General features: G+C 57.5%; 2 protein-coding genes and 1 non-coding gene across 3 annotated transcripts; 2 read left to right on the forward strand and 1 right to left on the reverse strand.

The window, feature by feature from the left end:
* Positions 1-246: 246 nt before the first annotated feature.
* Positions 247-379, forward strand: LOC121153292. Its single transcript, XR_005883377.1, has one exon. It is a non-coding gene; the product is annotated as a U11 spliceosomal RNA (small nuclear RNA).
* Positions 380-15,543: 15,164 nt separating this feature from the next.
* ITPK1 (inositol-tetrakisphosphate 1-kinase) lies at positions 15,544-90,261 on the forward strand. Its single transcript, XM_040975128.1, has 10 exons — positions 15,544-15,769; positions 39,868-39,892; positions 71,695-71,820; positions 76,704-76,821; positions 82,771-82,869; positions 83,094-83,134; positions 83,831-83,996; positions 85,870-85,937; positions 87,446-87,608; positions 88,596-90,261. Exons 1-10 carry the CDS (start codon positions 15,675-15,677, stop codon positions 88,958-88,960), a joined length of 1,266 nt encoding a protein of 421 aa, XP_040831062.1. The 5' UTR covers positions 15,544-15,674; the 3' UTR covers positions 88,961-90,261.
* A 2,546-nt stretch (positions 90,262-92,807) lies between these two features.
* On the reverse strand, positions 92,808-101,635 carry CHGA (chromogranin A). Its single transcript, XM_040975577.1, has 7 exons — positions 101,590-101,635; positions 100,837-100,883; positions 99,028-99,121; positions 98,295-98,363; positions 96,586-96,684; positions 93,690-94,159; positions 92,808-92,891 (listed from the first exon to the last, which is right to left on the reverse strand). The coding sequence occupies exons 1-7, from the start codon at positions 101,633-101,635 to the stop codon at positions 92,808-92,810; spliced, it is 909 nt and encodes a 302-aa protein (XP_040831511.1).
* Between the last annotated feature and the right edge of the window lie 355 nt (positions 101,636-101,990).

The following is a 101,990-nucleotide window of genomic DNA, read 5'->3' on the forward strand; positions in this document are numbered from 1 at the left end:
CTCTGTAAGTCTGCCTTTCAGATACAAATCAATATATATAAAAAAGAGGGAGTGACTGTCAAGATTCAGAGTATTTCCCCCCCGCCGAGGGGCCAGGTGTGGGGGACTCCTTCTGTCGGTGGGAGACGTGGAGTGTTGCCATGAGAGCACCGTGGGGCACCTGTGGGGCCCAGTCATCCTCCGACACCCCACTTCCCAGCTCCCCTTCCCCAAATCTTGGCTAAAGGTTTTGGAAACACCAGTCGCAAAAAGGGCCTCTGTCATACGCGCACACGTAAGTGGCTCTGTCTGCTCTTGGTGCGGAATCAACACCACGAAATTTCGGAAGCATCATTTTTTCATTTCTGGGCAGCTGGTCATCATTGATCCTCGTGCCATAAAAAAAAAACAAACAAGCAAAAAAACACCAATCAGAACTATTCTCTCTTTCTTTTTTTTTTTTAATTATTTTTATTTAAAAGGCAGATTTACAGAAAGAGAAGGAGAAACAGAGAAAGATCTTCCTGCTGGTTCACTCCCCAGATGGTCTCAACAACTGGAACTGGAGCAGCCCAAAGGCAGAAGTCAGGGACTTCTGGGACCCAACACACTGGGGCCATGCTCTGCTGCTTTCCCAGGCGTATTAGCAGGGGCCTGGATCACAGGTGGAGCAGCCAGGACGTGAACCAGGGCTCATATGGGATGCTGGCTCTGCAGGCAGAGTCTAAGCTACTACACCACAGCGCCAGCCCTCAGAGCTGTTGTAAATGCCTTTCCTACCGGTTTCTTGTAAACCTAGCACTTTTAACCAAGCTCTCTACTCTTCATTATAGCCCCTCGTAGGTCCTTCATGCCCCCACACGTGTGTGTGAGTGCAGGCAGGTCCGGGCCCGCCTCTCCCGCAGCACTCTAGACAGAGAACACTTGCCTTCCTCGAGCGTTCCGTTTCGTTCCTTGGTGGGTCACCCAGCGACCGTGCAGAGACCCGTGCGGCCCTCAGAGGGTGCACAGGCTGGCCTTGCCCGTGGTGTACCGGCCCTGCTGGCTAAGCCGCACATTTCTCTCTCCTTTCCTTAGGCTTTGCTTCACCTCTGGGTCATGATTGTCCTCCTGACATACACGCCGGAAATGCACCACGACCAGCCAACCGGCAAATGACGGCAGCCCCGTTGTCTCAGCCACAGCTTGTCTCCCTCTAGACAGGAACCCCCGGGACAGCCAGCTGCCTGACCCGGGGAGGGTGTGCACAGTGGATTGCATCACTACAAGCCTTTGACTGTCTAAGTTATTACCCAAGAATTCCACTATTAAATCTTCCCCTTGTTTCTTTCAAGTGTGAACTTCTAAAACAGACAGTAATTAATCAGCTCAGCTCTGTGCTTTCTGAATTAATTGGTATATGTGTGTGTGTGTGTGTGTGTGTGTGTGTGTGTGTGTGTGACTGCTGCTTCCCGTCCTTGTCATGCATGTGCCCCCACTCCCCCACTGGCTCCTTCCTTGGACACTTCCATAGACACTGGTTAGGAATCAGATGCCTTTTAGCGACCTGTTTCTGTTATTTTTTTTTTTAGATTTGTTTTTTTAAAAGGAACATTTACAGAGAAGAAAAGCCATAGAGAAATATCTTCCATCCACTGGTTCACTCCCCACGTGGCCGCAATGGCCAGACCTGAGCCAGTCCAACACCAGGAGCCAGGAACAACTTCTGGGTCTCCCAGCAGGTGCAGGGTCCCAAGGCCTTGAGCTGTCCTCGACTGCTTTTCCAGGCCATAGGCAGAGTTAGATGGGAAGTAGAGCACCTGGGACACAAACCAGCACCCATATGGAATCCCAGCATATGCAAGGTGAGGATTTAGCCAGTAGGCCATGGAATCCTGGTGGTAGCAATGTGAGGATTAGCCACTGAGCCATCACACTGGGCCTGCAAAATATGTTTGAAATATACAGTTTTCATAATACATGCAGTTGGGATATAGTCCTTGGTGCCCATACTGATAGTCCTTGGTGAGGATCTGGGGGTCTCCAGGGTTGGGATACAAGCCTCCTCCTGTCTGCCTGCTCCACTCTGGGGAAATGCCCATAGATTGTTATGTAGTGATTCCCAAGGCCCAGCACAGTAGCATAGCGCTGAAGTCCTCCCCTTGCACATGCTGGGATCCATTATGGGTACCGGTTTGCATTTCTGCGGCCCCGCTTCCCTTCCAACCCCCTGCCTGTGGCCTGGGAAAGCAGTGGAGGATGGCCCAAAGCCTTGGGATCCTGAATCCACGTGCGAGGCTTAGAAGAGGCTCCTGGCTCCTGGCTTCGGATTGGCTCAGCTCCAGACATCACAGCTACTTGGGGAGTAAATCATTGGACAGAAGATCTTCCTCTCTGCATGTCTTACTTTTCAATAAAAATAAAATCTATTTTTAAAATAAATAAATTTTTTTTTAAAAAAAGGTGTTTGCCAGTGCTTGCTTGGCAGCACATATATTGAAATGGGAATGCCACAGAGATGAGTGTGGCCTCTGCAAAAGGCAGATAACCCCTGTGTGAAGGGTTCCCTATGTGGGATTGACAAAGAAAGTTCCTGGAACTCGCATGTTCTGTGAAGCCTGCAGGCGTGCATTGCGAGACTTTGCTGCGCATCTTTTCATCACATTTGCTCCCTATGAACTGTTCCGTTGACGTCTGCTTGCATCGTCCAACTCACCTTTGAAATGAGTCACAGACGTTGGAGCAGCATGTAGCAGCACGAAGCTCCTGAGACAGCACAGCGGACATCTGCTGGGCAAGCTGAGAATCACGCCTCGAGCCCCTGCAGGCCTGGGGGGAGCCTCCAGGTGTCGGTGGGAAGGCAGGTCTTCGTGGACCCAGGAACTCAGGTGACAGCCCAGAGCTCTGAGGACTATGGGACACGGGCTGTGAGTAAAGCAGAGACACACCTAGCGATAAGTACCCATTGCCCTGGAGAGCCAAGTCCACATCCCTTGATGGGGCACGCTGGCCTCTGAGCATACCGCCAGCCTTCCAGGCCTGTCCGAGCTCTCCAGCCACCTCCTCCCCACGCCCTGGCCTCGGCTGACTCCTGTCTCAGCCCTGTGAGTTGTCAGGTACTGGGAGGCTCTGATAAGATCCTGGACTTTCTCCCTGGGAAAAGCAGGCGTGTGTGTGCGTGCACACACACACACGCACACACGAATGGTCACCTACAATCCCAAGAGAGCCAACAGCCCAACACTGCTGTTTCCCTGCAGCCTGTCCCAGCACCGCAAGCCGCGGCTGCTGCCATGCTGCCCCAAGCCTACTTCTGTCTCAGGGTTTAAATACTGACAACTTTCTACTTACCTTCTGGGCCTAAAATACCTCAACGGGAACTTTCCACAGGACACACACCTGTCACGGCATCACTCACGAATTCATGGTTAATCGTGGGGTGTCCCAATTCTCATATGGTTCTCGTCTATTGTTCCACTTCTGATCCAGCTCCCTGCTAATGCACCTGGGGAAGCAACAGAAGACAGCCCACGTGCTTGGTCCCCTGCACCCACATGGGAGACCCTAATAGAGTTCCGGGCTCCTGCTTTGGCCCGGTGCAACCCTGGTCATTGTGGCTATGTGGGGAATGAACCATTGGATGGCAGATCTCCGTCTTCCTGTAGTTCAAATAAAGAATACACATTTTTAAATTGTTTTAAACTACCTCCCTAACTGCGTACTTCAGAAAGACATGAAGAGGCCCATGTTGTGGTGCAGTGGCTTAAGCTGCTGCCTGTGACAGAGACGTCCCATATTGGAGTGCTGTTGGGGGTCACAGGTGCTCCTCTTCTGTGACCCAGCAGCTCCCTGCCAACGTGCCTGGAAGGCCACGGAAGATGGCCCAAGAACTCAGAGACTTGGGTGATGCTCCAGGTTCCAGGCCCAGCACCAGGCACTCTGGCCAGATGGGAAATAAACCAGCAGGTAGAAGAGTTCTGTCTCCATCACTCTCGCTTTCACTCTGGCTTTCAGACGAATAACATACATTTGAGAGAAGGAACGCACTCACACGAGAAGGACTAACTCCCATGAGCAGGCAAAGGGAGCTGACACGGGCGGGACTGCTGCGTATTACAGACTGTCAAGACAGCCGTGTGCCTGCCCCTGCAGTCCTCGCAAAGGATCCGGTGACAGAGACGTGGAGGACATCTGGGAGACACTGACTCAAATTCCTCTCACAGATTTCCTAAAACAGCTACTGTTGTATCCCAAAACACTGCAAATTGTAACCTTCCCCTCACTGAACACAGCTTTGGAGGTTTATATACAAAATATGTTGTGCTTCATTACAGAACCAAGTTGGTTTCCAGGCTCGGGTAACTATAAACAGACTTTTTGCTGACATGGCTGCCTGCCTGAACTCTCTAGAGGGGCCGCTTTCATCTGCCCACCCTGATGATCTAAATGCCACGGCAGGATGCCTGGGGTCCATGCCCAGGTGAGTCCCCCAATCCCTGAAATGGCCAGGAGAAAAAAAAATCTGTGGACATCTCCAAAACCTTCACTAGGTGGCGCTGCCACCCAAGCCAGAGCCTCAGCTTAGCACAGGTAGTTTAAGGGTGCTGGCGGATCTTTCCGGGGGGCCGGGTTGGGAGTTAACCTGTGAGTGGGGGGCTCTGGCAGCTGCGTTGGCAGTGCCTGGGATCGCGGGCCGACAGCTTGGGCGCTCAGGTGAGGGAGTGGATGAAGGGATGGTCTCCACCACTGCTCTAACTTGGACCCTAGGAACTGCTTGCTAACCTGTGTCCAGGGGCTGGGCTTTGGGCCTAGTGTTCAAGGCACCCACCGGCTCTGTGCAGGGTCTGGGTCCTGACACAGCTTCCGGGTTAATGCAGGCCCTGGGAGGGACTGCATGCTGGCTTCTGCCTCCCCGCTGTGGCATCTGGAGAGTGAATCAGACTGTGGGAATTCTGTTTGCGCATGAAACTGAAATAAACAGATGAAAAGCATCGTGGCTCTTGTTTTTACAAGCATTCGGAATCACCTCCAAGGGATGCGAGATTTCACCAAATGACCTGCATTGATTCCCTTTAACATGGAGAATTTCAAATAGCATGACGCCAGCTCACCTTTCACATTGTATTCTAATGAGGTGCTGCAGTCACCATCTGAGATGGCAGTTCATTCATTACAGAAACAGACGTCAGCAGCCACAGATCACACAGCAGGTGCAGAGGGAGCCGGACCCAGGCCACAGCCCTCCCAGCAGATTCCACTTCACCAGGGAGGAAGTGCGGCTCTGCAGAGGTGGGGTTTGCCTCCCCCCACACACACGGCAGGAGGCCGGGAGGGGTGGGCAGAGGGGGGTTCCCAGCTGGGTCCTATGCTGTGTGGTTGTGGTGCTGACCCGCGGTCAGGGTCCATCCACACTGGACATCCGGCAGGCGCATACTCCTCCACTTAGATTCTGCAAGGCATCCTGAGGAACTGGAGAAAGAACCTTCTGGAAGCCAGGGTGTGGCTGCCAAGGGGTTGCCCCCAGGGAGGGCCAGTTCTGGATGTGTGGAAACCCCAAGGGCACTCCTCGGGACCACACGCCAGGCCCAATATCTGACTTTCTAATAAAAATAAAATAAATCTAAAAAAATTGCAGACATTACAAAAAGCCACCTACAAAGGCATGTTCTTTTATTTATGTTTTAAAACATGTTGTATTTAATAGATGGAAAAGCACACTGCCATGCACTGGTCCCCTGCCCCGAAGCCCACAATGGCCAGGAGGGCAGAATTTAGTCCTGATCTCCCTGACAGGTGGCAGGAAGCTAATCATATGAATCTAGATAGAAACACAAATGTAGGTAGCTTTTTCTTTTATCTATTTTTATTTAATTATATAAAGGAAAAAAAAAAACCACAGAAAGAGATACACCATCTGTTGGTTCACTCCCCAAGTGGCCACAACAGCCAGGACTGTGCCAGGTCAAAGCCAGCAACCAAAAACTCCACCTAGGCTTCTCACACAAGTGGCAGGGTTCAAGCACTTGGGCCGTTCTCTGCTGCCTTCCCGGGTGCTTTAGCAAGGAGCTGTATAGAAAAATGGAGCAGCCTTGGGCCCGGCACCATAGCGTAGTGGTTAAAGTCCTCGCCTTGCACACCCAGGATCCCTTTTGGTCACCACTTCTTTTTTTTTTTTTTTAAAGATTTATTTTTATTATTTTTTCATTGGAAAGGCAGATATACAGAGAGGAGAGACAGAGAGGAAGATCTTCCGTCCGATGATTCACTCCCCAAGTGAGCGCAATGGGCCGATACTATGCCGATCCGAAGCCAGGAGCCTCTTCCGGGTCTCCCACGCGGGTGCAGGTTCCCAAAGCTTTGGGCTGTCCTCGACTGCTTTCCCAGGCCACAGGCAGGGAGCTGGAAGGGAAGCGGGGCTGCCGGGATTAGAACCGGCGCCCATATGGGATCCCGGGCGTGCGAGGCGAGGACCTTTAACCACTTGCGCCACCGCGCCGGGCCCTTGGTCACCATTTCTAATCCCATCGGCCCTGCTTCCCATTCAGCTCCCTGCTTGTGGCCTGGGAAAGCAGTCGAGGACGGCCCAAGGCCTTGGAACCCGACACCTGCGTGGGGGACCTGGAAGAGCTCCTGGATCCTGGCTTCGGATTGGCTCAGCTCCAGCTGTTGCGGTCACTTGGGGAGTGAACCATTGGACAGAGGATCTTCCTCTCTTTTTCTCCTCCTCTCTGTATATCTGCCTTTCAATAAAAATAAATAAATCTTTTAAAAAAGAGAGAGAGAAAGAGAAAAGAAAATGGAGCAGCCAAGGCTCAAACTGGCACTCCTCCAGGGTGTTGGCATGGCAAAGAGCAGCTCAACCCAATGTGCCACAACACCAGCCGCCCATTTGGTGTAGGATGTGGCCGTTAGGTTAAATGTCTGCTCCAAGTTCAATGCCATCTCACACTGCTGGCTGGCCTTGGAGGCTTCCTGAGCCCCTGAGCCTCAGTCTCTTCAGCTGCGAAGTGGGTGGAATGGGTGTGTGTGGCTGGCGCCTTGGGCCGGTGCACGTTCCAACAGCACTGCGGAGTGGGAGGAGCCCAGGGAGAAAAGGGTGCTGAGCAAAAATGGTGCGGGGATCCCCAAGAGGATTTGCTCCCCCAAGTAAGCTTCTCTTGTTTTTTATGAACTTTTAGACGCACCTTGATATGTGTCATGAAGAACCACGTCTGGGGAGGAGTGAGGAGTTGGGCGACACTGGTGACAGACCTGCCCCCCTTGGGAAGATGACAAAGTCAGCGAAAGTGCGTGCGTGTGCACTGGGTCGCATGCAATGACGGCAATAAAGGCGTACACCTGACTAATCACCTTTTAATGAATATGGAGTGCCCGATTATAACAGATGACGGTTGACTCATTTTCCTAAGGGTCATGAGTCCTGTTCCCCCGTACTTGCGGAAGACGATCTTCATGATACAGTTCCGTAGACTCATGAATTTCCCTTTCCGCTCTCTCCCCTCCTTCTCCCCTCCAGCTGCCCCCCATATTATTACAATAATATAGTGCTTCAGCAAGTCATAACCTCTTCATCCTTGTATTTAAGTGGATCCTGGCATTATAGGTATAGACAATGACAGAAAGTATAGTATCCTGTTGTTAAGATATATTTAACAGTTTTATTAGGAGTCCATTGTGCCAGGCCTGGAACAGAGGGTTCTTAAATCATGGCTGTTGTCTCATCACACCTTATCTCTTGGGTACCTTGCAAGGCGTTCATCATGGGTCCAACTTACCCCCCAAGCCCTTCCCCTTCACAATTCTGCTTCCATTTGTCCAGGGAGAACCCTGCGTGATTCCATGTGTAATCAAGGGACCCTTTCATTTTTTTTTTCCTAAGATGTATTTATTTTTATTGGAAAGAGATACAGAAAGAAACTTCTTCATTCCCCAAGTGGTCACAACAGCCAGAGCTGAGCCAATGTGCAGCCAAGAGCTTCTTGCAGGTCTCCCACATGGGTGCAGGATCCCATATCATTCTCTACTGCTTTCCCAGGCCACGAATAGGGAGCTGGAAGGGAAGCGGAGCAGCTGGGATATGAACTGGCGCCCATATGGGATCCTGGCACATGCAAGGCAGCAGATTATCATGTCAGGCCTGACCCCCTGATTTTTTTGGGCATTGGAACAGTTCCCAGAACCTGGCTCTTCAGTGACCAACAGGATCAAACTGCACCTGTTGGAAATACAGCGTTTAGCACCCCAAGTGAACCCTATGATTTGGAACTGGCATGTCAACAGGCACCCAGAGTGGGTGCTACATGCTAGCATCCCTGCCTCCTAGGCGCTCTGCTCCTGAAAGCTGGAGAGGCATGGCTCTCGTCTTGTGCTCAGGAAGGCCCCCTTGTAGGCATTGGCATGAACTTGACCATGCTATTTGGGGCCCTCTGTAAACAGAATCTGGCACAGGCCCAAGGGGGTGACAGTGAAACCCTGTGGCCACTGAGACATGGCTGCTGGGAGCTTTTCTCCCCCTTTCCCTTTTTAATCTTGAATTCTTGTAAAAGCAAGGTCATGTTGCCATTGTCTGGCAGGGGCCAGAGGCCAGGACTATGCCAGGAAAAGCAATTTAGAACCCAAGAGGCCACCAGGGGCCTCTTTCCCCATGACCCCAGAGGTTGGATGTCCCTGGGGCCCACGAGGCTGGCCAGGGATGGCTGTAGATGGCATTTCTTAATATAGTGAATAAGTAGCTATGTTTTTTAAGTGCCACAGAGGACTGGAGGAATGTCGTTCAATGTTTTGCATGGACGGAGTTGATGGCTTCACGAAGGGACGTTTCCCAGGCCGAGGAAAGGGAGCAGACCTCATGGGAGGGGGCTGTTGTGGAGACCAGACCGGCTCTTGACTTTGACCTGACCTTGGCTTTGGACATGGACTTACTAGCGTGAGCACAGAGTCAGCTTTGTCCAGGGTATCTCCGGCCACGGGCTCGGCCCTGCTGAGGCAGCAGGCAGGGCTGGCGCTGACTTCTCTCTCCACCTCAATTTTCTAGCCTGTACAGAGGGCACATGGTTGCCCACAGCTGTGTTCTAAAATGCAGCTGCATGCCGTTTCTCTGAGCGTCTCCTTTCTTTTTTTTTTTGGGAGAGCATGATAAGAGGGTTCCCATGCTTACCTTTTCTTTGCTTCTCACCACACTGAAAAGAATGGTGGGGACAGCCCAGCTTTGCCATGGCCATGTGACCTGGAGCTGGCACTGGCTCCTCAAGGCTACCACGTTCAGCTAAAGGGGCAGCAGTGTCCAGGGAGCCACACAGGTTGCTTTCTTTCTTTCTTTTTAAGATTGTTTGATTAGAAAGGCAGAGTTACAGAGACACACAGAGAGACGGAGCGCTTCTGTCTCCTGGGTCACTCCCCAAATGACTGCAGTGGTCAGAGCTGGGCCAGGCCAGCCCAGGAGCCTGGAGCCACTTCTGGGTCTCCCTTGGAGGTGGCAGGTGTCCAAGCCACGGGCCTTCTGCTGCTTGTTCTCCAGGTGCGTCAGCAGGGGCTGAACCTGCACTCCAACACGAGGTGCTGATGACACAGGTGGCAGCTGCACGACGGTGTCACGGTAACTGCCATCCCCCATCTCCCAGGGACAGCAGGCAGCATTGGCGCCTCATCACTGTGACTACTCAGATCATCAGCAAGTGAATGGATAATAAAATGGAGGCATGTTCCATGAAATGGGAGAAGACTGGGCCCAACACGGTAGCCTAGTGGCTAAAAGTCCTCACCTTGTATATGCTAGGATCCTATATAGGCACCAGCTCCTGTCCCGCCTGCTCTACTTCCCTTCCAGCTTCCTGTTTGTGTCCTGGGAAAGCAGCACAGGATACCCAAAGCCTTGAGACCCTGCACCAGCATGGGAGACTCGGAAGAAGTTCCTGGCTTCTGGCTTTGGATTGGCGCAGCTCCAGTCATTGCGGCCACTTGGGGAGTGAACCAGCGGATGGAAGATTTTCTCTCTTTTCTCCTTCACTCTGTAAATCTGACTTTCCAATAAAAATGAATAAATCTTAAAAAAAAAAAAAAAAGCAAAACAGTGAGCCGGATTGGAGGTGGAACAGGCAAGCACCCCTTTGGGAAGCCAGCATTACAGGAAGAGGCTTAACGTGCTATGCCACATGCGGTCACTGTTTTTTTTCTATGAATTTTTCATTTATTTGTAAAAATGTATTTACTTATTTGAGATGTAGAAAGACAGATAAAGAAGGACGGACAGACCTGCTTTGCACTGGTTCCTTCCCTGCAAATGCTGCAACGCCCCTCTTGGGCCACGCGGAAGCTGGGAACTCAGTCCAGGCCCCCCACCCTTCCTGGGTGGCAGGAAGCGGGTTCGTTACGCCATCACCATGCCGGATGCCTCCCAGGGTCTGCGTTAGCAGGAAAGCTGGAGTCCGGGATGGAGGTGGGGACTAAGCACAGGCATGCCCCGCAGGGCCTGCTAGACCCAACTGCATCCCTGCCCTGCCCAAGCCCCCAGGGCTGGGCTGGCCACTCCTTCTGACTGCTGAACTCTGTCACCCCCTGGGTCCCTGACCTTTCCCCGGCCTGCACTCACACCCCTGGTGAGCTCACCCAGTCTTTCAGCTTCCCGGGACAGGTCGTGTCTGTCCCAGCGAGGCAGTGCTGATTTGCTATCTCCAGCCTGAGTCACGGCCTTGAACTCCAGCCTTTCTTATCTGGGGGGACCTGCCAATGTGTCAGCTCACAGGGGGTCTCAGGCCTGGCCTACAACTGCTCACTTCATCCACCAACTTTCCCTCTCCGTCCCCCACATCGACTGCTGTAACACCCAGGCCTGGAGTGCCAGCTGTCTGTGACTTCCTTGCAACTTGCACTCCCACTGGCTGCCTCGGGTGAAGCCTGCAGGGGTCCTTTGTCCCAGCGGTTTCTGGAACTTGGCCACTCCTCACCACTGTCATCATCACCGCCACCGGGGCCTGAGTCACCTGAGGCCATGTCGCTGTGGCCTCCTCCTAGCTGGGCTCTATACTGCACTCTTGGCCTCCTACCAGTGGAGTGGTGATCTTCTGACTCAGTGCCAGGGGGCACCCTGTGGCGGCCTGCCAGCCTGGTGAGCTACACTCCACTCTATGGCCTTGCCTCCTCCTGTACCCTTCTGCTCACTGCTCCCACAAGGCTGGCCTCCTACCCACCCCAGCTCTGTTCAGCGCCAGGCTGGAGCCCACCCTAGGGCGTCTGCTGTCTCGTCCCCTGCCAGCCCTCCCCTGAGACTGCTGTCTCACTTGCCCACCTTAGATGCAGTTTTGCCCAGATACCATCTTCCTGTGGAGTCCTCCCTGGCCTTGCAATTCACCATGGCCTATCCCCGCTAGCATCTTACCTCTCAACCTTGTCCCTCCACTACTCCCCGCCCAGAACAGAAGCTGCGTGAAGACAGGGACTTGGCACTGCTTTCCCTCTCAGCCATGTCCCTGGGGCCTCAGACAGTGCCCAGCACATAGTGCATACTTAATACATGTTTATTGACTGAATGAGCAAGCAGATGTTATCCTATTGGTTTCCTTCACTGATTGTTTGGATGGTGTGGTAACAGCAGCAGAACAGGGCAGAACACACCCCAGGCACGTCTGATAACAGCCCTGCAGCCCTACTTTACGAATGTACAGTCTTTCATAAACTTTGCTTTACGAATTCAGACTCACTGCAATGTCTCATAGCCTTAAGGACCAGATTCCACTTCAGAGATGATAAAGCTGAGGTTCAGACAGGGTGATTAATTTGCTAACAGTCACCCAGATAAGAGATGGTCATGGGGCCGATGTTTGGCACAGCGGCTCAGGTACCACGTGAGACACCTGTCTCCATATCAGGTTGCCTGGGCCCAAGCCCTGCGTCCACTCCTGGTAAGTGTGCACTCTCTGAGGGCACTCAGGTGCTTGAGTCTCTGCCACCCTTGTGGGAGATTTGGTCTGAGCTGCTGGCTCCTGGCTTCAGCCTGGCCCACTCACGGCTGAGCCAGGGGAGTAGTGTTGTGCCGGTTTTTGAAATCCCCAGATAATCATCAAGTCTGAAGTCGGTGCTAAGGCAAAAAGGTTGCTTATTCAGGTTAGCCTAGGTAACCCAGCCACCTCCCCCAGCCCAGCATGGGTGGGCGGGGGAGGGGCAGCCGCAGCCGAGGCTGCTAGGATCCACAGGGAGGACAAAAAAGCGTGAGCCAGAAGAGGCAGAGGGAGCCCAAGCCCCCCAATTCTTATACATTTCGGGCTATTAATTATACAGTCATGATTTAGCAGGCTTCTATTGGTGGGTTTGAAACAAGCAACTTTCAAAAAGTACAAATCGATGAGCTATTGGGCTGTGAATCTTATCAAATACCAGGTACCACCTTCTTGAGGAGTGGTCTGCCTACGTGACCTGCCAGGTGTCCTGCCGGGTGTCACGTAGACTATCAGGCCTGAGGTTCACACAGCCCCCAGCCAAGCCATTAAGGCAGAATCACAAAAGGCAGAAAACGCTTAGGTTCTTCAGTAGAATAGCTCTATGTGTCTCTCTCCCTGCACCTGTTCATTTTAGTGTTAACTGAAAAGGGCTCTTTGCGAGAGACATCTTGCCTTCAACTAGAATCCGATGGCACTGTGTGTCAGGGGTCACAGAAAGCCCACAGCACCCTCAGGGCGTATAACCCTAGTGGTGGCAACCAGGGTAAAAAGTGTGGGGGCCCCGCATGGCAGCCTAGTGGCTAAAGTCCACATGGGCACTGGTTTATGTTCCGGCTGCTACACTTCCCAACCAACTCCCTTCCTTACGGCCCAAAGTCCTGGGACCCTGCACATGTGTGGGAGACTCAAGACAGGCTCCTGACTCCTGGCTTGAGATTGGCTCAGCTCTGGCTGTTGCAGCCACTTGGGGAGTGAACCAGCAGATGGAAGATAGCTTGCCTCTCCTTCTCTCTGTAAATCTGCCTGTCCAACAAAAATAAATAAATAAATCCTAAAAAAAAAAAAGGTCAACTGTGGTTCTCACCATCACTGGAGGTGTGGACAGCTTGATGGTTCAACTGCTGGGGGAGGAACCCTGTGTGGAGCTAGCAGATGAGCAGCGAGCAGATAGGGAGAGCTGCACGCTTAGCAACCCCAGGAGTTGGAGTGAAGAGAGGCCAGCAGGGCAGGCAAAGGGCCAAGGAACCGGGCGGCAGCCAGAGCCAGGAGGCCTTGGCCTTGTCTGGGAGCCGCAGCTTTGTCCCAGGGATGTCAAGGAACCATGAAGCTTGGGGGAGGCCATGGCCTGCAGGTGCCGTCTGCCTTCGGAAGCAGATCTGGCTGAAGGTGGGGAAGGGTCCAGAGCTTTGCAGCAGAGAACCTGAGAGCCGTGGGGCTCTAGCCCTGCTGCCGTGGCATACAGCATGCTAAGCCACTGCTTGCCGTGCAGGCAGCCCACTTCAGAGTCTTGCAGGCTCCACTTTTTTTTTTTTTGCCCTCGGGAAATGGGAAGTCCTATTTTTATCTCCTGGCCTTTAGTCATTCCACAGGATCCCGCCCTGCAGCGCTGTCCCACCTGTTGCTGCCCACCCCACCCAGTGAACCAGCCCAAGTGAAGGCTAATTGCAGGGAGGGGCACAGCCTGGGGCCAAGTATTTCTTTTTTTTTTTTTGCTTATTCATTTATTTTGCTTATTTGAAAGAGCAAGAGAATCCAGGGTGTGCATTTTTAATCATCCATCTGATTCACTGCACCTCACGGCCCCAGGGTCCAGCCTGAGCTGGGCCAAAGGCAAGAGCCAGAGTCCTGGCAGGGACCCAAGAGTTTGGGGCATCCTTCACGACCTTCCCGGCACCTTAGCAAACAGGTGGGTCAGAAGTGGGAGCCAACAAGACACCTTTACAATCCAGGGCTCCTGTCCACTTTCCAGGCACTTCAGACCAAACATCACCTCTACCTTAATTAATGAGATTGTATTTGAAAGGCAGGGAGACAAACAGGGTGAGAAATCTTCCATCCACTGGTTCATGCCCTAAAGTGACTGCAAAATCCCAGGCTGGGTCAGGCTGAGGCCAGCAGCCAGGAGCTCTTCCGGGTCTCCCACGCAGGGGCAGGGTCCCAAGGCTTTGGGCCGTCCCTGACTGCTTTCCCAGGTCACAAGCAGGGAGCTGGATGGGAAGTGGAGCAGCCAGGACAGCAGCTGGTGCCCATATGGGATCCCAAGACATGCAGGGGGAGGATTTAGCATCGGACCCTTCCTGGGTCCATTTCCCACCTTGGTCCAGCCAGTGTCCTCACTGGGATGAAGAGCCAGCCCAAGCTGACTCTAGACCTTGCCCCGCCTTCCAGGTTCCCATGGGGTCAGGACACAAAGCCCTCCCTGGGACCCACAATCCCACGCCCCATGCAGTCATTCCCACATCAGGGCCTAGGCACCTGGAGTAGGCAGGCAAGTGCCACAGATAGCTGGGAAGGGAACTTCCGGGCTTGGGCTCAGCAAGATTCTGGCTGCACTGCTCTTAGGGGCCAAGGGACCCAAGGTCAGGGTCTCAGGAGCGGAGCCCAGGATGCCCAGGGAGGCCGCCTGTGCCAACCCTGCCTAGGCTCTGTCTCAATTCAGCTCCACTGGCCCAGTCTGAACCACCCCCCTTCCCAGTAAGCCCACTCCACACATCCTATCCCCCACCCCGCCCCCCGGTTTCCAAGGCTCCTTCCCGACTGGGACTGGGAGTTCTAGAAGGCACATTCACCCAGCGCCTCCCTGGGTTGCAGGGATCTGGGGGCAGAAGCTGCCGACCCGCCTAGGAAAAAGGGGCGTCGGGCGCTCAGCCCCGCCGCCTCGTGTTTTCAGGCCTGGGCGCTCAGGGCGAGCTGGTGGGCAAAATCCCAAGCCCGAGAAGGTCCCTGAGTGTCCACACCCTAGGTGGCTCTTCATGCCAGGCCTTGTCGGGGTCCCCAGGGTTGACGGGTGACCTCATCGTCTTCGCCTGTCCTCCACTGCGACTCCAACGAATGGTCCTAGGGGAGCTGCAGAGCACAAGCCAAGAATGCCCACGCCGCCTCCTGGAGAACGCGTAATCACCCGGAAGACAAGGCTGTGCCCTACACCCCGACTCACACACAAACCCCCAAATCACTTCGCGGCCAGGCGCGGCGCCTTTAAGACGAGGTGGTGGCGGCGGTGCTGCCCCCTGGCGGTGCCTCCGCTGCCCGGCCGGCTACCGGGGTCCCGGCCGGTGCGCCGTGTGCGCAGGCGGGCGGGCGGGCTGCGCGCGAGGCCGGGGCCTAGCGGGGCGCGCGGCGGGCCCCCGTGCACCCCGTACCCCGGGCCCGAGCGCGTCCGGGGGCACGCCGCGGGGGCGGACGGGCGGGCTGCGCGCGAGGCCGGGGCCTAGCGGGGCGCGCGGCGGGCTCCCCCGCACCCCGTACCCCGGGCCCGAGCGCGTCCGGGGGCACGCCGCGGGGGCGGGCGGGGCAGCGCGGTGGGCCGCGGCCCAGGGCGCGGCGAGGCCTGGGGCGCCCCGCGCTGAGCGCCGCCCCCGGGGCCGGCCGCCCGCCGCGCCCCGCCCCGGCCCGCCCCTCCCGGCAGGACTGCGCGCCCCGAGCGCGTTCCGCGTCCCCGCCGCCGCCGCCGCCGCCGCCGCCGGGAGGAGGTTCCCGCACGCTCCGGCGCGCGCCGCCCGCCAGCCCTCGGCCTGTGGGGCGATTTCCTCCGGCCCAAGGTTCCGTCCGCGCCCGGGGAAGATGCAGACCTTTCTGAAAGGGAAACGGGTGGGCTACTGGCTGAGCGAGAAGAAAATCAAGAAGCTCAATTTCCAGGCCTTCGCCGAGCTCTGCAGGTGAGGAGGGACGCGCGGCTCCGGCTGCCGGGGTCCTCCCAGTCCCGGCCCGAGTCCGGCGCAGCCCCGCAGCGCCGGCTGGGGAGGCTGGGGCGAAACGGGAAGAAGGGGGTACGCGGAGCGGGGGTGTAGGGGAACGGGATCCGGGCGCCTGCGCCAGGGGTGGGGTGGGGGCGCCGTGGCCAGTGCGGGCGATGTGGCATGGACCGGGACGCTCAGGTGTACCAGGGATCCCGGCCGGGGACGGCCCCTCTCCCAACTGCCCAGGACGCAGCGGGGAGGTGGGGAGGTGGGGAGGTGGGGAGGTGGGGAGGGCCCTGGGGAAACGGGGGAGTTCCCTGGCTGTCCCGCGAGGGCCGGAACGGGAGTGGGGGCCGCCTTGGAGCCCCCTGCCCTTTAGCACAGGTGTGCACCAGCGTGTGTGGACCGCTGACTATGGGCCCCGCGTGGGCACCTCTCCGGGACCTGTCAGTGCCATCCCCGCCGTGAACCCAGCTGGAGCGAGTAGCAGGACATGGCATGTCCGTGGTGATTTGCTGTCTCATTAGCGCCTCACAGCAGCCTTGCAGATCAGCCAGGGTGGCGACTGTGGGCCACGTGTCTGAGAAGGGGCACCCACCCGCAGAGGGGTGGGTGCTTGAGCTAGGGAGGGGGGTGGAATCCCACAGGCAGGGAGTGGCAGGGGCCCAGCAGCTGCTGGGGACTTGCCTGTGGCAGCCCCAGCTCTGCACGGGGCTGGTCCCGTGCTCCAGCGTGCTGGGCTGTGTGTGATCGAACCATCACGTTCTTCGTCCATCGCAGGAGCGTATGGACTTGGGTCGGGTTTGCCTTGCCTGGCCAAACAGCTGGGATTCTGCCTGTCCAAGAAGCTGTGTCGGTTGAATGGTGGGCTCCGCGAAGGTTCTGGGGGCATCCGGCTCCCAAAACCTTCCTCCCTCAAACTCCGGGTGCTCTGGGTGGGGACCTTTTGTTAAAGCTGATTTTTGCAAATCTGCCCCACTTGCCTTTTTTGTCCCTGGGCGTGTTGAGAGCAGAACAGAACTGCCGGCTTTCCTTAGGCCCTGAGGCCTGGGTGGGCGTGAGGCAGGACTAAGTGGCTCTGTGGATGGTCAGGCACCTCTGTACCCCTGGTGGCCCTCCTGTCCCCCGTGTTCTGTGAAGGCCCCCAGCCGCAGGGAATAGGGCTTGTGTGAAAGCTCCCGCTCTGCAGCTGGAGCCGGAGGTAGCCACCTTCTCCCAGGCTGGCTTCTGTGGTGTGTGCGGAGCAGTCCTGGGAGTTCACGAGGAAGCCAGTAGGAATGCACAGCAGAGCTTTGCAAACAGGTCCACTTGCACACGGTCCTTGCAGAGACCCCGTGTGTGGCCAGGGACGCCTTGGTGGCTGAAGGCATTGGAAGAAGGACGCCCTTCTGCTGCTTCTGGAAACCCAGCTCAGATGGGAGGCCCCAGGGCTCTCCCTGCAGTTGGATTAGGCTTTGGGAGCCCCAGGAAGCACCTTGTTCCCTGGGTGCTGATGGCAGCCGGCATCTGTGTGTTCAGTTAGAGCTCCCGGCTTGCCGCTAGGTTGGGGTGAACTCAGCAACCAGGAGGCTGCAGCAGAGCAGCCTGGGCAGGGACTCAGGGCCAAGTCCTGTGGGACTGGCTGCCTGCTTGCCCTTCACGGGACCACCCCTCTCTTTAATAGGGTGGAGAGTTTTGGGGCAGACACTGGCGTCATCTGGCCTGGAGGCCGCCGACAGTGGGGTGTGTTCATTTACCTGAAAGGGATTTTGTGTCCAGAGCTTTGTTGCCTGCCTTTGTCCAGAGTATTCATTTCTAGGAGGAGGCTGAGAACATCTGGGCTACCCCGGGACCCCACAAGCTCACCCCGTGTTTCCCTGGAGGAAGCTCTAGATGTTTTGTCAATCCAGCTGAAGAAGGAAAAGAAAACACCAAAAAGAGTTCTGTTTCTTCTTTATGACTTTCAGGGCACTGCCCCCTGGCGGCCACATTTCCCTGCTGGCCGCAGGATGACCCGAGCCTCGGCCCTGGGCCCCAGCCGGGATCTGGTCTGGCCTCAGAGATGCTGTCTTGTTGCTGGTGGTTTCAGCCCAGGCGTGCCGCGCTCCTGTGTTGCAGGATGATGAACTATCTGTGAATCCCCTGGAGACAAAGTCCAAACACGTGTGAGCGCCACGGGGCCGTGCTCCGGCGCCACGGGTGACCTGGAAGGCCCGGGCTCGTTGTTTAGTGGCGTGTCAGGCCTCGCAGGAATCCCGTCTCCACGCAGGCCAGGACACTGAGTGTTATAGATGGGGGCGGGTACCAGTGGGCAGGCTCCAAGCTTTCTCCTTGGGCTTCTCTGTGTGGTGAGAGGGGCAGTTTCTTGGCAAGGCCAATGCGGGCCCTCTTATCCCTGGGGGCAGTGCATCCATGGCACCCATGGGTGGTGGCAGCCATGACCTGGGCAGCACCCTCTCTGCCTTTGGGGATTGCCCTTTCTCTGGCCAGCCCTGGCGGGATGGGCCCAGCCGACAGGTGGTGTTGCGTGGTCCTCCAGCTGTGGTCGCCGCTCTGCAGGGCTGCCTCCAGCCCTGCCCTCGCCTGTGAGCCACCTGGCAAAGGCCTGCAAGCCGCTTCAGAGGTGGAGAAATGAAGCTGTTTGCTGGAAACAGTGGGTGATTTTTCAGCATTTTTTTCCTAAGATGTATTTATTTTTATTGGAATGGCAGAATTACAGACAGTTGAGAGATATTTCCTATCGGCTGGTTCATTCCCCAAATGGCTGCAATGGCCAGAACTGAACCAATCTGAAGCCAAGGAGACAGGAGCTAGGACCTTCCTCCAGGTCTCCCACATGGGTCCCAAGGACTTGAGCCATCCTCTGCTGCTTTCCCAGGTCGTAAGCAGGGAGGTAGATGAAGAATGGAATAGCAGGGACTTGCTTGATGCCCATATGGAATGCTGGAGCTTAGGGGACTTAGCCTCCTATGCCACGGTGCTGGCCTGCTGGCCGTCACTTGTTTTCTGAGCTTTTCCTCCTGCTCTGCTGAACTGCTGGCTAGCCTGGGTTCCCTTCTCTCACACTGTCCGCAACTCTGCTCCTCCCCTCCCCTCCTCCCCTCCCTCCGCCCTGCCCCTGTATCCTCTCTGCCCCTCTCAACCTCCTCTCCTCCCCTACCCCCTTTTCTTCCCTCCTCCTCCCCTCACCCCTTCTTCTCTCTTTCCCTCCCCTCCCCTCTCCACTGTTCCTGCAGCTGCACTTGGTGTTGTGGGAGGCAGTGACTGATGCGTATGGCTTCCTAGGGCTGTGCACTGTCGGTGTTTTTACTATAACCTGTGCTGGTTAATGCTCCCAGCAGCCAAGGATGGTGCATGGGGAAACGGGCTTGCTGGAGGGCTCAGTGAGGGTTTCACCCTTAAGAACCCTGGGGGCCGGCTGGACCAGCCCAACTTGCAGGGTGCGAGCTCTGGCTGCCGGACCAGGCTGTTGGTGCCTTTTTCCCCTGGTTCCAGGAGGGGTCTCTGGGATCACATCTACCAGGTACTTTCCAGGGCCTGGGTAGCAGGCGGGGGCATGGGTGGGGAGCTTGGGGTCAGCTGTTACCAGCCCTGGAGGCAGCTAGGGCGAGTGGAGGTGCACTCACCCTTGCCCTAGAGAGGGCCAATTTGGAGGCCCCCTCTGCCAGGACGATTTGGTTTTCCCGGCCTGAGATTCTATCAGGAGGTGTATATATGTGTGTGGGAGGTGCCCTTTGCAGCTCGAAGGACATCTCTGTAGGTATGGTTGCCTGCATGTGCCCCCATCTCAGCCTGCGGAGGTGGAGCAGGCCTCCATGATGTCCTCCCAGGTGACAGGTGCACAGTGGGGCATCCACAGCCTAACCCTGCCACTCACGCTGCAGCACCTGTTGGGAAGCTGATGTGGGCCTGGGGCTCAGGAGCAGTTGCATACGCCTGCTGTCCCACCTGGCTGCTCTGTGTGAGCCGCTCGTCTATACTGCAAGGGGAACAGTGGAGCACAGCTGGCTGCTGAGAGCATCCCTGAGTGGACATGCGCCCTTGTGGTCCAGGGGTGAGCACACTTGCTGATGTATCGTTGGCTTTGGAGCAGTTTGGGATTGGCCTTGCCCCATCAGTCATCAGCATCCTTGGGACCTGACACTCGTGTCAGTGGGGGCAGTTGGTGGGGGCCTGCTCTGCCTAGTTTTGGCCCACGTCATACCATCCACTGTGGGAGGCAGGGGTGCCGTCCTTACCTGTTTCCTTGCGGGGAAGCTGTGGGGACGTTGCATGTGGGTGAGGGGATGTTTCCATTCCCTTTCGGTTTGGAGATTGGTGAGGGCAGCTGTAGCATTTCCTCAAAGTGCCAGGATCCTGTGTTCACCCCGTGATGGGTGCTGCGATTGGCTGACATTGGTTGTTTTCAGTTTCGTTTTGGATGTTTCACACCTGTGGATGTGGAACTGGACTTCAGAGGCCATCGTGCAAAGTCGGCCGTTTCCGTGTCATCGTGAGTCCCAGCCGCTGTGGGGCAGCAGGCGTCTCCGTGGGCGCCTGCATGCCCCGGGCATGGGCAGGTGCAGGGCTGTCCCTGCACCCACTGCTGTGCTCCACCCATGGCCAGCAGGAGTGTCTGTGAGGAATTCTATGCGGCTGCTTCTCATGGAAAGTCTTTTTTTTTAAAAGATTTATTGGAAAGGCAGTTACAGAAAGAGAGCGAGGGAGAAGCAGAGATGCAGACTTTCCGTCCACTGGTTCATTCCTCCCAAATGGCCTTCGTGGCCTGGGTTGGGCCAGACGCAAGCCAGGAACCAGGAGGTTCTTCCCCATCTCCCAGAGGCTGACAGGGCCCCAAGCACTTGAACCATTTCTGCTACTTTCCCAGGTGCATTAGCAAGGAACTGGATCAGAAATGGAGCAGCCAGGACATGACCAGCTCCCATGCAGGATGCTGGCACCGCAGGTGGCAGCTTTACCTGCTGAGCCTCATCGCCAGCCCCCTGTGTTTCCTGTCTCAGTGCTGGCCTCCTCCTGCCCTGTAAAGAGTGGAGTGTGTTTCTTCCCCTTGGGATTGGCTTCTGCTGGTGTAGCCAGTGCGTGTTCTGCCCCTTTGCTGGGGTGCGTGTTGCTAGGTGAGTGAGTGGTGGGGTCAAAGGGCACGGCATATTACTTGTTCGTACCAGTTCTGAAGCTGCTTCTGGACAGCTAGTGCCAGGTTCTGCTGGTCATCCACCTGCTGCCAGGGCAGTCTGTAGGCAAGCACAGGCTGCCAAGGGTCCTCTGGACTTGCGGGGTGGGAAACAGAAGGTGAGCCCCACTGCGTCGGGCACCAGGCGGAGAGGAGGGCTCCTGCATGTTAGGTGGTACGCTGGTTCATTCTCCTACCCAGGTTAGCAGCTTGGAGACGTTGGCTAAAAACACTCAGCGGAGGACAGTAGCCCAGCACTGGGGTGTGGATGAGGCTTCTCTTCCCACTCATGTTCTTGCCTGCTCCTTTTTAAGCAAATCCTTCTCTGTGCACTGCCTTCCTGGGTTGGCAGAGTTCCTCCCCAGACACTTGCCCTGTCCTGCATGGTAGGGGCCCGCCCAGGCTGGAGAGGCACCCTGGGTGTAGGTGGCCTTGCCCTGAGGAGGGTGTGGGGCTTCTGAGAGGGGCCCCGTGGTGAAGGTGAGGCAATAGAGTGTACTGTGCTGCTCCAAGACCTTCCCACTTGCATCTGCGTGGGCACCTGTGGTGCCGACACCATCCCCATGGGACTGCTTGACTGTCTGCGGGGGGCCTTTGTCTGGCCTGCCCCTTTTGTCTCCCTAGTAGGGTCTCCTCTCCAAGCTGGCTTTGGGACCTCTAGGGTGCCAGGCTGAGAATGGGACAGCCCTGGAATGCTCCCCATTCACATGTTTATAGGGTTCTGCAGGTGGCTGTGAACCTCCCCCCTCCCCTTAACTGCTCTGCTTCTAGACTTTTCTGGGCCCAACCTCTTTGGAGGTGCATAGCTCCACCTTCCACGGTGGCTGAGACCCAAGCAGGACCAGGTGACCACCCACTGCTGGCCTGGCCCTATTCTTTCCTTTCACTTCCCTGCCTCACTTGTTGGCGCTGTTTTTGTTTGCGTGTTTTGTTTTACTTTTTTTTTTGTTTTTGGTACCAAGGTGGCAGCTACAACAGGTTCATGTGATGGGTTGGTGAACTGCCTGGTGTTTTTGGAAACTTTTTTTTTTTTTTTGGAAAGGCTGACTTACAAAGAGAAGGAGAGACAGGAAAAATCTTACATCCTCTCGTTCACTTCCCAAAAGGCCACAGTGTCTGGAGCTGAGCTGATACAAAGCCAGTAGCTTCTCATGGGTCTCCCACGCGGGTGCAGGGTCTCAAGACTTTGGGCCATCCTCCACTGCTTTCCCAGGCCACAAGCAGGGAGCTGGGTGGGAAGTGGAGGAGCTGGGATCCTGGTGCTGGCAGATAGAGGATTAGCCAGATGAGCCATCATGCTGGTCCCTATAGCTTGCTTGTCCAAGGCCCCTTGTGACTCTAGTGCACTGGGTCGGTCAGGGTTTGCTGAAGAGGGAGTGGTGTGGGTCCTTGGCATCGCTCCTTTTTCACTCAGCAGATCCCTGGGTTGGATGTGTCCTTGCCCTTGGGTCCCTGTGGCAGGTGTCGGTGGAACTGGTATGCAGGTGATGGGAGTGGATCCAGGGGCGAGCTGCAGCAGAGCAGGCCATGGCCACCTTGGCACTCTGTGTTCAGAGAAGGCCTCTGAGGAGGGGACAGCTGGGGCAAGGGCCTCAGAGCCTTCCCCAGGGTAGCTGGACACAGCTTGCTTCTGACGTGTGCCCTGTGCTCTGCCCAGCAATGATGTGCTACAGAGACTGACCTCCTACTTGGAGGTCTGTAGCCATGCCCTGGCAGTCTGAGGCAGGAGTCCCTTTGGCCTGGAAGTTGGCAACTCTGGGCTGTGGGATAGGGTGCCTGGGTCCTGCGTCAGCTGACCTTCCCCAAAGCCCCAGTTAGGCCTCCAGTGGCTGACCCAGGTGAACGTGCCTCTGGCTGTCATTTCTGTCCCTCTAGGTCAGTGTTGGGCCACATTTGCCTAACACAGGTGACTCTTGGGGACCTGGTAACGACTCAAAGGTCTTTGAGCCCACCCTGCCTGTGAGACATGGGCTTGCCAATTCTCCGGCACTACAAGCATGGGGACACACTGGGGTTCTGGGACAGAATGCTTCAGATGCGCAGGGGCTCAAGTGTGCTAGAGGCCAGGGATCCAGGCCACCTTCCCCAGGGCTCATGCTGGGTACCCCAGTCCTGTCACAACCACCTGACCACCCCTATTGTTGTAGCCCCATCATGTGGGAGGGAGGCAGGGCAGTTGCTCCAGGCCGCCTGCCCAGCTCTGCCAGCTGCTGCCCGGTGTTGATGATGTCTTGCCTGTAGCTGCTGGCTGTCCTAGGGTGTGCTGACCGGTGGATCCTGGAGCTGCTTGCGCGCGGCTGACATTCCTGGGGACCGGCCAGGCCAGATGTGACACTGATTACCCAGCCCGGGGTAGGAGAGGTGATGACATAGCCGGGAGGTGTTTGCCTCTGTGGTTTACACTGCAAACCTGAGTGCGCGGTTAAGGTCTGCGTGTGGCCTGGGGTCACTGGGGACCCGTGGCTTTGGGTTTTTGGGGTGGCCTGGCTGTGTTGCTCTTCCCTGCTGTTGCGTCTGTCAGTGGCCACAGCAGTCTCAGGATAGTGGGATCCTGTCCTGGGCTGGGCGCCATGGTCTGGGCCCTGCAGCTTGGGCAGGGGCTAGGGGACCTGGGGACTGCTTGGCGTGAGTGGCAGAGCTGGGAGTGTTAGCTCTTGGTGCTCTGCTGCTGGATGCTTCTGTTTTGAATTAGCATCATGTGGTACTCAGCTGGGATCAGAGAAAAACCCAAGGGTTCCTTTTTAAAAGAAATTGAATGTTTATTTTCATGTACTTGAAAGGCAGTGTGACAGATAGATTGTGAGACTGAGAAGAAATAGAGGGAAATTTTTCATCCACTGGTTTACTCCCCAAATGCCTGCAACAGCCAGACCTGGGCCAAGCCCAAGCCAGGAACCTGGGATTCAGTCTGGGCTCCCACGTGGGTGGCAGGTGGCCAAGTACTTGAACCGTCATCCACGGCCTCCCAGTTTGCATCGACAGGAAGCTGGATCGGAAGCGGAGCAGTCATAATGCAAACTTGCATATCGGTATGCGGTGTGGATGTTGGCCACAACATGGGTCCCCAGAGGGTCCTTTCTCTATGGGCAGTTGGTGGACCCGGAGGGGTGATAGGTGGTCGGGAATGACAGTGAACTTGAACTTGGCATATGAGACTAGCTGGCTGCAGATAACCGAGCCTCTATTCCTCTGTTGGCACAATGGGCATGGTACACCCAGCCTAGGCCTAGGGCAGCCAGTACCTTGTAGATTACAGGGTTCCACTTCCCCCAGTGTCACCTCCCCTTCCTCCTACTATCCCCAGCCTGGTCTCTGGTGCAAGCCGCAGCCCAAGGCAGACCGTGTTCCTCAGCCCTGTGTGTTTTTAGGGATAGAGGAGGCCTTGTCTGCCAGGATCGGTGATCTGCTCGCTGCTTCCCAGGAGGGTGGGGGCGGGGTGGCGAGCTGGGGCACAGAGAGGACTTGCCCGCGGCAGTTTTACTTTCGCTTCTGCCTCACACCCTACTTCCACCCAGCCGTGGAACTTCTGGTCCTCACCCTGGGCCATTTGGCCGGGGCAGACTCCAGGGCCTTCTCCAGTCCCTGGGATGGAGCAGGCCAGGCCCCGTGCACTCCTTCACACACTCATGCTGTGTGCCCTTCTGACTGTTGACTGCCTACTGGCCACTCTTGGGTTCCGGTCACTGCAGGGTTCCTTCGGGCCCCAGGCCATCCTGAATGAATCCTTTGAGGGCTGTGGTCCAGCCACCAGGCAGCTGCTCCCCACAGTGTGCCAGGCTGGGCGCTGCCAGCATCCTGGCTTCCTGGCTTCCTTAATGAGGAAGAAAGTGATGCAGGGCTGTTGGTATGTAGGTTTGCTGTGTGCTTGTACCCATCATACAGACATGGAAGTAGAGGCCCGGAAGATGATGTAGAGTGAGCTCTGAGTTGGGAGTCAGCAGGGCATAGTGGGGAGGGCAGGCTTTGATGTGAACCTGGCATTGCCCCCATTAAATCTTATTTTCTGCAACATGTTCTGGAAGTCCTGATAGCCCTTACGGAGTCCTTGAGGAGAGGAGGAGCTGTGGGCTTTTTGTTCAGGTCCTGGTGTGGGCAGGCCCGGGCAGCAGCCCTGGCACCACGGTCCTGTGGGGAGGAGGTACCACTCCCTATGGAATCGGCCTTGACCTGGGTGTGGCCGAGCTGAGCTTGTACCAGCAGATTGGCGTGCAGGCGCCCTTACTACCCTGCACCCGAGCCTTCAGCCTTTGCCTGTAAACCATGGGTGACCCTGCCTGTGAGGAAGGTGGAGCAGGCAGGGAATTCTGTTCCCCAAGGGAGGGCTGTTGAGAGAGAGAGAGCTCATTGATCTGTAGGTTTACTCCCCAAATGCCCACTGGGCCAGGCCGAAGCCAGGAGCCAGTCCAGATCTTCATGAGGGTGGGAGTGCTGCCTCCCAGGGTGCTCGAGCGAAAATTGGGGTTGGAAGCAGAGGAGCTTGGATGTGCATAGATGCAGGCATCCCAAGCAATGCCTCACTGGCTGTGCCAAGTGCCAGCCGCTGCGGTTGCTGCAGGCACAGCTCGGCCCTGGAAAAAGCATCTCCGGTCTGTGGCTGATGCGGTGCTGAGTGCAGCTCCTAGTCCCCGGGCACAGACTTGGGCTCAGGGAGGCTGTATGTCCGCCCCTCCTCAAAGTGGGATTGCAGATGAAGGTGGAGGCCGGCCCCCTTGGGTCTCAGGTCTTCTCCAGCAGCCCACCCTCAGCACTCCTTAGCTGCTGACCCTTCTTTCCCCTCGTCAGATTCAGTCGGATGCATCGTTCACCTAGAGTATCAGGAAATTCTCGCACTGACTCAGCCGATCCCACTGGGGCTGGGAGACCAACCCTACATAGCTGCCTGTGCTGTACGGGCTGAGCCTGGACTGCCTGGGGTGTGAAGGGCTCCCTGTCCACGTTGCTGCAGCCCGATTCCCAGGCTCCCGGCAGGGTGGGGAGGCGTGTGTGTGTGTGTGGGATCCTGCTGTGCTGTGTTCCTGCTGTGAGCCTATGAGGCCAAGGCTGTGTGGCCTGTTGCTCTGTTCAGCCTGTCCGCCTCCTCACTGCCTGTCACCATGAGGCCCTGGCACTTTGCTGATGTGAGGTATTTCCAGAGACCCCACAAAGCTAGGAGGCTCTTGGGGATGCTGTCACAGGTCATAGAGTGGGGGATGCCCGTGATGGAACCTCTGGACCAGGAGCAGGTACTTGTGACTGAGTTAGGGTCATGTGGCTTAGCCTCTGAGCCTTTCTGCTGTGTATCTTATGTGGCGGGTTGTCACCCCAGCTGGCAATATTGAGCTGCATATGGCATCTCAAGGCCTGGGCGAGGGTACAGCATGATGGCTCAGTGGATAAATCCTCATCTTGCAAACGCTGTGATCCCTTATGGACACCAGTTCGTGTCCCGTCCAGCTCCCTGCTTATGGCCTGGAAAAGTAGAAGAGGATGGTTTGCAGCCTTGGGACCCCGTAGCCGTGTGAGAAACCTGGAGGAAGTTCCTGGCTCCTGGCTTCCGGCTTCCGATCGGCTCAGCTCTGGCTGTTGCAGCCACTTGGGGAGTGAACCAATGGAAGGAAAATCTTTCTCTCTGCCTCTCCTCTCTGTAAATCTGCCTTTCCAATAAAAATAAACTAAACTAAAAATCTTATTATTTATTTTTATTGGAAAGGCAGATCAGATTTATGGAGAGAAGGAGAAACAGAGAGAAAGATCTTCTGTCTGCTGGTTCACTCCCCAGATGGCCTGGCTAGGGGTTTGGGTCCTTCATTATTCCTTTCTGGAACCAGTGAGCATGTGAGCCCCTTTGCCCTGGCCAGGAGGGACCTGTGCTTGTATTCCTGCTTCTCCCAGGCTGTGATCCACAGGGCATTGGGTGCAGGGGGTAGGTGATGGGCTGCTGCCCTGGTCCTCACCAGGTGCCAGGGAGGCTCTTGTTGGGCTCTTTAGAGCTGTCTGCGAAAGCAAGTAGCCATGAGGCCTGGTGCCAAGGCCCTGGGAGGTCAGCCTGGGACCCGGCACTTCCTCTTTAGCTGGTATATCTGCAGTTTGGCCCGACTATTGCATGGGTATACTGAAAGCTGGAGGAGGTACCCCAAGTCTGCTGCTGGAGTGTGGGTGGCCAGGTTGTGGTGGTTTAGCAGCTGGGCAAATGCTCTGGGGGCCAGGTGGCTCTCAAAGGGGGAAACCTGGCATTGGAAGCCCTGCACAGTCTCCCTTGGGCAGGCCTGGGAGGAGCAATGAAACAACTTGGTTAGCAGGGAATATTGCACATGGCCAATAGTCCAACCAAGTGGAGGGCACACAGCCCCAGACCCCATGGAGGGCACATAGTCCCAGACCCCATGGAGGGCACATAGTCCCAGACCCCATGGAGGGCACACAGCCCCAGACCCCATGGAGGGCACATAGTCCCAGACCCCATGGAGGGCACACAGCCCCAGATCCCATAGGCAGCTGCTTGCTACCTTTTGTGTAGTCTCTGACATGTGCCGTGTTTGACATACTCAGTATCTTGCCTGTGCCCAGTGCTGTATCATTTAACAGAGCACACAGAAGATTCTGGACCTGACCCTGCTGGTGCCCGGGAATTAATCAGGGCTTGCAGCTTCGCCTGCTCTCTTGCAATCCCAGAAATCAGAGCCTCCTCCCTGGCCCCCAGGAATCTCTTCTGTGGATTCCCCTCTCCCAAGTCTTGCTAGGTCTGGGCTGCATTGACAGACCCCATGCCCTGGGAAGCTTCTGTAGTATGCAGGTGCAGGGTCAAAGTGTGGACAGGTGTGGCTTCCCAGCTTGCAGAGGCTGCCAGGGACCCCACCAGCAGGCCTCACCCTCATGGCTTTCTAGACACTGATCATTTCCCAAAGGCTTTGTTTCCCAGTGTCACCTCAGAGGGGCTTGGAGCTTCAACCTTGGGCTTTTTTGGGGGGTACCAGGGTGGTGGAGACAAGCACATTCAGGTCACAGAGACCTTTGCAATGATGCTGGAGGGTTGAGGTGCTAGGAGATGCCTTTCCTCAGGGCTAGGAAGGGTTCCCGCGCATGCAGGTGCCCCTAGCTTCTGCCCTATGTGTGTATGTCCCTGGCACAGGTTTCTGGGGAACAGGCCTTCAGGGTGCCACCATTGGTGCGTGGGAAATGACAAGCTGGGCAGGTGCAGGACCGTCTGTGAGATGGGTGTGGGCAGCACTCAGTTGTGGTTCGGGGGTTCGGAGGGGATGGGGACACATAATCAGAGGTGACTTATGACACATAAGGGGCCGTCTGGTTGTAACTTACCTTCTTGCCCGAGTTTACTTTTTCTAGCCAAAGAGGCGTTCTAGAACTGCTTCTCGTCTCTGCTCAAAACTGGCCCAAGGGAGGGCTGCTGGTCCCAGCCCTCAGACTGTGGCCTTGGTGGGTGTCCTTCACCCCTTCTTTTTTTCACTCTAGGTTCTAGGGTGAAGCACTAGGGCCTGCTGGGGGCTGACCAGGGTCCTCCGCATGACCAGGCAAGTCTGGATTTGCTTAGCAGCTCCTGCAGCATCCAGCAGGCAGCGTCCCTTCCCACTGTCTTTCCTCCTTGCCGACCCAGCCAGGCCCTCACGCGAGCCCACATTACCCGCAGCTGCATTTCCTTTCTGTGTGTTCTCTTCCCTTTTTGGGTCTGTGGGTCTTGCAGAGCTGAATTCAGCTCCCACTGCAGCTTCTGCGTGGAGCATGGTCACCTCAGCCAAGTCCCATGCTTGAATTTTAAGCAGTAAAATGAGGCTGTGTCAAAGCCCATTGTTAACCCCTGGCTGCTCTTGTTTTATTCTACGCCCCTACCATGCCTATACTTTGAGGCAGATCTCAGAAGTAGAATTTCATAGGTAAAAACTGCAGTATGATTTTTAAAAGATTAAAAAAAAATGCAGCTGTATCATCACACCTGGATGTAAAGTGTAACTGGAGAGTGGTTGTTTTGATCTCTGCAGAATGCATGTCTTTGATATCCACACTGCGATTTATGATGTTGCAATCCCAGTGCTGCTGGGAGGAGCTCCCGTTTGCTTGTTGGTGTTGGTGCTGCTGCCCAGATCCCTTTGGGAATGAAGAGGTCTTCCTTCCCTCTCTGATTCCGTCACATGGAAGGCAGGGTTTTTATCAGTTGATGTTGCATAAGGTGTCGCCCTGAAACACGGCAGCTTCGGGCAGCCACCATTTGTGGAGCCTGCCGACCTGTGGGTTGGCAGTTGAAGCCAGCCTTGGCTGACCTCCCTTATGTGTCTGCTTAGGTGCTGTCCAGTAACCGGGCCTTCGCCTCTGGCGACCCAGGACAGCAGGGCTGGCCCAGCCGTGAGTCTCAGCCTGCAGCAGGTTGCTTGAGCTGCTTTCTGGCGGGAAGTTGGGGGTCCAGGAAACAGTGGGCGTTTCTCCTCTGTGCCGTCTTGGCCAGAACAAGATGACATACAGCCTGTTTCAATTCCAAGGGTGAAAAATAAGTCCACTCCCCCATGGGAACATCAAAGTCATTGCAGAGGGCAGAGACATGGAGGAATCAAGCATAAGAAACCCTGTGGCTAAAAGGCGTGACCGCCAGGGGCGGCCTGTGGGCTCTCTCTTATTAGTGGCTGGCAGGTGCCCAGCTGGTGCCAGGCTGGGCTTGCAGAGGGATGTCTGGCCCTCTGTGTGCTCATTCTTGAAGGGGCCTGACAGCTAGCGAGCATCAGTCCCTCATTCAGAGAGCTGCCCAGGAGCCCCATGTGGCCCGGCCTGAGCTGGGTGCTCCTGGTGCTCAGCAAGGAGACTGGGCTGTGAGCTTTGCTCTCAGTCTGGGGCTGGCATTGCATTGCCCATGTAGCAGTTCCCCATGATGAGCTGGACGAGGAAGATGGTAGAATATAGGAGCCCCAAGTTCAAGAACATTCTCACAGGGTGAGCCAGTGGGATTTACAGAAGGGAGATGAGAGTTTCCCTGGCTGGAATTAATTGCTGCTCACTGTGGCATTTCTGGATTGGTCCCAGGCCCGCAGCACCCTGCTGCAGGTCTGCCACATGTCTTTTATTGTCCCTGCACACTGGCCAGGTGGGGAGTGTAGCTGAGCAGTGGTCAAGATGGACAAAACCCTGAGGGCAGAAGGGAATTAGCCAGAGAGAGGCTGGGGCCAGAGTATTGTGTGTGGCAGGACCAGCAGCAGCAAGTGCACAAGGAACAAAGGTGCCTGGCAGGGAGTGAGGCCTGCAAGGAGGGTGGCAGTGGAGGGGCAGGCGATCTGCCAGGGTTGGCAGGTGAGAGCAGCTGAAGGTTGGCATTGAGAGCAGAGCCAAGACTTGAACCCAGGCCCTCTGAGGGTGATGGGAGCATCCCTGGTGGGGTCTTAAGCGCTCGCTCAGATGCTAGTCCCTGGGGCTGGAGTCTCCAGGACTCTGTGGGCCGTGACATGAGGGGGAGTGCAGGAGCTCCCGTCCCATATGTTATGCCCGCACTGACAGCATGTGTGTTCCTTCAGAGTGGGTGATTTCTCTCGGGCCGTAGGGTTGGCCTGCTCTGTGGGCAGCTCGTGCTTTGGTGTCCCTGCCTCAGCAGCAGTGGCCACAGCTACCTCAGACTTCCTGTTCCTGGTCCTAGACCAAGGGCAGAGATTCCTGATACGGGGGGGTCGAGGGGAGGTAGCGTGGAACTGCAGTGGGGACACAGCTATTCTGCCACCACGGCAGGTTGCGTGTGGAGCCAAGCGGCACCTTCCAGGTTCAGATCCTGGCTGCCTTGCTGAAAAACCTGGAGCCTTGAAAGGTCTCTGACAGCCAAGCTTCAGCTGGGGATGGCACTGGTGCGTCTCATAGGCTGGTGCAGGGGCAGGACATGGTCCCTGGGTGGGACTCAGTACAGGGCAGGCACCAAACCCTGGTGACGTGAGGGCTGTACTGATGGAGCTGGAGGGTGATATGTGTCTGGTGATGCCCACTGCTCTGGGTGATGCCTCTCAGGTCAGCCAGAGACATCCCTTTGCCTCCCCTGAAGGCAGGGAGAAGATGGGGAGACCCTGGTGTCTGTAGGCAGAGGTGTATCTCCAGTGAAGACACTAGAAACCCCTGAGGGATGGCCGAGAGACAAAGAGAGAGAGGTCCGCCAGGGTTGGCTGAGGGTACAGTGTTGTCTGGAGCCTGAGCTGGAATCCCCTAATATCCTTCCAGGAGGATTTGGGGAGTTGATCACCTCCCCCCAGGGGCAGCTGGAGGCCTTAAACAGTGTGCACACAGGGTAGTGGGGTGGCTGTGCCTCCAGCTCTGTGCCTGTGCTGGGGACCCCATCCCAGGCCGCCCTCCTTCAAGTGTGAGTGGTGTCCACTCCCACGGAACCACAAGCTCCTGGCTCTCATTCAGTGAGCATGCTGAGCTCCGGTGCCTAGCTGTGGGCGGTGCCCAGAGCAGAGCCCCGTGCTGTCTGGTCAGCAACATATGGCCACAAGCATGCAGAAGACCAGAGTCAGGGAGGAAGAGCCATGGCAGGAAGGGCCAGCTGCCGTCAGCCAGACGGGACCAGACGCTCCTTTGGGGCGTGATGGCTCCCGTGGTTGATGGTGCCTTGTGTGGCTCCGCCCTGCGGGAGAATGGTGACTCCATGATGGGGACAGCTTGCTGGGCCTCCTGGGAGTTCTTGAGGCAGGGACACTGGGTCAGCACCACCCTCTGGAGTCTGCTTGGCGCCTGGAGCTTGAGCAGGCCTGGGCAGTGAGGCCATGGCAAAGGGGGTCCCTGCGGGATCTGGGTGGATGTCTGGCCCGCCTACTTGGCATCAGCCAGGACCACATCACTCCAGCTTGGCAGGGCTTCCCTGTAGCTCTGAGTGCCAGCTGTGCCCAGCGTGTGCCCCTAGTTCACCCCCCGGGCACTGTCTGGTATCCTGTAACGATGGTGAGAAGTGGGCAGCCTGGCTTGCTGTCTTTCTTCCACGTGTGCACGCTGGGCCCTGGTGACAGCTTGCTTGCAAGTGGGCCACTGGTTTCCTGCTTAGGACCTCGGTCTGGGGTTTGGAGGCCCGGTTCTTTGTTGGTGATCTTGAACCCATCTCTGCATTTCTCTCTGAACTTCAGTTTTCTCATCTTTGAAATGGCACCATGCTAGCTCTTCTGCAGGTGCTTGGAGGATCAGGGTATTTGTGTTGTGGCCCTCTCCTGTGCAGGGCTGCATCTTTGTCTGTGTGTCAGCTGTCGCTCAGTCCCCCCAGTAGTTGTGTACACCATACAGATGAGGAAACACGAGGCTTGGGCCGCCGTTCCTGGCCCTTGGAAGGCAGACTATGAGGCAATTGGGCCTGGCTGCTCTTGGCATTTAGGTCTGCACATCAAGGATCTTAAGTTGAGAGAGCAGAGAGGAGAGAGAAGAAACTTGTACCTGGTGTCTTCCTTGGCAGGACCCTCGGCCAGAGAGGCAGGAGGTGGACCGAGTCTGTTCCCGGTACCCTGGGCTGTGCCTTCCTGGGGTGGCCGGAAGCTTGCTCCTGGAGCCGTCTGGCACTGGCGCCTTTGTTGGCTGCTAGTTGCTGTGTGCCTGCAGGGGTTGGCGGAGCTGGGCTAACAGTAAAGCATTCTTGAGGCTGACGCTGTAATCATACTGCGAGGAACACTTGAAATTACATCTGCATTTGGAAGCTGATTGTCGGGAATGCTCGTACTCCGTCAGCCATCAGCCGGCATAGGGGGCTGGGAAGGACGCTGGGGTCCCTGGGCATTCTCTCCCTGCATTTCTCTCCAGTCCACAACAAGCTGCCTGCCTGGGAGAAGGGGAGAGGAGGAGTGGAGGAGGAATGTAGCCCCTGGCTGGGCTATAGGAGCCATGGTGGCATCTGTTTCTGAGATAGGAGATGCAGGTTGCTGTCCAGGGATAGATGGGACTCTCGGACCCACGCACTGGGGGTGGGGTCAGGCCTAGGACCCCAGGCTACAGATGGGAAGCTGGACAAAGCCTTGGTGTGCCTGTGCTGGGTCTGCAGGCCTACCTGGCACGAAGGCTTCAACTGCCCTTGTGTTTCAAGAATATTCCTGCCCTGAGCCACTGGGCAAGGCTAAGGGATGTGGCTGGGTAGCCTTCAAGAGTTGGGAGGTAGTTGGCTTTGGCATGTCATCAACTCAAAGGGAGCCCAAGGGTCGGCTGGTCACCCCCTCCCCCAGTTACAGCCCAGGCCTGGGGTTTCTGTCATCCTATTCCCCTAAGCCCTCCCTTCCCCATGGATCCCACCAGGGTCCATGGGAGCAGTGTGTGGTTGTAGCCATTGTCCAGGTGACTCTCAGCCTACTCCTTGCTGGCCACCAAGGGGCACGAATCCTCACCCATCTCTGTCCCACTCATTGTGGCCAAATTTTGTGGGTGGCAGGCCTGCAGGTACCTCATTTGCCAAATGGGGCAAGGCCCTAGCCACCCCAACCAATCTCTGCAGTCCTTCCCCTTGGCCGGGAAGGACGGTAGGCAAGGGGCTGGTTGTGGGTGAGACTGAGGTAAGGATCTGAAGACAGGAAGATTGGCTTGGATCACCCATGTGGGGACTGCTGTGATCATGAAGGAATAGGAGAGGGCAGAGAGCAGTAGACGTGACCGTGGAAGCAGAGGTTGCAGCATGAGTGACAGGGCCAGGAGCCAAGGAATGCGGACACTTGTGGAGCTGGGACCCCTCCTGGGAGTCTGCAGAAGGCAGGTGGCCTGCCGACCTGGTTCAGCCTCGTGACCTCAGGACCGCAGGAGAATACGCTTGTGGTATTTGGGCCACTGCACTCGTGGGACTTGTGGCAGCCAAGGGAGCTAAGTGTAGTGTTGGGACACAGGGCCAGGGCTGGGTCAGAGGCACAGCCAGCGTTTGGCCAGCAGATCCAGGTTCTGCCACTCTCTGCCCCTCCTCATTGACCAGTGAGGGGGTAGCATTGTGGAGCAGCAAGTTAAGCCACTGCTGCTAACACTGGCACCTCAAGTCCCTGCTGCTCCACCCCTAATTCAGCTCCCTGCTGAAAGCCACAGAGGTTGGTTCAAGTGCTTGGGTCTCTGCACCCATGTGGGAGACCGGATGCAGTTCCAGCCTTCTGGCTTTGAGTTGGCCGAGTCCTGGGCATGCGGTCATGTGGGGAGTGAGCCAGCAGATGGAAGATTGCTTTCTCTGTCCACCCCCTCTCTTCTGTTTGTCTCTGTTTGTTGCGTTCTCTCTGTTACACTGCCTCTTAATAAATGGCAGTGAATGTTTTTCAAAATCACATACACTTATTGTTACCTGACTGCTTAGGGCTTCTGCCCTGGGACGTGAGGTCTTGAGCAAGTTGCTCTGTGCCACACCTCACCTGACTCGCAGCCCTGCTCTGCTGTGACACCAGTTTGGTGGCTTTGGTAAGGGTCTGGGAAGCTGCAATGCCCAGAGCTCCCTCCCGGCTGCATGTGCAGGACTCAGCAGCTCCTTCAGGAACTTCCTGTGCCTCCTGCTGGCCCCCAGATGCTGAATCTCATTGGGCGCCTCCTTCCGCTCCCCGCCCCCATGCACAGAGTGGAGAGCAGAGCACACACTCTACCGACTATGCCCCGGCCAGCCCGGGCTGTACCTGGTAGGAAGGCCGGCAAACATCTGATGAACATCAGATAAGCAGACTCTCCGTTGAGGCTTCCAAAACCTCAGGAGCTTGGAGAATCTTCCCTGTGGTCTTGAGTCCAGGGGCTGGGAGCAGCTGCCGGCTCTTGGCTGGTGGGGAAATGCGTGGGCAGAAAGAGGTTGACCTGAGCTGCTCTGCAACAGCCTCTGGGGGCTGTCGGCATCATGGCCCTCATCGGGGCATGTTTTTGGGCTGCTCTTATCACAGCACAGGCTGCCCTGCAGACAGGTGCTAGAACATTCAGCCCCTCCTGCCCGCCAGCCTGCCCGCACTTTTTCCCTGGTCGGACGCGTCCCGGCACTCAGGAATTTCTGCCTCATTGCCTGCAGAAGTTTAAGGCGCTCTTGAGACCCATCTTAGAAAGCCTGCATTCCCGGCATTAGGAAACGGCTTGCTGTGCAGGGGACTCACTGCGTCATCCGCCCTGGGCAGGCTGGCTGGCTGTGGGGGTAGGGGAGGGGTTAGCAGCCCTTCCTCACTGCAGTGCCCTCTCCTGTTTCCCCTACCCGACTCCCAGCCCTGATTGGGGAGTCCCAGACATGTAAGGGGAGGACTTGGGGTTCTGATGCAGAGCCTGGAGTCCAGTGCCTTGAAGGGAGGAGACCTTAGTGGAGGGGTGGAATGTAGTGTTCAAACACCGTGGGGGGATCTCCCGTACACCCTATACCCCCTGGCTGGGCCCCAGGTTCTGAACATGGGGGAGGTGTGAAGATGCAGGGGTGGGGTTTCCCAGGCAGGATGCTGCTGCCAACTCCTGCACCCACCCTGATGCCTGAGCCTCTCCAGGAAGGTGAGCCACTTCTGGGAACCCCACTGGCTCATTCTAGGTCTGCTGGTAGCACTGACTCAGGCTGCTGCATCTGCCCTGAGGGAGACCCGGATGCTGGGGCATGCTCTCCCCAGCCCGCCGGCTGTCCTTCCATGGGAAGGCCATCCTTTAGGGTGGTTGGTGACTATGCAGTCAGGGGAGGGATGCCCCCTTCCCCTAATAAAATGAGAGATGGCAGTAGCCAGTCTCTCTGGTTCTTCTCCTGAGCTGTCCAAACAATTCCACTGTTTACACTGGCTTTAAAATTCATTTCATATGTTGTCTTTATATCAGGCCATTTCAGTTCCTGGCACTGCTTAATAGGCGGAAACTCAGAATTACAACCTCAGCCACACACAATCTGCCAGGGAACCAGGAATGCTACATGGCGGGCGGCCGGCAGGGGCGGCTGGAGGCTCATTTGCTGAGTGTTTGTGGAGCACCTGTCAGCCTCAGGCAGCAGGCACAGTGGCACGGGCCAGCGTCAGGGTACCCCTAAGCCAGAGTGCCAGCCTAGAGTGTTTTCAGTGATGTGTGCTTATGCAGGGCAGGGGCCTCTCTGGTGGATGGTAGGTGTTTGTCGTCTGAGCAAGGCAGTCCATGCAGAGGAAGGGCCACATCCCAGTGCAGCGCTTACTGCCTGCACACAGCGCTCCTTTGCTTCTGTGCAATAGATGATTGAAGCCAGATAATTATTCATTCTGGGGGTCTTCCTGGGTGTTATGGGCCTTCCGTTCCCTGGTCATACCAGCAGTGTCATCAGGCACTGCTGGAAGTCTCAGGGCTAGGAACTCCTATTGCCCCTGGTTGGGAAGTTGCACCCATGGTTTCTTCGTGGCTCAGCCACGGTTTTTCCAAGCAGGTGGCTCTGACCAGCATCCCCTATACCCACCTTGCTGAGACCGAAGGGTGTGGCTGGAGAGCCAGGTCCTGGCCATTGAATGCTTTACCTTGGGGCATCACAGTCACTTCGGTTCAGGTGTTGGTGGCCAAGGTGCGTGGCTTGATCCTGCCCAGCCTTGAAGACTGGGGTGCAGTGGAGGAGGGTTGCCTGAATTGGAGGCCTCCACTGACACAGAGTCCAGTAGAGGGCAGAGTTGGGGCCAGGCGGTCCCACTCAGGGCTGTGGGTGAGGCCTTTTCTTCACAGGAGTGGGCTGGGGGGTCAGGTGGTAGGGCTGGACAGCATGTGAGGCAGAGGGACCACACAGGCTTCTGCACATCCAGGATAGGGAGGCAGCCTTGTTACCTGCTCAGAAACCCCTAGTCCTGGGGAGGCGCCGTCTGCAGGCAGGGTAGAGGGGAGGCTGCGAGGTTGTTTGGCTCCTCCACTGTGCTGCAGGGCCTTGCCTCTGTGCTACAAGTCGTTAGCAGAGAATTTGCCCGTTTCCTCCTGTGGAGTTACACACTTCCCTTCCCCGGGCGCCCAGAGAGCTACATGCAGATGCAGCCTCTTGCTCCTTCCCCCTTGATGGCAGTGAGTCTGCATTGCCGGCCCAATTCCTGTACCAAGGGACTGGTCAGTCCCTGGAGGCCTTGTGTGCCCCACCCCACACTCCCACCCTTATTATGGTGTGGCCAGTGCTCAGCTGGCAGAGTGACTCTGCCTTGTGACAAACCCAACACCCGTCACCATCCACCAGCGAGAGGGACAGAGGCTTCACTCCCCGAGTGCTCACAGTCCCCGGGCCGGAGCCAGGTGCTGTCTGGGTCTCCTAGATGTGCTTCTTACAGGGAGCTGGAGATTGGTGTGTAATGTGTAGCTCGAACCGCCGTGCCAAGTGCCTGCTCCCCAGACCCTGGGTGCACACCTGGCCCCAGCTGTCCCTGGACTTTCCTCCCCTGTGGACGTCTCTGCGTAACCCCACCTCTCCTGCTTTTCCATTTCCTGTGTTGTGTGCGTACCTCTGCCTAGACAGGTCTTGCTGGGCCCCCCAAAAGTCTGATCCATGGAATAGCATGAGTGCTCAGAGCCTCTGCAAGGCTGAAACCTCAGAAATGAGCACCCGCAGGCACGGCCCACTGTGGTGCATGTGGTCCCTTCTTCTGGCGTGATCCTGGCTCATCCTGATTCTGGCTGCTCACAGGCTGCCACTGTGTCTGTTATTTCTAGGCAGCACCTTTGCCTGCCTCAGCCCTAGCCCTTCCAGCTCCTGTGGGGTGGGAGGGAGGGGTGCTTGGGAGGCCAAGCAGAAATAACGAAGCCATGTGCCCAGTGGGAGCTGGATGCTGGGTGGACACTGACTGCCTCTACCTGCCTGAGCCCTGGCCAGCGGGCTGCCATCATCTTCCCCACGTGGTGGATGGGCAAGCTGAGCCTCGGCATACAGCTGGGTCTGTCTGCCCTTTCAGGGATTCACCCATCTCCCCTCCACATCCAGCGGCCACTTGGATTGTCTTCTGGTCCCCCGAACTGTCCATCCAACTCAGTCCTGGGCTGTTGATGACTTCTGACACCCCTGTGGGTGATGGGTTACTTCTTACCCTCCTCTCCCTGACCCCTTCCGTGGCACCTGAAAGGGGTGCCCCCCCGAGCCTGTCCTCCCACCCCCAGCACATCCCACCCTGCTTCTGTGTGTATCAAGGCTAGTCAGATGGAGCTGCTCCCTGTGGACGAGTCCACAGGCTGGATCCACAGCTGCTCCTGAGTAATACCTGGGAGGTGGGCTAGTGCCCGCCCTCTGCCAGGCCAGGTCCCAGACCCCCTCCCCCATCAAAGCTTCTGAGGGGACCTTTGGTCAGCTTTTTAAAAAAATTGTTTCTTTGAAATTCACAGTTACAGAGAGGTGGGGGGCGGGGGAAGACAGGGAGAGACAGATCTCCCATAGGCTGGTTCACTCCCCAGATGGCTGCAGTGTCCAGAGCTGGACCAGGGTGACGCCAGGAGTAGGGAGCCTGCGTACTTGAACCGTCTTGTTCCCAGGTCACCAGGGAGCTGGATCGGGAGTACAACAGCCGGGTCGCAAATCGGCACCCCTGTGGGAAGCTGCTGCCACAGGTGGCGGCTTTATCTGATACACCACAACACTGACCCTGAGTCAGTATCTTAAAAAGTGTTTTGAGAGGCAGAGAGAGGAAATCTCTATGACACACACACACACACACACACACACACACACAGGATGAGCTCCCATCTGCTGCTTCATGCTCCAGCTGTCCCTGACGGTCTCCATTGGGTTTGAATCCAGATGCTTAGGTTGTGGCAGTGTGTGTGGGGTTCTGGCGTGCATCAGCCTGCCTACTTGCCCCCCTGTGCCCTGAGATCCTGGAGGCTGAGGCCGGCCCTGCCTTCCTCTGTACTCTGCTGCACCTGCCTCTGAACTCAGTGTGTGCAGGGAGCCCCCTGCTGCCCTGCCGGGCCCCCGCAGGGTGGGGCTGGTGCTGTGGCAGCGGCACAAGGGGCAGGGAGCAAGGGGTCGGCAGTGGGCCTAGAGGGGGAGCTGTACCACTCACTCACCTGTTTCCTGCCAGAGGGGCTGTACGGGATCCCGGGAGCTTAACCTCACTTAACCTCTCAGCCTGCCTTTCCCCTGCCTGGCTTTCCTGTTTTATGTGTTCCATCTGCTTTCAAAGCTGGGGGAAGGGGAGCTGTGTGTGAGCGGTGACCATGGGTTGACGGGCCTGGTAGCAGACAAGCACCTTGCGCCGGATCACCTGGCTGCTGCTGGGAGGCACTTGGAGGCAACTGAGACCTCAGCCCAGCGGTCACACCCATCCTCTGGGTGGTTCTGTCTTCAGTGGTTTGGGGTTGAGCGCTCCCCTCTGGCAGGTCCAGTGCCCTGGGTCAGGTTTTTACCCTAATGCTTCCGTTTTCTTACCTCGACAATGGGCGGAAGGTTGACCAAGGAGGAGGGGGCTGTGAGGCATTCACAGGTGCTTGAGGTGATGTGGGGTGGCCCAGGTTCCTCGCCATGCTGTCTGTCCCCTTGCATGGGCCCCGGTGGCCCATCCCTTTGAGCCCTGGACACTGTGATTCTCAGCCTGGGTACCCACGCTCAGAGTCCTGTCATGGTGCTGGCGGGGAGTTGGGGGGAGCTGAGCACTACTGCGGTGGACCTGCTGTCTTGGGCCTGCGTCTTCCTGCCCTTGGAGGGCTCACTCAGGTGCTGCTGGGGCTGACTACATGTGTGACCACAGCTATGTCCCTGGCTGGGCCAGGTGCTGTGAGGATGGGGGTCTGGGAAGGCCTTGGCTGCCTGCCTGTGTGTGAGCTAGGCCAGGGTAGACCTGGGAAGCCATGGGCAGGGCTAGATATAAGCTGGAGTGAGTCAGTGCTGGGAACGGTCTTGGAATGGTCTGACTGGGACTGTGTCAGTGGGGATTGGGCCGGGTTTCAGAGAGGGAGATTGCTACCAGTGACCCTTGCAGGACCCCAGCTGCACCTGCTCATGAACCTGACCTATAAGTTCAGGTGCCACCAGTTCTCCCCTTGTCACCATGAGCTCTGTAGAATCTTCTGGAAAGATTGCCTCCTACCTGCTGGGTAACACTTGTTTTTTGTTTGTTTTCCTCTGCAGGAAGCGTGGGATTGAAGTCGTGCAGGTGAGTACAGACCTAGTCCTCGCTGCCCCCATCTTCATTTGTGGCTTGGCTTTGGCCGGGGCTGAGGTTAGGGTGGTCATTGCAGCCTTGCTGGTGGGGGGAGTGGGTGAGAGGGAGAAGGTGGGTTTGGGAGTCTTGGGAGGGTGTGGCGGTGAGCTGTGATGAGGGGAAGTGGCCATCAGCTAGTTGTCCTGTGTGGTCCCCTGTGGTACCTGCCTGCCTGTGGTGCTTGGCTTGGGTCAAGTACTCTATGGCCGCAGAAAGAAAGCTGAATGGAGGAGTGGGAAGGATGGGTGGGTAGGTGGGAGGGTAGGTGGGAGGGGCTGGGCCAGTGATCCAGGCCCAGAGGGGCCAGTGGAGGACTTGCTGAGCCTGGACCCTGTGGTTTGGGGGGCTGTGTGTTTCTGCCACTGCTGGCTGCATTCTTTCTCTTGTCTTCTGCAGGCTTGGGGGATGTAATTTGTGGGTTGAACCTTTTAGTGGGCAGTTGAGGTTTGTTTTGGGCTGGGGAGGTAGTTTCTGGAAGCTTTACCTCATGTGAGACCTCAATGTTCCACATTGAGCCTTTCTATAGGCCCGATTTCCCTATACTTCAAATGGAGGACATGGGGGATTCAGGAGAGGCTAAGGGGCATGTTTCTGATTGGCTGTGGCTGCCTCTTTTTTTGTTTGTTTTTGTTTTAATTGTTTAAGCTTTTGTTTAATTGAAAGGCGAAGAAAGAGGGCTCTTTCATCTGGTGGTTTACTCCCTAGATGGTAGCAATAGCCAGGGCTTGGCTCAGCTGAAGCCAGGAGTCAGGAACTCCATTCAGGTTTTCCATATGGATGCTGGGGCCAGAGCACGTAGGCCATCCCTGCTGTTTTGCCAGGTGCATTAGCAGGGAACTAGTCAGAAGTGGGGCAATGGGGACTCAAACTGTTGCTCAGGGGAAACTGGTGTCACAGGCCACGGTGATTTAGCCCATTGAGATTGCTCATTGCCAGCCGCCTTGTTAATCTGTGAATGAGTGAGGCTGGCAGTTGATTGACAATGCCTGCCCGGGGCACAGGGCGTGTGGACACAGGTGGTGTGGTTGCAGGCTTGCTGGTGGACAGCTCCTGCTCTAGGATACAGGTCCTGCTTGCACCTGTTCTGATTGATGGCTGGCTGGAAGTGCATGGATCCTTTGTGTTTTCACCTGCCAGTGAGCTGGAGCTGGAGCTTGTTTTGTGAAGGAAGGTTTTAGGAGGTCCCCTGTGGTTCTTTGCAGCTGTGTGGGGGAGCCCACTGGGGTGATCACCACTGGAGCTACTTTTAGAGGTGCTATTTTGCTGCACAGTGGTTGCGCTGATTTTGCAGCTAAGGATGCTCTCCCGTCCATCTCTGATTTCCTGTTCACACACAGCATCCTGACCTGCAGCCGGCAGGGTGTCCTCTCGTCCCCAACAGGCGTGCAAGAGACAAACCAGGGGTCTGTGGGTGGACCCGGTGACCTGAGCCATTGCTTTTAGGGGTCTGTGGGTGGACCCGGTGACCTGAGCCATTGCTTTTAGAATGTGCCAAGTGGGAGAAGGTTGAAGAACTCTCTGGATGTGCCTGCTCTTTATTTTGGTGGCAGCTGGGAACCAGAGTGGAGCCCCAAAGCATGATTCCTACCGCGTCCCCCCTCCAGCCTCTATGAACAAATCCCATGGAGCTGACGCCTCTCCGTCCACCTTCTCCGAGGGTTTAGAGAGATGTGAGAAAGACTCCTGGTCTTGTTAGCCGTGGTTGACAACGACAGCTTCCTGGTTACTGGGAACTGCGTGGCCAGGCATGGGTGCTGCCTGCTTGCTTTAGAGAATCATTTGTGTAATGCTCCCTGAGGCCTGGCTGGGAGCACACTTCTCAGACCCTCCGCTGCTCCCTGGCCATGTTGGTTTTCTTTTTTTTTTTTTTTAAGATTTATTTTTATTTTTTTTATTGGAAAGGCGGATATACAGAGAGGAGAGACAGAGAGGAAGATCTTCCGTCCGATGATTCACTCCCCAAGTGAGCACAACATCCGATACTATGCCGATCCAAAGCCAGGAGCCTCTTTCGGGTCTCCCACGCGGGTGCAGGGTCCCAAAGCCTTGAGCCGTCCTCGACTGCTTTCCCAGGCCACAGGCAGGGAGCTGGAAGGGAAGCGGGGCTGCCGGGATTAGAACCGGCGCCCATATGGGATCCCGGGCGTGCAAGGCGAGGACCTTAACCACTTGTGCCACCGCGCCGGGCCCGGAAGGAGCACTTTCAACTCTCCTTGCCACCCTGAGGACCACTTCCACATCCTACCCACACCCCTCCCTTGCAGGGGCAGAGGCTGCAGTTGAGGGAGGGAAGAAGGCTACCTGGCTGGGTGAAGTCCCTGGCTGTGTGATCCCAGGCTAGTGGCCTGACTACTCCTTGTGTGAAATGAGGGTTACACTGGCATCTTTATAAGGACAAGTTAATTCCTATAAAGGAGTAGACAGCAGCCCTGGCCCTCGGGGAAGCTGGCACTGCACAGGAGCATCACCCTGGTTGCAGCCTGTGCATGGGATCCCTGAGTCACAGGGGAGCCCGTGCAGTCCTGTGAGCTATGCGGATCCAGCTCTGGTTCCTTGCTTGTATCAGAATCAAAAGAGGACCTGCTGGCATTGAAGGTAGCAGGTTGCTGTCCTCCTTGGCTCGGGTTTCCAGGGCATTCGCGGAGTTGACTAGAATAAACGCCTCTTCCTCATCTCTCTTCATTTGGGTGAGCAGTTTTATCGTGTGCATCTGCAAGCATTAAAGGATGGAGACGTTGACAGACCCTGTCTCACTTCAGCAACTGGTGACTGTCTTCAGAGATTCCCAGAGAGGGTTTTTTGGAATGGTAATTAAGAATTCAATCTACAAGGGAACTTGAGCATGGAAGAGCTTTATGCTCAGGGCTGGCCTTGTAATGTAGGTTAAGCCGTTGCCTGCTGAGCTAGTGTCCCTTATAGGGGTCAGTTGGAATCCTGGCTGTTTCACTTCAGACCCAGCTTGCTGCTAATGGGCCTGGAAAAGCTGCAGAGGGTGGCAGACTTTCCCCAGTGAGATCCATCAAATCCACCATGGAAGGGTAAACATTGCCAAAGGAGGTGGGTTGGAAATTGGAGCAAAAAGAATATTGTTAAGTTCAAGGCTGATGAAGAAGACCTCGGTTCTGTGATTTCAACATGGATGAGGGTGGGTCTCAAATTGTTCCAGGATTTAGAGTCCGTTGAATCCCTTTAAAAGAGAAAGAGTAACAGTTTTGTTTCAGAAATGTTAATATTTACAGTATGTTGGAAATTACATCCTCTGAAAGCATTTAAACTTGGGATGAGAAATTTTGATGTAGTCTTAGAAATGTGCAAGTGGACACGTAGTTTTAAACACTTATGGGATGGGGGTGGGGTTGTTGGCATGACGGGGATATCTCAGATCCAGGATTGCAGGCAGATGTCTTCCTGCAGTGACTGCGCAGGCCTGATTCCCAGGCCACCAGAAGCTGCTTGCCTCACCTGCGCTTGGCCCGTGCTTCCCCTGAGACCCAGAAACGCCCATGGAGATTGCTTTGGCATGCCCATCACCCTGTCCACTGCTCTGGCGTGTGCCTGGGGCTGCCTTTCACAGCAGATGGGTGCTTGGGGTTTTCCTTACAACATGTGAATGAGCAGTGAGTGCAGAAGCCAGCTCTGGATCCCCTGCACCCCTTCCACAGTCCAGGGTCAGGAGCCCCACTGTCCCAGGCAGCCAGTGAATAAATTAGCACCCCCCTTTCCACCATCTGCAAAAGTGTGGCAGGGGCAGTACCCTGGCATGCGCCAGCCTTTCAGGGAGGCGCTGGTGGTGGGCGATCAGGCCTGGGATGAGGCTGACAGTGGGAGTTTAAGGGAAGAGCATGAGCCAAGACTGGTGTGGGAATGGGTCCCAGGGAAGACAGGTGCAGAGCTCCTGGGTAAGCTCAGTGAGCGGGGCAGCTGGACTGCACGGTAATAAGAGTGGGTCAGCACAGGGAGTGGACCGGCAGAGGCCAGGCCTGCCAGGGAAGGCCATTTACCTTCCTGGCATGAAATGAATCAGGCACAGTTGCCAGCTGGGAGCAGGAGCTCAGAATGGGCTATGCAGGTGGGAGGCCCTGCACTGACAGAGGCTGGACAAGGTAGCTTGGGCTGGCTGGAGCCAGAGACCAGAGCCGAGAGGATGGGAGGTGGGCCAGACCTCCAGAGAGCTGGAGCAGCTGTTCTTCAGGTCACACCTGGGCGGGAAAAGTGCACATCGCCATGGGATGCCAGACTGGGTTCCCCAGGCTGGACTGGAAGGCGGGGAGCCAAGTCAGACTTGGAGGCTGGAGTCTTCCTGGCAGTGAGAGAGGTGGCAGGAGATGGTTCTGGCACGAAGAGGTGGGGCAGCCTTCACACTGCTTACTTGTGATCGAGGTGCCAGGGCTTGGGGTCTGGTGAGTAGTAGCTGGAAGAGTGGACCTGGATGCCCCACAGACAGCCCGTTCAGGCAGGTGAGTGGAGTGCCAGCACCTGTCTGCCTCATGGAGTGCCCAAGGGGAATCAGGTGGTTGTGTCACCTGCCTTCCTCTAGGGCTGCAGATGCCAGCTTCTCCACCTCCAGGTTGAAATGTACTTGTTTACACAGTGTTTGTCCGTGGTTCCAGAAGGTTCTAAAAAGTACGTAAAATAACACCTGACCGCCTATTCTACTTGCTGGCTCAAGTCCTGGCTGCTTCATTTCGATGTAACTGCCCAGTCATGTGCCAGGGAAGGCAGTTGAAGATGACCCACGTGCTTAGGCTACCTCCCCACTCCGCCCCCACATGGGAGACCTGGTTGGAATTCCTGCTCCTGGCTTCGGTCTGGCCCAGTCCCAGCTGGTATGTGAACTACTAAATCGACACTCACTCTCTGACTGTCCCTCTTGGTCACCCTGCCTTTTCAATCACTAAATAAATACATAATTTTTTAAAGAGGTGTGGAAATGAAGGCAATGAATGGTCATTCCCCAGCTGGGGTCCCTTTGCCACTCACACTCTCTGGGCACCCTGGCCTCCTGGCCTCATCCTCTCACTGGACGCTGCTTCTGGATTACTGGGGCATAGCTAGGCTCTGCGGCCTGCACATATCATCCCCTCCTTCTCTTCCTGCCACCAGGCACTTGGAGCCATGCGTTGGCCCATTAGGGATGGCACTGGGCTTTGCCTTTGGGCCTTTGTCATGGGGGCCTGGCATCCTTCTAGCTGGGTGAATTGCTGACAGGTGTCCTGGTGGTCTCCATGCTGGGCAATGACCTTATAAAGGCCACTGAGCCTGCCTCAGACTCCAGCAGACCAGACCCCAAGACCTCCAAGGAGGACAGCCACAGAGTTGGGGAGTGGGTGGAGATAGGTGTTGGCCTGCCCAACTCTTGTGGAAGCCAGAGACCTGCTGGCTGTGAGATCTCATCTTCTTTGTCATCAAAGTGGGGATGACATTTGGCATCCAGGATTCCAGGCACCTACCAAGGTGTGGAGGGAAATGAGTTTTGTTCTGAACAGTGATGAGCCCCAGGGGAGAAGCAGTATTGCAGGCAAGACCATGCTCCCGGAGCCAGACATGGCCTCAGCCCGAGCTTGTCGTGGATTTGCCCAAATGACTACAATGGCCAGAGCTGGGCCCATCTGAAGCCAGGGGCCAGGAGCTTCTTCTGGGTGTTTCATGTGAATGTAGGAGCCCAAGCACTTCAACCATCCTGCACTGGCTTACCAGGCTATTAGCAGGAAGCTAGATCAGAAATAAAATAGCCAGGACTCAAACTGGTGCTCATGGGGTGCTGGTACCTCAAATGGTTCACACCCCAGGTGTCCCAAATGGTTGTGACTGGGCCGGGAACCAGGAACCCAATCTAGATCGCATGTAATTGACAGGGACCCAGTGGCTGGCTCTGGCAGTGCTGCCTCCTGGGCTATGAATTAGCTAGAAGCTGGAGTCAGCCCGAGTCGGATGTTGGGTTCAGGGCCTCTGATGTTGGGTTTGAACATCTTAACCACAAGGTGTTGTTTTTTTTGTAGCAGTGACACCCAGGGTTGGGGGAGGAGTTCTGTGGTTCAGTGAGGCATCCTGGCACACGCACTCCTGCAGAGCAGGGGCTGCGTTTCCCCAGCGCCTCCTCCTCCACTTCTGGGCGGGTTTTCTGCCACCCTAGAAGGTACCCATGGAACTTGTACTTAGAAGGAAAGGACAATTAGAGGAGCTGGGGACAGCGGTTCTGCTGGGAATGTGGCTGCCACTCTGGGGCTGTGCTGGGTGGGGCAAGGTCCTGCAAGATGTCCCAGAGCTGGACAGGCTGTCCCAGCACAGGTGAAGCAAGCCCAGAATGAACACTGGACTCCCTGGCAGCCAGTGGCCACCTGCTCTGACGTGGGGCCTGATGGGGGCCATGCAGGAGGTGATTCCAGTGTGTGTGAAGGCCTAGGACTCAGAATACTCTGGCGGCTTTACTTAGTCCTGAAGTCTTGTGGCCGAGTAAGGCACTGTCCACTCCCCTGTCTCTCCTGGGCCGTGAAGTCCTTCTTAGGTTTCACTTTGTCCTTATGTCCTGAAGCTAGAACCTTCTGGTCTCTGAGGGGTGTAAAATCAAGCCCAGGATGGGTGAAGATGGCCCCCAGAGGGTGCCAACCCCTTCCCTGGCCACCCCAGGGCCCCCTCGGCCAGAACATGCCTGCCCGCTCACCTCTGCACAGCAATGTCCTGGCTTCTCCCAAAGTTGTGTGTGTAGAGCTGGCACTTGCCCCTCGCCCCTCTGCCTTCCATCCGTCCCCTCAGCCTGAGCACTGCCCTGGGTGTCGCAGTGTCCCCGGCCTTGGGGTGTGTGTGTGCATGTGTCTCTCTGTATTCTGAGGTTTCATGTTGCCCACACGGCCTGCTCTGCTCCCAGAGGCTTGTTTACCAGCACGACTGTCAACCAGACGCTGTCTCTCTGAATAGAGGAGCCCCGGAGCATACCCTATAAGGAGATCCCAGCACTGCAGCACGGTCCCAGGAACTTGGCTGTGGAGTGGGGCTCAAGCGGCCCTCCACAGCGGTCCTCCACAGAGGCCTGGGGAGGCTGTCAACATTGCATGGCAGCAGGGGGCAAGGGGCTGAGATCATGTGTCCTGTGGGACCACTCGCGCCCCTGGAGTCACTGCGTAGTATTCACCCTGCTCTGTTCTCTGGGTAGGGCGGCACCTGGTGTGGTAGCCTCAGAGTGCTGGGCACCTGCATGGGAGCCCCAGGATATGTCCCGCCCTCTAGACTCTACCATTAGTATGCAACGTGGTACTGTGTGTGCCTTGTCCTCTGTTGCCAACGGCAGCTTCCCAGCATACCACCCCATGCTGGATTCCAGGCGAGGACAGGAGAGAAAGCTCCTTGGGAGCCCTGGCGAGGGCCAATGTCAAGATGCTGTGGTGGGTGAGAGGCCCTCTCTGCCTCTTCGCCTTGAAATGATTTTCCTTCTCTGAGTGAATCCAGGGGTTTTGTTGAGCCCATTCCCCTACACACCAAACTGGCACAAACGAGGAGCCATGCCAACTCTCTGCCATTTCAGGGAGGGGATAGTCCTTGGCTGCCCCACTCCGTGCCTGGGTGATGCTTTTGCTCAGGCCCTGCCAAGCACAAGGGGACAGACATGGGTTATTTACGGTGTTTTGACAGGATCCCCAGGAGTCTGGCTCAGCAAGGAGGCCTGTGGGACAGGGCTTGGTGGCCGGAGCGGGGAGGGGGATGGGGCCTGTCCAAGAGGGGTTGAGGGCAGGCTAAGCCCTCCCCACCCTAACCTGGGGCATTGGCTGGACTTCTGTTGGCTGAAATCCTGGGGCTGTTGCCCAGGGCCCTCAGCTCTTTCTCTGCTTGGTTTGGAGGGGGGTGAGCACCCCTACCTGGACATCGCGTGCCAGGAGAAGACGTAACCCCCTGGTGTGTGGTGGGTCAGGCCTCAGCCAGGCTGCCCCAGGGGCGCCCTCAGCCCAGTGCTGAGGTGGCCAGGGCTACCTGGTAGACCCCTGCCCCTTCCTGCTTTCATGATTGGCTGAAACTCCAAGAGGGGCTGCAAAATGTGTTTCCCCGCTTGTGTGGCCCAGTTAGTGAAGCTGCTGCCTGTGGTGTCAGTATCCCATGTGGGTGCTGGTTCAAGTCCCAGCTGCTCCTCCCCCCATTACCTCCCTGATAAATGCACCTGGAGAAGCAGTGGAAGATGGTCCAAGTTCTTGAGCCCCTGTCTCCCATGTAGACCTGGGTGGGGTTCCTGGTTACTGGCTTCAATCTCCTGTCCTGGCCTTTGTGACCATTTGGGGAGAGAGCCAAGCAGAAGGAAGATTTCTGTGTAAATTCATCAAATAAGTAAGTAAATTTCTAAAAGGAAGGAAAGAAAAGTTGTTTTTCCATGGTTCATTAGTTCGTTGGTTGATTTGTTTTTGATTTATTTAAGAGACCCAGTTCCCACCTGCTGGTTCACTCCCACTAAATGGCTGCAGTGGTTGGGGCTGGACCAAGTCTGGAACAGGAGGAGCCAGAAGTTCCATGGAGGAATTCCATATGTGTGGGAGGAATCAGATACTCCCACCATCGCCTACTGTGTCCCAACCTGTGCAGTAACAGGAAGCTGGGGTACAAGGTAACGCAGGCATGGAAGCCGGGAGGTTCTGGGAGGTTGGCCTCCTGAGCCATGGCCTGGCTGCCATACCCACCGTCAGCTGCCACATCTCTGGTGCTATGCTTTGAGCAAGTAATGGTCCTGCCGTGGCCTGCACCACAGTGGTCTGCCCCACAGTGGTCTGCCCTACTGTGGCCTGCCCTGCCGTGGCCTGCCCCCGGGCCACACTGGCCGCCTGTGAGTGTGCCTCTCCACCACCTGCTGCTCTCTCAGGTTTGTTTTCTGACCACCTGAGACTTTCTGTGCCTGGAGACTTTTTCTGTGTCTGCATCTCGCGGTGGCGGCCGCGGACGCCGGTTCTTGTTTGTCGCTATTATAAATAGCAGTGTGGCGAAGGCCGCCCGTTCTCCTGTGGCTGGGCAAGGCTGTGGCTGCTGCCTCTAGCCACGTGAATTGTCAAAGTGATGTGTGCCTCTCTGGGGAGAAAAGCCCGCCAGACACTGCAGGGGGCTGCAGAACATGGTGTTAGGGTGCACGTTAGCACATGCGCATGGGGACCTTAGCAGCGCCCGTTTCCTTTTTCCTCCCTGTGTCCCCACCGCCCTCCCACCCCCATATCCTAGGCCAGCCTCTCAGTCCACTGCCCCAGTGGCTTCTGACATCAGGTGGGGGCAGGTCAACCTCACAGTGCTGGGGACCTCGGCCTTACTGCCTGGAAACAGGGTTGTCCCAGCTCCTGCGTCTGAGGCCCAGATAAACGTGAGCGCTCTGACTTGGGGCTGTGGTCAGTTGTCGGTACCAGGGGGTAACTGGCCGTGATGGGAGTGTGAGAGGAGAATAAATAGAGCCGCCCCCTCCCTTCCCACCAGTGCCCTGGCTTCCACGTGATGACAGCCCGAAGGATGGGGCCAGCGGGAAGTGACCACTCCCATCCACCCCGCCTTGTGACCCGAGTGTGTCCTGTGGCCTCTGTCCCCACGTGGTCTTGAGTGTGGCATGTCAGCCCTGACCTTCTAGTCTAGTCCTCTCATTGCCTCTGCGGCCACACTCCCAGGAGGGACATGTTTCCCACACACGGTTGCCTGTGATTGATCCTTTGAACTAGGAGCTTCTTTTGGTCTGCCATGTGGGTGCAGGAGCTTCAGGCCTTGGGCCAAACTTTACTGCTTATCCAGGCATATTAGCAGGGAACTGGGTTGTAAGTGAAACAGCTGGGACTGGAACAGGTGCCCATACTGACTGCTGGAGCTGCAGGCAGAGAATTAGCATGCTGTGCTGCCGTGCTGACCTGAGGGGCAGGAAGACCCACCAGGCTGGGGACTGCACGTTGGTCCCCTCATAGCTTTCATGCTGGAACTCCGAGGTGTTCAGTGGGAGACAGCTAACCAGGAGCTTGCCTTGAGAAGGCTGGGAACAGAGGAGGGTACTACTGGTGCTATGTGACCCTGCAGCTCAGATGCACAGTCCCCCTGGACCAGGGAACTAGAGCCACTGGGCTCCTGCCGGGGGGTGGGGAGCATTAGGTCAAGACCACTGACTCTAGCTGACAGCTGGCTGAGCATGTAGCCAGGCTCCCGGCTTGCTCGCTACTCCTCCGTACGCCTGCTCCCGCTCCTGCTCTGCAGCTGGTTCCTGCACTCCCCAGGGTGCTGTCACTCTTTTTTTTTTTAAGATTTATTTATTTTTTATTGCAGAGTCAGATAGATATATAGAGGAGGAAAGACAGAGAGAAATATCTTCTGTCCAATAATTCATTCCCCAAGCAGCCGCAACGGCCAGCGCTCCACCGATCTGAAGCCAGGAACCAGGAGCTCTTCCGGGTCTCCCATGCGGGTGCAGGGTCCCAAGGCTTTGGGCCATCCTTGACTGCTTTCCCAGACCACAAGCAGAGAGCTGGATGGGAAGCGGGGCTGCCAGGATTAGAGCCATATGAGATCCTGGTGCATTCAAGGCAAGGATTTTAGCTGCTAGGCCACCTTGCCGAGCCCGGCACTGTCACTCTTACCTGCTATGAGTCTCTGGCTCCTTCTAGAGCCCCTGTGTGCCTCTCTCCTTTCTTTGCTTTTCATCTTGAAGGCAGCCCCGTGAAGTTGCTGTGTTCCGTCTCCAGAATCCAGGATCTGAGCCTGTTGGCTCCCTTGGGTGTGAGGGAGCAAGATGTGCCTGTTGGAAGCAGGCCCCTTTGATGCCCTTTCAAAAGGACAGGTTTCTGAAGAGTTAGGCCAGCCCCCCACCCCATAACATGTGAGCTCTCCCTGGGGTGCACAGCAGATGTACCGGATGCCTGTGTATGCAGTGGACTTGAGCCAGCCTCGCTCTGCCCCCTGCCTTTGGCTTGACTGGCCATGGGACCCTGGACAAGTCACTGTGCCCCAGGAAAGTTGTAGATGTGTCCTGTGAGCAGCGGGCAGATGGGTGGGTGCAGGTGCCCCGTGCTGTGCCCACAGGGTGGGCAGATACGTGATGCACGCTCCCAGCCCACGTTGGAGGTGCAGGAAGCATTCCCGCTCAGACCCGTTTTAGCCTCATGGCGTCATGCTCGAAAAATGCTCATATGCCGTTTATTTAACTTTAAGTGGGGGTGAATTCTGAAATGGGTTGTTTATTGTTCGAGTTGGATTTTTAATTTCTCATAAATTCCCCACAAATTGCTGTAGTGCATTTATATTTATTGAATCTGTCAGGGTTGTTTATGGTGCTGGGGCCTGGGCTCCTGTGTTTGTGGGCTGTTGCTATGGTGACTCCAGGGTCTGAGGCTCTGGTGGAGATTCTGTGAGGCAACATGGAAGGTTCTGGAATGGAGCTGGTGGTACCAGTAGAGTTGTGGCTGTCCGGCTGAAAGCAAGCCTTGGGCAGGCTGCGGCACTGCAGGCTCAGGCTTTGTTTCCGCTGACTTCATTGCCAGGATACCCATGTGAGATACAGGTGTGAGGACCCCCAGGTCTGCATGCCCGGTGACAGATGCCTTTCTGCTTGTATGATTGAACTGCCGAAGCCAGTGCCTGCCATGCTGCCCTCCACTCACTCCTCGAGGTCTTAACCTGATGGTGTCTTTCTGGTTCTTTCTCTCCCCCCCCCCCCCCCCCCCCCCGCTATGTAAGGAGTGGACGGCTGCCCTTCACCTTGCCACACCTGGTCAACTCCTGCACTGCACGAACCAGTCTCCATATGCACCGCCCACCCCAGCCTCTCCCTCCAGGGAGCTCTGGCATCTTGAGCAGTGCGACTTCCGAGACACCTCCTTCATGAAGCCCTACTGGCTTTCACCTAGACCAAGCCAGGTTTAGCTTCACCTGCCCCATCCCCCGTGGAGCTGCCTGACTCACCACCCCGGCAGTGTCCCACCTGGCTGGGAACCTGCTGGTTACCCTGGGTGTCCCACCTGGCTCCTGGATTCCTAGCCTTCCCAGAGCCTGTGTGCCTGCCTGATGAGCATTCAGGACTTGGGAGAGGGTGGGGCCTGTGGATAGCATCCCAGGAAGAGGGGACTGAGCAGGCCCAGCTGGTGTGTATGTGCGCAGGTGAGGTCGTGGAAGGTCCCTCGGCCTACAGGTGTCTGTGGTGAATCTGCTGTGGGCCAGGCAGGGTGGAGGACCACGCAGGGAACTAGATGGGGGCTGGAGAGAGAGTAGTACATGTGTGAGGAGTGAGAGATGGGGCAGGCCACAGGGCTGAAGATACAGGCAGGAACCTGGCACACAGCTTGGGTTCACCGGACCAAGAGCATGCCATCCTGAGGGCTCTGAGCCCCAAAGAACGGTTTGAGCAGGAGTATCTGCCATGGGCTTGGAGTGGAGACACCCCAAGTGCCCACCTGCACCTGAGGGGCTCCATGCAGTGCAAAACTCTGCTCTTAGAGTCATATCTCAACGATGAGAATGAAGCCATGGTTTTTGTGTGATGAGGAGCCAGGTGGACCTGTTCTTGACCTGAGACCCTGTTCCCAGGAAGTTCTCTAGCTGGCGGAAGTATGCTACATGTGGGGAGAGCAGGCAGCTGGAGGCCCCCTTGCACCTGGGCCCTGGGAGGGCATTCAGGGGCACCTCTGGCCCCCTGCCCCATCTTCTCATCTTCATCATGGATCATTGGTGTTCACTGACAGCATGCACTGGCTTTCTTGCAAAAAAAAAAGGACAAAGCTGCAAAAGCAGAGGATAGACACCCTAAGTTCTCTCTCAGTACCTGTCAGAACACCCCTTATATCAGGGCATCCCCCTGGGAACAAGCTTCCCTGGTCGAGGCCAACACAGGCTCTTGGGAGAGGCAAGCTGGTGGGGGCCATACCCCCTGCATCTCCCCCTTGCCTGTCCCTGGACTGGGGTCCTTCTGTAACCCAGGGCAGGGATGTGGCACAAGTTCATACCCCTGGCCCTAGCCCCGAGTCCTTGGCACTGGTCAGGAAAAGCGGGTTCTGTCACCGAAGCTCCTGCTTGGCTTTGGGGATGTAACGTCAGGAGCCAGTCGGTGCTGGCAGGAGCCAGGACCATCCATTATCTGCCGTTTCCCACTTGGCACCTGTGCACTCCAGCTTGCCTCAGACCATCCCTAGTAAGCCGTGTTCAGCATGTGTTTACCCTGAGGCACCCCCAGTCTCTGAGCTGAGCGTGCAGTGTTTACCCCAGGGCACCCCCAGTCTTTGAGCTGAGCGTGCACTCTGGGTTGAGGAGATGGAGGCTACAGCAGGTGCACATGGCTGATGGGCTGTGGCTCACCCACTAGGACACCGGGATTCTGGCTGACCCCACGACCTGGGGGAAGGGGTGTGAATCCCTGACGTGGGGCCCATGCCAGAGAGGACAGGGCTTACAGCATGCCGGGAGGAAGCTGTTAAGAACAGGACTGGCTGACTTGCTCCATGTTCTTCCTCTCCTGTCTTCCTGGGTGACATCAGCCCTGGGGGTTTTACCTGCTGTCTCGAAGTCACTGACCGCTTCCAGGCCCGCTGGTACCTGAGTCAAGCCTCCAGGAGGATTTTTCAGAGCTGTTTCTGGCTAACAGTGAAGTGGAGCAGAAGGCATGGGGAGTATCCACAGAGCCCTGATCATGCGCCTGCCAGGCAAGGCCTGCGTCCTGCTCCACACCCTCCCCATTTGGCCCGTCTGTTGCAGGGGACAAGGTGCTGCAGCAGTGTTGTCATGGCTGAGCGTCCTTGCTTGGTGTGGGGTCTCGCATGGGCTTTGGCACTTGCACAGTGACGTGTTGCTGTCCTTGCAGGATCGCATGGAACCATGAGGCAACACGGGCCCAAGAGTATTGTGGGCTGCATCTCTCCTCTTTTACTTCCTCCTCTCCCAGGTGCATTAGCAGGGAGCAGGATCAGAAGTGGAGCAGCCGGGACTTGAGCTGCACCACCTGCACCAACAGCACCGCCCACACCTCTTTTCTTTCAAGAAGCACTTGGGCCACATCCCTGAAGCCCAGCTGTATGGAGGTCCCTGGCAGCTCTGACTGATGGTGCCTGGAAGCAGGCTAAAGGTCCCTGAGCCTGAGGGACCCTGCTCTGATGTCGCTGCTGCTGGCACGAGCCCCTCCCAGCAAGAACCTCATCTTCAAATGGTGGTGACCTGGGTTGTGCTGGGGCCTGGTGTGCCTCCAGGGAGAGCTGCCAGGGTCCTCTGGGTCTTCAGTACATCTGTGTCACTCTCCCCCAGGCCAACTAGGGAGGGACCAACCCTCAGTAGGGGAGATGCAGGCTGGTCCCATTTCAGCCCATGGACTTGGTTTGAATGGTGATGTGGACAATGTGGGCCTCCCCAGAAGTCTGTGTTCCCGCAGGGCGAGGTGGGGGTGGAGTCATCTCTCTCTCCCTGGGATTTTCCTTGGCCTTAGTAGTGGGCCAGACTGGACCAGGTCTCCCTAGGTGGGAGTAGCCTTCACGGCCTGGCCTTGAACCTGGGGCCTTGTCTGGAGCCTAGAACACCAGGTCCTTGTTCTGCAGGCCCAGGCTGCCTGGGGCACCCAGTATCAACAATAAAAGACTTTCAACAGGAAGCTACCTGCTGCACTGTGAGCAGTGTGCGTGGCTGCTCATGAGCCCAGCTGTAAAATCAACATAAATACAGCTAACAATTGGGGAGTGGCTTACAGCGCACTTTATGCTTGTTGTAAGCCCAAAGCCAGTCCTGCAGGCCACAGAGAGCATTAATCATCCTTTTGGATGTGGAAAGGAACTTGGAAAGGAACTCAGAGACCTTGGATTGCTCGTCAAGGTCCCAGAACCGTTTGGCGGCCCAGCTGAGGTTCAAACCCAGGTGTCTTGCCACTCAGGTCCCTGTGCTGTCTGCTCTCTCTCAGCCCTTGTCCCCATGCCCTGCCCCATCTGAAGAGACCAAAGATCCCCCTGCTTTTCCCTGCCCCTTCTGGGCCGGCCACAGAAGGGTGAAGCTGCTGGTAGTGTCAGCAGTGGAGTGTGCTGGAATTTCTGTGACGGAACTTGCCGGTTCTTCACCCAACATCGAAGTGGGCTCTCCTGGTTGAGCTGATGGCAGGGAGTTGTTCTGCTTCAGGTTGCCTGCTATTTCCTGTGCTAAGGGATTGGAGGCACAGGTGGGCTCCACATTCCCTGGGTCAGGCCTGGCGTGGGACAGATTCGGCCTTGGCTAGACGCTGGCTCCTGTGGCAGCGCCTTCTGGACACAGAGAGGGTGGCATTTGGGCCTCCTGCAGGGGTGTCTGCTGCTGCCCTTATCCTGTTCTGCACTCCTACTAGTCCAGCTCATTTCCTGCTGAAAACAGGAGGGCCTGGTTGTGGCAAGCCCGTGGGTTGCCTTCAGCTCCCTGGCCCGACCTGGCCCCATCTTCTCAGGTTTCCTCCAGACAAACCTCTCTTGTGCCAGGACATGCACTTGTTGGGTTATTCCTAGGGCCGCCTCTGATGGGATGGTAGCAGGTATAGGGGAAGGGAGAGGCGCCCTGAGCCACCCAGGCTGGGAAGATGCTAAAAATGCAAGCTCAGCCTCTGTGTGGGAGCAGCTGACTACACTGATGCAAAGCCAGGTGGCTGCAGAAGGTGCCCCTGCTGAGTCCAGCAGGGTCTGCTGCTGCTGGGACTCACTGCCCGCTGCTGCTGCAGGGGGCTTCTGCCACTGGCAACCTTAGGAGGGTCCCAGTTCTGTACCATTCCCCACCAGTTCCCCTTCCCTAGCCTCATTTGCATCACCTCTGTTTTGGTCCCTACTGCTGCTCCTTCAGGATGCACCTTACCCCCCTCCATCCTCCATCACATGGCCCAGCTCTCCACAGCCCCACGGACAAGCACACGCCCCCACCCGCCCCGGCTGGTGTCCCTCCCGCCTGGCTCTCTCTACTGAGCCAGCCCCTGGTCCATTCTGCCCTGCTTTCATGTTCCCTGCAGCCTTTGTGCTCCGGTTAAAGTCTAAGCTCTCAGGAGTGTTAGGAGGCCCTCACCCCATGGGCTGGGGCCACCCCATCTCCCGCCACTCCCTAAATCAAACACCAGCAAGGCCCCAAACACTCCACATCCCTGGGCCCCTACACACAGGGCCTGAGCCGCCTTGGCAAGCTCACCTCCGCCCTTCAGATCCTGGTTTCCTGGCCCCTCCCCATCCTTCTCCTTGTAGTCACTCTGTGCTCTGGGCCGCTGGACTCAGGTCCCATAGCTGTCCCGTGTCCCCGCCCCTTACCTGTGGGCTCTCTGGGCCACTCGCCTGGGTACCACTGAGGAAGCTGGCATGCCTGTGGCCCTTGGTGAAGGACCTGTGTCCTTGTTGACTATCCCAGAGTCAGCTGAGCCCAAGAAGTGCTTTTGAGGGCCCTCAAGGAACTCAAACTCCTCAACAGCTTCGCCCTCTGAAGTCATCAACTTCAGGTTGGAGTGGGACAGATCCTTGCCCTCCACCCTGCTTGTATCTGGGGGTGCCCAGGAGTGCAGTTTTGTTCATGTATACGACCAGGAAAAGAATGTTCTCTTTCACAGGGGCAGTTTGGGGCCTGTCCCCTTATTCATGCCTTCAGCCCTGGAGCCTTGGCAGCACTCTTGTGACCATGAGGTAACAGGCACCCAGACAGAAGTCTCCACAGTGAACATGGCAGAGCAGGAATCAGAAAAGCACCTGTTCTTGCTGATGCCAGGCTATGGAGACACCCCCAGAGACCCACCTGCCTCCCAGTTTTCCGGCTTTGGGATCAGAGCTGTTTTTTCATCAGCGGTTAAAATCAAACACTTCCTCTCTGGCGATTCTAAGCTTGGTGGGATTTGTTCTTTGTTACCAGAAAGCCGAACACACCTGAGGGACCCGGACCAGCCGTCACGGAAACAAGATGTGGGCTGCTGGGTGCACTTGCCAAGCAGAGGGTGACGGGTGGGCATCACACTCCTCTGGATGTGGGTCAGGGTGAAAGGCACATTGTGAAGGCCCCTTGGGGCAGGCATCACCTATCACAACACAGATGCATGTGTGAAACCAGGTGTCACTAAGCAGAATTTATTAGCTCCATGTGTTTCAAGAGCATGCAGAGCTTGCAGCTTTCGAGCCAGGAAGGACTAAAATATACGTCAGGGCGTCACTGATGTGTTCTCCATCCTGCAGGCTTACTGGGAGGGTTACATCAGGTGGGCCGTTGTCAGTTGCATGGCAGCAGTTGCTAGTCACTGCCCGCTGCCCTCCCCTCCCCGCCGGGGCCTGAATCGCCAGTGTGGAGGGCTGGTAAGGTTCTGACTAGGTCGGGCTCAGGCCGTGTCCTTTGTGTGCTGGTTTCCAGGGCTGCCCTGTGAGTGCCCGTCAGCCGGAAAGCTCCACCAAACACAAAAGTCATGGATCTGGCTCTCACAGTGCATCAGTGCTCCCTCTGTCCGACCCCCAACCCCTCCCCAGCCCCGGTTCAGTCCCCAGCTCCCAGACACTACACTGGTCCTATGCTAGTGCCTCTTCCTGCATGTGCCTCTACCCTGTTTCTGATAGGGACATTGGCACATAGGGAAAGGCAGCCTGAGCCAGGCCATCCTGTATAGCTCTGTGCCACTACCATGGGCCCCCCAGTTAATGCCATTTCTTTGTGCCTTGGTGCCCCTTTCTGCAGAACTGAGTGGGGGAGTAGCCAGGGCCTGTGGGGCCACACTCTTGAGGCCTTGAGGCCAGCCCCAGGGGAGTGTCGGTTTGAGCTTCCGTTCAGCCTGGCAGGTGCCAGCTGATGGCTGCAGGCCACCTGGTGTTTGGCATAGAAGCAAAAGGCCTGGGAGTGGGGCTGGGCCCAGAGAGGGCTGCGTGTGTGTTGGGAACTTGAGGGCCAGGGTTGCCTCATGGTGGCCTGGAACTGATAAGGCCATGAGCTACGTTGTGAACCATGAAGCTGGGAGCACTGTGGACCTTTGTGGAGGGATCTGGGGAGCCATGGATTGCTTTGGAGCAAATGAAGAGACTGGTTTCCAGAAGGGTGTTCCGCTGGGTCTGGCCCAGCGTGGGTTGGGGACAGCCTGGGCTGGAAAGTCAGTTTGGAAGCAGCAGAGACATCAAAGTTGGAGAGTAGAGTTCAGTTCTTGTTGCTGGCTTTATTTTTTAAGATTTATTTATTTTTATTGCAAAGTCAGATATACCGAGAGGAAGATCTTCTGTCTGATGATTCACTCCCCAAGTGGCTGCAACTGCCAGTGCTCCACCAATCCAAAGCCAGGAACCAGAAGCTCTTCCGGGTCTCCCATGCTGGTGCAGGGTCCCAAGGCTTTGGGCCATCCTCGACTGCTTTCCCAGGCCACAGCAGGGAGCTGGATGGGAAGTGGAGCCGCCAGGATTAGAACTGGCATCTGTATGGGACCTTGGCGCATTCAAGGCAAGGACTTTAGCTGCTAGGCCACACCGCTGGGCCCCCATTGCTGGCTTTGGCTGTCAGTTCCCTGGTGATGGACAGACTGGGCTGTCACTTGTTCTGGAAGAGTGAGGGTGTGTTGAGGTGGGCCTGGGGTAGGCCTCTATGTGTCCCTAGTTGTGCTTTTTGGAGTCATCTGAGGAGCTGAATTAAGAGGCTGTGTGATCTGTCCTCTCTGTTTCTGGCTGCCACCTTGTAGGACTGGCCCCTTGGGTGTTGTCAGGGGTTCTCTGAGGAGGGGCCTGAAAATCCATCCCACCCAATTTCCCTGATCCTGGAGCCCTGGGGCAAGACCTGCTTGGTCTCGGAGGCACCAAGTGGCTACAGCCAAACTCCTCCACCCTCTTCCCACTCCGAGATTAAGCTGTGCCCACAGGGGTGGGCCAAGGCCCATGACTGCAGAGGCCACAGTGTGGCCCACGTTCTTCTGTTCTCAGTGGCGGGGGTTCTTCCCTGGTCCCAATAGTCCAGCCCCAGAACTTGCACCTGCTGTTAGGCCCCATGCCGTGTGACACTGCTAAGCAAGCTATGGGCTTATGTTTAAGCGGGGTGCCCTCAGTAATGGCTGGGGTGGTCTTCATTCTGGGGTCCCCACCCTGTGCAAGGGCCCCAGCTTCCCTGTCTGCCCAGAAAGTCTGAGATCAGGCCTCTGGTTGGTGACTCAGGCCGAGCTTGGTCTGCAGGCATCTTGTCAGCCCACATGGGCTATTTGCATTCTTGGCTCAGAGCTTACTGTCAAGGTTTAAATTGCACTTTTGTCCTGCTCTTATGCAGTTCCAGTTCGTGGTGCCTGCTTATTCCTGGACCCTGCAGTCTGGCTAGCTCCCTGGCTGGTGGGGATCAAAGGATGTCAGTTACAAGCCGGATTCTGGCGTGATTAGCATTGAGGACTCTGGGGGAAGGGGAGCAGGGTCTCCATTTGCCTGACAACTGGTGACAGGTGCAGACATGGATTTGGGGACTGTAACTGCCTCAGGAACCAAGTTGAAACCAGAACTGTGGGAAAGTAGTCAGAGGCGATCAGGTAGAGGAGTAGGGGTGGGGGTGTGGGAAGGACCCCAGTGTAGGGGGCCAGCCCTGTTTCTGCAAGGGTCAGACTTGAGGGCATGGATAAGCCTGTTGGACCCTGGATGTCCCTCTGTGCCAGGTGCCTGACGGCAGCAGCCCCAGTGATTGGCGCAATGAAGCCGCCGATAAGGAGGTGGCCTGTCCCTGCCGGGCCGAGGCTGCCCCAGGACTGAGGGCATGTGTCTGCCTCGTGTGCTTTGTTCTCGGGCAGGTGGGGCTGGACTGGAGTTGCAGGGGCCGCATCTTCCCGCTCTGGCAGGGAAGGATGAAATCACCTATTGGAAAGTTGCCATAAAGAGGGAGTGGCCAGTGGGGTGGCCCCTGTGTGGGGAGCCCTGAGGGTGTGGCCTTCTCCCTCACTGACTACCTGGCATCTACTCCCCGCGGGGCCTTTGCCCCTCTGGGGACATACCACAGTGGACATGACTCCAGGCTGCCCAGGCATGTAGTTGGGGCCGGCTTATTGTAGCTCCCTGAGCCCCAGCTTTCCACCTCCAAGTGCCGTAACCTGCTTGCAGTTCAGCTTACAAACAGGCGTCAGTATTTTGTGCTTATGGAAAATTTCATCTCCTCCTCCTCCGAGGTTGCTGTCTTCCTGCTCCCAGGGCCCTGGCGGGCAGTGCACAGGAGGCTGGTATCTGTGCTGTAAAGCCCACGGAGAGCCTTGCTGACCCTGTTCCAGTTCCCCATCGGCTGCCCCATCTGCGAGCTTGAGCAAAACCTTCAGAATAGGAAAGGGGGGAGGGAGGGTGCCACGCAGCCTTCTGCAGGTAACTGCCTATTGGGGAGGGGCAGGGGGGTTTCGATGACTTAAGAAGGTGCCGTTCATTTCCCGAGACCCCCCTCATCCCATTGATTGAGACCAGAGCTCCTTGGCTGGGGCACACCTTCCTGTCTGCCCCTGACCGTTTGCTGAGTGGGCGTTTGTCAGAACTGCAGGGTAGTAGCAAAGAGAGGAGAGCAAAGGAATCCGCTCTTATTATGTGGGAGCCTTGGGTTTGAGATCCAGGACAGTCTTCTTTGGAACACAGATTTCCTTAAGAAAAGAACCTCAATTTGCCTGGTGTTAATTGGGAATGGTGAGGACTGGGAGAGTGTGCCTGCACGAGGCGGATGTGTGATGGGCGCCACGCTGCTGTTGTTTCACCACAGTATCAGAGACCTGGGCACCCAGGGAGATGAGTGGCTGCAGTGTCGGACACGTCTGCATGCCAAGTGTGGCCTGCTCTCCTGTGCTGACCAGGATGAAGCTTCTTTTTAAGCCCCGGCCTCTGCACACCTAATCGAATGAAGTGTGACAGGTGGGGAGCCAGAGACCCCAGACAGCTAAGTTGCTTGGTGCTGGTTCCAGGTCCCTGTGTTTCAGCCTCTTGCCTTCCAAGCATGGCCATTTCTTCCTGGTCCTGTGGAGTCGACCCCGGAGCAGAGTGTACAATCACAGGGAAGAAGAGTGGCAGGAATCCAGGCTGGGCATGGTGCCACTTCCTGCTCAGACAGCGCCATGGGCTTCCCTGGGAGGAAACCTTGACCCCTCTAGAGGAGGCTGGAGGCACAGCAGGTAGGAAGAGGAGGGAGTGGCCTGGAGGGGGCAGAGACCTGTCCCCTGGACAGTGCTGTCGCGTCCTTGTCCCTCAGGCCACCTTCATAGGAGAAGGCAAACCCTGCTTCATGACCCAGGCTCATGCTTGCTTGTGCCCAGCTCTGAGGACTGTCACTACAAAGATTAGCCCTAAAGAAACAAAAATGCCATCTGGGTTCAGAGGATACCCTGAGAGTTGGGGCAACGAGTACGTGTGCTCTTGGGGTGTGCCTTGTATGGGATGCCTAAGGGGAGGGTGGCAGACAAAGGGTAGACCCAGGGGAGAGCTGGAGTGAATGGGGTTCCCTCTGCCTCCCCTCCCTACAGCCTCTAGACAGCTGGAAGACCTAGGCTGCCCGTGAGGTGTGGGAAGCTGAGTGACTGCCTGTGCCTGGGGTGCTGTATGTGTGGGACCGACCATGAACACCACGGACCTGTGAGGTGGGGCCCAGTTCAGGGAGGAGCCTTGGGGTTGAGCCGCTAGGAAGGCAGGGACTGTGCAGCCTCTGGAGGCAAGGAGGAGGGGAACCGGCAGGGATGCGCTTCATTTGCTGGGAATAGGGAGGTACTGGTGAGGGTACCTCAGCCATGAGAGCCGTCCAGGGGAGCCCCTGCAAGGCCTGTGGGGCCTCTTTCAGTGTTCCCTTCGGAGGAGAACTGAGCAAGAACTAGGTCCCAGGCTTAGGTGTGAAGAGTTGCTTGTGCTTTGCTGTTTGCAGGAAATGCTGTATTCCCCCGAATGCAGTTTTTCAGTTAGTGGAGTGAACCTCCTCATCTTTAGAAAGTTGGGTTTCCTGATTTAAACATAACCCCCTCTGAAAGCAGTGTAGGGACTGTGTTGTTTATAACCCCACAATTAGCAGCCAAGGGGGTTGGCATTGTGCTATAGTGCATTAAGCCACTGCTTGCAATACCAGCATCCCGTATGAGCTCTGATTTGAACATTAGCCACTCGCAATCTAGCTCCTTGCTAATATGCTCAAAAGAGCAGCAAAAAGATGTCCCAAGTGCTTGGGTCCCTGCCACCCATCCATGTGGGAGACCTGGATGGAGGTTGTTTTTTTTTTTTAAAGATTTATTTTCATTATTTGGAAGTCAGAGTTGCACAGAAATGGGGGAGAGAAATGGAGGAGGGAGAGAAAAAACTTCCATCCACTGGTTCACTCCCCAAATGGCTACAGTGGCCAAGTTTGGGCCTGGCAGAAGCCAGGACTTCTTTGGGTCTTTGGCCTGGGTGGCAGAGGCCCGCTTGGGTCATCTTCTGCTGCCTTCCCGGATGTATTGGCAGGGATGGTGGAGGCCAGCCTCACAGGTGGGTGCAGAGGGAAGCAGGTAAGGGGCCAGGAGATCAGGCCGCCCAGGCCTGGGCAGATCCTTCAGGCACTGCCACAGCGACGCCTGACTTCCCATTTCCTGAAATGCCTTTACTGATTCTCAGCACATTTAGAATTTGCGTTAGAGGTCAGTGCGAATTCAGCCCTTGGCCAACTCCGAAAGGAGGCGGGCACATGCATGCACACACAAACACACACACGCACATGCTCGCTGTGCTCCCGGAGGTGAGCGCTGACTCTCCCACCCCCACCCTGATTGCAGCCCTGTAGCCTGTACCCAGCATCGCCTGGTGGGGTCATGGGCTTGGCAGGGAGGTTTGCTGTGACTCCAGGGCTTCCTGTGTGGTCCTCAGGGGGTGAACTGACGTGGCTTGGAGCAGGACTGCCCCTGTGGCAGGGGAGCCCGCTTCCCCCCAGGCTGCCCCTTTCAGTTGCCTGGTCCTGCAACTTCCTCCAGGAACAGATCCTTGGCAGGTGAGGGTTACTGCCTGAGAGAGGAGTGAAGGGAAGGTGGGGGTACAGCCCAGGCCTGACCCCTCAGCAGCGAAGCTGGGCTCTGGCTTTCCCAGGGTGCCTTATGCCTTTGAGGGCCCCGGGTGGCTCACAGCCCCTGCCCGTCTGCCCTGGAAGGTGCTTAGCCATTCCTGGCTCTGGGCCGCCCTCGGCCTGCCCCTCCCCTTGCAGGATTGAGATGAGTGGGTTGCTGGTGAGGATCCCAGACTGTGGAGAATAGAGGCACCGAGCCCCGTGAGTCATGAGGGGTGTGGGGGTGCAGAGAGTTGGAGGGGGCGGCATCTGGCAGCAAGCAGAGCAGCGAGCGTCTGGAGGTCTCATGGGCCTGGTGCCCAGCCTGCATCCTGCGGAAAGCCGCATGTTACTGCACACGGGGTCTGTGGAGGAGTCAGGCGCTCTTCTCCCTGGTCTTTGTCTTTACCTTGACCTGTGTGAGGCATTGGCCCAGGAGCAGCTGCCCACTGTGGCCTTGACCACATGCCCTTGGTACGTTTCAGTTCCCTGCACCCTGGAGACCTTATGAGGCTGGTTGATGTAAGGGTGGGGAGGGTTCTGCCCAGCAGGACAAGGCCACGTGTGTCTCTTCAGGGAGGCCGATCATGGGCTCCTGAAATAGATGTTGGATAGACTTGACCTATTCCCTGACTGCTGCTGTGGCCCCTGCTTGGGCAGGGGTAGCCTTGGGTTGGGTGACCACCACTCCCACCTGCTTAATCCACCCTGATGAGAGAACCCCTAACTCCTCTTACCGTCCAAGGGCTGGAGGTGAGCTGGGAAAGAGCCAGCCACCAGATGCCATGTGTACCTCCCACCGGCCTTGCCTGGAGCATCCAAGCCTCCACCACAGCCCCAGGGCTCACACCTGTGTGGACCCCTGGCCAGGCTGTTTTCTGCTGGGGGCAGCTAGCCAGTGATGGAAGGGTCGGGGCTCTGACCCCTGGCTGTGGCCTGCTTCCGTCCTGCAGCCAGGACACCTGCCCTGGGCGGCATCAGCAATGCCTCCTGTACCAGTGTGGGACACAGCCCCGGGAGCTTGTGCTGCACTGGGTTCCCCCTCCCCTGCCTCTCAGGCAGCGCCTCCTCGTAGGCCTCTGTTGTTGACCTCTTCTTCCCTCTGGCTTCTCAGGGCAGGCTTGGCACATTGCACTGGTGTGTACTATCCATCTGAGACTCCCTGGCATGCACGTTCATGTTCACATACAGGTGTCAGGTGGGGGAGGTGGCCACTGTCCTCACGGTTCAGTTCTCCCTGCACCGCCCCCCGCCCCCGGCCCTTGAATAACTGTGCTGACCCCCTGGGAATGTTCTTGCATCCCACAGAGCCTGATGGCGTTGTCTGTGGTTGGTATGGGGTTTCCAGAGGCCCCAACTCTGGCAGAGAAAGGGAGAGGTGGTGATCATGGGAACTCTGGTGGCTGAAGGTGCTGGAAGGCAACCCAGGCAAGGGGGGTGGGTGCTGGCTCTGAGGATCCACCAACCGCTCGGAACTGTAGAATGCCTTCCAGTGTGCAGCATGTGGTCGCCCGGCCCCACGTCTCAGCAGAGATCCAAGGTCACATGCGTCCCCATGCGCAGTGCTCAGACACACAGGCTGCCACTCCAGCATGGTGCGGGTGGGGTCCTCAGGAGGCTGGGGCTGGGTCTCCTGCAGCAGCCTGGTCACCACTGAGTTTCTGCCAGCTGCCTGATTCCCTGCCGTTCTCCCACTCCCCCAAGGCCCAGCTCGCATGTGCCTGTCAACGTTCTCAGGGAGAACTTAAAGAACTCGGCCTCCCATCCAAGTACTAACCAGGCATCCTTGCATAGCCTGAGTGCTGCCGAGCGGCTCAACTCCACGTGATGTTTTCATGAAAATATTCCTCCATTAACTTGCTCTCAGATATCAGTTTGGAAACTCCTCTAAGAAATGCTTTCCTGGGATTGGAGGGGAGCGGTCCTGGCTTCAGAGCTGCAGAAGTCTCCTCCACAGGCTTTGTGGAAGTTTGGCCCAAAAGCTTAGCTTCTATGTTGTTGGGGAGTGGTACATGGAGAGCACTCTAGGTTGGTTTTTGGAGCATGCTTTGCCTCCTGTGACTGGGGCTGCCAGCTGCCGTTTAGGAGTTGCGTGCAGTTGAAGGAAAAGCGGGGCTGTTTTCTGGTTTTAGTAGCAAAGCATCCCAGACTGGGAGTTCAGCTAGGAAAGAAGGGAGAAGCTCTGGCCGGGAAATGAGGATAATTCTTGGGTATTGGCAGCCATTCCCATTCTGCTGGCTCTCAGGGCCAGAACTGGAGGTCCCATTTGAGGTCTGGGATCTCCATCAAAGTCCCTGTTAGATGATGGCACTGGGCCATCTGCCAAGCCAGTGCCAGACCCCTGACCTGTAGGCCACTGTGCTTTGTAAAAACTGTTGTTTCTAAAGTTCTTTCCTAAGGCTACATTCCTGGAGTTCTGGGCATCCTGGAGCCCTCCCCAGGTCAGTCCAGACAGCGCTTCCCGTGCCCTCAGGCAGTGGCTGTGTGCCATCCCACTCCATGGGTTGCACATGTGGATTAGCTGCCACTCCCTCCCTGGTGGCTGTTTCACAGTTTACTTACCTGATGAGGACAGACAGCGTGGCAGTGCCTGACTGAGTATATGCGAGTTCATCTGCAAGTTCTGTTCCTAGTTGCAGGATTCCAGGATGTAAGGGCGTGTGCATTTACAGACCCAGTGGGTGTGACCGACTTGCTCCCAGTTTGTGTCCCTCTTAGCCATAGTGGGAGGGCCAATGTTTTTTTATTTTTAAAAGATTATTTATTTATTTATTGCAAAGTCAGATACACAGAGAGGAAGAGAAATGGAGAGGAAGATCCTCCGTCCCATGCTTCACTCCCCAAGTGGCTACAATGGCTGGAGCTGAGCCAATCCGAAGTCAGGAGCAAGGAGCTTCTTCCAGGTCTCCCATGCGGGTGCAAGGTTCCAAGGCTTTGGGCCATCCTCAACTGCTTTCCCAGGCCACAGCAGGGAGCTGGATGGGAAGCGGAGCTTCCGGGATTAGAAATGGCACCCATATGGGATCCTGGCATGTGCAAGGCGAGGACTTTAGCCACTAGGCTGCTGCGCTGGGCCTGAGGGCCAATGTTTTTATCAAGCTCTAGGACTTTAACCAATCTGGTATAGGAAAAAAAAAATGACCTCTGGTGGCCTCTTGTGTCCTAGCTGCTCCACTTCCAATGTAGCATCCTGCTGACAGGGCTGGGGACAGTGGGATGGTGGCTTAGGTATTTGAGCTCCTGCCACCCACATAGAAGACCTGAGTGGAGTTGATGGCTGCTGGCTTCAACCTGGTCCAGCCCCAGCTTTTGCAGTCATTGGGAGAATGAACCAGTGGATGGAAGGTCTCTGTCTGTCTCTCCAAGTACATGTGCTGACAGTAGGAGGAGGTTTTACTCCTTCACTCTGCAGGCCAGGATGCAGCCAGGACTGCTGTCCTGGGGTCCCATAGCTAGAGGCTCAGGCCTTGCTCTCTGACCCCCTCAGCCTAAGGACAGGAGGGGAATACGTGGACCCAACCCTGGCCTGCCTCTCTGCCCCAGCCAAGCCGCACGGAGCACAGGCAAACCTTGCTGGGTGGCCTCGACGCCCTGCCATGGCACTCTACCCCAGCTGGGGTTTCATTTCCACCACGGCACCATGTAAAGAGGAAGAAGACCAAGCAATGCCCTGGGCAGCTTCGGGAGACTACAGGTGGCTTTTCCAGGATGCCGGGAAGCGGTGATGGCTCTGACCAAGGTTCTTGCCTTTTGATCCCAGGGACCTGGACAAGGGCTTTTCCCTTTCAGAGTAAATTCCTGTCGCTCTGTGCCATCCACCTCTGCAGCTGTAAAGCAAGATCCAGTTGTGCCCCAGCTGTGCCCCAGCCTCAGTCTTGCAGTTACTTGTTAGGGACCTGCTGGCTTTAACTCCTTGTTCTCCCTATTCCTTTTCCTTTCTACATGTCCTTCATTTCAACAAATGCAAAAACAATAATAATGATCTTGGGGTGGGGTACCACTGTCTTACCAGAGAGGATAGACAAGCTGGTACCCCAGATCTCAGAAGCTTAAAAGACATGAGCTATTCCTTGTTCCTGCTGCGCTCACGTGGTGGCAGCTGGGGCTGTGTTCATCCTCATCAGAGATCCCTGACTGAGCAGCCTCCATTCTGGGCCAATGCCAGAGAGAAACTCCAGAGACCTCCTACAATTGAATGTCCAGCCTGGAGAGTCACATGATCTGCCTTCCCCTGCAGCTCATTGGTTAGAACAAGTCACATGACCACACCTAGTTGCCCCGGAATCAGGCAGTGAGTGCTGCCCTGTGTCAGTGAAGAGACCCACTGTACCCACAGTGCTGCCAGTGAATGTCCCATGTGGTTGCAGTTTTGACGCACCATGTTCCCCAGCCCAGTCTCCACGGAAGCCTCTTGGCTATCATCTCTAGTACCCATCTTCTGTGGCTGTGGCCCAGCTGGGGAGCCAGTGCCTGTCCTGGCACCAGCATGCTGTGTCTGTCCTGTCCAGAGGGCTTTGGCATTTGTCCCAGAGATCATCTCCCTGACCAGCTGCCCACCAGAGGGCTTTCTGGGTCAAAGGACACGGTCATACTTATTCTTTTCATTGGCCCTTGAACCTGACTCCCCGGCTCTGGCCACAGATGGGTTTCCCTTAGTTCGTGAGAACCAGGGGACTATCCTGTTTCCCTGGAGTGCCACCGCCTGAGCAGTCAGTCCTCAGCCCTGCGCTGCTGCAAGGCCCCGCCAGCCTCGGCCCCGCCAGCCTCGGCCCCTTGCCTTCTGGGACTGAAAGGTCTTTGGCTCCCCACCCCCAACCAGTTTGCTCTTCCATCTGTCACCCTAGTGTCTGGAAACCAGTTACCAAGAAACTGTGGAACTGGGTCAGGGAGTATTTGCAACAGAGGCTGCTGGGTCAGCTGGCACCAACCTGCTAGGTTTGGTGGCAACACCAAATGACCTCTGGCTCCTGACCCCTCTGAGAGATATGTGGTGCCCCTTGGAACACACACCCACTGGCCCCAAGTCCACTGAGGTCATGTGCCCTGTGGGCAGCCTGCCTGCATCTACCTGGCCTTCGGGAGAGACCCAGCTTCTGCTTGGCAAGGCTGTGGCACACACTAGCAATGGCAATTCTGCCCCAGATCAGCAGAGTGTCCTGGGATGAGTCACACCGGCACCCTCTCGCCTTGCATCTGGGCCATTGCCGACATACCCTTGCTCGATCTGGCAACTTCTGCTTGAAGTCACAGGAAGAAAAACCCCAGGCCCTCACGCTGCCCTCTGGTGTTGTCTAGCCTTGCAAGAAGGGAGCCTGTGAGTCCTTGACCTTGAGTGTGTTCTGTCCTCCTGGCCCAGCTCTTTGGGATGTGGCCCCGCGCAGGGCTTGTTTTCACCTCTACCGGTGATGGTTAGCATTTGTGCTGCAGCGGACACTTTGGAAAGTTGTCGTGGGATCCAGGTTTTGAGCAGCTCACATGCTTGATGCGTGTGTGCACTCACTGTGACGCGCATCAGAGGAGCCTCTGCTGTGAGAACAAGAGCAGCACGCAGGGCGTAGCATGGCAGCTGGTGCTTCTGGTGTTCTGTGCTGGGGGTGGGGTGGGTGCTGTTGAGAGCCGAGACCTGGGTCCTTGGCTCAGCCTGTAGTCCATTAGTCGTCACGTCTCACCCATATGTAAATGAATGAGTCCCTGTGAGCTAGGCATGAGGGCAGAACAGGCGTGCAGGAGCTGGTGCCCGGCGCTAGGACCGTGAGGGGATGCTTTGCATTCCGAGAGAGGCCCCTTATCCTTGCGCCTGTTTGCTCCCACTCTGGCTGCAGCCACAGCATCCAAGCATGTCTGGGCCTTTGACAGCAGTCGACTCCACTCAGCTGCCTGGGGGCTCTGTGGTGGCAGGATTCTGAGCCCTCTGGAGCCAGGAACTCCCCCTGCCCAAGAAGATGAGCATTCCAGTCCTTGGAGACAGCAGCTTAGAGAACTGGCTTCACAACCAGTGGCCCCGATGCATTCCCACAGGCCCTTCCTTATAAATGGAGAAACTGAGGCACGGCACAGTGCAGTGACCCGCCCTGCCCAACAGGAACAGCTGAGCTGGACTGGGTTTCTAGGTCTGTTCTCCCTGCCTACCCACTCCCCGTAGCAGGTGCTGGGGGAGAGGGTTGCAGCATTGGGGCTTCCCCCCAGCCTAGGGTCCGGGCATCATTGGGTTAATCATTTTTGAAAGTGGAAGGCGACTCTTGGGCCACTGGAGCTCATGGCCTTTGTCCTCTCTCCTGCCAGCCCTGCCCCCACGCCCGCCACGCTGTCTTAGTCACCAGCAAACACTGGCCCCTTGTTTTCTCCGAATCCGGGACTCCAAGTGCAGCACACAGCATAGGCAGCATCAGCTTCTCAAAGTGGTTGGGGTTGCGTGATGAGCACTACAACGTCCCTGCTGGCCACAGCAACTGCCCCTGGCTGCAGTGGGCCAGCTTTCCTTGGAGGTCACCTTGCCCCTCCCTGGAGGGACCCACTGGAGCCCTTCTACACCAGAGAACCAGGAGGCTCTAGAGTGGCAGGGTGACAGCCCAGCAACCAAGGGAGGCTTCTTAGCCTCAAAACCATACCACTGCAGCATTCCAAGGTGTCCTCTCTCCCAGGATTCACCTGCCTGCTTTGGGGGCTGAAGCCGGGGAGGCTGAGGCCCCGCCGAGTGAGAGACTGACCTGGGGCAGTGGAGACACCCGTGCGGTGGGGTCCTACACATGTCCCATGAGGATGCTGTGGCAGGCCTGTCCTAGTTGCTGTTCTCATGAATGCGTGTTTTACTGGCAGAAAAATGCCTGGAAGATACACACAGGAAGGTGGCTGACTTCCAACGCCGCACTGTTTACCTTTGGCGCAGTGGCCAGGGACGCACAGAGCTTATTTTCCAAACAAGCCCTGGTTGTCAGGTCTACAGACTGTAGGCTGATGCCAGGTGGGGACGCCAGGGGCACCCCTCTGCCCACCTCCTGTTCCCAGCCCCGGGAACCCTGTGACTGCTCCTGCACAGACGTCTGCACCCTGGCGCTGCAGGGACTGCGAGGAAGCTCCTGTGGTGCAGCTGTCTCCGTGTGCAGCCGTCCTGGTCTCCCATGTGCTGTCCGTCTCAGCAGAGCCAGAGGTCCCAGCAGAAGCGAGTTGGGGTCTACAAAGTCAGGCTGCCCTTCCCCTCAGAGTCTGCACGTTCTGGGGGACGGGGTCGGGAGGGGAGGTGTATGGAGCCAGCAAGGAAAAACAAGGCCTGGGGTGTGGATGGGGGTGCTGGACCAGCTGGTGGCCCTGCGGGAGCCTTGACTGGCTGGCCTGCATCCACTTCCTCCTGCTAATGTGGTCTATGAACTTGGAGTTGCTGCTGGGAGAAGAGGGCTGGCTGCCCTTGGGGAAGAGTGGAGGGGGTGCGGTGAGGGGGCGTGTTTTGCCTCGTACATGGGCTGCTTGTCTGTCCATCACCATGGTGAGGGAAGAGCTTTCTTCAATGTTTTCTTATTCTGAAGTCCAAGGGATTTCTTCTTTCTTCCTAAATAGGGGAAATCCCGAAACTTCTTTCCTGGCGCACAGTGAAAGAGAGGAGTGAGGCCACCGGCAGGAAGGAACTGGCACATTCCCCAGGCTTAACAGGGAGACTGGGAGGATTGTTGCAGGGCCAGGCTGGCTCGAGGACGCAAGAGAGCGACCCTCGTCGCTTTCAAGTGTAGCAGGAACTGCATAGCCTAGAGGGGCCAGGCAGCTTTCAGAAATAAGGCAGGGCCCCCTGGACACCAGGGATGAGCACCATGACCCCTTGCTGCCAGTCCCACCTGTCTGCTGCTGCATGTGGCTGGCCTCAGTTGGCCTGTGAAGGGACCGCCAGCTGGCTCTGTAGGCTGGAGGTGGAGGACGCACAAGGGCGCCGGGGGACCCTGCACGAAGGGCATGGCTTTAGAGATGGGTGTGCGTCCTTACCCTGGTGCCTCCTCCACTGAGTCCCCGAACAGGTTGTGACCATTCCTGTGTTCCACTTGCCTCTTATGTCAAAGTCGCTTCTCTGTCTGTGGGTGGCAGGGCTGCACATAAGCTCCAGGCTCGCTGCCTGCTTGGACAGTCCGCCTTAGCTGTCATTATGGCGTCTCTGCTCACTACGTGGACACAGCCCCTGAGTGTGGGCGGGAGCCCCCCTTGGGGCGGGGATGGAGGCAGGCTGGGGCCTGTGGCCCTCTGGGACCTCAGCTGAGGCCAGTGGGGGGTCAGCCAGGTGCCGAGCTGGCGCCATGCAGGTAGGGGTGGCCGCGTGCCGACGGCAGACATCTGGCAGGTCAGGAAGTACCGTGTCAGGCCGCCCTGGCTGTTGGCAGGTGCTCCTGTCTTGGGGTCAGGTGGTACCGACTGTCAGCTGGCAGCTCTGTCTCCCCTGGGGCCTGATCTTCCCAACCCCATGTTCTTGAAAAAATAAAAACACATTCCGCGGTGGAGCAGGGCAAGCCTCGCTGAGTGGAACATGGAGAGGCCTGAGCTCCTTGTTCGCCGGGAGGCCTGGCTTCCAGCTTCTGTACTGCTGGATTCCGGAGCTGCCAAGCCCACCGCTCTGCGGAGAGGCTCACGGTTTTGTGGGTCTGAGTTGTGATCTAGCTGTGTGGTTTGCATGGGGTTCCCTGCCCTCTCAGAGCCCTGGTCTCCCTGGACATTCAATCATGTCCAGGGAATGCTTTTTGCATGCAAGCACTGTGCGCCCAGCTTGCTTGCTGTGCCTCTTACATGCTGGGTAGCTCCTCCTCTGAGCACTGCAGGCAGGCTTTGGCACTGTGTCGGGGTGTGTTGTGTGGCACCAGGGACTGAAGCTGTTCCTTGTGTCTGCCCTGCAGCTGAACCTCAGCCGGCCCATTGAGGAGCAGGGCCCTCTGGACGTCATCATCCATAAGCTGACCGATGTCATCCTGGAAGCCGACCAGAATGATAGCCAGTCCCTGGAGCTGGTGCACAGGTTCCAGGTGAGTGGGGGGCAGCAGAGTCACCCTCTGTGTGGGCGCCAGCAGTTCTGGGTGGGCACCTGGACAGGGCCCATGTTAGCCCATTTGTTACAGCAGAGCCCCCAAGGCTGGGGAGTGGATAATCAAGAGGTCCATTTAGCACGCAGGTCTTAGAACTTCAAGAGCATCACGCCAGCATCTTCTGGGTTCTGGCAGGGGCTCCTGGCTGTGTCATACACCGATGGGTGAAGGTCTGGTGGAGAGACGGGGAGCAGCAAGGGAGTCAGGCCTGCCCCTACATAGCAGCCCTCTTACTTGGTGAAGTGACTCTGAATCAGCACTAGTTTCTCCAACAGTAGTGCCTACCCTTCATGGGCCTTTGGGCACCCAGCCCAGCCACATGGAGGGTTAAGCTTCAACACCTGAAGTCCTGGCAGGCTCTGCCCACATCCCAGGCAGCAGAGTCCTTATCCACACTTGGAGAACAAGACCCCCCATCCCCACAGGGCTTAGAACTGAACCTTGTCTTGATGGTAGACCCCTGTGAGCATGGCTAGTGTGAGCCCTTGCATGTTCCCCGTGCTGTTTTCCCAGCAGCGTCTATGCACTGGCCCTGCAGTGACCTGGCAGTCTGGTGAGCGGCTTGGGGAGTCGCCGCTCCGACTTGCCCTGTATTTCCTCTCTTGTGGATGAGGATGAGACTCCTGGGATGCAGCTCAGGGGTCACTGGAAGCACGGTTATCTTAACAGCGAAAACTGCAGCCCTAATTGGGGTCCTTCCTAGCTTCCTTGTTGGTCTGGGGTGCTGGAGTATGTGTGCTTTTCTGGGTGATGGCAGGTTTGGATCCCGCCATCACATACATCCCCCTTCAAGGTCAGTCACCTGGAGCTCCTTCCCTCCTGCCCGGGGCTTCCACCTGCCTCCCATGCTGAGGCCCTGCTGCACGTTCCCGCTTGCTGCCTACATAGCCCAGCTAGATTTGCAGCAGCCTCCTACCATACCTGTCCTGGGGTGGGCTAACCAATCTGGCTCGCTGGCTGGTCTCATCCTGTCGTAGGCTGGCGGCTGTGGTGCTGGCGGGCTTGGCTCTCCTGTTGCCCACAGAGCCTCCGTTTTCTCAGTCGTGGGGTAGGTGGTAGTGATAGGAAAGCCTCCGGCCACACTGGGTGGAGTGAGTCACATGTTGCGTCTGTCAGGCATGCTCCCTGGGCCGTGAGCCCCGAGCTGGTGCACTCTGAGGGCTGTGTCATCCTGACCCAGTTCCTGCTGGGCACCAGGAGCACACAGAGGCAGGAAACATCTGCCCTGTGGACTGACTGCTGGCCGAGCAAGCCCCTGTCTCGTGCCAGGGCCGGGCTGCCAAGCACTCAGCTGTAGGTCACCCCACATCCAGTGGGATGTGCCAGGCAGGGAGAGAGGCAGAGAGAGCCATCCCCAGCTGCTGGTGCATTCCCCTCCTAGACCCACAACGCTGAGCGTGGGCACTCCATCCGGATGTCCCATATGGGCGGCAGAGGCTCAAGGATTTGGGCCATCACCTTCTGCCTCCCGAAGTGGGCATTACTAAGAGGTTATGGGATGCTGGCATCTTAACCTGTGGATGAGATGTTCATGTTCCGTGGGGACTGGCTCCCTGTTGCTTTTTGGTTCTCTGCCACGACCACCACCCAGTCACAGGTGGAGCATCTGTGAGTTTCCTCAAACCTGTCTGTATTAACTCATTTGTCCTGGTGATTAGTGGATGTAATTCTTCCCCAAATGCAGGTGGGTTAACAGGTGCAGCAGGGCTGGGTTAGACCCATGGCCGGCAGTAGGAGATTTGCATGGGATTTGAGCAGTACAGGTGGAGCCTTGCTCTGCCCTGTTCTGCCCATCCTTTCTGTTGCCTGGCAGGTAGATCAGAGCCCCTGGATTATGAGCCGCATGACCCCGCCCCCCAACCTCAGTCTCCTTGTCACTCAGTCATGGGTGCTGATGGCTCTTGCTACTTGGCACCGGCCGGTTGCTGGGAAGAGGTCTTAGGTATAAAGTGCCTTTGGCTTGGTGCTTGCAGCCGCTCCTGCTGCTGCCACTTCCGTTCCAGCCAGCACCATCCATCTGTGTCTTCTTAGATAAAGGACCAGAACTCCCAGCCAGCCTCTGAGAGTTGCTGACCAAGTACTCCCCGGAGGGGCAGCTCTCACTCCCCACAGCAGAGTGCTGCCCCTGCCCCATGTCGCTGTTCTGGACAGGGAAGGAACAGTATGGGCAAGGGAACGTGCGTCGGGGCCAGTCCCTGAGCCTGTCGCATCTAGGGCACAGCCCTAGCCGGCCCTCAGCCAGAGCCAGTGACCTCACGATGACCTCCAGCTCCGATATTTATTGGATCCATTTCCACCGTGCCTCTCTGGGAGAAGCCGGATCTCTGATAAGGCCCGGAGGTTTCCTTCTTTATAAAAAAGAACAATCCAGGCCATGGGGAACAGGCGGGGGCTGGCAGAACCTGAAGATACAGGGTGAGAGTCCCCATGGTGAAGGCTGGGGAAGGGCTCCTCACGGCCCCAGGGTGAGGTGCTTGAGGTGCAGGTTCAGGCTACACAGACTTGGGGAGGTTAGCACTTGACTTTGAGGGTGTCTTTTGTTTTTATTTGCAACAGAGGGGGAGAGGGATGCTTTGGGGAAGAGAGGGCGTGGGAAGAAAATTAAGATGCACCTGCCTGCCTTCCTGCCTGGGCGGTGGAGCAATCAGGTGGCTCGCCCCAGAAGGCAGGTGTCCAGGGTGCCTTCTCCAAAGGCACCTAGGGGAATGAGTTAGGGAAGAGGATCTCCCAGCTGCTCCCAACAGCCCTGAAGCACTCCATCTCGGGCTGCCTCCATTAAGCCCCTGGCTCCCCAGGGAGGGAGGGATTCCTGAGCCAAGAGGCAGTGCTGTATGCCAGCTGCCCTGGCAGCAGGGTGGGTGGGTGTCATACAATCCCACCCCCTCAAGGCTTTCTGTCTGTGATTGGCTTGGCCTGCAGACTCTGGGATGATTCAGTTGTTTTCTTGCTCCAAGGATCGTGCGGAGCCAGCAGCCTGGTGCCACGATGGCTCTGCCTGGGACTTGGTTATCAGCAAACAGACTCGGGCAAAGTTCCTTTGGGGCCCTGCCCATCCCATGGGGGAGTGGATGGGTCTGTGCCCCCATGCTCAGGGCCTCCAGCTGCAGAGCAGCGGGAGTCTCGGGCACCTAGTCACCTGCTAGGTGTGGCCACAGGTGTGGTGTGGTAGGCCTGGCTGTTTTCTCGCCCCCTCAGGGCCCTGGCAGGGTACAGTGGCCATGACCCACAAGGCATGTGGGTCTCCCTAGGACTTTCCCTAAACCGATGCTTTTCCAACTTGGTCAGCTGGAAGATCACTGATTGTCCTCCGGTGTTCCCTGGGTGCAGGTCAGCCTCAGCACCATCTCCAGAAGCTGCCTCCCTGGCATTGAGCACAGGGCTGAGCCCCCAGCTGGAGGGCGAGGCCTGTGGCCAAGCAGGAACCCCCACCTCAAACCCCAGGAAGAGGGTGCAGATCATTGCCTGTCCAGGCCCAAGAAAGTCTCACACTGTTGTATGGTGCCATGGGAGACAGTGACCCAGCCTCGCTGTGCCCATCCCCTCTTCCCTGCCACACTGGCCCTGCATGGCAGCTGCCTGCCTCGGTGCCCTTGCACAAGCTACAGCCTCAGCCCCAGTGCCCTTCTCTAAGGATGTGTTCCACACCTCCTGCCCTGGGCCCTCCCAACCGTGTGCAGGCCAGGAGGGTCTACAAGGTGTGGCTGTGGAGGTGGTGGGGCAAGGATGCCTGGCTGCTGGAACCAGGTCTCCGGGCTTTCGCTTGGCAGGTTGTGGGGCTTGGACTTTGTCCTGCAAGGGGCTGGGGAAGGAGACAGTGGCGATAAGAGCAGATAAGGGGTGAGGGACTGGCCAGCGCAGGTGCACACTGAGCAGGCGAGGACGTCGCTCACCTGGTGGAGCGTGGTTGTTTGCAAGAAGGGGAAGCCTGTGGCAGCAGCGGCTCCCTGAGATCGGAATGTCTTCCCCCAGTGCCACAGCTGCTGTGATGGTTGATGGTCAATGTTTAGCTGTGGGGAGTGGGTCTGGGAAGGTGGCCCTGGCTCTCAGTCCGGTGAGAAACAGCAGTGTCTGTCATCCTCTAGGTCCAGCTGGGAAAATAGCCTTAAGCTGGCCGACCTGTGCGATGTCCTTTGTCCTCTGAGACACATCCAGAGCCCCTCCTAGGCCTCCAGGCCTGTCTGCTGCCTGCCCTGCAGCCCACTGTGGGCGTTCTCCCCCAGCCGGGCTGTGCCAGCCACATGGGATGCCTGCGGTCCTCAGCCTGTCCGTGATTTGAGGGCATAGGGAGTGGGGTGACTTCTGTTGTGGTAAGGCAATTTCATCTGTGTGGCGGCCAGGCCTGGTTTAACAGAACAAGCCCTGCTCAAGGGGATGGTGGTTCGTGGGAAACCATGCACTAGAGGCAAGGACTTGGACAAGGGCTCTTGGGTGAGAAATGGGGTCTCTGGGTGATTGTGTCAACTCCAGAGGAAAATCTGATCAAGAGAGCCTCCTGGGTCATCCCCCGCCTGGGATAGGGGGTGTGGATGTGCACACGCATAGCTTGCCCCCCAACCCCCAGACGGCGGCGGCCCAGGCCATGTTCACTCACCCGGATGCATCTTTTCTCTGACTGCGTGGGCTGAGGCCTGGGTGGGCAGCAGACCTCACACTCCCCAGGACTGAGGCTCTGAATCCAGCACAGTACTGTTGGTTGCTTCTAGAAGCTGCGAGCTGGGCCCCATGCTGGCCTCAACAGGAAGTCAGGCCTGGTGGGGCAAGGCAGACACACCGAGCCCCAGCCTCCCTGGCCCTAACCAGAGTGTGCATGCTGTGCTTTCCAGGAGTACATCGAGGCCCACCCCGAGACCATCATCCTGGATCCCCTCCCCGCCATCCGGACCCTGCTCGACCGCTCCAAGTCCTATGAGCTGATCCGGAAGATTGAGGCCTACATGCAAGGTAGTGATGGTCAGGGTGGGCACTGTGGCAGGTTGGGCCAGAGGACTTAACCCTGAGTGCAGGAAGCAGTGAAATTCCAGATGGGCTGTCAGCAGCTCCAGTGACAGGGTTAGGGAGGGTGACGCTGATGGCTTGGGGAAAGGGGCTGGGTTCATGTTGCTGCTTCAAATCCCAGAGGTGGTGACAGAACATTGCTATGGCATGTGGGCTTGGCATGCGGGAGCATGGCAGGTGGGCCAGCAGTTATGTAATCCAGAGAAGAAGATAGGCAGACAGCAGTCACCTTGGGTCAAGCACGCTGAGATTGGGCTTGCCTTGTGTGCACTGCACAGGGCAGGAGTCTCCTTTGTCCCCTGCAGGTGCACTTGGGGCTTCCTGCTCCAGCCTCGGTCCTGGAGACACCAGCCCTTTCCTGTGAATGCCCATAATTATTCTTGCCATTCCCTGGACTAATTACAGCAATCCCAGCAGCGTACTCTGGTGTGGGGGAGGGGTTCTGGGGGAATCTCCTTCAAATTGTCACTGTCCCCAGGCTGAGGTGGTACTTCCTGGGGGATAGCTGGGGAGGCTGCATCAGGGCTGCTGGGCTCCCGGTGGGTGGGCACATGGGGAGGGGTGGTACACACACAGGAGGACAGCTGTGAGCATCCCCTGTTCCTGTCTCTTGAGAAGGAGGTCTGGAAGCCTTTCCCACATCTTTGGCAAGAATTCACAGGTTGAACTGTAAGCAAGTTGGAAGATGGAGCTCAGCTTGGGCAGTCACATGCCCTGCTCAGATTCAGGAGTTTTGTAACCATAGAAGTGACAGTGAACCTTGGAGGACCACTGGCAAGAGTGCCATGTCACCACCCAAGACATGGGTTGACCCTGGGACACCGCAATTCCCATGGGCAAGTGACCAGGCCTGTGATCCCAGTGACCTAGCCCAGAGTACCTGGGCTGTGCGCCCCCCCAACCCACCCATGAGTGGCTATGGGAACGGCTAGCACCCACAGCCCTTAAACAGAGAGCTCCGAGCCTGGATCCTCTGGGGACCCAGCGTGGAAGTTATTGGAAGCTAAGCACCATCTGGTCCTGGTGTGGGGGAGGGGAGAAGCTGCAGGGATATGTCTCTGCCAGCCAGCCCCCTCTGCCACCCAGCACTGGGACCCAGAGGAAACCCCAGGGCCTGGGCCTAGCTCTGCCACCTGACTCTGGGTGATCCTGGACAAGGCCCTTGTGGCTCCTGGGCGTGTTTTTGATGCCTGGGTCTGTGTGCTTGTGCCCAGGGGAGCAAGTGCGGGGGATCTCGGGCAGCTGGCTAGAGACCTCTGCCGACCCCAGGTGATGAGGGGTGTCGCCTCCCTGGCCCCTCCTGCTCACCTGCTCCGGAGGTGCCAGATGGCCTGTGCAGGGCGCCAGGCCTCCCCAGAGAGGGCACACACAGCTTATGGGGATTTAATCAGGGCTTGGGTGGAAGCTGTGCTGCTGGGAGGCTGCGTAGGAGGGGGTCAGAAAGAATCAGCCCAGCAGGGCCCCCCTCTCTCTCGTGTGGGAAGTGGGGTTACATTCAGAGGTGGGAGATGCCCAGGGCTGTGGGTCGGGGATGGGGCTCAGCTGGCCTCTGTCCCCAGTGGCCACATGGCACCAGGCAGCAGCCTGTAAAGACACTGTGCTGCAGAATACTGGTAGCTCCTGGTCGAGCCATGGAGGCAGGGCTGGTGTGGGAACCCACCCTGACCTGGCATGCTCTTGGTCGGGGTTGGGGTGGGGACCCCCATTTCAGGGGTGAAAGCAGGGAGGATAGGCCCCGGGATCTGTGACACACAGCAGGTTCAGCCCCGTCCAGCTGAGCACACGGGAGGCCCCTCACCCCTCTGTCCTGGCGCTTTCCCAGACTGGAAGTGGGTAGGTGTGTATGCGCGGTCTACTGGCCTCACTCTAACTCCCACCTCATCTCCTGGGTTTACAGCTTTGAAGCCATGCTTCTAGACCCTTCTCACACACATAGAAACAGACACATGGGTCACGACAGAACCTGTGTTCCTGCCTGAGGACACATACAAGCTTCTCCCCACACTGGTACCAGGAGACGTGGTGGGACGAGAGCTGCGCTTTTTGATGGCTGTGTAATATTCTAGTATTCGAGCCCACAGCTCCTACTGTGTTCTGTGATGCTGGACTCAGTGCCATCCCAGCTATTTGGCTCCTTCTTTTAAACAAACCAGATACCATGGATAGGCCTTCCCTCATGCAGACAGATTCCACCAGCTGCATGGGGGAGCTGGCACCCCACTCTCCTGATTTGCAGCCTTGTTGTTGTCCTTCGCCGGGTGGCAGCTCTCTGTGTATTTCTGGGGTGTCTGTGTCTCTCCTGCAAGAGGATCTTCCTGGGGTGCTTGCCCATTTCTGCCAGGTCATTGCCCTTCTGCCTGTTGGTGGCTCAGAGCCCTTTCAGTGCACAGACTGTCACCCTCTATTGCAGAGCCCAGGGTCCAGTGACACACATTGGCATCGCCTTTGCCACATAGCCTCACAGGTCTCCTACTTCCAGAGTGCTGGGAGCCTCTGGGGCCCCTGGGGAGCTGCAGCTGCGGGTGGGGGAGGGGACTCAGCAGGGAGCATCTGCCCTGCAGGCCGGAAGGGGCTGTCAGTCTAAGAGCAGCTGCTGGGCATTTGGTCCGTGTTCCCAGCAGCCACCTCGCGGTGCAGTGTCTGCAGCTCCACCGGCGTCTGTGGCTGGCTCCTCTGCTGTCAGCCTTTGGACACTCCGGGGATGAGTGGCCGTCTGGCCCTGAGACAGGAGACGGTCACTCACTGGGTCAGACAGCAGGAGAGCCATTGTCCTGCTGACCACAGCACGCATCATCTGACCCTGTCTGCCCCAGCCTGTCCTGCCCTCAGCCGTGCCCTCCACTGGGATGTGGGCTACTGCCCTCTTCCTTCACTGTGTCCCTGCCCTGTGTCTTCTGTGGCCGGGCAACTCCCTGAGGGTCAGGCTGCTGTCAGGGGGGCCCTCGGGCCTCTCAGAAGTCTGCAGTGAGCTAAGATGAGGCCCTTCAGCCCCTGGGGAAAGACAGACTGAAGAATCCCGGTGTGTGTGATGGTGTGGTGACAATGCCTGGGCAGCCTGAGCCTTGAGGTGGGTGAGGAGTAGGCTCCCCTGCACCCTGCTTTTTGTTCTGTTCAGGCCCCAGGCCTGCTGGGAAGGGCCATCCCTGACTCACACTGACCTCATCACACACACCCAGGACAAAGTACATTCAGTCACCTGGACAACCAGTTGCCCAGTCAGGACCCCGCCATGCACCTCCCCACCTGCATGGGACCCACGGGCTGCTAAGCGCGGCTGCACAGTGGAGACTGGCTGTGGGGGCGGAGGGAGGAGCTGCGGGCGCTAGCAGGGCTTAGGCTGCTGGAGGTGTGGGGTGGGAACTGGATGGTGAGTGGCGCCCAGTCCTGCCCCGCCAGGAAAGACTCGATTCCTTGTGGGCACTCGCCTGTGGCCTGGAGCCCCCGAGCCACAGGCAGCAAGGGCCCTCTCTCCTCCCCGTCCCCCAGGACTGCCTTCAGGACACCTTACTAGATACTCATGGTAACAAAACCAACTGAGCTGATTACTTGAATTTGATCTCATTCAGGGCTAGTAATGGGCCTAAACAGACACACATCCTTGTCTGAGTGGCCCAGGTCCCCCTGCAGATCCAGTCCTGCCCTCGGGGAACCCTTGGGTTCCTAAGCTGGCGTGCCAGAGCTGCCGTGGAAGCTGCTGGGGACCGGCTGTGGGAGCACTGGGAAGTCACTTCTGCAGAGCTGAGCCAGGGGCAGAGCCCCAGGGCTGGGGCGGAGGCCTGGGTGGCCAGAGCCCCAGGGAAGGGCACAGCTGGAGTGCTGCCCGGAGCCTTGGGGCCAGGGGCGGTGACCAGGATGTGGATGTGTAGTGGTGAGCTCAGGGAACGCCCAGCACAGGCCTAGGCCCTCGCAAGTCCATGCAGATCAGGAGTGCGCCTGCCTGTGACTTCACCATTGGGTGCGGCCGGGCAGCAACAGCGACCAGTATACCTTCATTGCTGTGTTGTGAGCCGCCATCAGGCTACATCGTGGTTCACACAGGATGCATGGACCGTGCTTCCCCGCGCAATTCAGGAGCCGGCTAGGGAAGGTGGCTTGGGTGCTGGCTCCTGCATCCTGCTGGCTGCAATCCTCCAGGCTGTTCCAGACCAACAGCGCCCTGTGGTGGTGAAACAGAGGCATTGCAGGCCTCTTGTTTTCCTTCCTGCAGTCTCCAGTGCTGGCAGACACTGATGACCACCTTCACCTGCCCACAAGGAACAGGCAGCTGATTTACTGAAATCTACCTAATAGAACATGGGAGGCGCCCAGCAAGGTGGCCATGCAAAGGGGACGGCATCCAAGGGAAGCTTGTTCCAGAGAGCCCAGAACCTCAGGAGATCCTCAGAATGGCAGGTGGTCACCCCGTTTCAGAGGAAGGAGGTCCCGGGGAGGGGCAGAGAGGTGATCATGCCACTGGAGCTGGGGTTTGCCTGGGAGTGACAGCAGGGGCTTTAGCCGGCTGGGCTGGCGGGTGTCTGCCAGGGCTACTGCAGGGGCGTCTGACACGTGACTGAATACATCGTCCTGGTGTTCTGCCGAGTGCAAAGACAGGCTTTCTCCAGAGGTCTCTTTCCTTGGCTTGGGGTGCCGCCTGCTCTCGGGTTTCATTTGCCTCCTGTGTGTATGACTGCTCCCTGTCCCCTCATCTTGGTCAGTCCTCCTGGAATAGGCCCACCCTGATGACTTGACTTTACCTCCTCAGAGCCCTTTCTTGGGGACAGCTTTGTGGCATGGCAGGTTAAGCTGCCACCTACAATACCAGCATCCCATAGGGGCACCAGTTTGTGTCCCTGCTATTCCACTTCTCATCTGGCTCCTTGCTCATGTCCCTGGGATAGCAGCAGAGGCTGGCCCCGTACCCACTGCACAGACCTGAAAGAAGCTCCTGGCTTTAGCTTGGCCCAGTCCTGGCCTTTGCAGCTGTTTGGGGAGTGACCCAGCCTGTCTGTCATGACGGGGGACATGCTGTCCATGAGGCAGCTGGGAGATACAAAATCCCCTGAGAACGCCAATGGCTTCACATGCTCTAAAAGCAGAATTAGAAAGGCAAATCCAGTTACAATGCCACTGTCAGGATGCGGCCCGGCATGTGCTGGGCCCTGGATGCACCTGTGGCCGGCCTGCCTCCCTGTGGGTCCCCACGCCAAGCACCTGCTACGTGTCAGGCCTTCCAGGAACCCCTCGGGAGGTGTTTCTCCTGTTTTACAGCAAGGGGAGAATGGTTGGCACAGCTACCTCAGGTTTCAGACCTCAGTGTTCTTATGGGGTCAGCGTGGACCCTGGGGTGGGGTCGTCAGCGCAGACCCCATAGGGCGCCAGACATGCACCAAGAGCCAGCCGCACCTCATGCTCCTCCAGGGGTTGTGAAGCCCACTGAGTTCTCGGTGGAGAGTGGAGGCAAGGTGGTCTGTTGCGGGCCTTTGGTTTAGCAGTTAACAGTTCTTGCATCCCACGTGGGAGTCCCAGGGTAGTGTTCCAGCTCCGGCTTCTGACTCCGTTTCCTGCTAACGCCGTAGCAGCAGCTCAAGTAGCCAGGTTCCTACTTCCAGCACAGAAGGTCTGGATTGAGATCCCAGCCCAGTCTTAGCCATTTGGGGCACTGGTAGGATAAACCAGTGAGTGGAAGTTCTCTCTTTCTCACTCAAATAAACAAAGAAGCCCATCTTTTCTCAGTCATGCCTAAAATAAAGATGAAGACAGGTCCGTCCGTTTCCGTGGGTGTCCTTACGGGCCTGTGCTGTTACACGGCTGTCACGCTTGCCGTGGAGTGACAGTGATACTGCCGGCCACCCATAACATCTAGGACAGTGGTGGGAGGCAGTCTCTAGCGGGCTGACCGAGTCCCCCTCTCCGCAGATGGCAGGATCTGCTCTCCGCCCTTCATGGAGCTCACCAGCCTGTGCGGGGACGACACCATGAGGCTGCTGGAGCAGAATGGCCTGGCCTTCCCTTTCAGTATGTACCCGGGACGGGCTGGGGGCGGGCACAGGGCCTGGGCTGTGTTCCCCTCTGCCTGGGTGGCCCTGGGTCCCTCCTCCACCAGCACCCCCTGGGGAGCCCTGTGCATCCTCGTGGTGTGAGCAGTCACTGACCACGCAGGGTCCTCCTGGGTCGGCCAGGGGGAGCTCAGCAGATAAACGACTCACTGTTCCCACTCTGCCTTTCTTTTCCATCTGCAGTTTGCAAAACCAGAGTGGCCCATGGCACCAACTCTCACGAGGTGAGTGGCACATTGCCCTGTTCCCATCCCCTGCCTTTCCTGCCAGAGGTCTTGCTGCCTCCCTGCCTGCCCCGAGCGACACAGGAAGGAACAGTAGAAACTTTGTGGTTTAGTGCTCTGACTTGACCTTGGCTGCTTCCCGTTCTATCCCCCAGGCCACAAGGCTGTGCTGGCCTTGGCCAGCTTGGCTGCCACAGTCCAGCCCCAAGGGGACACCTAGAGGTCACAAGGCCACCGCCGGGGTGCTAGGGAGGGAGGTAGATTCCTGGTGAGAGACCTCTGCCTCACAGACAACTCTTGCCCATGACCTTCTGTGGATTCCTGTCATGTTCTTTGTGGTCAGAGCCCCAGTGGGCATGCTACCCTGGGAAGGCACATGGGGGCAGCCCCTTGAACCTAGCCTGCTGTCAAGGTCAGGGGCTCCTAGGACCAAGGAGCCCTTGGAAGGTACAAGGCTTTCCTGTCAGGCAAGGAGAGGAGGCAGCCGCCTGTCCAGGCCCGTGGGCAGAGGCACTGGCTCCCGGGTCGGAGGTTGGCACTCTGGCCAGTCTTGCATGGAACTGGATGACGTACTTGGATCCCTGGGCTCTCCGGAGTCGCGAAGCAGTCCTCACGTCCCTGGCTGGGGGCTGTGGACAGTGTGGGGAAGGGTGCGCCCCTGGCCCGCCCCTGAGATTCCACACCCTGTCTCCCCAGATGGCCATCGTGTTCAACCAGGAGGGCCTGAGTGCCATCCAGCCACCGTGTGTGGTCCAGAACTTCATCAACCACAATGCTGTCCTGTACAAGGTGTTTGTGGTGGGCGAGTCCTACACCGTGGTAGAGAGGCCCTCGCTCAAGAACTTCTCGGCAGGCACTTCAGGTACCCACCCCGCTCGGAGGCACACTGGGGCTGTGGGGCTGTGGGGCAAGGGAGGAGGGGATGGGCTGCACAAGCTGTGTACATGAGTGGTTGGAGAGGGGTCTTGGGGACCAGCAAGGGACACCTGGCTCACCCAGCTACATCTAGGAAGCCCCTGTAGGTTTTCTCTGCCCAGGACACCTGAGGCCTACAGGAGAGGGAGGGTCCCATGCTGGCGGCTCCATCCTCCATTCATTCTCTCTTTCGACACTGGGAGGCAGAGCCTAGGAAACTGCCACCCCCACAGTCACGTTCAGGATGGCCAGCTGCTGGATGATAAGGACTCCCCGGTGCAGGCCCTTGGGCCACAGGGGACCCCTCCCAGCAGTCCATCAGCCACAGATGCTCACCGGGCATCCCCTGGAATCCCTTCTTCAGTGTTGGTGCTCCCAGGTGCTCCTGTCGTTTGGGGTGCTGGAATGACGAGGGGTAGGTACCCCCTGGGCTCTTCCCTGCTCAGCCGCTCACCTGCTTCAGGCACAAGTCCTTGGCTGGTCCACAAACCTACTCCGAGGAACATTCTGGGTGTTGAGCCTTTGCTGCAGTCTCCTGGTGCTGTGGCACTGTAGCCGACTCTCCTGGGGTCCCCTTGGAGGAAGCTGGCTCCCCTGGGGTGATTAGTAGAGGGCATGGCACAGAGCATGCTGCTGTCTACACAGGAGCCCCCCGGCCCCAGGTGTGCATGGACCACCCCGTCTCCACCCCGGCAGGTGGATCCATGCCCCTGCAGCCCCTCTTCCTGGGACTGCCTGTCGCTGTCCATTCCCCCCGAGAATTGAGATCAGCTGTCATCTGCACCCTGACTCCTGGGTGACTCCACTTCCCACTGACATGGTCTTGGGAGCCGTGTGGCTCTTTGTATCTCAGCTCAGGCCAGGCCGCCTTCTCAGGGCTCGTGACAGCCTAGCCCAGCACAGTGCCTGCCCGAGACCAGACACCGCCGAGGAGAGACCTCTTCCCATGGGTGGGCCAGAGCTTAACTCGTACAGAAATCCTTGGGGGGTTTTTCCTTTGAAAGCAGAGAAAGGGAGATAGACATCCTGTCCCTTGGTTCACTCTAACCCAGGAACTCAATCCGGGTCTCTTGCGTGGTGACAGGGGCCCAGCACTTGAGCCCTGCCAAGGTGAGCGTTGGCAGGATGCTGGAGTCAGCGGAGCCGGGACTTGAACCTGGGCACTGTGCTGTGCTGGGGGTCGTCCTAAGCATCCTAACCACATACATGGCTCATCCCCTTGGTTTTTCTTAGACATTTGCTCTAGCTCTATGGGAAATGCCTTAAATTAGGAGTTAGTCTTATACTAACTCCCTTCTCTTTTCTTCTTTTACCCAAATGATTCCATCTCTGAAGCTTAACCACCAGATCTCAGATTTTTTTTTTTATTTACTTTTATTGGAAAGTCAGATTTTACAGAGAAGAGAGAGAAAAGATCCATCCACTGGTTCACTCCCCAAGTGGCCGCAGCAGCTGAAGCTGAGCCGAGTGAAGCCAGGAGCTTCTTCTGGGTCTCCCACACGGGTACGGGTTCCCAAGGCTTTGGGCCGTCCTCCATTACTTTCCCAGGCCACAAACAAGAAGTCCATGGCCACGTATTGCTCAGGGGCAGAGCCTGAGGGAGAGACTCCTGTCTGGGTGTCTGTCAGTGCATGCCCTAGTATCTCCCTGGGGTGCAGGGGCTCCACCCACAGGGATACCCTCACCCCCAGCACCGCCTTTGATCACCAAGCCAGAGGCACCCAGCCTGTGATTGGCAGGTGCTGCCCTCTGGTGGCAGCTGGCCGGCACATTCGCTGCCTTGAAGTTCTCACTGGGGTCCCTGTCTGTTCTTTTTCCAGACCGCGAGTCCATCTTCTTCAACAGCCACAACGTGTCCAAGCCAGAGTCGTCGTCCGTGCTGACCGAGGTGAGCGCTTGCACCTGGCCTTCTCCTGCACATTCCAGACCAGGCCTGCTCTCACCTTGGGCAGCCCCAGCAGTATATCTGTTCTCTGTGGATTTATGGCTTCTGGGAGGAAGAGTAGCATAGAGGACCATGGTGTGGGCGGGGCTCTGGAGGGGTATCCTTGTCCCTCAGGATTCCCATCCCAGCCCAGCTGCACACATTATTTTAAATTGAGGTGAAATTCATGTGTGTGAAATCAGTTGTTTCCAAGTAGATGTTTCGGTGGCAGGGGTACATTTACATTGCCAGGGACTGCCACCCTTCTTGGGATCCCAAGCATTATGGCATAGTGGGCAAAGCTGCCACCTGTAATACCAGCATCCCATACGTGTGCTAGTTTGCATCCCAGCTGTTATTTCTGATCCATCTCCCCGCTCATGGCCTTGGAAAAGCAGCAAATGGCCCGGGTATTTGGGCCTCTGCCGCCCACATGGAGACCCTGATGGAGCTAGCCCTTGACTCCTAGCCTGGTCAAGGCCTGGCCATTGCAGCCACCTGGGAAGTGGACCAGTAGATAAAAGATCTCTCTCTCCTCTCCTGCTTCCATGCTGTGTAGCTCTTTCAAATAAATGAAGAAGGCAGGGGAGCCCTACCTCCCCCCAGGGCCTTACCTGAGGTCTGAGGCCTAAGCTGTCTTGGGCACTGCATAGTGAGAGACGTGAGGGCTGTGACCATCTGGCAGCAGGCTGCTGTTGCTTCGTGTAAAATACAGTTTTAAAACCTATTTATATTTGAGCAAGCAAGCTCTGGTTGCTGGTTCACTCCCCAGGTGTCCTCAGGGGTCAGGGCTGTGTTGAGACCAAAGCCGGGAACTGCCAGTTCAGTCCAGGTCACCTGTGTGTCAGTATGTTGGCACACAGCTGGGACCTAAGGCACACCCGGGCACCCTAATGTGGGCTGTGGGGGTCCCAAGTGGCCTGGTACCCGCCCCCATTTTGACTTTTTCTGGCCCAGCTTTGCCCTCCTCTGCCATTGACCAGTCTCCACTTCCCTTTGGCTCCTGGAACTCTAAGACTGAACAAGCATGGCATCTCTGTTCAGGTTGTGCCCTAGCCGCTTCTGCCAGCCTGGCCTCTACTGTTCCCACCTCCTCCTGGCAAGTCTGGGATGGAGGTCGTGTTGGTCCCATTTTACAAATGGGCAAACTGAGGCACAGAGCGGCCTGCTCTTTTTTCCCTGAGTCTGCAAAGCTAGGAAGTCGCTGTCAGGTTTCCAGACTCCAGAATCCTTGCTCTCCTTGGAGGCCATGACCAGGGGCCTGTCCCAGGCCAGCTAAGGCCGGAATAGGGGGGAAGTCCTGTGGGCTGTGTTTCCCCAGGGGTGTCCCAGCCGGAGCCTCGCAATCACAGGGCAGCAAGGCAGCAGGCCTGGGAGTGCTTGCATCCTGGGGTCGGAGAAGAGAGTCTCTGGTACAGCCTCGCGCCTCCTCTTCCACCCTGGGCCTGATCCCCTGCCCTGTGTGTTGGCAGCTGGACAAGATTGAGGGTGTGTTTGAGCGGCCGAACGACGAGGTCATCAGGGCGCTGTCCCGCGCCCTGCGGCAAGCGTTGGGCGTGTCGCTGTTCGGAATCGACATCATCATCAACAACCAAACAGGGCAGCACGCCGTCATTGACATCAACGCCTTCCCAGGTGAGCGGGCACCACCTTCCCGCTTGCCCAGGTGTGCAGCCAGCTTCACTTTTCCCCATGGGGCCTGGGCTGAGCACTCCCCTGCTAAGCCTCAGCCCCACCTGCAGAATGGGCGCATAGCGGGAAGAGGTATGGACACATGGCCTGCAGGTGCAGGTGGGCATGGCCCACAGGGAATCCCCATGGGATGCACTGGGCAAGATGGAAGGCAGCTCTGAGGTCCCCGGAGATGATCACCCGGTTGTCTCCGGGCACCCTGGGGCAGTGTAATTGGAGTCTTGCGTTTCACATGCGTGAGAGGAAACAAGGAACTGAGGGCAGGATGGGGACAGTCAGAGGGAGTGGCACCGGGAAAAAGGCAGGGTCGGGATGGGGGATGGAGTACACGTTCTAGAAGGAAGGAGGTGGCAGGCCTGCAAGGCTACCAGCCTTCCAACACCACCAGCTGACCACAGGGGGCCAAGGGCCATCTGGGGTCGGAGGAGGGGAATTCCCTGCCAGCCAGCAGGGACAGGAAGACTTCTTCCATAAGGCATGAGAAGGGCCACCCAAGCACAGTGGAGCCAAGGTCTGTGTATGCCAGAAGGCAGGATGAGACTGCCTGGCATGACTGCTAGAGCTCCTAGCCCCAGGGGATTCTGCCCCAGCCACATGGCATCCTGCTGTTTGCAGGGGGACTTGCCCATGACACTGGGAATGATGCCAGGTACCCCTGTGTGTCAGGCCTCCCTGGGGCCAGGGATGGGATATGTGGCATGAACAGAGGAACTGCCCATGCTGCAGCACATTGGGTGGGTGGGTAGCATTCAGTGAGATGGTGGCTGGGGTCCCAGGTGGGCTTCTCTCAGTCCACACCCCGGGGGCAGGCAAGGTCATGTGCACAGAGATTGAAGCAGGTAGTATGGTGTCCATGAGCGGGACCCAGGTGCAGTCAACACTCCCTCACACACTGGCTGACCCAGTGCTGTCCGTGTCTCCCCTCTGCAGGCTACGAGGGCGTGAACGAGTTCTTCACAGACCTCCTCAACCACATCACCAGCGTCCTGCAGGGCCAGAGCACAGCAGCCGCCACTGCCCCTGCCCCGGGGGAGGCGGCCCCGCTGAAGCACAGCAGGATGCTGGCAGAGCAGGCGGGCGGCCCGGTGGCCGAGCGGACGTCCGAGCAGCGGGCATGCAGTGCCAGCCCTAGCTGCTGCAGCCTGCTGGGCCAGGACACCTCCTGGACCACAGAGGCAGGTGCGGGTGGCACAGCCAAGCTGCCGCACCAAAGACTCGGCTGCACCGCTGGCGTGTCGCCCAGCTTCCAGCAGCACTGTGTGGCCTCCCTGGCCACCAAGGCTTCCTCCCAGTAGCCCTGGAGCCTGGGGGTACAGAGCCTACCCACTGTGGGAGGGGGGACCCTCCTCCCCGATTCCCAATGACGATCTGACTCTGCTCTTTTTTAATCTGTAACCTGACCTTCTGGTGTCGTGATCCGGCGAGGGGGAGTGGGGAAGGTGCAAGACCCACAGGCCCCACCCCCCCGTTCTGCCTTGTGGGAGGAAGGGGGCTTCCGCCTGACTCCTGCTGTGTTTACACACGCGTGCGTTTTCAACACTAGGGCTGAATGTGAGTGGGTCTGCACGTTCGCATGGGTGTGTGTCCAGGTTGGCCCACAAGGCCACAGGGGACCCCAGCCAGGCTGCTGGTGCTGGACGGAGCCAGTCCGTGAATGGTTCCTCCTCCTGCTGTTCTCCCAAGACCCCACCCCGACCCTTCCTTGCTTCCCCAAAGCCAGTGTGCCCGGTGCCAGAAGGCCCCCAATGGGCCAAGGCTGTGGCTGGCTGTCACACTTCATGACTAGCACCCTGGGGCCACCAGGCCCCTCCGTCCTGCGTAGCGGATCTCCTTTCTCCAATCCCCATTCTGCCACTCACTGGAACCCAGGAGGGATGCTAGCATGGGTGGGAGCCCCAGGGGGTGCCTACTGTACCCAGGTCAAGGTCTGTGACCCCGGGGCTGGCCTGGCGCTCCTGCCCGAGTGCTGCATCTTCTGCCTGCCCTGTGTGGTCAGTTGGACAGAGACAGGCACAGGAACCTGGACATGGCACCATGGAGCACAGGGGTCCTCCCGGGCATGCCGGAGCCACCTGCGGTGCCCCTGGCACACCCTAGGCACTCAGTCAGCCAGGAGTAAGGCTGTTTATCCCCCACACTCCCTCTTCTGAGACTCACCACATCACCACAGCAGTGACAGAGAAGGGACCAAGTGGGGAGCAAGGGGCTTCGGGGTCCCTGAAGACGTGGGACCCTGTGTGAGCTGCCCAAGTGTGATTTTGCATCCTGGGACATCAGCTGGGTTGCAGTCCAGTGAGACGAGGATGCTGCGAAGAGCCCCAGCTATCCCCAGAAAGGTTGCAGCCTGGCAATGCCCACAGTCTGGTTGGGCAGGGAGGGCCTGGGCCCAGTGTCGGGCAGAGCTCATCAGAAGTGCCCAGCTCCCTTGGTGGTGAGGGCCCGGCAGCTGCCCATGTTCACCTGCCTCAAGTGCTGCCCCCCCCCCGATGAACGTGTGTGTGTCACCTGTCCCAGGTCTGCCCTGAGCCCCGGGACACAGGGAAGTGTGGCCGGCCTCTTGCACTGCTTTGTCTTCAAAATAAACTACTGAAATCAAGTTACATCCCACATGTGTCTGCACCACAACAGCCCAACCTTCTGGAAATAAGACCCCAGTCCCCTTCTGCCTTGGGAGCAACCAGTGTTCCACCTGAACGCTGCAGCCTTGTCTTCCCTTCTAATTTGTCTTTTCCCCGGGGTCAAGCAGGTCACGTCCAGGGCCCTGGTATCTATTCCCCATCTTCTGGTGACTCCACATTTTCTGCTCGCCTCCATGCGAGTGGGGAGCAGGGCGAGCCCACATCCAGAGTGCAGCATCGCCTCAAAGGCCTAGGAGCATGTTGGAAGGGTGCCAGGCTCATCCAGGCTGGGGGTAGCGTCCAGCAAGCTGCAGGGCTCTGCCACTAGTACAGACACCCTTGGCATGTCTCCTGACCAGGCTGTGAGAGCCCTGTTTTCTAAGTGTCACCTGGCACATGCTCGTTTATGTGGGGTCAGAACATTGTACATGGAATTTTTCCCTGAGGCCCTGGGGACCCCACATCTAAATCAAGCTTGGCCTTGGCACTCACTTCCCCAAGATGCAGTAACTGCAGTTTCCTGGGTGGGAGCATCAGGGGTCCCCGCAGTCAGAATGCAGGTGGGCCACAGGAGGCGCTCAGGGTGCTGGCATTGACTCAAACCAGGTGACCAGATGGCTGTGGGAGCAAAGGGCAGGGCCACATTCTGGGTCATGGCCAGGGGTCATCCTAAGCAGAGGCCCTGGGTCAGGTTCTGCCTGTGGTGCTGGCATTGGAAGGGGACCCCACAGGCCTCTCTCCAGGATAAAGCCAAGCCACAGGTTCCCCAGCTCGGCTGTGCTGCTCTCCTAGCAACCTTGGTCCCGGAATCCAACAGTGTTCCTAATGTGGCCCTGAAGTGGGCTGTGCTGCCCCCTGCCGGATGCACATGGCCACCAGGGGTTGCCGTGATGGGTTCAGCGTACCTGCTGCACGGGAAGCATTTTGTGTATGTTGTGTGTGTGTGTGTGTGTGTGTTTTAATGGGTTTTCAATTTATTTGAAAGGCACAGAGAGAGAGAGAGGTGGAGGTCTGTCATCCACTGATTCACTCCCTCAACTGCCCATGGCAGCCAGGGCTGGGCCAAGCAGAAGTCAGGAGCCCAGAACTCAATGTGGAGCTCCCATGTGGATTAGCAGGGAGCTGGGAGGGAAGCTAGATTTCCTAATATAGGATGCCTGTATCCCAGCAGGCAACCCTGGATGCCTTACCCAGCTTAGGCCAGGCCTTGTTCCGGCCATTGCTGTATGAGCAGACCCATCAGGCACAAGCCAGCTGTGCAGAAATGTTAGCACAGCTCAGTTGTGGGCCCTGCCACCCAGCTGGTGCCCAGGAATCCAGTGCAGCCTGCCCCTCTTGGCCAATAGTTTTCTGGCTAATGGGCTTTGCTTATTAACCTGGCCTTGACTTTGACCAGTCATGTCGCCTCCTCTGCCTCAGTCTCCTTGTTCCTAAAACAGCAACTGAATCCTAGTGCATGTGCTAGGACTTCGGGCACTACCCCCACCCCTGCCAGTCCTGTGCATGGATCAAGCCAGCGGTGACCATGGAGGAGGAGGGAGGACATGTGCCAAGGTGAACAGGTCCACAGCTGGCCTGGTACTGCATCCCGTGACAGGCTGTCGGGGGCTCTCTGGGCCTTTACCCAGTGTCATAGCAGATAAGGGGACATAGGCCAGCAGGCTGTGTGGCCTAGCTCAAGGACAGCTGAGGAAACAGCAAGAAGCGCAGGGCCTTGGCTCCTCATTTCATCCCGACACTTGAGGCAGGGTGGCTGCCCCTTCCCTGATGGAGGTGGGAAGAGACCGGGGCCTGAGGTCCCACACCTGCCAAGTGGCCCAGCTAGGATGGCCCCCTTCTGGGTTCCAGTGGTTGCGGCCTGCCACATCTCACAAGTGTGAGGGTTTGAGTCCCAGCTGCTCCACTTCAAATTTAGCTAAAGCCTCGGGTCCCTGTACTCACACGAGAGACCCAGATGGAGTTCCAAGCTCCCAGCTTCACTCTGGCCCCGCCTCAGCCATTATAGCCCACTGGGAGGATAGGCCAATCTCTGTCTTCCTCTCTCTGACTCTGCCTTTCAAATAAGTAAATTTTAAAAGCGGTGCGGAGGGAGGGGCCCCAGATGGAACAGACTCCTTATCCATCAGCTCAAATCCAAGTGCAGCCCTCCCTGCTTGGAGCTGAGAAGGGAGCAAGGAATAAACGAAAAGGCCCAGAACAGATTTATTTTCCTTAGCAAAATTCATACAGAATGTTACAGTCAGGTGTTCTCAGCTTTCCCCAAAGATCAGAAGTTATCGCAGTTGTGTCCAGTGGAAGGGAAACTAGAAAGCTGCTCGTGCTCAGAGAAAGAATGACCAATGTGGGGTGGGGAGAGATTCCAGGGCATGGGTGGAGCGTGGGGCGGGGCAAGGAAGCTGGGGAGTCCCAGGGGCCTGGGCTTCAGCAGGCTGGAGGCCAGCTCCCGACTGGGAGGAGGGTCTGGGCCGCACGGCCAGGACCACAGGTTGTGGAGGGGACCTGGGCGGCCCCGCCAACCCATGCCTCAGCCCCGCCGCAATGCCTGCAACTGCTGGGCCACCTTCTCCAGCTCGGCCTCGATGGCTGACAGGCTTTCCAGCTCCTGGTCCTAGGAGAGAACACGGAAGGTGGCTCAGAAGGGCATGGAGGGGACAGGGGTTGGGTACGGAGAGCTGCGTGACCTTGGAATGGGTTGTCTTCCTGTTCCCTGTAAATGAGACAGCCAGGCTATGGATGCTGCCCTCCACCCCCCAGTTCTGTCTTGGAGTAGCCCTGGGGGCATGAGTTCTGAGGTACTGGGGCTTCTGAGAAGCAGAGAAGACCCCACCCCGCCCTGCCCACATGACTCTGGGACCCTGTGCCTGCTGTGGCGAGAAGCCAGCACGTGCCTCCAATCTTCCCAGCTTTCTGTAGCAATGCGAATGGTGCTGCAAACCGTGTACCCTGAAGCCCCTTCATCTCCATGGCAACAGGCAGCAGCCCTCTCCCAGCTCCCAATAGCCTCCCTGCTCTCCAGCTGTCCAGGAGACCCCAGGCCCCAAGCCCAGAAAGAGGGCTGGGGGCTCCAAGGAGAGTGAGCAGGGATGAACACTGGAGCCAGGGGTGTGGACAGGGTTTGGTCTCCCAGGTGCCATGAGGTACTACGGTTTGGACCAGGCAAGCCATGGGGCTACCTCCAGCTCCCCGTCAGGAAAACCCAAGTGCGCCTGCTGAGGGACAGTGTCCTCCTGCTTCCTAAATAGCCCTGAGTGTGACTCAGGGTGCAAGGTAATAAGGAAAGGACGCCTCCATTTCATAAATGGTTTGAACAATGAAGCTCCAAGAAGGGCAGGGACCGGGAGCTTGTCCCAGCCCGCAACCCCTGGGCCAGTCCCAGCCCAAAGCTAGAACTCCGCCCATTACCAACCTCAGCCCTGCGGTTGGCGCTGCCCTCCTCCTCCTTCTTCTCCTCAGGGTAGCTGTGGCCCCGTGCAGGCAGGCCAGCCTCCACGCTGTCCTCCCGGGAGGACGGCCTCCAACCCCGCCGCAGATGTGGCCCGGAGTCCCTGAAGCCATAGGCCCGGGACCGGAAGGAGAGCTTCATGGAGCGGTCAGGATCGGGGTCTGCGGCATCCTCGTCCTTGCCCTCCAGCCGCTTCTCAGCTGTCAGCTCCTGGGCCAGCTGCTCCATCTTGCTCCAGCGTTTGGCATCCTCCCACTCCTTGGAGAACTCCTCCCCCAGCTCCTCCAGCTCTGGCTCCCTGCTCGGCCTGCCCCGGGTAGGGCCTGGGGGGGCTCCTGCTGGCTCTTCCTCCTCCTGTCCCCTCTCTTCCTGTCCCTTGGGGGGCTCAGCCTTGGACTTCTTGGCTCCATCCAAGGCCAAGGCCTCAGACCTACCTGCAGTAAGTGAGGACAAGAACAGAATGAGGGTGGTGCCAAGCCCTGTCCCTGTCACCCCGCCCCCCCCAACCTACCCCTGGGCCCTCTGCTGTGGCCACCAACTCCAACCTGGCCTCCCCACAACCCAGTCCACCGGGGGAGCAGTGGCGAGAGCCCACCTCTTCTACAGCTGCTGCAACCCTGAAGCCGCTGGCCCCAGCTGGTGCGGGGAACGAGGAGAGACCCTGACCATGTCCTTGTGGGGTTCTGGGGCCTCGCCTCACTAAAGCTCATGCTGGGTGGTGTGAACATTGGGCTCCCTCATCACACTGCCTCTCTGTTCCCAAAGCCCACTCACAGCCCTGAGGGGCCCTCACCTTCCCTGTGGACTAGCTTCATGGCCTTTTACTACTCATGAACTGTGTGACCTCAGGCCAACCAGATGACCTCTCTGAACTCAGCTGCCTGTTAGGAACATGGCCGGGCTGCTGTGCGGGTGGGCGAGGCCCCATCCTGCCAACCCCCTCCTCCCAGACACGCAGGCTGGGGGCTTGGTCATCATACGTACTCTCGCCTTTGCGGATCTCCTCCAAGCCTCGGCTGGCTGGGCTGTCACCTGCGGCCGTGGGGCCTTCCTCCTCCGAGCTGTCTCCAGCCCTGGCTTCCTCCTCCTCCTCTTCTCCCTTCATCTGTGGTCCTTGCTCTGCACCCAGCCCTCTGTCCCCGTCCCCTGGGCCCTGGGAGGGACCCTCGCCATCCCCGTTGGCCCGTGTGCCTGGTTGCTTCTGGCTCGGAGGGGGCTGGGTGTGGGGGGCCTCCACCTCCTCAGGGGTCTGGCCGGTGCCGTTGGTTGCCGACTCTCGCCCAGTCTCTGAGAAGCCCTGTGACCTGGCTCCGTCTGGGGCTTCCCCGCTGCGCATGTCCTGCCTTTTCTCCACCGTGTCCTCTGGGGCTGCCACCTCCGTCCCCCCTGCAGAGGCAGCACAGCACGTGAGGCCCACGGAGCAACCAGTCTCCGGGCCCTGTCTCCACGCCTTTGGCTTCTACCAGGCCCAGCCTCTTAAACCAAAACAGGCAAGAGAAACCTGCAGAGTTAAAAACTCACCCAAGAGGATAGAAGCCTGAACAGAAAATTAAGACATCAGCTGGAGTGTTACGTGCCCCTGGACAATCACGTAACCTGTGTAAGAGGCCTATGGCTGTGGCTTCGTTCTCTGGCGGTTTCTCTGTAGGAATTCCTCAGCAGGTGCTCCCATGGCTGCCTTGAGGATGACCTCTGACCAGTGGGACTTCCTCCCTCCCCTGCTGGAACCGCTGCTCCTGAACCAACCACTCCACAGGAGCTCCTCCAGGCTCCGGGTGAGAGGGCCTCCCAGGCCCCACCTTGCGGAAGCCCCGCTGGCCTGCGAGGAGGTGGGCAGCCTGGCATCTCCTGTGGGCTGCAGGTGACAGAGCCGATGACGCCCAGTGCCAAATTCAAGGCATGCGCTGACATGTGGCTGCCTCTCCAAAGGGAGCCACACACACACACACACACACCTGGCACACACACACACAAATACTCCCACACAGCTACAGGATTACACACAGACATGCAGACACACAGGCACAGACATGCACAGGTACACACACTCACACAGAAGCACAGGCACACATAGACACACACAGACATGTAAGCAGACACACATGGACACAGACACACACACAGACATGCACGCACGCATGAACGCTCATGGCACACGCTGACACATAAACACACGTGCATATTCACACACATGCACACAGACCCATGGACACCACATGCACGAGCATGCAGATCCCACTGCTCGGTCCCTCCATTCTGCAGTCCTGGCAGGCTTCCATGCTCAGTCCAGACAGACACCTGCTCTCCTGCAGCCATTACAGGAGGCTGAGCTGCACCCCGCAGCCGCTAGGGAGGCACTGCCAGCACGGCGGCTGTGGGTTCCCTGGCAGGCCCAGAAGAAGGGATCTGGGGGCCTAGCTCCCGGACCCCAGCTCATGTTCCCATCTTCAACACAGCATGGCGGGGCAGCCTGGGGCTCTTACTCGGTGGGGAGGACAGGTTCCAGATCACAGTGCTGACCTAGGCCACTGTCTTCCTGATCCCTAATAGTCTTGGGGTTCAAGGAAGCTGACCCAAGTCCTGAGCATGCTGCCCACCCTCCCTGGAACCCTTAGACTGCAGTGGCTTTGGGTGGGCAAGGCTGGACGAGTGCGGCCGACCCAGACTTGGGTCCCCAGTCATGCGGCACGCCTTGGCCTGGAGACTGTTTCTCTGGGTCCCAGTTTCTTCTTTTTGTGAAGGGAAGGAAATGATAGCGATCTCACAGGGCACAGAGACGGGGTTCTTGGCTCCCAGGTGCCCATGATCCTGCATACCCACCATGCTTGGGGCACCCCCGTCTGCCTCCGGTTGGACAAACCTGGTTGTGTGGCCTGGTCGCTCTGGGTGTGCAGGACCTCCGAGAGCTCTGCCTCAAAGCCACTCTGCTTCTCCTGTTGCCGCACCCTCTCCTGGGCCCCTGGTGGCAGAGAAGCGGCAATCTGTCCCATGGGCTCAGCCCTGGCCATTGAGCTGGGCACGTGGGCATCTGCTTCCCCACCCACGAACGTGGTCGAGCATGTTCCAGGCCTGCCCCGCATGACCCTGTGGGGAACTGAGTTCAGGAGGGCCGGCGGGGAGCAGCAGGCACCCCAGGCCCCTCTCTGCAAGAGCCACCGCAGCTCCCCAGAAAGATAACAAGCCCTGCCTGATGCTGCATGAGAGGAATGTGGGGGCCCAGTGCTGTGGCCTAGCAGCTTAAGTCCTCGCCTTAAATGTGCCAGAATCCCATATGGGCGCCAGTTCTAATCCCGGCAGCCATCACTCTGCCTGCTTGTGGTCTGGGAAAGCAGTCGAGGACGATCCAAGGCCTTGGGACCTGCACCCACGTGGGAAACCTGGAAGAAGTTCCTGGCTCCTGGCTTCGGATCGGCGTAGCACCAGCTGTTGCGGTCACTTGGGGAGTGAATCATCGGACGGAAGATATTTTCTCTGTCTCTCCTCCTTTCTGTATATCTGACTTTGTAATAAAAATAAATAAATCTTAAAAAAAAGGGAATGTGGGGGACCCCTTAGGGCCTGGTGGCTGGCTCCAGGGCCAGTGACTGGCTGGCTCCTCATGGAAGTTCGACCCTGACCGTATGGGGAGTAAAAGAGCAGATGGAAGATCTCTCTCTCTCTAACTCAAGTAAATAAAGCATTTAAAATAAAAAGAAAATAATACTGTCTATTGTACACACACATTTCCCCTATAATGATCTGCTAGGTTAATTATTTAAAGGCAACAAGTCATTCAATATCTAATTAAAATGATCATATTATCATCATATTTAATATTTAATTTAAAAACACAAACTTGGGGCTCAGGATGATGAAATGAACAGTGACCCCTGTTTGGCCCAGCACCTGCCATGACACCTAGCTCTCACTTTGTCCCCCCAGTGGCCCCAAGAAGCAAGGGTGGGAAGGAGTGCTGGGCAGCCCGGGAGTGGCCACAGGGGTTCCTGTGCTGGGATTCTGTCAACTCGCTGGGCGAGGTGCTGGGTAGCATGGCTAACTCTGTGAGCTAACAGCAGCCCGATGACCTGCATCCCACCCAGCACCCTGACTGACCTTGACTACCCCAGTGACGGGGAGCTCACCACCTCGCTCACTAAGTATGTCTCTTCCCAGGACTGTGTGGACTTGCTTAATCTCGTGGAAAAAACACCACTTGCCTTGAAGCATGCTGAAAATCTGGACTGTGCTTGAGGACAGGCAAGACCCATCTGTCCCCACTTCCTTCTGACTAAAAGCTCTCCTGTCTTTCTGCCGCCAGTGCATCCCACAGTTTACCGGGGTGAGGAGCCCCCTGCAAATGCCCTCCCACACGGGCTACAGTCTGGCTGCCCTGGGGCACGAGGACTGCTGCATCTGGTCTTGGCATGTCCCTCCCCACTGTGTGACCTTGGGGAGGTGGCTCAGCTTCTCTGGGCCTCTGTCACAGCACAAGCAATGGCTGAAGCAGGCGGCACGCTGGGATTGAAAGGAAATGCCCGAGTTGCCCCACCTGCCGCCCTCCTGATCTGCCCCTCCTGTCCTGGAAAATACCTTGCAGAGCCAGGTCTTGGAGCTCCTTCAGCAAATTCTGGTGCCGCAGGATGGAGAGGATGCGTTCGTCTGGAACGAGAGGGCGCTGTCATGGGGAGCGGGGTCTCAGGTCACCGAGCAGTTGCAGCTGAGCACACAGGATTCATTTGGAAATACAAAAGCGGTGTGGCAGCAGCCAGCTTGGGGCTGCAGAGAGCCCTCCTGAAATTACCACCTTTGCCAGGCACTAGTTGGTGGCCACCGACCCCAGAGCATACGCCACAAGGGGTCTCTGTAAACGCCCTTCGTGCCCCACGCCTTGCTTAGACCGCCCACATTCCATTTCTTCATTTTCCTCCTTTTTTTAATTCCCAGCACTCCTTTTCTGTTTAAAAAGGCCAGCCCAAGAGCTACAGCTTCCACTAGCTGTCTAGTTAGGAAGTCTGGGCTCACCATGCCATGCCTTTGTCCAGCACGAAGCTATGGGGTGTCACCCAGGTGCCAGAGGTGGTTTCAAAATAAAACACGCAAAACCCTCACCCCGAAGTTCGCTGTCCCAGCTCAGATTGGTTCTGCCCAGAATTCTAGGATATTCTGTTAATGTATATATCCACTCTCTAACCTACGTTCTCCAGAAGCAAATGAGCCAGGACCCCGTCATCACCCAAGCCCCATGGAGCCCAGCCCAGCACCCAGCCAAAGCAGACACTTGCTCAGGTACCCATATGCCCACCTCCCAGTCCCGGGCACAGACCTCCTCGAAGTGTCTCGAAACACTCCTGGCTGACGGGCATCGGGTTGGGCTTGGAGAGTGTGTCAGAGATGACCTCCACGATGCACTTCATGACCTGAGAAGAGAGATGAGGGCACAGGCTGGGGCTGCCCTGCAGGAGAGCTCAGCCCCTACAGGATCCGGGGCATAGCTCTGCCCTCCTGGCTGGACAGGCCTGCCAGTAACTCATCACTTGAACAGCAGCTGAACCTGTTGGGCAGGGGCAGGGGGTGCAAGAGGACTGGTGCCTGGCTCACGTTCATCCCGAATGTTGCTTCTCGGAAGATGCAGAGGCCAAGGTGGAATGCCAGCAGGAAATCTTGTGAACATGCTTTGGTCTTGCACAGTTCCACAGGCCAGCTCCTCCAGGGAGCCCTTCTAGATTTCCTTGGCTTTACCGTATTGAAATGGGACCTGGATCACTCCTCCAATACCCACATGGAAGCAGTGACAGCCTCCTAATCTGGCTCCATAGTCACAGGTGGGATGAATCCGCTGGCTGACAGCAGCTCTGTCTCTATCCAGTGCCCAATCAGGCCCCCTTGCTAAATGGATCCTGTACTATCCCCTGCTGAATGGCCCAAACTGTAGTGTGTCTCCCAGCTGTGTGATGTTGGGCAGGTAGCTTAACCTCTCTGTGCCTCAGCCAGAGAACAAGGCAAGTCCCCAGACCTGCTCTGACAGCCTAGGGCTGGGTAGAGGAGCGGGAGGTGTCACATGTGTACCAGACAACAGGAGCATGAGTAGGCGAGGGAGTGGAAGGCTGTGTCGGTGAGACACCAAGGCAACAGAGCCGCAGTTCCAGGCTCGCAAAGCGGCCAACACTGCATGGCACATGCAGTCCCAACCCCACATGGGGCACTTGGGTCTCAACCCGAGCTGCCCAGTGTCTCTGACCCTCTCTGCCCGACATACCCCGGAAACCTGAATGTCTCACTGAGGGCAAGTGGCAGGCAGGGTCCTGCAGCCCATAGCCTGTGTCTGTGCTGGCCCTGCCCATTCACTGAGCCCGCACATGATCACCCATCAAGAGGGCGGATTCTGGAAGGCAGGAACCAGCTGCTGGTGCCAAGAGGGCTGGGGTGCTCAAGAACAGATGCTCCAGGATGGACAATCCCTGTGACTGCTGCTCAGAGAGGTTAGGCAATTTTCCCAATGCTGCACAGCTAGAACGAATGGTGTAAATTTAATTTCTAGCCCACTGCCACTAAAAAGAAATCAAAAATGGAATCAGAACTGAACCATCTTCGACATTTTAAGTTTTGACGGTGGTTTCTTAACAGCCCCTGGAAGGGTGGAGGAAATATTTCTTTGACCCTCAAGTGGAGGTAAACAGGGCACCACAGCATGGCAAAGCAAGCCCTGTTCACACACTGACCCAAGTCCATGTCCAGTTGCTGGAGAAAGTCCCCCTCCCCCAGCCAGTTCCTGGGCTGCCCCCCCACCAGCCCCAAAGGTCCTGGGTTGCAGGAGGCAAGAATGCCCCTCGAGCAGGGTGCTGCAGGCAGAGCCAATCCCGGAGGCCTGTGGATGCCACGCAGAGGTTCCAGCTCCAGTGTGCAAGCCAGCAGGTCCAGTGGGGCCAGGCAACCGTATGGAGGGAGCCGGGGAGTCCCCACAGCAGGACAGCAGGCAGAGCAAGCACTCTTTGATATCTTCTTTTGCAAGCTGTGCCCAGGCTCGTAGCCGCAGTGCTGGCTCCTGGCTTTATGCCACGCGCACTCCTGCAGCTGCCCGAGACCTAGCTGTGCACGCCAAGTGTCCACAGCCCAGGAGCATCCCTGCTCTTACCTCGGTGTCTGCCTTACTCAGAGCGCTGTTCACCGGCAGGGCAGCAACTGGGGAGAAAAAGAGTGCCCACTCACTCACCTCCTGCCCCAGCAGGACCCCTGCACCCAATGCCCCCCTTAAAACTGCCTCCACCCCAGCCAGAGGCCGGGGCGATTTTGTGTCTCTTCCAGCCCTACTGCCTTAGATCGGGAGGGGGTGAGGCAGTCCCTAGAGGTGGCACTGGGAGCCTTAACTCTTCCCAAGGGAGCAGGTGCTTGGGAAACCAGGCCAGGGGCCACGGGGGAACGGGGCAGAGGGTGGGGACAGATGCAGGCAGAGGAACAGCCCCTCAGGAAAAGGCGGAGAAGGGGGGCGCTTGTGATAGACTCCAGAGGCAGGACTCAAGGGCAGCAGTGTGGGAGGAGAAAAGAGGGGAGAGGGGAAGCCATAAGCATTTCTCCCACCTCCCCGCAATGACCTTGGCCGGCCTCGGCGCGGAGTCGACGCTGGCCCTGAGGCTGCCGAAGGCCTCGCAAGGGCTGCGGAGGCAGGGGGCCCTGCCCGGTGGAGTGGGGAGTCCGTCCGGGTGTTCCAGGGGGCCGGTCCGGGCGCTGCTACCCCGCGCGCGGGGCAGGGTCGCCGTGCGCTGTCCGCGGTGCTGATGGCCGCCGCGGAGCGGCCGGAGGGGCGCGGGACGCCAAGCCAGCGCCTCGGGGCGGGAGGCCAGAGAGGCCAGGGGCTCCCCGACCTTCCCTGGACCGACCCCTCGCTCACCTTGCCAGGCGCACAACAGAAGCGCCAGGACGGCGGCGGAGTGCATGGCGAGGTCGGGGTGCAAAGAATCTGGCGGCGAGGGAGCGCGGGGCGTCCGCCGCTCGGTCCGAGCGCGGCTACAACCAGCCCTGTGGTCGAGGCGGCGGCAGCAGCAGCAACTGCAACCGGGCGCCCCTTATGTACCCCGACCCCGGAAATGACGTCAGCGGGGCCGCCCCTGGCCCTGCCCCCACCCCCGGGGTGCGGCCCCTCCTCTCAGTGCTGCTGGCTTAGGACATCCACAGCAGGTGGGTCGGCCGGCTTCGGGGGAGGAGGTGGGGTGCAGGTGCGCAGGAGCCGGTTCCCCGGGCGGTTCCACCGATTGCCCGCATGCACCCCTCATCCTCCAGCAAGTGCCCCTC

Source organism: Ochotona curzoniae, unplaced genomic scaffold (genome assembly GCF_017591425.1).
Source record: "Ochotona curzoniae isolate NIBS_2020 unplaced genomic scaffold, NIBS_Ocur_1.0 contig_2688, whole genome shotgun sequence".
Classification (NCBI taxonomy): domain Eukaryota; kingdom Metazoa; phylum Chordata; class Mammalia; order Lagomorpha; family Ochotonidae; genus Ochotona; species Ochotona curzoniae.

What these genes read in the sequence shown, in the direction of transcription:
- ITPK1 (XM_040975128.1), top strand. Translation starts at nt 15,675, where the DNA reads ATGCAGACCTTTCTGAAAGGGAAACGGGTGGGCTACTGGCTGAGCGAG. An exon ending in GATTGAGGCCTACATGCAAG is followed by an intron (nt 76,822 to 82,770) that starts GTAGTGATGGTC and finishes CCCTCTCCGCAG; the next exon opens with ATGGCAGGATCTGCTCTCCG. An exon ending in TGACATCAACGCCTTCCCAG is followed by an intron (nt 87,609 to 88,595) that starts GTGAGCGGGCAC and finishes TCCCCTCTGCAG; the next exon opens with GCTACGAGGGCGTGAACGAG.
- CHGA (XM_040975577.1), bottom strand. Translation starts at nt 101,635, where the DNA reads ATGCACTCCGCCGCCGTCCTGGCGCTTCTGTTGTGCGCCTGGCAAG. An exon ending in TCTGTTGTGCGCCTGGCAAG is followed by an intron (nt 100,884 to 101,589) that starts GTGAGCGAGGGG and finishes TTTTCTCCCCAG; the next exon opens with TTGCTGCCCTGCCGGTGAAC. An exon ending in CGACCAGGCCACACAACCAG is followed by an intron (nt 94,160 to 96,585) that starts GTTTGTCCAACC and finishes CACTTACTGCAG; the next exon opens with GTAGGTCTGAGGCCTTGGCC.